This window comes from Aulonocara sp. 'chitande type north' Nkhata Bay, linkage group LG6, assembly GCF_057382095.1.
Source record: "Aulonocara sp. 'chitande type north' Nkhata Bay isolate Kocher_YH1m ecotype deep benthic linkage group LG6, A_spYH_male_GT1.1, whole genome shotgun sequence".
NCBI classification, from domain to species: domain Eukaryota; kingdom Metazoa; phylum Chordata; class Actinopteri; order Cichliformes; family Cichlidae; genus Aulonocara; species Aulonocara sp. 'chitande type north' Nkhata Bay.
Genome location: NC_141349.1, coordinates 1902786 through 2014299, shown reverse-complemented (window position 1 = coordinate 2014299; position 111514 = coordinate 1902786). Strand labels below are relative to the sequence as shown.

Below are 111514 nucleotides of genomic sequence, written 5' to 3'. Positions count from 1 at the left end.
AAAATACTTTACACAAGTAATGGCTCAAAGAGGATTCTTTTTTTTTTTTTTTTTACTGTGCTGCAATTGTTTACTGGATTATTTGTGCCATTAATTAGTGTCAACTAATTTTTATTCAATCTCTGCACAGGATATGCTTGTGTAGATGGAATATGGGGGAGAGCAGAAGTGCGTTGAAGTTCCACAAAGTGATGAATGAAGGACATGCATATTGTATTGAAGAAATAAGTGATGAGAATGCTGTTATTTGCATTTACCATGTCAGACCTTTTGATAAACAAAATTCTAATGAAAGTGAGAACATGTATACTGTTACATCTTTCAGAAAATGTTTTGAAATTGTGGTGCACAGTTCAGAATAAATGTTTTTCAAAAACCATTGCATCTTTTTAGTAAATGTTTATTTCCAAAAGAAATTTCTAGAAGTTCAGAACAGTAAAATTCCCGCTTTTTAGAATGAATTAGAAGATAACTCTTACGTAGTTAAACTAAAATACTCTTTGAGAGTTAATATATAAACTCTTAACACCAAGTGTTAAATTATCAACTCCAGACAGATTTGGTGTTTAACACTAAATCAGAGTTAACGTACCAACTCTCCAAAAAGAGTTAAATTAACACTCTCTGGTGTGGACCCATATAGACACTTTAATAGTGTTGAAATCAAATCCGACAGTGTTAATTTGGACATGCTGGATTTGCTGTGTAGTATGACTTGTTTGTCAGAAGAAAGCCTCTCCTCTTTAAAAGAGCATGGCAGCAGGTATTAGCTTTGCAAAGTTTCATCTTAACAAACCTCAAGATTTCTGGAACAGGAAAACATTTCTTGTTGATTAAGAACTTAATTTAAAATATTTAAATTAAAATCTGCTAATAATAGACAAGGTTTTACTAGCAGAAGGGTGTTTTCATAATGAGGCATTGCTTTTGATATAATAACACAATTGAATAACAATTAAACCACTGGTAATTGTCAGTTAATGGTAAATATTGATTTCTATAAGAATAACATTGATAAAACTTCCTCTAGTGGTTTGGTTTTCTACACACAAAGATATCTAAGATGAAACATCAGTGTGAGGAACAATCAAACCTCCTTACCAGAACTTTGACAAGCAGAGCTAAACTGTTTCCCATAACACCCATGGTCATCTCCAAGCCCAAAACAGTCACCAGAACCCACTTTTCTGGATTTGACCATGGAGAGTCAATGAATGCAGTCCCATTAAGCAACCCAGTCACTGTCACACAAGAAATACACAATACAGCAGAGTTTGTTATAACATTCGTGCTTTTGCAGGAAAAAGTCAAGTTTACCTTTTGTTTTCTTTTGTGGTTGTTTTGTCTCAAGCAAGCAACTGGTTACCTTTATGGCAATAATGGACCAATTATTATAGTTATATATTGATAATTATAATAATTGAATTAATTATAATTGTTATAGTTACATTTACTATTATTACTTTGAAAAGGAAGGTTTAGATTTAACTTAGAAAGTAAATGTTTTGAAAGTATATTTTTCTAATATACAACGTTTATATTTAAAGGTTTATATCAAAACTCTTTCAAATTTTGACAGCAAATAGGCTGCACTTACTTGTATGATGAGTCCTGTGTCCACAGCCTTCAACACTGGTTACTGGGTAGTTTGTAATAAGTCAGCACTAGCGCTCAGATAAAAGTGTCATCAAAACCATTTTCAATTAAAATTCACATGCTTCATTAAGCTCATAGAGAATGGCTCTGATGCACTTTCTGTGTGTGCTTTAAATGATCTTCTACGAACACTAATATTACTACTAGTTAACACCATCATCACATAAGTGAAAACAACACAGTGGTAAAATGTTATGCCATAAAATAAATGTGGAATTTTTCCAAATGAACAGGGAATAAACATCACTGTAATAGCAAATGCAGACACTATATTCCCAAAAGTATTCACTCACCATCCAAATCATTTATTTCAGGTGTTCCAGTCACTTCCATGTTGTTTAAAATCAAGCATTAGACTGCTTCTGCACAAACATTGTGTAGAAGTGAATTCCAGCATGGCACTGTGATAGGAGGACACTTTTGAAACAAGTCCAGTCATAACATTTTCCCACTACTAAATATTCCACAGTCAAATGTTAGTGGTATTAAAACAACGTAGAAACAAATGGGAAGAGCAACTCAACGATGACGTTTTCAGCCATGTAAAATCAAAGAGTTCGGTCAGCAGGTGCTAAGATGCATAGTGTGCAGAGGTCTTTCTTTCTGCAGAGTCAAACGGTACAGACCCCAAACTTCATGTGGCCTTCACATTAACTCAAGAATAGTGCGTAGAGACATTCATGGAATGAGTTTCTAAGGCCGAGCAGCTGCATCCAATTCTCACATCACCAAGCACAATGCAAAGCATTGCCAATGGATTTGATAACCGTGGAGACGTGCTCTCTGGAGTGCTGGCTCACATGTGTCTGTCTGGGTATGATGGTTGCCAAGAGAATGGCACTTATTGTGCCAAGTATAACGTCTGGTGAATTATGGTGTGAGGTTGTTTCAAGAGTTGGGCTCTGTCCCTTGGTTCCATGAAAAGAACATTTCATGATTTAACATGCAAAGACATGCTTCCGACTTTGTGGCAAGATTTTGGTCACCACCCTCACAGTGACATGTGACGACTCTGTGCCAGGGTCTTTGTGTAGCCCAATTATCTGCAGATGTTTCATCTGTGGTGAAATGACTATAGCCAACTAAGCTTGTAGAAGATGAAGATGTTTGTGGGGATGGCCCCTAACTGTGCATATTCCTGATCCTAACCCGGTAGAACGGCTTTGGGATGAACTTCTGTGAGCAGACCTCATCCAATACCAGTATGTGATCTCACAAACGCTGATCTGGAAGAATGGTAAAAAAAAAAATCCCATAAACATTCTCCTCAACTCAAACCTTCCCAAAAGAGTTGAAGCTGTTATAGGGAATGTCGACATCATATTAAACCCTATCAATTATTAATGGGATTGCACTAAAGTTCATGTGCTTGTGGAGGCAGATGAGAAAATACTTTATGGAATACGTAACAATGATCCTTGAAAATAAATCTTATATCACTGCAAAGCCTGTTTATTTTCCCTTAAATGGTGCAGCATTTGTAAACTTGGCCTTCAGTCTGGACATGGTAATGCACTATAGCTGGGTCCATGCTCACTGTGCTGCTAATCAGGCACCTGATGTGGGCTGGCATAAGCCTCCTTGGTGCGAGAAGAAAAATTGACTGACTGCCTGCAGTTAGCTGAGCTGAGCTCAGCAGTAACGCAAGGTCGTCGACTCTGTGGAGGAGGAAACGGCTTTCATGGGAGACTCCAGCAATTCAATCCACAGAAGATTTTACACTAGAACAACTTGTGACAACACTGATCAAAATCATTGGTCACATGGATGCAGTGTTCACATTGCCATACTTTGTGATGATTAGGGACAATTTGCAACGATTTTATGTGCACGGCGCTCGAAAATCTGTCAAATGTTTCAGTGCGACTTTGCTGAGCTACGAAGCCGCACCGCTTGATGGATTGTGGGAGCGTTACGGCTATCGTAGGCGGAGCCTCGCGGAGTGATACGTACTGTGCTTCAACATAATGTTACCGTATTGTGTGTGTATAAGCTCTTTTTAAGTTTTGTGGCTATTATACATGGTTATGCTGAGGATGTGTCGGCCAGTTTCCACTGGAAATGCCTTTTGGTTAAACTGTCTGCGAGGAGTTTGCACTGTTACATTTTTATATAACTTTAATGCAGATAAACAACAGCTGCTTGTTTAAGTGAAAATACATTGATGGGTTTTTGCACTAACAGTTGTGGAGTTGTAAAGTATTTTGTCTCGTGTCAGTTATATCTTTATCGCAAATTTTCAAATGTACATCGTGATAAATATTTTTGGTCATATCGCCCTGCTCTAGAGACAACTGTTTATAAAATTTATAGTCATACTCAAAAGGTCTCATCAAGTCCATATTCGATGTATGCTGTTATCAGTGTTTGAATGATAGCATGGCTGTGGTGTCATATCAGTGTATGCTCTCGATGTTTGCTGATATCAAACGGTGGTATGAGGACCACTGTAGGTAATCTTTGTAGTGATACTCAGAAGGTTTATCTTATAAAGTCCTTCTTTTGTTTTATTTAGACCTGGTTTAATTCTGGTATAGAACCAGTTGAATATTTGTATATAATCCCTGCAGCTGACTCTATAACAGGGGTCACCAGCCTTTTTAAAACTGAGAGCTAGATCTGTGAACAGTCTGGTTCATCTTTAGTTATATGATAATAACAATTCTATCTTGATATGCTGTCTTATCACAGGTTCATTTTCAAAACAGGCCTGGGTCGTGTAGCAGCCAACAACTCCACAGAGGCTGTCCTGGTGAGGGCGATGGCCCACTTCTCGGCGGAGGGAGCAGCGTCTTGGCAGCCAAAAGAGCAGCCCATTTGAAGTCCCAGCGACTTCCCCACAACGGCTCTGAGCCACCCACAAACCTCTGAAGAGCTTTCCTGCCTTTTTAAAAAAATTCTTAATAAATGGAGCTTGCCTCCAAAATAACCTAACCTCTCTTTATTCTCTTAAATAACTGGCCTTCACTGTGTTCCTAGTATATTTTTTCATTAGTATAATATGAAATCAATTCTACATGTCAAGTTGTGTGCCAGTATTTGCGGTGTAGTAGAACTGAGACATTAGTCATTACAAAAATGTATTTGAAATAATATTAAACTTCTCAAACATTAAACATAAATATATCAAATATAACTATTTACAGAGAGACAGGAATAAGAATGGGGGGGAGAATGATTTTAAATTTAAACATTTTAAAGACAAAGCCCAGCTTTAAACCCAGCTGTATTCATTCAAGAAGTCAGATGACACAAACTAGTTAAAATAAATATATGTATTAAAGAGATGAAGAGTTGAATAATTTCCTGCTGCTCTCCTGTGGAACCAGCTGCTGGGGACTTGGACACCACTATTTTGACACTGGTGTTTAATTATGTAATTAATTATTAAATAATTAGACAAATAATAATTCATTAATCACTAATAAGTGTGTAATGATTAATCTTTGGCCCTCTCTATCAGAGTGTGTCCTGTCTCCCTCTGCTCTCTTTCCCCTCACCCCCACCCGGCCACAGCAGCTGGCTGCCCCTCCCTGAGCCTGGCTCTGCAGGAGGTTTCTTCCTGGGTCCATTTCCACCCTGGCAGTCAGCCGACTGACTATATTTATTTATTGCTAATGCTCATATTCTCAGGGTGTTCCCTCCTGCTCACTCCCAGTATACACACTACTTTTGCTTTCTTCTCACGTGTCGCTCTGTTTTCATCGTTCCAGGTCGTCTGTCTTCTCACCGTCCTCCTGCATTTTCCTCCTCTGAATCAGTGCTTCGGTGTAACTGGAGACTCAAGCTTTGACTTGTGACCCAGTACTTCCTGCCATCCTGCAAGAGAGGGATATCCCTGGAAGCTGCCACACTGACTGTCTACAAAGAAATTTTCCAGATAGTTAAATACCAGTTAAATTATGCAGACATGAAAACTGGGAATGCCAGATGTTTTATTTACCGTCATTGGAAAGCTGAGGCATATGTCTCAGTTTTATCCTGTTAGTTCTGTGTGATGATTTTTTTTTAACCCTTGTTACCTTAGTGGGAGAAACGAGGGAGGAATATATTTGGTCCTCTGGGTATGGATGTCTGAGTGAGGTAATAAAAGTTAATGTTGTGTGTGTGTGTGTGTGTGTGTGTGTGTGTGTGTGTGTGTGTGCGTGTGTGTGTGTGTAATGCTTAGGTGGGAGGGAGTGAAAAGGAGACAGAGCAGGGTCATAACACTTCAAACTGTGCTGCCTGCGAAGGGAAGAGTGTTCACTATTCACAGTTTAACTCCCTTGCTGTGAAATGTTTCAAGGTTAAATGTTTTGGACTTATTAGCTCTTCTACACTTTAGCTTTGGTCTGTCTTCCCTTACTTTAAACACCTCTAAGACTCTTTACCAGACTGTGACTCAGACAGAGTGCTCAGGAGATGCAGAAGACCGGCAGGAAGAAGCGAGTTCCAAGGACCAGCAGCAACCTCACAAAATCAGCTCCTCAGTGAGTAACAGACAAGAGTATCATGGATACTCAGGGATATTCTTATTAGTAAAATATAACAATTATACAGAAGGAAAAAGAAAATTTAATAGGGTGTAACTTAAACTTAAGAGGGGAATCTGGTTTAACAGCGTTGGGTGATTTATTCTTTATTTACAAAATGTTTCCATCTGGTGAAATACCTAGCGTTGTGTAGACTGTGTAGAAGGTTATTTCCCTTTTTTACCCAATACTACACGCATGTAAGCATGTATGCCTATTATATTTATATTATTGTTATATTTTTGTAAGTGATAATGTGATAATAGGAAACTCATACCTTCCAAGATGGTAGTGTACTAGTGATTCTGCCTGATCATATACACACATATGTCTCATATGCATCTCAGTCGGGTTTAGTTCAGCATCAGAGCACTTCCTCCAGTTTATAGGGCCTGTTCTGTCTTTTTGTCCTGCTATGTTCAAATCAAACAGGATGTTACGTCAGAGAACAATGTTGTGGTTAAAATGTGTCTTCTGAATGAATGCTTGTCTACATGTGTCATGGTGTGAACAAAAAACATTTTGGGGCCTTTTTTGGGGCTTAAAACAAAAAAATTACATTTGGCATCAGACCAAAGTCAGAGCTTCACTGTCCTAATGTCTGTTCCTCGTTTTTCTTACTTTTCATCAGTAGTTGTTTCAGACCTCATTTCAGATTGTGAGGCTCTGACATCATCCTGTGTACATGAGAAAGTGAGATTTCTCTTTATTTAGCTGGGGACGTTTTGTCATATGGATTACTGCAGTAGTTGACTTACGCTACTTTGTTTTTGTTGTACAGCAATATTACCTTACCACAAGAAAACTGTTGATTTAAACATTAAGTAAGAGGCACTACTAACGCATTAGGATTTTTCTCTGTTTTGCTTTGACCATAGGAAGAACCACGCGTAATTATTGGATCATAAGCTGTTCTGTCCACTAACAACATCTTATAAAGAAAAGAAGACAAAGATGTTGGTATATAAAGACCGAAGTGTCAGAGCAGCGCCTTCATGAGTTTATTTTTGCTGTAAGAATTCACCCCTGTCTCTGGATGTGTTTTGATACCAGCATCAGTTAGACATATGCATCAATTTTAACTTCATATAAAGATAAAGCTCATTGTTAGCTGGAGATAAATAAACTGGTACGCTCACGTTAAGGTGAGGAAGGAAGTTGACAGCACGCTCTCCTCGTGATGCTGTTTAAAATGTAAATGGATGAATAACATGAGCCAACAAGAAAAGATGTCGAAACTTTGAAATGTTGTTAGAAAACAGAGTCTCTGCTCTTTCTGCCATTGTTGGTGAGATTTCTTAAACTGTGATAAAAATGCTGTATTCAGACAAGACTGGCTCACTTTATGTTTGCTTCGATTAGTGGCCGAGATTTGAACAACATCTGCACATGAAATGGATGATAACTAAAGGAATATGTTTCAGGTGTGAGGGTGTAACTAACTGCTGGCGAACTTGTGGATATGTTGGGTTTGTATTTGGACTTGATCCTCTTGAAGGAACACCAGATTTCAGCACAAGACTTTGCTTCATGTCATGATGCATGTTCAGTCATCCGGGTAAGGAAATCCCAAAAGCTGATCCTGTTCATCTGGACGTTTTCAGTGGGAGAAATGTTTCATCACTCATCCAGGTGACTTCCTTAGTCTCAGCTGACTTCTAAACAGTACATCTGCACAATGACTGAAGCTATCGCAGTGATCGCAGCCACTCGTGGTCTTTTCAGTTCTCCCACTGAAAACGTCCAGATGAACAGAATCCATCTTTTGAATTTGCTTCACATTATTATGAAATATGGAGAAAGGTTTATTATACATACTTACTAATCTTATACTAGATTGTTTCGTGGTTCTGTAATCTTAAATAAGCTGCATTACTCCTGTTTCGTAAAGACATAGGCTTTGTGTTGGTGTCCACTTTTGAATAGCATGCCTAAAAAAACTACGACTGATCGGTATGTATATTTCACAACTACTAAAGCACGATAATCCAAGAGATAAAAGGTACACGTCTCTAATGTTTTTCTGTTAGCTGTCATCCCACGACTTCTGTAATTATATTTCAGACATGTGTGAAACACGATGTGCGATCCAACCCCTTCACTGGCTCGCAGTGATGACACGGTCTAGTGTTACATATCTTTTACTTCATCGCTGCCATCATTTCTATTTTTGGGTCGGGCATGTGCATTTGTACTGGGATACACTGGCTACGATATGGTGAATGCAGCCTTTCTACACTCTTTTTTCCAGAGACACTTTATGTGATAGTTTGTGCATGTAACATGTAACTTCCCTGTCTTTTGCAACACTGCTGAACACTTTTATTATCAGAGTAATGCCCATATGGTAGCTACGGCAGCTTCTGCTCAGGTCAAGCCTCAGTGCAGCCCAGTCCAGTTTAGATACCCTGAAGAGCCTTAATGACAAGTTTTTAACTGCTTGTGAAATTGTTAAGACTAGGGACAATAAATAAATAATAATACATAAAGTAATATATTTATAATAGCACACATATTCTGATATATAGGTTGATATGTTCTACTTGCAAAACATACAGAATCTGGCAATTTATGTGCAGTGATGGGAATAACGGCGTTACAAGTAACGGCGTTACTAACAGCGTTACGTTTTTCAGTAACGAGTAATCTAATTACTATTCCTATCGTTACAACGCCGTTTCCGTTACTAACAAGAAACTGCGGCGCGGTCGCGTTACTATTTTACAGCAAACAGACGGTTGAAGCTGTCTGTAGTTTACAGCATCTTATATCAGCTGCACAGAAGTAGCTGTAAGTAATCTGGGCGCTGCAGCTTTAAGCAGCTGCGCTCCCGCGGACAGCGATCACTTTCTGCCCGACGATCACTTTTTGGCACAACACCTGGAGCTCAGGGGACAAAACAATGGCATGAGTGCTGCTGTTTGACTGAGGAAGAATAAAGTAGTCGTGGTAAGCCGATCACATGACCACTTCAAGATGACAAAGCAACAAGGTGCCAGTTTTTAAATTGTGCTGATAGGCCACGTAAAACCAGAGTCATGATAAACAATATATACGTGTGTTTACTGTCTGAGGACAGCGCAGCGAGACCTCTCTGCTAATGAGCAAAAAAGAAAAATCAAACCAAAATCAGCCCGTTCATGTTGGTGCAAAAATGCACCATGTTGATATGGCAACATGACATTTGGTTGTTTAGGAAGATTTAGGAGTGACGGCGAGAGAGAGAGAGAGAGAGAGCGAGTTTTGAGATGTGAGAGATGTTTGCAGTGTGTAGTTAATGTGTTGTCTTGTGTAGTTAGTGTGTGGTGTTGTGGATAGTGTTGTGTTGTGTGTCAGAACAATGAGGCGACTGCTGTCTCCAGGTAGAAACAGCAGTGACACACCTGCTGCTGTCAGACCTGCAGGTATCAGGCTGTGATGTTTCCTTTATAGTGGACAGAAATTATGTTTTTGAAGTGACACAAATAATTTGTGTGGCATCTTATTGAATTTTGTCTGATTTTAGATCAATTGTGTTAACACAGTAGTCAAAATGAAAACATGACTGTAAATTCAGACACGTGAGGTTGTGCTGAAAAGAATGACACCAAACAAGGCAAAGTAACTAGTGAAGGTGAAATGTAGAGGAAACATCAGAAGTAGTTAAAAATGGCCGATTATACCCTGGACCCCAGAGGGTTAAACACTTTTTTAAAGTAACACAATAGTAAACGCGTATGGCTGCATTCATGGGTGTAGATGTCCAAAAAGCCTATGGCCCATAATAATAATAGATTGGATTTATATAGCGCTTTTCAAGGCACCCAAAGCACTTTACAATGCCACTATTCATTCACTCTCACATTCACACACTGGTGGAGGCAGCTACAGTTGTAGCCACAGCTGCCCTGGGGCAGACTGACAGAAGCGAGGCTGCCATATCGCGCCATCGGCCCCTCTGGCCAACACCAGTAGGCAAGTAGGGTAAAGTGTCTTGCCCAAGGACACAACGACCAGGACAGAGAGCCCAGGGATCGAACCGGCGACCTTCCGGTTACAGATGCGATTCCCAACCCCCTGAGCCACGGTCACCCCGATAACAATAATAAATCTGACTCGTCCTATATATTACACAAACACAGTGGACGTTGTTCAAAGTGCCATCACTTTCACTGTCTGATGAAGCCAATGTTGTTACTTCTCGCAGGTCTTAAGACAGTAATGCTGCTGTCAACACCACCTGAGACATGCATCGTGTGAGATCAGACACGTGTGTGTAGCACTTTTATTTAACTTTAAAAACAAATGTTCTTGGCACTATCAAATAATCAGGCATCGGTAAAGTTTCCTGCTGCTTGTTGCGTCTTATATAAAAGTCAAAGGCTACAGCAGACGCAGTTTGGCATTTAGAGTCCACAAGAGAGGAGCGGGCACCTTGTGATCCCCCTGCTGCTGCAATCACAGACAGCTTTACGACGAGCAGCCGCTTTGGTCCGTCCTGTCCAGACAGCTCTCGGACGCCGGTCACAAGACAGACAATATGGGAGCCATTTCCCTGGACACACAGACAGGGAGGGAGGGAGCACTTGAGCACATCCTTTCACGGTTTCTTGGACGGTCACGTACATGGAGACAATCACATCCAGTCTCAGCCTTTTTTGAATTACAGTTATTTTAGTGATGGCGTTTGAAGCTTCGCCATCTCTGACTAACTGCTTAATCTAATTTTTACAGACAGACAGACTCACACCACCCATATCAAAAATGATTTGTCCGTGATCATCAACCGTATCTAAACAGTGGACATGCACAGCTTCCAGTTCTGAAATGTGAAGCCAGCGCAAAAGCATCATAAACCTGCTGTCACAGTCTGGCAGAGGCAGACTGAATGGGGTGACAAAGAGGACTCTAAACGCACACACCAAGGAACGTGGAACAAAACTTGAATGTTAACAAAAAGCGAGCCGTTTAATAAGGCTGAAAAAATAAAAAATAAAAACATTGCAAACCAAAAGGCACACGGACACCGGGGGGAAACTAACTCGAACTAAACTTGGAAAACTGAATGCTGATCAAAAAATACAAAGAGCAAAACCATAAACATGGAAAATCCTGGAAACATGGAAACATGACGAAGAAAAGCTGACGACCTGACAATGAATGAACAGACTAAATTCACACAAGGGTGGTTAGGGGAAATGGAAACAAATGTGGAAACAGCTGACACTAATCTGACATAACGAGACAAAGGAAGCAAAGCTGACTACACTGACATAGGACAAAGACCTTCAAAATAAATCAGGAGACATGACAACACAACTTCACGACATGGACAAGAAGATAAGAAACATGACAGACTAACACAGAAGATCTAAGAGAAACATAACTAATACCAAACTAGAAGCAGCCAAAAGACAATCCACACCTGCATTCTGTCTAAAGACCATCAGAAAGTGACTGCTGTCATTGCTTTGGGCCCATTGTTACATAACTTGTGCCATTTAAGCATGCTTTGAAGTCATGTCTAATCAATTTAACAATCAGTGGAACCATAACAGCTGAATGGGCTTATCAAAATGATCCATTCCTGTGAGTCTCTACAGTGAAACGGCACCTGAGGCCCACACAGGTCTGGATAGATGGTCGAGTTGAATTATCCCTAATCCTCACCGTGACTACATAAGTCATAAAAGTTAAAGACACACAGACAGACACTATTTGACCTTCAGACATCAAGGAAACTGACAACCATTTAAAGTAGAGAGTCATGGTTCTGCTGTCCAGCTCATGTGGTCCACAACTTTGTTCTTGTTTAGACAGACTCTTAAAATAGTTGTACTAGACTCACAGCTGTCACTGTAAAGTCAATACAGAGTGGAACATACCAGCCAAAGTCAAACTTGCAGTAAATTCATGAATTCAGTTCAATTCAATTCAATTTTATCTATATAGCACCAAATCACAACAAAAAAGGGAGGGGCGGGGCCAACTGGTTGGGGATGATGGGAGGAAGACAGAAAGACATGCTGGGGAAGGGAGCTAGAGGTTAATAATAACTATTAATTAAATGCAGATGGGTGTATAAACACATAGAAAAAGGTGATAGAAAAAATAACACCCAGTGCATCATGGGAATCCCCAGCAGCCTACACCTACTGCAGCATAACTAAGGGAGGATTCAGGGTCACCTGGTCCAGCCCTAACTATATGCTTTAGCAAAAAGGAAAGTTTGAAGCCTAATCTTGAAAGTAGAGATAGTGTCTGTCTCCTGAATCCAAACTGGAAGCTGGTTCCACAGAAGAGGGGCCTGAAAACTGAAGGCTCTGCCTCCCATTCTACTTTTAAATACTCTAGGAACAACAAGTAGGCCTGCAGAGCGAAGTGCTCTAATAGGGTGATATGGTACTACAAGGTCATTGAGATAAAACAGGCCCCACTGCAGCACAGTACCTGTAATACCTACAGCATGTTCTAATCGCTCTAATAGGATATTATGGTCGACAGTATCGAACGCTGCACTGAGGTCTAGCAGGACAAGCACAGAGATGAGTCCACTGTCAGAGGCCATAAGAAGATCATTTGTAACCTTCACTAAAGCTGTTTCTGTGCTGTGATGAGCTCTGAAACCTGACTGAAACTCTTCAAATAAACCTCTGCAGATGATCTGTTAGCTGTTTGACAACTACTCTTTCAAGGATGTTTGATATAAAGGAAGGTTGGAGATTGGCCTGTAATTAGCTAAGACTGCTGGGTCTAGAGATGCTTTTTGAGTAAAGGTTTAACTACAGCCAGCTTGTCTTATTAAAGACTCACTCATTTAAAAAATTTAGTGACCACTGTTTGTTGTGGTGTATAGACTTTCTAATTAGGCTCTTTTAAACACACACACTTTTTATAAATACTTTATATGAACAAATGAGAGCAAACACAACACCAATGATTCAGTTAAATTCAGATAAACCCACCGTTAACTGCAGTCCAAAAAGGGAAACCCTAACCCTTCACTATAATGTAAAAAACTATAATATAAAATTACAAAGACTTTGAAGATCACTTTAAAAAAGATTCCAAGAATCTGGAGGAATCTCAAGGCTGAAAATCAACAGTGGGCCTCCGTGATCTTCAGGCTCTGCATTTAGAAACAAGCATGATTCTGTCGTGGGAACCACTGCATGGGCTCAGGAACAGCTCCACAAATCATTGCCTGTGAATACAGTACTGTGCCTTCCTGCAGGTTAAGATAAGATAAGATAAGATAAGATAGAACTTTATTAATCCCTCGGGTGGGTTCCTCTGGGAAATTCGACTTCTAAAAAGCACAGCAACGACCGAAGTTACAGTTACAGAATTGTTATATATATATATATATATATATATATATACACACACACACACACACACACACACACACACACATATAAATACAGAGACAAATATAAATAAAATATACAAAGGGGATAAATAGAATAAATAGGAATAAAAAATAAAAATACAAGTGAATTGCACATTTCAAGTATTGAGTCTATTGCACTGTTGACTATTTACAAAAAGTATTGCACAAGGTATTGTACAGTGAGGTGAAGAGGCACTACAGCTTAGTTGTTCCCCCCTCCTTTGTCCTCCTGTTTCCCCTCCCTCTCCCCTCCAGAGAGGAGTTAAACAGTCTGATGGCGTGTGGGACAAAGGAGTTTTTAAGTCTGTTAGTTCTTGTCTTGGGGAGAAGCAACCTGTCACTGAACAGACTCTTCTGATTGTTTATGGCCGTGTGCAGAGGATGCCCAGCATTGTCCATAATGTCCATCAGTTTCTTTAATGTCCTTTTCTCTGCCACTGTCACCAGAGTGTCCAGCTTCATGCCGACCACAGAGCTAGCCCTCCTGATCAGTTTCTCCAGCCTGGATGAGTCCCTCTTTGCTGTGCTGCTCCCCCAGCACACCACAGCATAGAAAAGTACTCCAGCAACCACCGACTGGTAAAACATCCTCAGGAGCTTCCTGCAGATGTTAAAAGACCTCAGCCTCCTGAGGAAGTACAGTCGGCTTTGGGCTTTTTTATACAGGTGCTCTGTGTTGCATGACCAGTCCAGTTTATTGTCCACCCACAGCCCGAGGTACTTGTACTTGTTGACCACCTCCACCTCCTCCCCCTCTATCTGAACCGGCAGTGGACCTTCTCTGGACCTCCCGAAGTCCACAACCAGTTCCTTAGTCTTTGAGGTGTTGAGTTGCAGGTGGTTTGTGTGACTCCATGCGACAAAGTTCCTCACCAGACTTCTGTACTCCTCTTCCTGATCATCCCAGATACACCCCATGATGGCCGTGTCGTCTGCAAACTTCTGAATGTGGCATAATTCAGAGTTGTAGCAGAAGTCAGAGGTGTACAGGGTGAAGAGAAGAGGGGACAGCACAGTTCCCTGTGGTGCTCCTGTGCTGCTGACCACAGTGTCAGACGTGATGTCCTTCAGCCTGACGTACTGTGGTCTGTCGGTGAGGTAGTCGGAGATCCAAGCCACCAGGCAGGGGTCCACCTCCATCCTGTTCAGTTTTTCCTGAAGCATACAGGGCCGGATGGTATTAAAGGCACTGGAAAAGTCAAGAAACAGGATCCTGACCGTGCCTTTTCCCCCATCCAGGTGTGAGTGGGCTCTGTGTAGGAGGTACAGGATGGCATCCTCCACTCCGACACCCGCCTTGTATGCAAACTGTAGTGGGTCCTGGGCATGTTGTACCTGTGGTCGGAGGAAGTTGAGGAAGAGCCCTCAAAGCTAAAGGTTAAAGCTGCAGTGTGAAAAGAAGAAGCCACATGTGAACATTGCCGTCTGCGTCTCTGCACCAAAGCCCATTTAAAATGGACTGAATGTTCTGTGGACATGGAAGCTGCAGAGTATCGTCAGAACCAACTGACTGCAGCTAGAATCAGTCACTATGTCAGACCACAACTGAGCCATGTTGCTTTCCCAAAGTTAAGCAGCTACTGCTGTGAGATAGTGGATGTGTGTAAATACTGTGACTAGAGGAAAAGCTGGGAATATCCTGAATATTGCAGAGACAGAGTGACAACCCTTCTTGCTCACATTCACTGCTACAATCAGCTTAGATAAACACGCTTACATGCATGTTGTGACTGTGGGGAAAAGACTCTGTGGTACCACCAACTCAGAGAAACTGCACCACGCTTCCAGCCTGTTCTGCTCCATTCAGGTGACCTAAACAGTGGTTGTTATTCCTGACAGCATATTAATCTACTCTCTACGCAAACACTCGATATGGATGCGCTAATTAAGTCATCTGGATGACTCAAGGCAGGAATCGTATCTGGGTGTAGATACAGGTATCGAGTTGAGTGGGAACATGAGGTCTAACTCCACAGCATGTGGCTCATCCTGAACAAGACTCCATGTGTCCAAGTATTCTCAGTGGTAGTGTTATTTAAGTCAGCAACTCAAATTCATCAAACTAATGGGAGTTATGTTGAAAGCTATAGTAAAATAGACAGAGCCCTGACGAGCTCGATTCAACCTCAAAACAAAGTGTGAGAGACATGACAGACAGAAACCTCAGTCACAGCAGACAAGAAGCCATAACGCATCGCCACAAGGCTAAAACACACACACTCAGTGAACAGTTGCTGATAAAGTTCAACCCCTGACATTCAGTTTAAAATGAGCCAGCAGTGCAAACTCATTGCAGAAACAGATGACCACATTGCAGCCATTAGACTTGAGTCTCTCACATAACACATACGTTGCATAATTGAACTTGAGAGAGTTGTTTTGCTTTATTTTTAATGTCTGACTGCTCGACAAAGACTGCAGTCTATATACTCTATAGTGGTAAGATTCTAAATCAGCAAGAAGGCCTATTAATCATAGTGGCACTAACCAACAAGTCATCTATGAAATGTAGCTAGAGGGGAGTTTGCTACTCTGACATTTGAGTCAAATATTATCCAGAGGTGTGCTGGACACTCTAGTTTACAACTTCAAACTGCGCCTCAGAATTTGAAGTAAGAAAGAAATAGAACTTCTTAACACTAGGTGTCACGGTTCTGGGTCCGTTGGACCCAGTATTTTGAGTTCATTATGTTTTGGTACTTTTGCATCATGGATTTTCCTTTATGTTTCTCTGGTACTTGGTGTTTCAGTTATCTTGGTGTTTTTCTATATTATGATTTATGATCTGATACTGTTGTGATTATGATTATCATTTAGTAGCCTTTGGTCAGTGTCAAGTCTGTCTCTGTCTAGTCTGTGTCTTAGTAAAGTGTGTTTTGTTTCCTGTTTTACTTTGAAGGTTCTTGTTCCTGTCTGATGTTAGTATGTGCAGCTTTGTTCCCCCTGTCTCGTTAGCCCTGATCTCTCCCAGCTGTGTCTCCCTCCTGTTGCCGATTTCCCCGTTACTACCCTGTGTATATAAGCCCTGTGTTTTCCCATTCTCAGTGTCGCACCATCAGTTTATGCCTGTGTGTTCTTGGTCTCAGTGTTCCGGCCTCACTTTATGTTTGTTTTCCTGCCAGCAATAAAGCTGAGGTTTTTTGAGTTACATTCCATTTTCCGAGTCCTGCATTTGGATCCTCATCTCTGCCTGCCCGCACACAGAGCCTTGACACTAGGTCTTTGAGTTTGGACTTTTTCATTCTTTGTAATCTAGATTTTCATTTGCTCTTGATCTGTTATCATGCCTCCTGTTTCAGGTGCTCTCCGACCTGTTGCTTGTTTTCTCCCTCGCTGTTCGATCCCTCTCAAAAGCTCAATTAACCATTATCTACACGGTGGCCCTCCTCAACTGAGTAACGAGTTCCACCACAGGAAATGGGATAGTGTTTTCTTTTCTGAAGAAGTGTGTGTGTGTCGGTCCGCAGTCATCCAGGTCATGGTAGTCTAAGGAGCTTGGAAAGAAAGCGACTGGACTTTTTTAAGTTGCTTGAAGACGTTTCACCTCTAATCCGAGAGGCTTCTTCAGGTCTAAAACCGAATGCTGGAGATTCCCAGGTATTTAAACCCTAGTGGGAGTTCCATTAGTATCTACTCGGATCGACTAGGTTCATTGACCCGCTATTGATCATCAACCGCACCACATGAGCCAAGGTGTGAAAATCAGCAGAGGTTTCGTGTGACACCTCCTGTGAGAGCTTGCCTAACCCAGTCATGTGACCTAGTGAGGTCACCTGACCCAAGATGTGCGTGGGAGGCTGTGGCACCTGGGAAGTCATCTCAAAACTGCATCATAAGTTGCAGACAGTTGTCGCAAGCCACACCCTATATTCAAAGATGGTCGTTTACGGCGTACATAAAGGACCTCTCTCAAACCGTCATGTCTGTCCAAAATGTGAACTATGGTGTTAGGTTTATGTTGGCACAAACCTATTGCTGGAACAGCCGAGACAATTCTACTACAATGGCAAAAGCAAGACACAAGTCACCAGAGCTCTTCGTGTGATCTCGTGCACGAGGGAGATGACTGAGACTGGGACAACTCCCACTAGGGTTTAAATACCTGGAAATCTCTACCACTTGGTTTTAAAACTAAGGAAACCTCTCGGATTAGAGCTGAAACGTCTTTAAGAAACTTAAAGAATTTAAATCGCTTTATTTCCAAGCTCCTTAGACTTTTTTTGATGAAGCTTTGTTCATTAAAGTTCCACTAAAGCTTGGGGGCGACCGTGGCTCAGGGGGTTGGGAAGCACATCTGTAACCAGAAGGTGGCCGGTTCGATCCCGGGCTCGTTGTGTCCTTGGGCAAGATACTTTACCCTACCGCCTACTGGTGTTGGCCAGAGGGCTGATGGCGCGATATGGCAGCCTCGCTTCTGTCAGTCTGCCCCAGGGCAGCTGTGGCTACAACTGTATCTTGCCTCCACCAGTGTGTGTGAATGTGAGAGTGAATGAATAGTGGGATTGTAAAGCACTTTGGGTGCCTTGAAAAGCGCTATATAAATCCAATCCATTATTATTATTAAAGTGCACACTTTGCCTCTCAGTAGCTGCAAATTGCATCTAGTCATTAAAGTACACTGTTTTTTTTTCTGCCTGTCCCATTTGGTTCTTTAGCCATCAGAATTGTTGTCTGAAGACCAACAAGGATACCCAATGGATTTACTTGATATTTTGCCAAATGGATCATCGTGGCATTGCCGTATTGGTCCATTTGATCAACCTTTGTTTTTATTATTTATTTTATTTTATTTTCAGTTGTTACAGACGAGACAGATATGAGTGAGGGATAGCAAAGGGAGAGAGAAAGAGGAAGGAAAAGAAAAACAGAAGGGGAGAGGGACAGTGAGAAAGGGGAAAAAAATCTCCTGGATCACCTGTTGAGAGAAAAAGAATAGAAAACAAGCAAAAAAAAACAGAGCAACATACTAAACACAACACCATCGCATTAATCTAGCTAAGTGTAAACAGCAGTAAATACTAAATATTGAATGTTGTTGTGCAGCACGCAGGACAGACAGCGCACAATGTGCTTTGAAGTAGCAGCCAAGAAAGGTGTAATTTAAGTCTATGAACAGTGAACACGCGTGTGCACACCTGTGTGGGTCAGCGCGCTTGTATTCAAAAGGTTTCCCTGTGTAATGGTCTGCTAGAGGGTCTAGAGAGCCATAGCCCCATCCCCCAGGGCACGAAGCAGGCATGGAGGAGATCCAGGACCCAGACATCCAGAGGCCCCAGAGTGCGAGAGCTCAAGGAGGACCACCGGAGGGGCATCCGTGCCACCCTCATGGGAAGGGCTGAGGATCCCCAGACGAGGGATCACCCAGTAGCCACCGAGCAGAAGCTAGAGGGGGCTGCACCGGCGTGCTGTTAAAAAAAATCTTTGAAAAACGGTCATATTCCAGCAGGGCGCCAAAATACTACCGTAAACTAACAGAAAATAACTTCCTCATGAAAATGCGGTTATTTTCAGTAATGTAAATAGGGTTTGTTGCGCTAATTTTACATGGGATTCTGCCTTTTCCAAGTGCTTTTAGACATTAAATTAGGAACATTTTAACGTGATCAAACAATGAAATTACCTGTAAACAAGGTCACTGAATGTGGCAATATGAATCATAATACGTAAATGTACAGAAATATACAGTTAACGTAAATAATAATGGATTGCATGCCCTGGGACAGACCGACAGAGGCGAGGCCTCTTTATTGTGGTTTATTTATTTACAAAACTGTAAAATGCAGTAAAATACTTTCATATTAGGATTTTCCTACAGCGCAGCCATACCCGCAACCTTGTGGTTGTTAGTTCACATTCATTGGCCGATGCTTAGCGTCATGTTATTATGTGTCCCAACATCCAATGGCATGTCACATTGTTTTCATGGCCACACCCTCACCCCAGGTGCAGAGGCCTATTTCTGTTCAGGAATGTTGGGAATACTTTGAGATTTATATTAATTGCAATTCCTACCTCTACATTTATTTTTTAAAATATATAATTAGCACAGCGTGGCCGTGCAATGTTTTATGTTTTTATTCCTATTAATTATATTTTCACTTGTTACCTCTGAATTATTGAATCAGACCTGGATGACATGAACTTTTCAGCAAACTTACAATTCAAATGCTCCTTTAATTATTGATTATTCTCATTAATTTTCGATCATTTTATATATTTTTCCATAGTATTACATTTGAATTTAACAGATCATTCTCTCACATAACAGACAAATATTTGTGAGATTATGATACATTTCTGAATGTATCTTTACAATCTAAATATGCACATGTACAAAAAATATATTTAAAAAACAAGTAAATTGTGTTTTACTATATTTACAGTGATGCTATTTTACCTTTGACATGTAAAGTCACAGTCTACTTATGTAAATGTAATGATATTCTAGAAAGACAAAACTGTAAAATATACAGTAAGATGCTGTGACATTACTATTTTTTGGAACAGTGTAGCTACCAACATATTGTAATGAGTAGCCAGATAACAATGTAAATAGATGTAGTTTAATATTTTTCTACCATGTCAAGTTGAAATCCTCCCACAAAATTGTGGCAGCAGTATAAATGTATTAGGATCAGTTGTGAGGTAGAGATTATTATCTATAAGGATTAACTTGGTGAAGCAGATTTACTAAATTAAGGTTAACTTAGTAAATTGGATCGGCGTCTTTCAGTGTGTTTAATGATGTCTGAACATTTTCTAGTAATTTTTAAAAAATACAACTGTTCTGGAGTCCCAAGGAGCAGCCTATGTAAATGAAACTTCAATTATTATTTTCTATTCGTGCTAAATTGAAATGTCACAGAGTATCCAGGGGGACAGGCCCACTCTGTCGGTCGTTTTTAAGAAGGAAAACGTAGATGCAGTTGCTGCATTCATCAAACTGATGCTGAACTTTGATGTGACGACTGAAAGCCTTTTTCCTTCAATGCTCAAACAGTGGTAACAGTGTAAATTCAAACACAGTAAATTATTGTACATTAACTGTGTTTCCCTGATCATGAGAAGCATACATTTACTACATTAGAAAGTTTAAAAAAAATCTTTTCAACATAAACTCCGCTGTGTAAAGTAAGAAATCCCGAGCTATATCACTGCATCTGTCACATTACGGGACGAGCATGACTTGTGTTGCTGTCAACATCTATCAGAATCAGAATCAGAAATCAGAATCAGAAAGGGGTTTATTGCCAAATGTTGTGCAGGTTTACAACATTAGGAAATTGCTGCGGTGCTTCAGTGCAAACATACTGTCATAATTGCGATTAAATAGACATGAAAAAAATGATTCAGACATTTAAAACTGTGCTGACCGTCTCGCTCCAACAGTTACCAGGACTGGTTCTTTCATTTACTGTTTTTGACTGTTGTGCTTAAGTTAAATAAAGGATGGTACTAAGTGCACATACTAATATCAGTTTGACAATATAATACTAATGATTATAGTTACAACAGTAAAAACACACATTAGTGAGTCCTGAGGAACAACAACAAATAATAAGAAGGGTGTAGCTACAGAAAGGTCATCTCGAAACCAGACAAGGAGTCTGAACCCAAACACGGAGGGTCTGCCGCCCTACTCTTAGAAACTATAGGAACCAAATGTGCACTGTGAGAGTGAAGTGCTTCACTGGGATATTATACTATGAGGACTTTCATATTTCACGAGCATCATGTGACAAGAACATTTAAAGTTAATAGACATACTACGTAGAAAGTGTACGGCCATATTCCTCACAGTAACCCTTTCTGTCATGAGTTAAAGCAAACTAATCAGACTTTAAAAAGAAGTGTAAATGAAGACACTGCTGAGCAGGTTATCTTCTGCAGTTACTTAACTGTCCCACACGAAAGAGATCATTGGGTTTACAACAGTCCAAACATAAATTGCAAAGCTGATTTGTACAGAGGTTCATGAAGTCATTAGTGCTGAGAATTAAATGAATACGAGGCTCGACACTACGCTGTACAGTGTTTACAGGACTGAAAAGTAACCTGGGATTGTTTTCCTCTATAAATGATGAAAATATAGCTGCTTGTTCAGGGCACGTAGAAGAAAATGATAACAGAATGTATGTCCTATCTGAGCTTAGTGCATTTCCACAGCCTCGTGCATTTTGCATGATAACGTATTTAGATTCACGTTCTCCAGTGGCAACAACCCAGGAACTGTCGTCTCACACTTTTCACATACCTAGACTGTGCTAGTTGTTATTTCCATCCAGCCATTCTGTAGGTTTCTGTTTTCTTGTGTAAGGCCAACAGGCAAGTACCTGTGACAGGTGCTCCGTCTTTGCCTCAATTAATTAAAAAACACGTAATTCAAACTGTAGTATGAAAGAGGCTGTCCGGTTTGTGTTTATGAAGAAGAAAAGTAAATGGAGTCCAGTTTATGACTGACAAATGTTTCTCACACCTCTTTCATCACACCAGCTGAAAGCAAAGAGTGCTTTAACAGATGTGTGTGTGGGGGGACTTTACTGTCCCTACTGGTCTGAATGCGGCATTGCAGTTTATCAGCAACAATATTTTTGAGAAACACACTCGGTTTTGTTGCTTTTGGTGAGATACAGATTTAACACAATGCACCCAAATTACTATTATGAATATTTTTTGAAATATGGTTAGAGGTAAGGGTCAGGTTGCTTTTATTTTGAAAAACTACGGCGGAAGCGTTTCCCGTTGCAGCCGATGGCGGAACACGGGCAAACACCAACTGGCTGAAGAGGATTCACGGTTTTCGACAAAAACAAAGACTAACGTCAACTCACAGTGAAAGGTATTTATTCAGATGCAGGGGCGTGTTCTGGAAATTGTATCGGTGGTTGTTCGTGTGACGGAACTGCTAGCATGCTTTCCAGTAGCAGACGTTAGCAGGTCTGCTAGCTAAAAACCAGTTAAAGCCAAAATGGCTGGTATGTAGCGAGACTCAGTGTTTTCCCGATTTTCGTTAGCACAAATATAGTATTCCGTTTACTCCAGCGCAGCCTGTTGTATTCCATTTAGGGACTCGATTGATTGTACGTCTGCACCGGTGTGTAAGCGGTAACGCTAAGGGTAAATAAGGTAGCTGTCCCCGGTTCAGAACACCAGCACCTCCCTGTGTAGGCCCTGCAGCGCGAGCGGATTTCTGCGCACCGTGCAGAAAATTCACGAAGTCTCTGTGGGGTTGTGAAAACCAGAAACATTAGACTACAAGACAGACATAAGAAAATATGCTCGCCCTGTGCATTCTGCATGTGCGCAGTGCAAAGGCCACATTGTCGCACTTGAAGCTCTGACTGGACGTGTCCGGAGGATTGTGCGCTTTCAGTCCATCTGCACCTGAAATTGCGGATAGTTTCACTTTTAGATGGTCAGAAAAGGGTGCTGCGTGAAATGACGAGGCGTGGCTCCTGTCCGAAATATCAAGCTGAGATGTCGATTTCTCCCAAGATCTACATTTGTGGAATCAGCAGCAGCTGTAAAAATCCTTATAACATATCTGCTGTGGGTCCCACAGGATCTTAGCTCGGTGGTGGTGTCTCCGTACTCGGCACAGGTGTTTCTGTATACTATGACAACCACTTGGTTATGGCTTTCCATGTATGTCCTGCATGCTAGCATCTTGCACCCTGCTGTTATAAAGGATGAACACCCTACAATAATGCAAAGAAAGTATAGAAATCCCAACAATCATCATAATTTATTTATATAGCACTTAAAAAACACACAAGACCAAAGTGCTGAACAATAGAAGTATCAGAGATGCAATAAGAATAATAAATACGATAAAATAATAAACACAGTAAAAACACTAAAATATGTAAAAGCAGTACCCCGCCTCTCGCCCTATGACAGCTGGGATAGGCTCCAGCGCCCCCCGCGACCCTGAAAAGGATAAGCGGAAGCAAATGGATGGATGGATGTAAAAACAGTAGAATATAATAATCATATGACCCCCTGTGAGCAAGCGCTTTAGCAATAGTGGGAAGGAAAAAATGATTTTAACAGGAAGAAGCCTCCAGCAGAACCAGGCTCAGGATGAAATGTGTGGCTCGTTCTCTCCACGGACAGCACCCTGTAGCACAGAGGGTACCTTTTCATTATCTGGATTCATTTACACTGACGATGTTGATCACATGAATGAAGTGCTCCAGGCACATCTAACCAATCTGGGTGTTTCATAGATCACATGACTCTTCTTCCACAGAAGATTGGTCATATCTACTTCAGAGACAATATCAAAGGTTGATGAGAAGTCTGTAAAGACTTCAATTGAGTTTTATTCATATTGTGCCGAATCACAACTTGTAGTTATATGTGTAAAGTAAGACCATACAGTAACTGAGAGAAAACAGAGACAACCCCAACAGTCAGATATCCCCCTATGAGCAAGTGCGTTGGCAATAGTGGGAAGGAAAAACTCTTTATACAGGAACAAGCCTCTGGCAGAACCAGGCTCAGGCAGACTCTGCTGCAGCCGGTTGGCTCCCAGCAAAGTGAAAAGATTTGATGGTAGAGCAGGGCGATATGGCCAAAAATATTTATCACGATATATATTTGAAAATTTGTGGTAACGATATAACCGACGATATAATTGATGCGAGACAAAATACAACTCCACAACATTACTAGCGCAAAAAGACAACCTTCCATTTATTTTCACTTAAACAAGAAGCTGGTTTTTATGTACATTAAAGCTTCATAAAAATGTAACAGTGCAAATGCAAATTCCTTGCTGAAAGTTTAACCAAAAAGCATTTCCAGTAGAAATGGGCTGACATATCCTGAGCATAACCATGTATAATATCCACTGAAGTTAAAAAGAGGTGCTTTGCAACATTAAACTGCAGTGTGCAGTACGCATTTTTCGGACCATAAGGTGCACGGGATTATAAGGCACATTAAGCGAAACAAAGCAGTCAGATAAATCAAACTTTATTAAACTCATTCTTCTTGCTTCCTCCACTTCTGTACCATTGATTCATTAATGTTGAATTCTCTGGCAGCTGCTCTATTCCCATGTTGTTGCAGTATATTAATGACTAACCTCGTATTGTGGATGGATTATCTCAGTTCTCCTGACTGAAGTTTGGTCTGTTTACAGCATCCTGCCATGCGATTGCATTTGTTTCTAACCATGAAGAACCTTCACGTTAACTTTTATAAGTGGAAAAGTGTTAGTGTTCGTCCTCCAGCTTCACTGTTTATGTTATGCTAACATAGCTGTGTCGCTAGCGATCACGTAGCACATCATTATATACCAGCTAGCCCAACTTCAGTAACCCTACAAACGTCACTGCTGTTTAGTTTCCTGTCTTCATTTATGTTGGAAGTGATAGCAGAGCTGTGCGTTTGATTTTTTTCAGAAATCTCTCAGTCAGAACATGCGCTACATCATGCTTAGGTAACTAGCGAGCTAACTTCCGCTAGCTTCCTGCTAACTTCTAACTCCGTTAAATGTAATAACTTTTGTTTTCATGGATGCCTGGAAGTTAAACTTCATAGTTACACCTGGTAAAGCAGCAATGCTGATCGTTTTATTAAAGATGAAAGAATTTAGACAGTTTTTAACTCTAAGTGATGCTGCAGTGTTGTTTGACCTGAAGCATACGGAGTTTAGGACCCAGATTACTCCCAGATTTAAGAGCATCTTAGTCCGACAAATACGACAATAACGACGGCCGCTTGCATGTTCTGCAAAAAAATGTGCTTTGTTGTGTATCTGACGGACAAACACCAAACCAGTTCCACATCACTGAAGTTGCACCATTTTTACAAACCAATTCTGGTTCATCTGTTTCACTCAACAATCGGCCATGTGCGTATGAAAACAAAGGCACTGCGCATGCGCGTTTTACTCCCATTCTATCGCGATATTTCATTTTCCTATCGTTGCCTAACATTATACCGGTATTACCGTGAACGGTATAATATGGCCCAGCCCTATTTGATGGATTGAACAGGTGTATTTCATCCTGTGTGAAAAACACTCATCGGCAGACTGGAGTCAAGTAGAACAATACTTTATCAATTGCTACACAAGTTAATGCACAGATATTTCCTGGAGAATGTGATACACAGTTTGTGTTTCACTCATTGGCTTCAGTAAGGTACAACACATCATATCTGTGTTTTTCATGTGAGAAGGGGTCCCCTTCACCAAAGGCGTGAAAACACAAAGGAAAGAGACAGTGCTACCTGTATCTGGATGTCATCCTTTTCCTCCTTAAGTCAGGGCTCTAACACACAAAATGGGCTTAAAAGGCTGATTTATTTACAGTATTGTTGTAGTTACTGTCAGCAGATAATACAGACCCTCCCGTCTCCAGACAGTGGACAACAAGCTGGCTAAACAACAACAGCCGATATTATGTCAGCTAATGTTAGGCTTGAGGGTCCTAAAACCCACATTTTGCTCTGATAAACAGTTTGATTACATTCTCACGTTGAGTTTATTTCCTAAGTGCCCAAGTCCATGATGCCACTAATGCTGGATAACAGCAGCTAATAGTGTGCTTCATGGAGTGTGTAGCACTTTATTGTGTCGGCACTGTTAGACAGACACTGTGTTGGTGTGCTGCTTAACAGTGACTACATGACACAGCAGCTGTATCGGTCACATGATTTCGCTTGCACTGGTGCAGGCTTGATACATATGGTACATATCAACTTTGATTCCATAATTTTATTTTTTAACTTGAGTATCTCAGGGTCGGTCTGATGCTTTTTACATTTTATTTTAAGCAGTCATCAATTCCATGGAAACGCCTTGGATTACTGCACCTCTTCTAGCTTTAGGGCATGTTTCATAAATCTAACGGTAACTTTGTGTGCAAACTAATTTTTTTGTGCAGGGTAAGAATATTTCCATGCAAATATGAGAAAATACAGACCCGTTACAAAAATTAGAGTATCATGGAAACATTCATTTATTTCTGTAATTCCATTCAAAATGTTAAACTTTCATAGATTATAGATTTAGGGCCCACAACTTAAATGATTTTAAGTACTTGGTTGTTTATTGGTACATAATTTGGGCTTCCAGGTCATAAAACCCACGAAAACAGAATTAAAAAAAAATTCCGTTGAGTTTGCTGGCCAGTCAAGCACTGTGATGGCATGGCCATCAAACCAGGTTTTGGTGCTTCTGGTGTTATGGGCAGGGTCCTGCTGGAAGATAAAATCTGCATCTCCATACAGATCCTCAGCAGACGGAATCATGAAGTCATCTAAAACACTCTGGTTGTTGTGGTGTTGTGGTGACCTTGGATTTAAGAAAGCAGACTTTACCAACACCTGTACCGGACATTACACCCCAAATCAAGACTGACTGTGGATATTTCACACTGGACCTCAAGCAGCTTGGGTTGTAATCCTCACCCGTCTTCCTCCAAACCCTTGGACCTTGATTCCCGAATGAAAAGCACACTTTACCCGAGGAACCCAACAGTTGTAGCCCATCTCCTGCATGCGTCTGAATGTGGTGGTTTTCGAAGCTGTGACTCCAGCCTCGTTCCCCTCTCTCTGGATCTCTGCCAGATTCATGAATCTTCTCTGTTTGAATTAAAACATTCATGCCCTGTAAAATTTGCGTTGATGTCTTCACAGTGTTCTAATTTTTTGAATTCCTGTTTTCGTGGGTTTTATAAGCTGGAAGCCCAAATCATGTACAAATAAACAACAAGTACTTGAAATTGTTTAAGTTGTGGGCCCTGAATCTATAATCTATGAAAGTTTAACATATTGAATGGAATTAGAGAAATAAATCAACTTTTCCATGATACTCTATCTTTTTGGAAAGGGTCTGTATTTGGTCTAATGTCATACTGAAAAATGGAGTCTTGTTCCAGATAGATCTAATGGCACTTTTCTTCTTTCATAATTCCATCAGTTTTGATGAGATCCCCAATACCACTGGCTAAAGGGTTGTAGGCTCCCAATTTTTCTTTTGTTATTTACTTTTTTTGACTATTTCAAAATATGCTGCACATCAGCCGAGATACACCTTGTTGTGTAAAACTTATTTTATGCCTATTAAACTATGTTACATTTAGCATTTTTATAGATTCAATTTGAGAAAATGGAACCAAGTTATGGGTTTTGTGGCAGCGTTCTAGTAAAAAAGTGCAGTAAATTAAAATTAGGTTCTTTGTTGTTTATATGTAGGCACAACACTGGTTTGTTCCACTAGTTAAGAGCCTTTTTTTATATTTGTGTGATTCATGTCAGCATCACGTGGATTAACAAAGAAGATAACATTTCTCTGAAAATAGTCAGGTACAAGAATTGGACTGAAAATAAATGAAAAAGCAGCCAGTGTCCAAAGAAGGACTTTGAAAGACCGACGTCAAGGTAGTCAGTAGGGCTGTTCGATATAACGATATATATCGGATGACGATATAAAAACATCTATCGTTTCATTTTATGCTATCGTTTGCTTCGTGGTGTCGCAAAATAAACTGTTTACAGCAATATTTTTTCATGGTTTTGATGTCACTGCAGTGGCTACATTAATTTCTTAAAGTTCTCTCTTTCTCTTATATTTAATATAACCACACTACGGACGGACAAGCGCCTGTTTTTATGCGTTGTCGTTAGCAATAGGGCTGCTCGATTATGGCAAAAATGATAATCACGATTATTTTCACTGAAATTGAGATCACGATTATTTGACGATATTTATTTAACCCTTTAAGACCTACTATAGAACCAAGTCCACCAGAGCTTATATTATTATTATTATTTTTTTACATGCTGCAGTGCCATTTGTGGGAGCATTTCAAGTTGCTATACATCAATACAACTGTTATAGCCCATATTTTAATAATATGTATTCATTAAGTCCATAGTAATTACATAAATTGCAAAAAAGTGCAATAAACTACAAAAAAAATTGAAAATCGCTTTTGTTTTGTTTACATATATTTCTACTTGGAGAAGTTTAAGAGGTTTATCCCTCAAAACTTTAAATACAATAAAGTTGCAAAAAATAGTTTCCCACCACAGGAAATTTATTTTGAGTGTCTTCATAGTTTTATTTTGGAGATACAGCAATTTTTATATACTGCAGGAAAAACAAAAAACAATCCTATGATGCAAATTTGCAAAGAAAACAGCAGGTGCATCATTTCACTGTGGGAAGTGTTACGAACAGCTGATAGGATCGGCAAAGCGTGTTTCTGGAATATTATGTTTTTGTTCCTGCAAGCGCTTTTTATGCAGTTTTTGCAAAGCTAAATGTGGAACGAAACCGTGACCGAGGACAAGCTGATGGCATAAGATGTAAGTACAACTCCTCCGGTTTCATATGCAAAACAAATTATTGCGCTAGCTTACACGGTTCAGGTTCTACAGGGATTTAAAAATAGTTACGCAAAACGGAGCGTGCTGCTCTGACCGGCTTTAAAGGGTTAACAATGACTTTAAAAAAGTAATATAAAATAGTGTGCAACACCACTGAAGTTTTTTTTTTTTTTTTTTAAACTCTCTTCAACCAACGGCAGTCACTCTCCAAATAACTTCTGCTTAGCTTTCCGAGCTTCCCTCGGGTCCTCTTAATCAGCGGTCCCCAACCTTTTTTGCGCCACGGACGGTTTATGCCCGACAATATTTTCACGGACCGGCCTTTAAGGTGTCGCGGATAAATGAGGGAGGGGCTAATAATCGGCTCAGTCATTTTTAATGATCGTTGAAAGCCCAGATCGTAATCGTGATTAAAATTCGATTAATTGAGCAGCCCTAGTTAGCAACAACGGCGGTAACACCATCGCGTGTCCGCTTGTTTATGTTCCACATAAACTTTCACAATAAAACTCAAGATCCTGTTGAGACTTTTCAAAATAAGTCTGCATCCATGCTGTGTGATGTTTTGTGTCAGGGTGTCAGTGATGTTGCAAATGTGTCCAATTCAGCAGTAAGCTTTACTGTCACTTGATATCGGTGTATCCATTTTGTTTTGTTTGTTTGTTTTGACAACTCAAGTCTCTGTTAGAGATGGAAAAATGTTGCGTTTGAAGAGCCTAGATTAGGGCTGTTCGATATAACGATATATATCGGATGACGATATAAAAATGTCTATCGTTCCATTTTACGCTGTTGTTTGTTTCGTGGTGTCGCAAAATAAACTGTCTATATTAATTTCTTCAAGTTCTCTCTTTCTCTTATATTTAATATAACCACACTACAGACGGACAAGCACCTGTTTTTATGCGTTGTCGTTAGCAACAACGATGGTAAAACCATCGTGTGTCCGCTTGTTTATGTTCCACATAAACCTTTCACAATAAAGCTCAAGATCCTGTTGAGACTTTTCAAAATAAACTGAATCAAGTGAAAAAGTATGCAGAGTGTTTATGGATGAGAAGCAAAAAAGAGCCGTCAGGTGCTAAAAAATAAACCTTAGACTCAAACGTTAGATCAGGCTTTTCCCTGCAGCACGTCGTGTAATAAATACTCACAAAGAAAACGGCGGCCGTTACATTGTACGTCTAAAAATGTATCGTTTCATGCATCGGTTAAAACACTCGACTCCAGCTACACGACGCCCAGCTGGAAACACTTCAGCTACCCAAGATTCACAGGATTTACGGAAAACGTTAAATGTTTGTGATTTATATCGTTATCGGGACGATAGATGTCTTATATCGGGATAAGAGATTTTGGTCATATCGCACAGCCCTAGCCTAGATTACCTTTTAGTTTAAAAACTGCATTGCTTTTAAATAACAAATGCTCTCTCTGTTCCTCTCTCACACACACAATTTGGTTAAAGGTTCTTAAGATTCATTCAAAAACATTGACCTCAGACGCAGAAAATTTGGTCATGCTATTTACTATAAGGATCATTAAAGAACGCAATGCTTACTCATGCTGTTTAAAAATCCATTCAACCCGACTAGTCCATCTTGTTAAAGGAAGCATATTTAGTTTATTAGCTTTAATATATCGTGTTTGGATTTCTATAGTGCTTTTTCTAATCATACAGACTAATCAAAATGCTATACAAGTACGTTGTTGTTTCTGCTTGATCATGTTGACTCTTTCAGCAAATGGTAAGTGTTAATCCTAATTTCTAAATATTAGAATGGTGGGAGGTAAAACTGCATTATGCACTTGTAGGGTGATTTTGTTCTGTACATTTTACCCAGGAGATGACTGTCATTATAGCCACATTGCATTGTGTTTAATATATATATATAGGAGGGTAATGATTGGTGCTTTGGATGAAATGTTCAGGTTTTTACCTGTCAGGTTAGATTAACATGTGTAGTGTTTAATTTGGTTGTTTCGTTAGTATTTGCTGTTTGGGGTCGTCATTCTCACTGTTAGTTGTTTGTGCATAATGTTGCTTTGCTTTTCCATGACAAAGGAAAAGCAGGATGGGCGACACGCTCCACTACTAGACTTAAAGCTGACCAAATTTCTTAAAGTTTTCAAGAAGGCACCGCAAACACAGCGAGGACTGGTAAACTTTTTCAAGTGCCTGGAAGATAAAACAGAGACTTTATTTAAAAGCTGCTGTTGAAATGAAAAATGAACTCTCGTTTATTTGTAATAGTATATTTCTGCTTTTCACCTCAGCCTCGCTGTCCGTACAGACAGTAATTCACATCTTACTCCTGTCCTTAATTTGGAGCCCAGTGCAACATTCAACATCGCCGACACTACCAGAGGGACCCATTTCATATTTGGGCCTACGGCTGGTCTTGCTGGAGTGATAGCTCTCCGATTGGCGCAGGTTGAGACCGAGGCACAGATTGCTCTTCGGCAGCTTGCTGCTTTAGCCACCATCACTTTCGGCAGCCAGTGTCACAGCAACTGGTTTACAGCAGCGCTACCTCCTCACCTGGCCCTCCTGACTCTTTTCAATCGACCTCAGGCTGTGGGGTACACAAGCTATAAAACCTACAGAACCACACGGCCTTGTCTGTCTGCTGCCATGTATCACCAACACCCACAGGGCTCACAGCCATTTTCTAATGGGGGCAGACCACCACCTCGTCAGCCACCTCCGAATCAACATCAGACTCGCTCTAATATGCAGGTGATGGGTTTCCAGTTTCCTCGTCCGACCCAACTACCTGATGAGCTTGAGTCTGCACTGGCAATCCGGGGTGCCAGGGACATGGACCACCGCCAGATTGATCACATGACCCAACCAGATCCACACCAGAACCAAGGTTCTGGGACCAGTCAGCATGGAAACTTTGGCTCTAACCCAGTATCCCTCCCCACTGACAGTCAGTCTGAACACCACCAGAGAGTAGATTGGTCAAGCTACCAACCTCCAGCTAAACTGTTTGCTGCTCCTCCACCTTCTTCAAGTCATCAGTCACAACAAGGGGCCCAACAGCCTCAGAACACCCAAGCAGGACCAAGACTCTCAATTTGGACTCCATCTGTATGTGAATCTCTTTCGAACCAAGTTCGGCATGTCCATGGTGCCAGTGGGGAGGGTCCGAGTTTATACACACCAGAGAGCGCAGGAAGTATCTTGGCTAGCTTTGGACTTTCAAATGAGGACTTGGAAGTCCTGAGTCACTACCCTGATGATCAGTTAACCCCAGACACCTTGCCGTTCATACTCCGTGATATCCAAATCAACAAGTCAGGGAAACAGAAGACTTCGGCTTCCACTAGCTCATCCTCATTTTCACACAGCGCCCATGACATGCCATTGCCTCCTTCCCACTCGTCTGCATTGGCATGTTCTCATTCTCCAGAAGTGCCCAGCCTCCTTACTGTTACACAGACAGCTGGTAAAGTCATTGACTATGGGCATGCCAGTCGCACCAAGGACGAAAGCACTAACATGGGGAACTTCAAAAGAGAACTACTGTCTAGTGAACGGACAGTTAAAATGTTCCCAGCCTTGTCCTCTTCATCAGCTACAAAAGTAGATAAAAGTGAAAGACGGCAGGTTCATTTGGAACACACTGAACCAAGCAAGCATGGAGACAGTGACTATCGCAGGACGAGCAGCCTCCAGCGCGAGAGCAGTCATTCACCAGGGAAAGAACTTTCTCTATCTCCTAGATCCCGTGATCTAGACAGAGACTACAGGCGTGATGGAACCAAACAAAGACTGCCATCCGAAACGAGGAGTGACGTTTCTTCGAAAAGGTCCCTGTCCTCTTCGTGTGGGTCAAAACCACACAGCAGCGGCAAGAAGTTACCTACACCCACCATGATAAGTGATTTCTCAGCTGTGTCTCCAAAGGTGTATCCCCATACCTGCTCCCTATGCCACATAGTGTGTGACCAGGAAAAGGTGAGTGCCCTCGTGAATGCCCATTTAACAATGTCCAACAGTTTTCCTAAAAGAGTACCTCTGAGTAATAAATTGTAGTCCGCAATCTTCACCAGACAATTGTCGAGATGTTGTCTTTTATATATTTTTGCATGGATGATGTTTCCTATACACAAAAAAGGCAGAAATCATCAATAATTAAGCCAGATATTTGTACTTCTGACAGCTACACGTGGCCGTCACTGTCTTGGATATAAGCTGTTGTCACAGCTGAAGTTCCCTTAAGTGTTGCTAACATACCCTACCACAGGGATAAAAAGAGAACTGTGGAGGTACAAGCATCAGTAGGTAGGACTTAACAAGCTTTAAATAAAATTCATTGGGACTTCATGTGTTTCCCCACTTTAAAGAAAGCAATCCCACACTTTCAAATTACTCCGTTATATTTAATTACTCTTAAATATCAATGGAGTGCAGTAAATGGTTATTTGAAAACATAATTTCCTTCCTTAGGGATGATTAAAGTATTCTAAATGTTGCCACATCCTGTGAACTTTGACTAAGATGCCTCTCACTGACCAACTTTTAGTCAACTATTTGGGGACAGGTAAAAAAAAAACATTGGTGATGGCAAAGCCTCATGGAGAATCCATGATGCTAAATCACAATAGTAATTAAATCGAGGTTTGTTTGTTTTTTTTGTTTTTTGCTTGTTTGGTTCTTTGACTGTTTGGGAAATCAACTTGCTAAGATGGCAACAACTTAAAGACCTATTTTTCTTTACTTCCTTTTGTCTCGTAATGATTTCATTGATACTTTAGAACAACCATTAGAGGTGGGGGTTGATGTGTAGTCATCCGACAGCATCTGCGTATCCTCGCCCAAATTAGGAGGTGCTTCCACAAACAGAAGAGTCAGACGTTTGGTTTTTCCTCTTCAGAAACCTCAGGGTCTTGTCACTACCAGGTTTTCTTCAAGAGAAGAGGCAACTGTCTGGTGAAGTTAAATGATTTGAAAGCGTTGCCACTATGGCAGGAGAAATCGGCTGTTTCTTAACTGTGAAACATGTTACTCCGCAAACTTATCAAAAGGTTAAACCTGGAACTGCTTTTTCAAAAAGTACTCTCCCGATTAGCTGTTTTATATAAAACTCCATCGAGTTATTGCTTAAACAGGATACTACTTCTTGGTTTTTTAATAGCTGTAGTAATAAGCGTGTGTACTGAATAAATCCTTTTAAAAAGTTGTTAAAACTCAGGAAAATCAAGGATAATGAAATAATTCTTAAAATTACTACTGTTAAATAAACTCTTTTACTCAGTGCTTTAGTTTTTGGTTTTGTGGTGGGTATCCCTGTAGATTGTGTTTTCATTGAGACATCAAAGTTTGAAAATTGTTTGTACTCTGTCTTTCAAGCACCTCGAGGCAACTGTTGACATGATTTGGCGCTATATAAATAAAGTTGAATTGTCTGTAATCACCTATGTTTAGGCTTATAATTAATATAACTTTAAGAACCTGTATAGTTGCGAGACACAAAAACATTTCCCATATTTGACAGTTGGTTTAGCTTTTCTTAAAAAAAACACACAAAAAGACAGAATAAGTAAGGTGGAGACCATCTAATCACTTGGCATAATGACCTTTTTAAATGGTTGAATATATTCATTTTCATACATCCCAGGATCTAACAGGGATTCCACAGCATAGGAAAGTGATTGGTACATAAATAATGCTGTTCAGACCAATCCAGTGTCCGAAAAAGACATTGGATTGGTCTGAACAGCATTTGCCTTTTTCTCTGGCAGCGAGGAAACTTCTGTTAGTTTGAAGATGAGTAACTACACTTCAGATGATGGAAATAGAAGAGTGCAACCAGATAAACAAATGATGTCACTTCTGCCAGCATCTGTAACATGATGTGAGCAGAAAGACCAAATCACAGACACGGGCCTTTGCACACCATGCTGCCAGCTGACACAAAGATCCATTACGCAGAATTTACATTAAATTTCTTTGACTTTCTGTCTTTGATGAAGATTTGATGATTTTTTTTTTTTCTTTTCCAGGACTGGGTTAAACATGTTAACACTGTCAACCACACAGCTGCCTGCAGAGATCTGCGCAACAAGTGAGGAATCTTTAATGTGTTCCTGAAACCTTCTACCTGCAGTGTAGCAGGATAAACAGTGATGACTGGCTCTCTGTTGTGCTTTTTTAGGTGTCAGAAAGTAAGAAATGCATGCAAAGTTACACACATATTGTTTGTGAATTACTTTGTGACAGATGAATACCGGGCCAATAAGTTAAATGCTCTGTCATGTAAGCTCTATTGGTGCTGGTGGTCAGGACAAAAAGAGCTGATACTATTAGAAAGGAAAGGCCAACAATCAGACGCTCCCCTATGACAGAGCATGTGGCAACAGCGGGAAGGAAAACTCCCTTTTAACAGGAAGTAACCTCTGACGGAACTAGGCTCCGGGAGGGGCGGGGCCATGTGCAGCGATCAGTTGGGGTGAGCACCAGTAGTGACCTTTCAGGGGAGAATACAGTTAGAGAGGGGAAGGGATGAGGCCAACAATGATTCAGCTGTCAAAATAATAATAATGATAATAATGGAGTGGATTTATATAGCACTTTTCAAGGCACCCAAAGCGCTTCACAATGGCACTATTCAGTCACTCTCACATTCACACACTGGTGGAGGCAGCTACAGTTGTAGCCACAGCTGCCCTGGGGCAGACTGACAGAAGCGAGGCTGCCATATCACACCATCGGCCCCTCTGGCCAACACCAGTAGGCAAGTAGGGTAAATTGTCTTGCCCAAGGACACAATGACCAGGACAGAGAGGCCAGGGATCGAACCGGCGACCTTCCGGTTACAGATGCGATTCCCAACCCCCTGAGCCACGATCAGGACAATGACCTTTTAAACAAATACCTTCCAGGCTATTGAAGGTATTTTTCCTCAGGATATGATCGTCTCATCATATACCAAGGAAAAAGACCTAGAGTCTTGTATTTGATAGGTTCCTGACTCTCTTGATAATCTCATCTTCTTGTTTTTCTCTAAAGGTACCCTGGCTGGAAACCAAATCTGCCAAGGTCAGTCAGACCTGTCCTCTAATGGTTCTGTTTTTAGCTGCACAACCGGTGGAAGTCACTTTAATCAGATGGCTTGAAAAGGTTTCACATAACTTGCTAGTGTTTAAAAAAGGAGAAATTACTTAGAAATCGTGTTGCTTATACATTTGAAGGTGGTTCTGAATTGTCTTGTTCCATAAATGAGTCCATATGTGATGGATGAGTAAAAGTAATCTTCACTACAGTTTGCTTCCTTGCATAGAATGTGCTTTATTGGTATTAACAGCTTTATCAAATTGTTATTGTTCAGTATGGGCACTTGAACACTCTGTAGGGTTAACTATACACAACAGTGGAACCAGTTATAAAAAATCACATGTCTGTGCAGTATTGGCTGCTGTTAAGAAATTGAGGACAAATAGAAAGAAACAGCAAACAGAATTTCATGAAGCTCCTCCTGCATCGCTCTCCTGATCCAGATATGTGTCCCATCATAGAGCCAAAGCCCCCTGCAGTTAGAAACAGGAGCCTGACCTTTGATTGGGTCTCTCCATAGTGTGAGACCTGGCTAAAACGAAGGGTCATTACAACTTAATGTCTTTTTTTTCTTTCTGTTTCTAGTCGGAGTGGACGATATGGCAGCCGTGCTCTGTGGGATCCCAAGGATGGCTCTCCATCCCGTTCCATGTCTCACTCCCTGTCTCGTTCTCCAAGTCCTCCTTCAAAAAAACGTCGGGTGGACAGCCACCCATTCAGGCCACAGAGGAGGCGTAATTCCCCTCAGCGTTACCCACAGCAGACGCATGACACAGGTACATCTCATGCCAGAAGGGAACATGATGTACACAGTTCACAATGTGTAACCACGCTGCACTCCTCTGAAATATAATTTTGTGCCATTTCAATTCAGTTTTTGTTATATACAGTGTTGGGACTAACGCGTTATTAAGTAACGCGTTACAGTAACTACGTTATTATTGTGGTAACGAGCACGGTAACTAGTTATTATGCCAAAATCAGGAACGCGTTACTCGTTACTGGGATTTAGATAGGGTCGTTACTCGTTACTTCGAGTGGTGGCTATCACGGAGCTTCCACAGATTCAGTAACATTAGCAAGTGGTGGAGGCCAGCAGGTGGATGAAGGAAAGGGGACCCGAGGCGGCCGCCGGTCCAAGTGTGAACTGAACCTCAGGTAAGAAGTTATGACCTGCAGTCTCTCTGGGTCAGATATGAACCAAGTTTAGGTGGAGTTTATTTTCGTTATTCTGACTTTTTCCGTACTGCGTGCTAGCTAGCATGACGGAGTTTCTATACAGCTGGGTGGGTGCTATGAAGTTAATGATGTTGAACTTTATTTTGTTCATAAGTTATTAGAGTTGCCAACCGTCCCGTCTGGTATTCAGAGAAATATTACGCGTTTCTTATTGAGGTGAAAAGGAACAGTTTGTCCCGTAATTCAGCTGCAATGAAAAAGACACAAAGCTGGAGTTATTCTGTGTTTACGCTGCACAGCTGCCTCTTCTTCTTTCATTCTCCCCCTCCCTCTCCCGTTTCTACTTCTACAATCATGAAACTGATCAATGATCAGCTGATCGTCTCTCTTGTTTGTTTATCACCCACTTTGCGCCAGAAAGAGGAAACCAGCGGAGTTCACGTTAAACAACAGCAGCACGTTTAAGCTTGATCAGCTGTTGTTAGAATTTATTTAATATTAATTTCTAGTATCAGCTGATGTTTGCTGGAGCCACAGCTGTAAAGCTGCTGGTCATGATGTCGGTTTGGATATGTGGTGAGAGGGAAACATGAAGATGAAACCAGGAGATGTCCTTACTGAACCATCAGCGCTGTGATGGAGAAACAGGTTTACCTTTTAGGTGACATGAATGAGTTGAAGGGAAGTTATGAACTGTTTCTGAGAGACAAATAACACCAGCATCCTTTTCTAAGTAGCTGACAGCTGGTAACTGTGCAGGTGCAGATCTAGCAAAGTGTTGCCAGGGGGCAGGTAGGGCATTAACAGGGAGAGGGGGGCACAAAGAAATACTTTTCTTTCTTATTCTCATTTAAAATGTCTCGCTTTTAAACAATAATTATCTGAATCTTACAACAAACGATTGATAGATTGATGCATATATACCATCCGAACAGTGAACATCACTGTCACAACAGTGTTTATTTTCATTCAAAGGCTTTATGATTTTTCCTATATTGGTGGGCCGGTCTCTAGTCAAAATGTCCGGGACGATTTTCTGTCCCAGTCCAGCCCTGTAAGCAGCTCATCTGCAGTCTGGTGTTACCAACATCTTCCTATTCAGAAGGCAGAATTTCCGAGTTCTGAGTACAATCAAAAGCACCACGACTGCAGTTTTTGTGTTGGATGTAAAAGGTGCACATGACTCTGTGACGTAGGCTAGAATCATGGCAGCAGTCAATGACGGTCCAGGCGTGGGATTTCTCTCGTGGAAATGTGCACATTATCTTTTTCTTTCTATTGGTCGGTGGCACAGTGCACTGTGGCAAGTAAACAAGCTAGAAGACTGCAAAGTTATGGAAGCAACACATTAACAAGAGAATTCTGAGTAAAACCAAAGTTACTTTCCCTAGTAACTAGTTACTTTGAAAGTAACGAGTAACTTGAAGTAACTGAGTTACTTTTGAGAGAAGTAACTAGTAATGTAACTAAGTTACTATTTTAAAGTAACTTACCCAACACTGGTTATATAGCCCAAAATCACAACAGCAGTCACCTTTTAACAGCTCCCAAACTGAGTTCAGCTGTTCACTAATCAGTTTTTAGGTTTGGTTTTAAAGATGACTTTTGTTGCATTGAGCCGTAGTTTAAATGCATAGGCTCTAATTATATTGTATGGAGGCTTGGGGTGTTTATTTCCCACTAACAGGCAGCTTTTTATTTATCATGAGACCACTGAAGCACGGCCAAATGAAGAGAGGTGTAGTCTGTCTTAATTAGTGGATATATTTGGACTTGTTAGCCGCATAGTTAAACAAGTCAAATCTTTAATCACTTTTTAACTTTCTGGTAACAGTTAACAGGACCAGTAGCCTAATGAAATCCATTTACATAGATCAGATATGATGCAACCTGTGGCTTTTAAATAAGGTGTGCACTATGCTTTTGTTATGTATGAGGTGCTGTGCTGGAAAACCACTGACTTCACTCATCTTCATTTTTTGCATTTAGAACACAGGGATCGGTTGAAGTACCGCCACACTGGCTCACGCAGTCCTTCTAATATGAACCGAACATTCAGACAGTACTGGAGCGCCAGGAGGGACAGGGTTTCAACAGGTTAGTACCCCTGTGTGGTGGGTTTTTGTTTGTTTTGGTCAGAAAACACCCAACATATGATATATAGGGATGGGTATCGTTTAGGTTTTATCCAATACCAGTACCAAACTGGTACTCTTGAAATGGTGCTGGTGCTCGAACCGGTGCTTGAACCGGTGCTTAAAGAATGGAGAACATAAAATTGGTCCAAAAACCTCTCATGTTCAGCTGTTTTTTTTTTTTAAAAAGGTAACAATGTTAGCCTTTTCTGCAGCTATGGGGCATATATGGCATCACTCTTGGCTGGAAGCAGTGCTTAAACAATGGAAAAAACACAAACTTTGTCCAAAAACCTCTCATGTTCAGCTGGTTTTTGTAAAAAGATAACAATGTTAGCCTTTTCTGCAGCTATGGGGCATATATGGCATCACTCTTGGCTGGAAGCAGTGCTTAAACAATGGAAAAAACACAAACTTTGTCCAAAAACCTCTCATGTTCAGCTGTTTTCCACTTTTTCTTTGGTCATTTTAGCCTTTTTGGCCAGGGTGAAGGGAGTATCTGCCATCAAACAAGAAGACAGCCGCATGTAGCTACGACGGTGTTTGCTAGTTCACCTTACATGCATTAATGTAATAACGTGGTTAGCCTACTCAACGGAAATTACACACGAACAACATTAAGCTACTCACGCAGAGAAGAACGGCTGGTGCTGCATCATCATCCTCATCATTTCTGCTACACTGGCAGGGCTAGGGGCCAGGACTCTCCTCTTCGGGTTTTTGGGGGATGTTGCTAACTCCGGGTCCGATAACAGGCACCACACCCGCAGTAGATGCGCTCGGTGTGAGGTCTCGCAGCAAGCTATCAAATACGGAGCATTTCTCGGCTTTTAAAAAAACGCTATGCGTCGCCAGGTGTTTCATCAGATTCGAGGTGTTGCCTCCTTTGACAGTATCACAGTATCAGCTTAAAGCACTTGTTGCTGCTGAGTTTGCATCTTTTGCTGTGAAGTACAGCCAGACTTTGACCGCTTCGCCTTGGTCATTTTTAATCTGTAGCTCTGCTCTAAAAGAACGTACGTACCTGGACCCGCCTACTACGCTTGCAAAGGTAAAATGATTGGCTGGAATCCAAAGTGTGTGACATCTCAGGAAAATAAAGCACCGAAATGTGCATCTCTAATATATACACTGGTGTAACTGTGTGTGTTTGCACATGAGAAACATCCTGGTTTGGTTCTGGTGTCCGTCCAACGTTTTCTACATTTACAGATCCTGACAGAACAGTTTGATATTATTATACATGCACTAGCTTGTAGTAATGAAACAAATACACGGTACAACATGCTGTCCTTTTGTTTTCCCGGCATATCCGTTTCAGCGAGTTTCTCTCGGGTTGCTGTGAAGCGTCCACGCGGTGACTCAACCAAGCACTACACTGACACTAGCCGAGATCGAGCCTCACGCTTGGGGGGTCACGGCTCCAAGCATGGGTCATCACAGCCCTCCACCAAAGGCCTTAAGGCTCTGAGCAAGCATGGACCTAAGACGGCTAAGATAGTAAGTGACAAAACTAACATCACCTTTAATATAGTTTATTTTAGTCTTGACAAAAGCCACAGTTCAGACACACCTCAGTCCACATTTTCAGTTTTAACTTGGTAACACTTGTTGGGTAAATGTTTAACTGATAAAAAGCAGAACAGATGGAGATGTTCTAGAAAACATTCAGATCATGTAATCCTTACGCTTACACTGCATCTCTGTAGCGTAATGTAGTGTCAGGCATGCGGTGCTGCCTACCCGGTTGTTCAGTCTGACGTCACTAGCCGTGTCTGGGTCTAAACTCCGCTGCAGGTCCATATATCAAACGATCACTATGGCATTACTGAGAGTTAAAAACTGTCTAAAGTCTTTCATCTTTAATAAAATGATCAGCGTTCTGCTCTACCAGGTATAACAATTGAGTTTAACATCCAGGCATCCATGAAAACAGAATTTATGACATTTAACGGAGTTAGAAGTTAGCAGGGAGTTAGCTCGCTAGCTTCAATCTAAATACAATATAGCATGTCCTGACTGCGGGGTTTTGGAAACAAATTCAAACGTACAGCTCTGTTATCACTTCCAACATAAATGAAGACAGAAAGCTAAACAGCAGTGACATTTGTAGGGTTACTGAAGTTGGGCTAGCTGGTATATAATGATGTGCTACGTGACCGCTAGCGACACAGCTATGTTAGCATAATATAAACAAGCTAACTTTTTTTCCACTCGATAAAAGTTAACGTGAGTGTTCTCGGTGGTCAGGAACAAATGTAATCGCATGGCAGGATGCTGTAAAAGGACCAAACTTCAGCCAGGAGAACAACTGAGATAATCCATCCACAATACGAGGTTAGTCATTCATATACTGCTGCATGGGCTGGGCTGTAGTTACATCCTAAGGTTTTAAAAACTGAGCTTAAATAAATGATTAGCGGTAATAAAAGCCGAGGGAGGTCAACAGGGATCACTGACTGTTTTAGGAGCTTTTTGAGATTAAATAGAAGAAAATACATAACATTAAACATGTTCACAACACAAAAGCCATATTAAACGCAGACTACTTTAGACCCGGAAGTAGGATTCGTCACGTCATCACTGAACAACCGGACAGTGGCAGCCGCTGGAAGAGCAAGGACTAGATTATTTAATTTGAGACAACACAATAAAAAAAGTTACCTTGGCAAAAAAGGTAACTAAGGCAGTAAAGGTGTGCTACAGGTTTCCCTCCTCACCTGTGTAATTTCATCCAGATCTTGTTCAACTGGCAACTATATTTCCAACTTAAACCTGTGTTCTTTAACCCATATTGACTGTCATGCTCATGTTTATCACAAACTGAGGTTAAACATGTGCTGTTGCTTTCTCTTTGGCAAGTCTGCCAAGCCTCCACCGGCCAAGAAGAAGAAGAAAACTGTGACTCCAGCCTCACAGGACTCTCAGTCTGTTGCCAATCGTCTGGTGTATCTGACGGGCATCCCAGAGGACGCCTCTGAACAGGAGGTCACCGATTTGGTCGGGGCCTTTGGAAAGATCAATAATGTCATCCTCATGCCGTGTTCAGAGGAGAGCGAGAAGGGCCAAGGACAGAAGGTGCGGTTGAAGTGTCAGATGTGGGTCAGTGGGCGGGGTGTTTCTGATAAGTAAAAATAAAAAGTGCGGTTGGTTTTTGTGTCATCTATCCTTTCTGTAAATGTGGTAATCTGTTAGTTTGCTGCATGTGTTCCTTCTTTCTGGCTCGTCTAATCTCTTTGCTGGTGTTTCAGGCCTCTGTATGTATGGTGAAGGCTGAAGACGCCCAGGCTCTGGCCACCTCCACAAACCTCTCCATCAGAGAGCAGCACATCACAGCTTCAGTAGCTAAGGTGTGAGAAATGTTTTTCCTGTTTTGAATCATGTCCGTGTAATAATCCAGACAATGCCGGCTTTCTGGCCTTGAGATGGTTCCAGAGCAAGATGATAATCTAGAACTTTCCTCAGTGAGGCTTAAAGCTGGAAAACAAGTGTTGTGACAGCTACAGAAGGTGTTCTGTGCCTCCCTCCTGTAGCCTGCTGATGCAAAGATGAAGAAGTGTTAATACACACCTGTTTTTCACTGCTCCGCCCTCTTTCTTACAGAAACCTGAAGGAGAACAGTCTGCTGATGCTAACAGGTTTGTCACAGTTATTGGCTCAACACTAGAACTACCAAACTTCATGTAATGTGTTTCTGTTTGCAGTCAGCTGTAGGCCCGGTGTTAGAATGTAGCCAGTCAGCTGTTCAGTCTGTCTCATCTTTATAACGAATGCCACACGTTGTCCAAAACTTCAGTGTTCTTCCTCTGTAATAATGACATTATTTAAATCTCTTATTTATTGAACCCTTTATTAGTTTCTTCTAATCTCTATTTTAACTTTATGAGAGGTAAAAAAAAAAAACCCTCCAAACATGTACCTAAATACTTGTTTTGTCTTAATTAAAATGTAAAGAAGAATATGATTAAAAAATGAAAAACGTGACTGGACAGGGTCAGAATGACCCCTCCTGATGGTTCTTTTGAAATCCTGTTTTTCTTTAATCTTCATATCATTGGTCGCTGCTTTCATTCACAGCAAACCGTCCGTAGAACAGAACAAAGATGCAGCTGGAACGGACACAGGTAGGAAACATCTGCAGTACCGCCAAAGACATGAGTCATGGTTTACTTAACTACCAGCTACTGCCATAAATGTTAGTTTGTGTTTTTAAAAATTCAATTCAGTTTATTTACATTTTTATTTATACAGACCCAAATCACAGCAGGCACTTTATATTGTAAGGTAGGCCCTACAAATCATGTGACCCCCTATGAACAAGCACTTTGGCGACAGTGGGAAGGAAAAACTCCCTTTTAACAGGAAGAAACCTCCAGCTGAACCAGGCTCAGGGAGGGGCGGGGCCATCTGCTGTGATTGGTTGGGGTGAGAGAAGGAAGACAGGATAAAGACATGCTGTGGAAGAGAGACAGAGGTTAATAACAGATATGATTCAATGCAGAGAGGTCTGTTAATACATAGTGAGTGAGAAAGGTGACTGGAAAGGAAAAACTCAATGCATCATGGGAATCCCCCGGCAGCCTACGTCTATTGCAGCATAACTAAGGGAGGATTCAGGGTCACCTGGTCCAGCCCTAACTATATGCTTTAGCAAAAAGGAAAGTTTTAAGCCTAATCTTAAAAGTAGAGATAGTGTCTGTCTCCTGAATCCAAACTGGAGGAGAGAGACCTAATATTTAATAATCCACATTTCACTGTTTTACTCTTTGGTTCAGATGTGGATACTGTGTTGTTCTTTCTTAGGAGAGAAGCTGCAGAGAGGCGTGTAAGACTGCAACTCTGCTTCCTGGTCCCAACTCTGGTCATATTTTGGGGGGTTTAATAAATTCGTCCATATTTCTAGAAATGAGAGCTGCTCCATCCACATTGTTTTGGCAAACTTTTAATGTAGTCATAGTAACAGAAGATAAGACTCAGTCATCACTACATGATCCAAATACCTCACTTCAACAAAATCCAAACATCATGACTTCCACTGTCTGTCTTAGATGAATTAAACACCCAGCTGATGTGCAGATGTGTATTTCATGGCTGCTGCCTTTGTATCTGGAAGCTCTGTTTAACTCATGTTGTCGCCCTCTCACCTCAGCTGCAGAAGGCAACACTGACCAGAAGACATCTAGTGAGGTACATAATCTGTATACTGAAGCTTAGTTAGTGTAACATATTCCACTATGTCTGTCTGGGAAAAGTAGTAACGAGAAAGACATCGGTTAATACAAACAAGCCTGTCTCATACAGAAAGGCAGGCTGCTGATCACAGGACTTCCTGAGAGCGGCTGGTCAGAATGTGACATCATTAACTTGATCCAGCCCTTTGGGACTCCCTCTGACATCATCCTGGCAACACAAATGGGAAAGGTTAGTAATTAAACTTTGTTGTTTCTAATAGATGAAGAAGTGCTTTGACACAGCTGCACAGCGACGTGAGACAGACATCCTCACCTGAAAAGTCTCAGGTTAAGAGAAGTGTCGTCTCTCCCATCAGTTTGCTTTAGATAGTACATCTGTGCATATGACTGATGACGTCGAGGATGTCACGTTTCATCACCAAGCAGCAACTCACAAGTTTGTTTTATGCAGCTAGCAGCAGTGAGTCATGTGACCTGCTCTTATTAGTGACCATGCATGCACAGATTTCAACCAACTGAAAGCAGAGCTGACAGTTTCAGGTTCTTTTTTTACCTTTGTTGACTAAACCAACTCTTCCAGGCTAATGTTACACATACATGGGTTTGGCTTCTGTAGGTTAACTCTTAGACTAGCCTCAACTGTCTCTGTGGTTAGTTTCTCAATAAATGTCATAAATACAAAATGATATTTCTGCCTGGCTGCGGATCAGCTCGCACTAGGATGGTTAAAGCCAGTACCTGGAACTGGATCAGTGGGATTTCCCCCTTCGTCTTTTTGCATTAGTAAACACATTTCGTAAGAGTGTGTTTTCACTTTTAATAGTGTCCATAAGCAATATGTCTGCAGACTGTTTCCTGTATAGATTCCTTTTATATTGTTCAGTGTCCTTGTTCAGAAATGTTGAAAGTGGAAAATGATGATGCTGTTTGTGTAACAAATGACTTTCCTTTGGTGTGTTAGGCACTTGTGTCAGTGCCAGACATGGACGTTGTTCAGGAGATGGTAAAGGTCCACACGTTTGTGCCTGCCAAGGTGAAAGACTGTGAGGTTAAATTGACCCCCCTGAAACAACACATCAGCTTCAACACACCGGTACGACTGTGCTGTGGATTGTCTTTACTCCTCTGTTACTTCTAGTTTTCTGTGTCATGCATCTTAAGTTTGAAAGAAGTGATCTGGTTTCCTTAAACAACGATTGATTTAAACACAACACTCTTCACGCAGGTGGCGCTCTACAATCTTCTGATGGGACCAGTGGATCCATTAGTGAGTACATCTTCATGTCCTTCATTCCAACATTATGAGGTCTTCTGAGTTTTCCCCCTGAGTCATGAAAGGCTGGTGGTGGTTTGTAAATCAGATAGCTCGAGAGCGAAGTGACGTAGGAGTTTAAATTAATACCAGAAGTGTGTCTACAAAAATCACAGTGACCTCCAGAGCAAAGGTCAGGCTTCCCGAAAGTCACCTGTTAACACCAGAGCTCTGTGTACTGTAAAAAGGACCATTTTGAATCTCAGTGACCTTGACTTCAAGGTCAGAGCAGGGGCGCATCTAGAGACCAAATCAGAGCCATTTATTTTACACTCATATGCAGGTGTTAGCTCTGTAATGTGCATTCAGTGTGGTTCAAATGCAGTAAGTACACACGTTCATATACATATAGTCTATAGCTTCATTTTCTGTAGCCCATATCTTTGGTGCCTATGTGGTATATTTAAGGTTTGTTGTAGCCATGCTAAAAGTGTTACTGTCAGCTTGCTTTAATAAACTGCACTGTCTGCACTGGAGTAGCTGTAGGGGGGGCACCCCTGTAGATCCCCGCTGAGTGACAGGTCATGTTTCTGAACATTGTGTGAATGCAGGAAGTTGAGAAAAAGGCGAAGGTGGATTTTGAAATTTTGAACACATTTTTTTCCATGTTCCATATATTTATTCATTATTTACTCGACCTAAATAAAATCTAATGACAAAAATACAGTTGAAGGAAATGAAGCAACAACCATATCCGGTGCTAGTTTGCAAGTCATTAAATGTTGCTGTGTGTTACAGAGTCGAGCTCCAGTCGCCTGGAACAGCCTGCTGGTTATTGGGAATGTTCCCGACACACCAAGCGGGTCCTCTGAAGTCGAGAAATTGGTGCGACGCTTTGGAACAGTCATCAAGACCCTCGTGCTCAGCAGCATGGTGAGAGCTATGCGTCTGTGCAGCTGTGCACCACTTTGTTCTCCAGGACTCGCACTCAGCTGCTCGGCTTTAAAAACCTGCGAGTCCATTCACCTCGAGGAATGTTGTAAAGACTGACATAGGACTCAACTTTATAGCATTAAACAGGTGTTTGCCCGTGTGTTGCAGACATACACTTTATGGATGCAGTTTGCTAACAAGCTTGTTTGTCTTTGTGGTTGAGAGTAAGCATTTAAAATACAGTGGGTGACGTCCACATGAACCCCTCACAGTCCCGACAAATATTTTGCAAAACAAAGAAATCTCATGTGCTTAACGTCACGTTTTCTTTTCCTGCTCAGGTGATTTGTGAGATGGCCACTGCAGCCATGGCCCTGTCCGTGTACAAGCGCTTTCAGGCGTTTCCGTGTATAATCCAGAACAACCCGCTGTTCTTCTCCCGCAAGCCTGACCCCAAAGCCAGCACGCAGACCAAAGCCATCACTGCCCCTCACGATTCACCTGAGGTCACTACCACTGATATTTGGTTATAGTTAAGAGGGTCCATGTACATTTACTCATTTCTGGAGATTCAGCTTTTCTTAAATGCTTGTGTGTGTGTGTGTGTGTGTGTGTGTGTGTGTGTGTGTGCGCGTGTGCGTGTGTGTGTGTGTGTGTGTGTGTGTGTGTGTGCGTGCGTGTGTGCGTGTGTGTGTGTGTGCGTGCGTGCGTGCGTGCGTGCGTGTGTGCGTGCGTGCGTGTGCGTGCGTGCGTGCGTGTGTGTGTGTGCGCGTGTGTGTGTGTGCGTGCGCGCGCATCTGCAGGATACACCTGCGAATGGCCAAGCAAAGCAGACGTCTGCAGACAGAGAGGAAGCAGCACACCAAGACAGTTCAGAGTCTCCCGAGGAGAGGATTGAAAAACACTGTGATGGAGATGCTAATAAGATGACGGGCAGGGAGGAAACAGTTGAAGAGGTTTTAGAAGCGTGCAAAGACGGTAACGTGGAAAAAGACGAGCTCACGGTTTGTGACTCTGCACCGGAGAATCAATTAGAAGCAGACACAACGGGAACGTCAGGCATTGACATCAAGACGACAGAGGAGAGTAAAGTCAGTGCATCTGAAGCAGAACGTGAACAAACTCCTGCAGAAGAGTCACAGCCACCTCGCCTGGATGGCAAAGCAGATTCTGAGGAAGCAGCCGAGCTGCCCAAGGTGTGTACGCACAAAACGTGTGATTACATGCATACAAAATGATCTTTGACAATTAAAACAGTGTTTCTGCTGTAACGTCACCAGGTAACTCAAGCCATGGTTAATGCGCTGCTTGTGGAGTGCAGAACAGGACCCACCGGCCACTCCAGCAGCAGAGCAGCACCCCCCAGTGGAGAAAAGGGGGAAAACCAGACAGAGACTAAGCTGGGCCAAAAAACAACAGAGACTAAAGAGATGACCAAAAAACAGATGGGTGTGGAAGGTGAGGTGAAAAGGCAGGAGAAGGAGAAAAAGGACGCAAGAAAGGAGAAGGAGGTGAGGGAGAGAATGAAGAGGCAGCGGGAGAGGGACAGAAGGGGCTGGGAGAAGGAGGAGAGAGCTAAGAGGGAGTGGACTGAAAAATCCAGGAGGGAGAGGAGGGAGGAGGAACGAAGGGAGTGGGAGAGGAAGGAAAGGGAAAGAAGGGAGAGGAAGAGGGCCCACGGCAACGGTTTATCGGGGTCGAGGTTGTCCTCCAGGTCGGAGGGATCCAGGCAAAGCTACGGGAGGGATGAGCGCCACAGTATGGAGGCTGAAACCAAAGCGGTGAGGAGACGCAAAGGCTGAAGTTTAAAGCGTGTGGAGGGCATCGTTTTATTCGCAATTCTGTTTCTTTGTCCTTCCCTGAACGTAGGAGGAGGAGCTGGATGAGTTCCCGTTCGACATGAGTGACTTTGTCACAGTGGACGAAGTCGGAGATGTGGCCGAGCTTCCACTCGAAAGATCAGAAGAAGGGGAGACCCCGCCCACATGTGTCCCACAGGACACTCCACAGGTAGCTTCACCGTGGCTGTGTGCACATAGAGCTTGAAATCGACAGGTAGGGACTTTTTATTCTCCTGCGGTTATCACTTGTGATTAAGGACGTTTCAGCCGATGCTCTGTTCTCCTATTAGCCACTGGTGTTTTTATACTCGGTGAATTCTGAAGTCCAACCTGTCACTAGGTGTGGCAGTTCATTTAACCTTGAAATGACATGGAGGCTCTCGGGGATTATAAAGAAGAAATACCCAGAATATGTTTTTACCCCTCAGCTGTAAAGGCTGATGGGGTGCTTCCATCACCCTGCCAGGCGGGTGGCACGGACACCTGTGTGAATTAGGGCTGCCACGATTAGTCGACTAGTCACGATTACGTCGGCTATCAAAATCATCGACGACTGATTTAATAGTCGACACGTCGTTTGAAGCTTTGTAAGATCACAAAAGACGCAGGAATAAGTAGCAGGATTTAAGAGTGTAATAACGGACTGAAACAGAAGATGGCAGCACTGCATGTACAAGGATGCCAGCTGCCGTTAAACCCCGAAGAAGAAGAAGCAGCTGTGTCCCAGAATTCATAGCGCGGCCCAGCTTACTTTCCAACAATGGCGGCAGCTAGTTAGTTTTAATATTACTCTTATTATTCTTTCTGGGTCACAAAATAAACGTTTAACATATTTTCAGGCGAGAATGTAGCTGTGTAAACCTCAAATATCTGCTCAGTTTATCAAGACACCGCATATTTTCAAAAGCGCTCCGACGTTTTCGGAGACGTCTGTTACCCACTAGCTCGATAGCGAGCCGGGGGCTAGGCTAACTAGCGCTGTGAGAACACCGGACTCCCGGCAAATCGTTTTCAAACCCACCGCCGTCACTTAGCTTAAAATGTTATTGTTTGGCTTTTTTTCAGTGTTTTATTTGTTCCTGAGTAAATCAGTTTGTCTGAGATTAAAGTTTTTACACAGCTGAATAAACGTCAAGCAGACAGCTGATTATCAGAAGTGTGAGAATTTACTCCGGTGTCCTGTTATATTTTAGATAGCAAGGAGTTTATTAAACTTCACCGAAACAATCTGCAAATTTCATTAAACTTTAATAAACTATCATCTTGTCTTTATTTTTAATTAGCACTTAACTTAAACACTTCAAGCTGTAAGCTAATGATCGTTATATAAGAGCAGATGCTGCTGGTGCAATAAGCTGTAGTTTTACGTCCAATGGATGATGATGTGATTAGTCGACTATCAAAATAATCGTTTGTGGCAGCCCTAGTGTGAATGCAGTAACCAGAGAACGAGCTTTAGGAGCTTCCAATAGATACCACGGGTGTTTCTACTAGGAGGGTGACCGGTAACACCGCCATTATTTATTTATGGGTCTGTTTGGTTTCTTGTCACCACAGACCCTCCTGGTTTTAGCTGTCCACAGGCTGGTTGCCTGTCTCCATCACTCTATCCATGTTTACACTTTAAGTCTCCTAATCTTCATGACTCCACTGCTTCATCTGCACCCACAGACATCCAATAATAATAATGGAGTGGATTTATATAGCGCTTTTCAAGGCACCCAAAGCGCTTTACAATCCCACTATTCATTCACATTCACACACTGGTGGAGGCAGCTACAGTCGTAGCCACAGCTGCCCTGGGGCAGACTGACAGAAGCGAGGCTGCCATATCGCACCATCGGCCCCTCTGGCCAACACCAGTAGGCAAGTAGGGTAAAGTGTCTTGTCCAAGGACACAACGACCAGGACAGAGAGCCCGGGGATCGAACCGGCGACCTTCCGGTTACAGATGTGCGTCCCCTGAGCCACGGTCGCCCCAGAATGGATGCTGCAGGCTTGTGGTAAAAACAAAGATCCTGTGTTTCAGTTCTTTAGTCAAACTGAAACTAAATCTACACCAGAGCTCAAAGAAGACTTTAAAAGCCTGATATGAAGCTGGAGTAAGGGCTGCTACAAATCTGGGAATTATTAAGCAGGCCATTCTTTCGGTCAGTAATTGCGATCTTAATGACTTTTTAATTATTCATACATATTTGATAAGAAGAAATCAAAAAGATCTGTTGGGGAGTCTTAGAACAACAGCTGCTAGTCTCTGGACTGCAGCCTGTTGTGTAGCAGCACAAGTGTTGTGTTATAGAGAGTCACAGAGAGCCAGCATGTCTAATCCACTCAGAGGCTCTCAACACTGAAGGAGTTTTATTTTTACAGAACTAAATTACAGAGACAGTCGCCTCACTGCATTTTTGTATTATAGGCTGGGACAATAATACAGAGAAACCCCACAGTGGGAAGCAAAAACTCCTTTATAACAGGAAAAGCCTCTGAAACTGGCTCCGCCTCCCAGTCTACTAACAGCAGGTAAACAGCAGTGTGAGAGCTCTGTGGGGCTGATGCAGCACCGTCTAGAAGATGAAATGGAGCCTGAAGATTCACTTGTATGTGAGGAGAAGGATTTTAAATTCAGTTCTGGATTTACTGCCACTGTGGGAGAAATAGTTCCTGCTGCAGTATTTTGGATCAGCTGAAGAGAGTTTTTAGGACGTCCTGATAATAATGAATTACAGTCGTCCAGCCTGGAAGTAATATATGCAGGAACTAGTTTTTCAGCGTCACTCTGAGACAGGATATTTCTAACTTTAGAGATACTGAGAAAGTGATTTTAATGTGGGTTTGGTGTGTGCATTATTGATCCTTGTGTCATTGGTACATGAGGTGGACCTGAGTGTGAGTGAGAAACTTTACAGCAGCATGTGCCGCCTCTTGTTTTCTACTTCTAGGACGCAGCCATTGATGTCACAGCAGCTCCAGCGAAGTGTGAGCTCACACCTGAGGGGGATGTAACAGCTGATCTGCTTCCCAGTGCTGCTGTGTCCCCACCGCCAGCTTCACAAGCCAAGCCTGCACACAGCCCAGTGCATAAACCATCCGAGGCTGACATCACACCTCAGCCAGGTACTCTGAATAAACCATGTTTTTTTTCAGCCCTTTTGTATGTGGCATACTTGAACCTGAAGTCTGTCATTGCCCTTCAGATACCTCATTAACTGCTGAGTTCACCCCAGAGGACCAAAGTGTTCCCATCCCTGTCCCTGCAGCAGCTTCCTCCTTAGCAGCAGAAAGAAGCCAAGATGGCGATGAGGAGAATCCTCTGAAACCTCGTGAGTCTGTTGAAGAAGAGAAGATGGGATTGGTCAAGCAGGAGGAACACTTGAAGGTGCAGGATCAGGAGAACAAGGACAGGAGAGAGACAGCTGCAGAAACTGGTGAGGTGGATTCATTTAGCCTCTTACATTTAGCACCTTAAGAAGAAGAAGTGGTTGGCTGATGGTGCCATACACAGATTTGCCCCCCGAAGAAATCACTGGACTCTGTTTGAACAAACAGCACTGGTCACCTGGGATAAGATCGAGGGGTTGAGTTAAGCCCTGTTTTTGTCCGGTCTGTTGCAGGGAAACAGGAGCAATCTGAAAGAAACTCCAATGCTGAAGAGGAGAGCGAGAAGCCCAAATTAGAAATGGAAATTCCCAGAAAAACAGAACATTCCCTCCCTCCTTTTGACCCCAGCAACCCAGTTGGTAAGAAACTGTATTGTCTGTATTTGTTTAGCATGGCTCATTCACAGCTGTTTGGATGTCCTGACATCTGAATTTAAACTCTGAGTCAGCAGGATTTATGCATTACTGCTAAAATGCACCCCACAGTTAGACCAAGAGTCATTCTGTGTGTCCATCCACAGGTATGGAGTTCCTGGTCCCAAAGACGGGTTTTTTCTGTAAGGTGTGCGCTCGGTTCTTCAGCGGCTCCAAGGAGGCTGAAATCAGCCACTGCAAAACCCGCAAACACTACGAGACCCTGCAGGTAGCAACACGCAGTTATTAGTCTGGATGTATGACGATGGAGTTCAGTCTGGTTTTTGTTTCCTACTTATTACCAGTCTGAGTGCACCTTTAAATAAGTAGGACTTAAGTAGGCAAGAAGTTTGCTAACGTGACCAAAATAAAAGCCTTACAGGTAAAACACACCTGGCGTAGGTTAGATTCATCTTATACTTTAGGCTCTGATTGTAACAGACCATTTTACATGTCCACACATTTGTTTGATCACAAAGAACTTGTTCTGCTCTAATCGGTTTCTTATGGATTCTGTCCACGTTCTCCTAGAAATACTTGAAGACGTCCAAAACAACGAGCGAGACTGCCAAGCCCGACTCCAGCTGAATGTGCTCCTGATACTTTGGGTCCAGATTCTCATGTCGATGTAGATTTAGTTTGTGTCACATTTTAAACTTGAACGGTTAAGTTTTTTTTGTAATGTTTGAGGTTTCATTGATCACTTTAACTACTCGAGCTAATTCTAAAGACAGTGGCTGTTTGCTTCACGGCGGTCGCCACATCCAAATCTGATGTTTATTTTGGTTCTTGATGGGTGGGGGATGCTGAATTTTGATTGCATCTGATAGATAACATTAATGATGGAAACTGTGCGGCTGAAGATGAACTCCATCAGGAATCGTACACAATCGAAATGTTTTTAGTGAACTGTTGTTTTCCTCCTGAGTCTCATTTCAGTTGTGAAATAAAGATATCAATATTCTGAGCACCCACATCTGTAATATTTGATTGGCCAGATGTGTCCATCACAAGCTGTTATCCAATAAGCATGCAGCGTTTAGGTTTCACAGTCAGGGTAAAAAGTGTAAAAATGTTCTGCACACTGACTGGCGAGCGTTTGGAGCATCTACGTACATCTGAAGAGAGAAGGAGAACTCGCATTATAGAATAAGGGGAAATGCACAGTACAGCTGCTGATCAGTGCTGAGTAACAGAGTCATGGAATACTAGAAGCTCAGTTACCAAAACAAACTTGTTGGTCAGGCTGTACAGCTGTTACTGATCAGAGATTTCCATAACACAGCCTAGCATCACACACAGTCTGTGTTTGCAGGGTAGTGATGTTTTGTTTGCAGTAAGAAAACGATTACTGTTATCGTGCACTTGGCTCTCGACATGTTTCCATCCAACGAGTCTCCAGCTTGATGGCATCGGTGGAGCCATTACAGCAGGGCAACAGAGGCTGAACGGGCCTCCCAGCAATTATTACCCAATGGGAGGCGAATGCCCACCAGGTTGCCAAACACTTTTTTTTTTCCAGACTGTACCAGTGTTCCTGTTTGAACATCTTCCAGCTGAAATGAAACAGCCTCAAGCGTCAGGGGTGTGGGCTCCCTGATAGACTTTATTGATCCCACAAGAGAAATTGATTTACAGCAGCAAGTAGGGCTGGGTATCGAAAACCGGTTCTTGTTGAGAACCGGTTCCCACTGTTTCAACTCCTTGGAATTGTTTGCCATGTTTGCAAACGATTCCCTTATCGATTCCAGTCGATTATCGATTCCAGAACGACGTCACCACGTTGCGGAGCGTCATTTACCTGGCAGGAAACATGGCGGCTCAAACGCTCAAAAGTTTGGTTATACTTCACGAGAACGGATGACAACAGGGCAACTTGCAATACTTGTAAAGTAGATATTTCATTTAAGGGAGGAAACACTACGAATATGCAAAAGCATTTGCTCACAAAACACGCGATAACCTTAAATGAATGTCGTGTTTTTAATTTCGCTCCGGACTCGTGAATCTCAACCCAGCAGCAGCGGTAACGTTTGCACTTCCTCTCCCGTTAATGCGGCAGGTAAATAATCAACTAACAGTGCATATTATGTTAGTGTGATCTGCCTTATTACAAACCTGCCATTACTGTGCGTTTAGTGACCATGATGAGACAGAGTCTGGCTCAGATGCTGGCAGTTCTCGCTGCAGGCTGCCGGTAGCGTCTCCTTTCAGGCCAGGATAGACGAACGTCACCGAGCAGTGACTGTTTGTGGTCAAAGGCTTGCACCCATTTGCCACAGCAGGTGATTTTCAGTAAGTGAATGTGTTTAATTGTAGGCAGGGACATTACTGGATATTCTTGTGTAATTGCTACAGAAGAATATTCATTTTATTATTTTACATTTACAATGTTTTTCCTGGGGATCCTGTGACACCCCATTGAAGAGCCGTAGGCTGGATCTCTTAAGATCTCACTGTTGGGTTTGTAAGGCCATGTTACTCCTAAATGTCTATCCTGTTCAAAGAGAAGATATAAAACAAAGTTCTAAGCTAATCGACCTTAGTGTTCTCCTTTTTTAAAAAGAATCGATAAAGAATCGAATCGTTAAACAGAATCGAAAATGGAATCGGAATCGTGAAAATCTTATCAATACCCATCCCTAGCAGCAAGAGTGAAACCAGTACAGTCTACAATAAACACAGTTAAATAAAAGTGCCTTATACTCTGAGATAATACAGAAATGTAAATATATAAAAAAGTGATAAAAGTTTAAATGAAGTTGGTTAAAAACAGTAAAATTAAGACTGATGTGTAGGAGAGAAGTGCAAATTGCTTTATAGTCTTTTGCCTGACAGGCGTGTAAACCTGTCCCAGAATGAAGTTATTGTACAGCTTTATAGAGAGAGGTTTTCTAAAGTGTTCTTTATGGCAGCGAGGCTGAATCACTCTGCTGCCTCAGAGGTGTGGAGTGGGTGTGATGGGCTGTCTGTGATGGAGAGGGTAGGTTCAGTGACCTCCTGGCCCAAATTCTGACCAATGATGCTTCCGGCCTCGCAGAGTAGTTTGTTCATCCTGCTGGCATTTCTGGCACTGACGCTGCCCCCCAGCAGACAGCAGCAAACTAGATGGTACTCACTACCACAGAAGAAGATCTCCATCATCAAAGGATATGAGCTTCATTAGAAAGTACAGTGTGCTCATCCCCTTCTTGCTTGTATGAATGGGTGAGTAAGGCAATTGTATCAAGTACTTTGAGTGCTCAGGAAGAGTAGAAAAGCGTTGTAGATGAACATTTGCCATCAGCCACCTGGGAAATGATTTACTAACGGCTTTTTTGGCACCAATAACTGGTTGTGCTCTTCCTGTGAGTGAGTGTCGATAAAGTCCGTCCCTAATCATTTTTTAAAATGGGAAGCGCTACATCAGGGCGCAGCAAGACATTGACAGGTTGGTGAAAGTTAGGAGGTTTAAGAAACAGTGGAAGAAGGCATCAGAAATGGAAAGGAGAAAACTTGAAGCACTTCAGTGTGAGGTGGAGAACATAGTGAACCGTGCAGGCCTAAATGGGCATTCCTTATAGTCTCTGCAAGCTAAAAAAAGGTGGCTTGGAGAAAGAAATCATACCAGGACTTGTGGAACGGCAGTACAGATCCTAATTCATCACACAGTTCAGTTAATCAGTCTTAGCTACACCCAGGTGCATGTAATGAAGCATCTCAAACAGACTTTATCTCTTTATTGCTTCAACTCCCAGAACAAACACGCATCATGACAGTGTGCAAAACTCTGATGTGGGCATCAAGTGTCCTGTATGATTTAACAGACAATGTGGAGATACAGAAATTCTTATATTGCTGCCATATAACCTGCATCATTATAACTGCATTGATAACATTCTTTACAGCATTATTCCATCTAATAATATTTCTCACAGTATTGATACTGCATTACAGCTGTTTATTGAAGATGTCCATTTGAGGATCCTTCCATTATGTTAACTTTTATTACAGGTACGGTTAGAAGTATTTTACACACATTGCATATCTGTGCTTATTTTGAGTTGATGTTCGGTTCATTAAGGGTCTTAAGCTTCACTGGCGTGACTGTCCAGGTGATCCATGCTGAGGGAAACTAGAACATAGAAGGATAACTGCAATGCATGCTTACAATACATATAATCTAGGAATGTGTCAGACCTGAGGCCTTAACTCATTTGGTGTCTCACTATATTTTATTCTACTTGGTAACAGACGACCAGAGTCAATAATTAGCCTCAGAGACCCTGAGGGCTTGAAGTTTATTACCTTGTATGGAAGGTGTTATAGAAAAGAGAAGTTCTATGTCTGCTTATAGCTATTAAAGATGTACGATTGACTGTGACTAATGTCTGGAACCTATTTTAATCTGTGGGGGGGCGTGTACCCCACTGCTTTATAAGTATCCACAACATGTATGTTGGTCAGAAGACATATGTTGATGTTTTCTCCGGGCTGTTACAAACTCATCGTTTGATTGCACTTTTCTGGGGCCTCCGTGGTTTGTGACACTGCTCTACATTGATTGATTTCGCGACAGTTTCTTGAAATAAAAAGCATGGGCATTATCTAATTAGAGCTGTGTTTGCTAAAGAGCTGTGAGACAGAGTTGATCTAAAACAGCATACCTCTGCAGCTGCACCTGTCGAGCAGGTCTGTTTGGATAAATGTCGTGGGTGGGGTGGGGGGGTTAAGAGGAGGGATCAACAAAACAATGAAGGAAAAATGACACGAATGAGAAAAGTGAAATCCAGACTGACAGGAGCAAGAGAAGGAGAGGAACGAGCTACAGGGAACATCTCGTACAAACACTCAAATACAACCTCTCTGCTGAAACTGCAGGTAAGACATGTTCACTAACATGTGAACTGTGGACTCTGTTCCTGTTGTTAGTTGGTGTCTGAATAGGATCAGTTCACCCAGCAGCCTGTAGAGCGTCATCTGTCTGTGCACATGTCAAAGGAAGCTCTGTATATGCCTATATGTAACACAAGTACTGATATTTAATGTTATCATGCAGTGTGTGAAAGTGTGTAAAAACATGCAACAACACACGCTACCTGTTTATACTGCAGCTTTACAGCTTTAATATCAAAGCTAAATGATGTAACTTCAGGAAATGGTTGTGCAGGCAGGTGTTATCGAGCTGTGTGCCTGTACGGTCTGATACTCCAAATCTGTTTCATGACGACGTGAAAGAAATCAGCAGAGAAAGGCAGCCGTGGGTGTGGGTCGCTACGCCACATGAAACTTTATATAAGCCTTTGACACCAGTGTGCTCAACAGTTATACAGTCTGTTGTTGACATGTGTGCGCCGTCACGATACTTTTACCAAAGCTGGATTTATAAACCAAAAACATTAACAGAATCACAACGACAGTGATGGGTCATTGTCGGTCACACTGACTGTTGATCAGGTTCAAATTCAGCCTTTTGGTTTTATACCAGTGTTTCCCCCAAAGTCTCGTCAAAATGGTCAAATTTCACATGGTCTTTGTGTTCTTATTGGTCAACAGTGATTCTCTGTCATGATGGCCATTTTGGCACTTTTTCACATAGGACTGGGTAGGCGTGGCTAAATCACTATTTAAAAACCACGTTTTGTATTCAGTTCATCTTTGTCTGATTAAAAAAAGTGATCATTAATCTCACACGTTTAATTGTGACCTATACTTTTTCTTAGCACTGAGGTTGTGAGAACAACACAAAACCTCACCTCCATCATAGGTTCACCAGTGTTAATATAAAGCACTGGTATAAAGTGTTGCACACAGATTTTACACATTACTTTTCATAAATGTTATCATCTTCTCTGAGGAAGCTTTCGGATACACGACAGCTCTGTGATGTCTTGCATATTTCAGTAATGACCACTGTCTTCGGATTGTTTACCACATGACTGAGTAATGGCTCAACAATGCTGGTGGTGCTTCCTGTGCGGTGGCTGCTCGCACGTTTTCATGAGCCAGTAAATCTGTCTGTTATTTATTTTATTTTGCTTCTTTACTTTCCTAAAGCACTCATATATTGTGTTCCATCATTTTTTCCAGTGCTGTACAAAAAGCAGCTGATGTTTGGATTAGTGAAGCTTCCACTCTGCTAATTTCACACGACAGCACATTTCTGCCTGGTATGAAGAAACTAACAGAAAGATCGCTCTCATGAGGTCACTGTGACAGAAGCAGGCTTCCTTTCACTTCTCTTATTCATGAAATAACAGTTTATTGTTGAATGCTGGAGCGAGGTGCTTATACGACATAAATACATATTATCCTGCCAGTCAGAGTCAGCTGATCTCAGTACAGCACACACTAAAGAAACACGAATGACTTGCAGTATTTTTTCCTCATTGCCTCGTTTAACTCGGTAATGATGACGTCCTGGCCGAGAATATTCCAGCCGAGCCTGAATTTCTTGATCTTGCGCAACTACTCCTTTGTATATTTTCACTGTGTGTTTTAGCTTTAGTGTGTTTAAGTTAAGGAAGTGCACACTCACACTGAGAGTCTCATGCTGCCAGCAGCTCCAAAGAGCTTCTGAATCAGTTGATGGATTAGGCGAACAATGAATGTTTTAGAGTACACTTAGGTTACATGTTACCCAGCAAAAAGGGGCATGAATCCTCTCGGTACCTGTTTGTCCTTCACTTTTGGTTCTTGATGGATATTGCTGAAGTCGAGCTTTAGACCGGTGATAATGAGATCATTTTAATGATAGTAATATATGAGCTAAGACTGGGGCTGTTAGGCTGTATCAGAGTGCAGATATCCAGGCTGGACGAGTGAAACCAGCCTATCAGTCCAGCTCGTCCAGGTTTCAGGATGAAGCGAGTGTTTGCAGCACTACTGTCACTGTTCTGTATATTATTGTGTAACAGTGACTGTTCCTCGTCTGCGGTCATGAATTTTGAGTACGTTAGCTGGGCCAGGACTTGCTGAATGGAATATGGCTCCCATCTTTCATAGCAGTGACCAACAGGTGCTTCGACAGGAAATGAAGGAAGCTGGTCAGAGGGCGTGGCTTGGGTGTGTCAGACACTTGAAGAACAGGTGGATGGATAGATAAAAACATCTAATAATTCAAAGTTTATCACTTCAGCTTGTATTGGAGAGGTGGATGTTGCCCAAGATAATACCTCCATCCACTCCATCACTCACTGGCCAATCACAGGAGCAGAATGAGATTACCCATAATGCACCACTAAATGACAGGATATCATTCCTGTCTCTGGATATCTCTGTACAACTCCTCCATTTCATTCACAGCACACAGTGCAGTAGTTCCAGCATTACTACTGCATCCTCTACAGAGAAAATAACAAAGTACGGGATCTTAACCATACATATCCATGTATATATATTTAATATTCTCTGCTATTAGTATCTCTTAGAGCTATTTTGTTTCTATTTTGTAACTTTGTAACATATTGTATTAATTAGTCGGTTACTGTTCTCACTGCCTCGAGTAACTGGGAACACATATTTTCAGGGATAATTAAAGAGTTCTGGTTCTGATTCAGCGTAGTTTGGAGTTCCCATGAACAAGCTCCAGACCAGTTCTGTATAAACTCAGTCTTTTCCTGTGGCAACGAGAATTAGATGAGATCTGAACAGTAAAGCTTTTGAAAGTCATGTCTGCTGATGCACACGGTTTAATATTTTTCTAATCTTCTGTCTGTCTCTATATGCAGCTTAAAACTAAATGGCTATGTCACTACCTGCTGCCTTCCTGTCTGAAGAACAGTTCACCTGCCCTATATGTCTGGAAGTATTTACCAAACCGGTCACACTACCATGTGGACACAGTTTCTGCCAAACCTGCATTTCCTCCTACTGGGACGGAAACAGTACAAAAATGTACCAGTGCCCTCTCTGCAAAGAGTCCTTCCTCAAGAGACCAGCTCTCCATATCAACCTGACCCTGAAGGAAATAACTGAACAATTCAAGCAGATGGCCGGCTCTCCTGTGGCTGACAGACTTGGAGGAACGGAGCCTTCCAGGTCCCCTTCCCATCATAATCAACCACTGCCACCCAGATTCCAGAGGCAGGGGGAGATGCCCGAGAACATCTTTGCAGAAATGATGTCACGTTTTCAGCGCCTGCCAGACCCCGGGCTGCCTCACGCTGCACTCCCCCAAAGCCAGAGTCGAGATGGTGCTCCCTTTGTCAGGACGGAGCATCACGACCCCCCACCACCTTACCCCAGGTACCGAAATATACTGAAATATTGCATTACAATATATTTGACTGAACCACATTAATAGTAAATGGACTGGATCTTATGTTTTCCAAGTGCTTTATACATGCCTCATTCACCCGTTCATGCAGCCACCTTTTTCTACACTTCAGTGCTTCCCATGTAGCAGTCACACATTCACACTCTGATGGATGCGTCAGCAGCTTGGAGTTACTGTCTTCACTGAGGACATTTGGCACGCAGACTGGTGCAGCCAGGGATTAAACCACTAACACTGTAGCTAGTAGATGACCTGCTCTACTGTTCAGTTTTATTCATATATCTCCAAATCACAGCAGCAGTCACCTGAGGGCCACAAAAAGTCTGTAAAGTTGGACTCAGTAAATGACTTCACATTTGTAAAGAGACGTTCACGAAGTTACCAAATAGTACCAAACAATCATCCAGATTTCTCTGGATGATTGTTTGTCATTAGTGTGTCAGCGGGATGTTTGTGAGAGTAGTGCCACAACAAAGCATAAATTATTTAATTTTTTTTTTTATTTGTTCCAAATTTGACTTTGTAACTTTTCAGGTCTATGCCTGTAGTGGTGAGGTATGTGGGGGGACATTTTCATATCCTCTACACAGAGTCATGTGAATGTTTGGGCACCCCTGATAATCCTCATATTTTTCCTTCATAAATCATTATTTGTTTGGATCAGCAATTTCATTTCAATGTGTCATATAGGAGACACACGCAATGATATTTGAGAAGTGAAATGAAGTTTATAGGATTTACAGAAAGTGTGCAATAGTTACTTCAACTAAATTAGGCAGGTGCATAAATTCGGGCACCCTTGTTGTTTTATTGACTTGAATACCTTTAGCACTAATTATTGAAACATAAAATGTGTTTGGTAAGCTCATTGACCCTTGACCTACATACACAGGTGAATCCAATCATGAGAACGGGTATTTAAGGTGGCCAATTGCAAGTTTTTCTCCTCTTTGCATCTTCTCTCGAGAGTGGCTACAAGGGAGCCTCAAAACAGCTCTCAAATGACCTGAAAACAAAGATTGTTCACATCATGGTTTAAGGGAAGGATACAAAAAGCTGTCGCAGAGATTTCAGCTGTCAGTTTCCACTGTGAGGAAAATAGTGAGGAAATGGAAAACCACAGACACAGTCCTGGTTAAGGCCGGAAGTGACAGGTCGAGGAAAATCTTAGATAAGCAGAGACGAAGGATGGTGAGAACAGTTAGAGTCGACCCACACACCAGCACCACCGGCGCCAGTGTCTGGCAGCCTCGCCTCTGTCAGTGCGCCCCAGGGTGGCTGTGGCTACACAGTAGCTTACCGTCACCAGTGTGTGAATGGGTGGATGACTGGATGTGTAAAGCGCTTTGGGGTCCTTAGGGACTAGTAAAGCGCTATACAAATACAGGCCATTTACCATTGTTCAACTATTCTGCACACTTTACACAAAGAGATGCTGTATGAGAGAGTGATGCAGAGGAAGCCTTTCTGTGCACCTGCCACAAACAGAGTCGCTTGAGGTTTGCTAAAGCACATTTGGACAAGCCGGCTTCATTCTGGAATAAGGTGCTGTGGACTGATGAAGCTAAAACTGAGTTATTTAGACATAACAAGAGGTGGTATGGAAACAGAACACAGCACTCCAAGAGGAACACTTGCTGCCCACAGTAAAATGTGGTGGCACTTCCGTCATGCTGTGGGGCTGTGTGGCCAGTGCAGGTACTGGGAAAAGAAACTGCTGATCCAAACAACCAGTGATTTATGAAGGAAAATCATGAAAATGATCAAGGGTGCCCAAACTTTTGCATACCACTGTAAATGCTACAAGGCTCCCACAGAGAGGACCAGATTTACTAAGTGGACACATTAGCTTGATGCCACAACAGCAGAAACGCTTTGATGGGAGGATTCAGCAGCAGCAGTGGACAAGCAGACCCGATGAGGGAGCGAGAAATCGGAAAATAAAAAAAACAATCAAATACATGCTCAGAGATTTTACGTGAATAAACATCCATCTCACACAAATCAATTAGTTAAACTACAGACACGTCTTAAAAACATATAGGCCTAGACAACCTGCTAATACTTTTCATTCCTCGTGGGTTTGTAAACTAATAACAGTGTTATATGACGTTTGGCTGCTCTGTGCTCTGCTGTATGGAGAGATCAGCACCTCGTGGCTGTTTGGTAGTTTAAATGCTTCAGATAGTCTCCGACCCCTGCTCTCAGGGAGTCCTTACCACGCCGACTGTTGAACTTTACAACAAAACTACTTTCCAGTATTAAGCACATTTTATGTTTATGCCTGTTTGATAAACAGTCCAAAGCCACAGAGATTCCCTTTGTTACGATGAATAGCACGAGCCGTCATTTGCGTTGGAACGACCTGAGCCCCTCCACTCCTCTTCTTTGGAAAAAAAGAAAAAGGTTCAAATGTTTCATCACTTATTGAAATATACATGTTATTAAACCAACTCAGCAGTTTCAAACGATTGAAGAGAAGGCGAGTGGGCTTCTTTAGGTTTGTGAAGACATCCGGCCTGGCATCCACGAGGCTTCTTCACTTTTAAAACAACAGACGCAGACTCTAGTAATGGTTGTCCTCTTGGAAGGAGTACTGAGACTTCTTAACCATTACTAATGGTATTAGTCCTCAAGTGAGACAAGGTTTTAGCACTGATGTTTACAACAGAAACATTTGTATGGTGCACGTTTCTGGCCTCCCATTCTCATTTTTAGACCACTGGAGTATTTTTGCATTACTCACAGCTCAAAAGCATCTTTTGTTTTATACTGGGTGTTGCTCAGGTCACCCACTGCCTAAAACAAGTGTTTCTTGACTGGTTGGCCATTGCAAACAGGAGGTTTGAACAGGAGGTGAGTGGTTGTGCTGTGTTCACAAAGATATCTCGTCAGTATGACATCATGAACGGACGGGAAAAAAACTGTGTGAAACAGATTGTTTAGAGGAGTGTTTGCATGTAGTATCAGTGTACATATGACAGGAAATAAGAAAAGCAGAGTAAGGAAACCTTTTGTGTTAACAGCTAAATGTAACCATACACGTGTCAAACTGTAAACAACTGAATAATATGTCCTGGAAACCAGACGACAGGTTAATCAGTCACTTACATGTTACGGCTTTATTCAAATGTTGACATGTCCAGTGACTCGGATTTGCCGCCGTGCCCCATCCACCTGAGAGGTCTGGAATTCTTCTGTCGCACTGATAACGTGTGCGTGTGCAGCACGTGTGTGGGGACGCCAGATCACCTAGGACACAACATCACCCCCGCCAAACGAGAGTGGCACTTGAAGAAGGTTTGTGCATGTGGTGGTTGGCTCACAGCTAACTGGGCCTCACTGACTGGTTTAGTAAAAGTTCTCTTTGAGAAGATTAAACCATCATGCTGCGGGGATTTGTTGCAACTTTGTTGTAGGGTTGGGAATTCTTACAGTTATTGTGATGTTGATATGTATTTCTTTAATTTTCAGAATGTTGAAGGTTTTTTTCCTCACAGGCTCCTGATATGCTGTCATGGCATGATTCTAATTTTCACAACAGAATAACTGGAACGATGGATTCCAGTTTGGGCTGGCATGTCCAAAGGTCAGAGTATCAGGTGGAGCTGTGAACATCCTCACTGCTAAACTCTGGGCTGGACCACACAGCTGTGCTATCATGCACAGTCTGTTAGAACTATGTCTCTAGGTTTGTGTCTGTGCAGAACCACAGTGGATTGAGATGAATCCAGATGTGACTGCAGGCTTTCAGCTTTGATTCAGCACCTTTAGCAAAACTCCTGCACTCACTGTTCAGGAATTAGAAGCTTTTCTACACAGTCTCCCTTTTTCAGAGGCTCAAGGTGAACGAGAGTATTTTCAACATTTTAATTTTTAAAAGTTGAATTATGTATTAATACACACACATTTAAATATAACACTTGTATTTAATATTTTAATGAAAAACGGCTCCCTGATGTTTCGAACCCTAAACTGTAACCATCTCCAGCTGCTGCTTGTTCGTGCGTCTCTGTGCCTTCAGTTTTGTATTCAATAAGCTGCTCTATAGAGTTCAGTTAGGGTGACTGACTTTGTTATAATATCCCATTTCTTTATCTTGATAAACTCTTCGGCAGAGATGGGCAGTAACGCGTTACGCGTTACTGTAATCTGATTACTTTTTTCAAGTAACGAGTAAAGTAAGGGATTACTATTGCAAAAACGGTAATTAGATTACGTTACTTTCCCGTAGGAACGCTGCGTTACTGCGTTACTAAAACCGTGATTTTTTTGGGAGAATGTCTCACGACAGTGACGTAAGCGAGCGTGTCGTTCGTGACAACAGCTGTGTGCAGATCAACAGTGGATCATATATCGATTGTGGGAGAGAGTATGAGCGTGCAGCGTTTAAAGCGTGGAAGTACTGACCTTACTTTGAGTTTGATTCCATAAAAAGTGACAAAAACATTAGTGTCCGCTGTGCGTGGGAAGAAAACTTCTCTTTACAGCGAAAAAACCCCTAAACTTCTGAGCAAGCACCGAGTAGCTACGACGTAATGGGAAACTCACAGAGAAACTCGCGGATTCTTCCACTGACTGCTGCGGCTCACCTGCACCAGGGTAAACCTCCGCCTACCCCACTCCTGCTTTACAGGTGTCAGCCGGGGATCAGCTGATCACGGGGTCGGGTTTAAAAGAGAGACACCACCCACCTGTTCGCCGCTCAGACATCATTCTCTTCATGTCAGGAGCTCCGAAACTCTGCCGACGTCAGTCTCCGCCTGATTCAGCAACCGTGAGTGTTTTTCCCTTCGATCCTCTTTTTCATCCCGGCTCCGCTAGCTCTCTGTCTGTAACGACAGTTCCGAAGCCACGCTTCGTGCACTGATCGTTACTAGAATAACTGCGTGTCTGTTCCAACCCACCGCGAGCCTTCGCCGCGTTTGGGTCTAGCCAGCACACCACACGGGCACACCGTCCTACTGTGTGTAATTCGCCTGATCGTGACAGGATGTCTGAGCCTCCTATAGACCCAGCGGAATTCGAACGGCTGAAAGCCGAAGTGCTATATCTTCGCGGTGTGGTAGATCGGATGTGCACAAAAATGGAGTCCCTCACCGAAACCGTCCTCCAACTTTCCACTTCCGTCACTTCGCTGCAACGTCAGCCAGTGCCGGTGAGCGCGGAGCCCCGGATCGGACTGCCAGACAAGTGGAACGGAGTTGATGGCCGGCCTGATGGTTTGCTCACCACTTTAGACATGCTGTTTAAATGTCAGCCCACTAAATACACCACCGCCCGTGCAAAGGTCGCACTACTAACCTCTCTCTTGTCTGGCCAGGCTCAGGAATGGGGCGTGGCTCTCTACAACAATAAATCGGCAGCTTGCAATGACTATGCCCTGTTTGTGGAGGAATTAAAAAAGACGTTTGTTCCCCCTAGCAGCGAAGTGGAAGTGGAGTCACAGCTGCTTCATCTACGCCAGGGCAGTCGACCCGTCTGCCACTTTGCTTCTCAATTCCGCACCCTGGCCGCTAAGCTACAGTGGGGGGATGCTTCTCTGTGCTCTATTTTTCTGGAGGGACTGGCTGATTACATCCGGGAGGAGATGACCGGCTGTGAGGCTCCTAAAACCCTGGACGAGGCCGTGGACCTCGCCCTGAAGATCGACCAACGAGTGATGTCGCGGCCTCACCACACCCCTCGGGCCTTCAAACCCTTCCAGCCTCAGAGGGCCACGTCTTCGCAGCCTCCTCCCCCCTCTGATGGAGCCACTGCTAGCCCAAGCAGCACATCCAGCGAGGAGCGCATGCAGCTGGGTGGACTCCCCAAAGAGGAGAGAGAGAGACGCTGGTGTGAGGGTCTCTGCGCCTACTGTGGATCAGCTCGACACCGTCGTCCCCAGTGCCCGCTACGTCCGGGAAACGACGACGCCAGGTAGACTGCGGGGGAGTCCCACCTGGCCCTTCCCACTCCTCTGACCCCTCTCGTTTCCTGTTACCAGTAATATTTCTCCTGACACACCAACAGTTCTCATCTGAAGCCCTCCTGGACACCGGAGCCGCTGAGAACTTCATCGATCAAAAACTAGCCACTCGACTTCGCATTCCGTTAACTTCCGTCGATCGATTTCTCCCGGTGACCTCAGTGGATGGGTGACCACTCCAACCCTACCCGATCCAGTTCCAGACCCAGCCGGTTCGCATGTCTATTGGGGATCATCAGGAGGAGATCCGGTTTCTAGTAGTCTCGGCCCCTTCCTCTCCTCTCATCCTCGGATACCCCTGGTTCCGTCAACATGACCCCCACGTCTCCTGGTCTTCCTGCCAGATCCTGGACTGGGGTCCCCGGTGTCCACGCCGCTGCCTTCTCTTCCGGACTGAAAAGGACTCTAAGTCAGAAGAGGCGTCACCCCCGGAGCCCATTGATCTGGATAAGATCCCTCCGGCTTACCATGACCTAGCTGAGGTCTTCAGTAAGAGGCGAGTCTCTACTCTCCCTCCACATCGTTCCTACGACATGGCCATCGAGCTCCTCCCGGGAGCGGTCCCTCCTCGTGGTCGCCTGTTCTCGCTGTCACCCGCAAAGAACAAAGCCATGGAGGAGTACGTTGCTGAGGCTCTCCAACAGGGCTTCATTCGCCCTTCTACCTCCCCTGCAGCTGCGGGATTCTTCTTTGTCAAAAAGAAAGACGGCGGGCTCCGCCCCTGTATAGACTACCGGGGCTTGAATAAAGTCACTGTCAAGAACCGCCATCCTCTCCCTCTGCTATCCACCGCACTCGATTCCCTCTCCCAGGCCTGCATCTTCACCAAACTAGACCTACGCAGCGCCTACAATTTGGTGCGGATTAGGGAAGGGGACGAATGGAAGACAGCCTTCATCATCCCCAACGGGCACTGGGAGTACCTGGTGATGCCCTTCGGCCTCTGCAACAGCCCTGCTGTCTTCCAACATCTGATCAACGATGTCTTGCGGGATATGCTAGGCCGGTGGGTGTTTGCTTATCTGGATGACATCTTGATCTACTCCCGCACCGAAGTGGACCATATTCGCCACGTGCGGACCGTGCTGAGCAGGCTGCTCGAGTACCAGCTGTTCTGCAAACTGGAGAAGTGTGCTTTCCATCAGCGGTCCACCACCTTCCTGGGCTTCACCATCTCCTCCAATGGCCTGACCATGGACCCGCAAAAGGTCCAAGCCGTGACCCAGTGGCCTCAGCCCTCCAGCCTTAAGCAGCTACAGAGCTTCCTGGGCTTTGCCAATTTCTATCGGCGCTTTATCCGCAATTTCAGCACCATTGTCGCCCCACTGACATCCCTCACCAAACCAGCTAACCTGCCTAAGCCCTTCTGCCTCTCCCCAGGTGCAAAACAGGCATTCAGAGACCTTATCCGCCAGTTCACTACGGCTCCCGTCCTGCTCCACCCTGATCCTGCCAGAGATTTTGTGGTGGAGGTGGATGCCTCCAATGTTGGCGCGGGCGCCGTCCTTTCTCAACACGGCCCGGATGGAAAACTTCACCCGTGCTGCTATTTCTCGAGGAAATTCTCTGACACGCAGCGACGGTACGGTGTCGGAGACCGAGAACTCCTGGCCATCATGTGGGCCTTAGAAGAGTGGCGGCAGTGGCTCCTGGGAGCGAAAGAACCGTTTCTGATCTGGACTGATCATCAGAACCTGATCCATATTTGTTCTGCCAAGCAGCTTAACCTACCGCCCTGGTTCCAAGAACACCAAGGCAGACGCTCTCTCCAGGCAGTTCGCCCAGGGCGGCCTCACGTCGGACCCTGCACCTATCCTACCAGCTCATTGTTTCGCTGCCCCCCTTCGGTGGCCCTTGGAGGACTCTATCCGGGATGCCCTGACCGCCGAACCACCTCCGCCTGACACCCCGGCTGGGAGGCTCTCTGTACCATCCCGGTGCCGTCAGGAGGCCTTGCTCTGGGCTCACTCCTCCCCGCTCTCTGGTCACCCGGGGCCCGACAGGACCCTCCAACTCCTCCGTCGTGCCTTCTGGTGGCCCTCCATGTTCACCGCCAGGTTCTGGAAAGCCTTTTGCCGCCTGATTGGAGCTTCTCCCAGCCCGTCTCCGGCTTCCGCCCGCCATGAAGGTCCATCCGGTTTTCCACGTCTCGCAGCTTAAACGGCGCGTCACTTCCTCGCTGGCGCCCACCTCCCGGGCCCCGCCCCTGCCCAGGTTCGTCGATGGGGGTCCTGTCTACACTGTCCGGCAGATTTTGGACTCCCGTCCCCGGGGTCGGGGGGTCCAGTATTTGGTGGACTGGGCTGGCTACGGTCCTGATGAGCGCTCCTGGGTGCCGTCCCGCTTCATCTTGGACCCTTCCCTGATCTCGGATTTCCGTCGCCGCCGTCCTGGCCCGTCGGGTGCCGGTCCTCGGGGGGGGGGGTCCTGTCAGCCGGTGATCAGCTGATCACGGGGTCGGGTTTAAAAGAGAGACACCACCCACCTGTTCGCCGCTCAGACATCATTCTCTTCATGTCAGAAGCTCCAAAACTCTGCTGACGTCAGTCTCCGCCTGATTCAGCAACCGTGAGTGTTTTTCCCTTCGATCCTCTTTTTCATCCCGGCTCCGCTTGCTCTCTGTCTGTAACGACAGTTCCGAAGCCACGCTTCGTGCACTGATCGTTACTAGAATAACTGCGTGTCTGTTCCAACCCACCGCTAGCCTAGCCGCGTTTGGGTCTAGCCAGCACGCCACACGGGCACACCGTCCTACTGTGTGTAGCTCGCCCCGCTGTGACAACAGGTGAAAATAGAGCAACAGGACCGCTGAGTCTTTGACTTTATTTATTTTCTGCTGTGTTTTACTTGCATCTATTTGAAAGAGTGAGTGTAAACACAACAAAAAAAAATTTATGTGCTGGAATGTGCAGAAAATAGGTTTAAATGTTAAACAAATTTCTTCAAGTCAGAGAATGTTGCATATAATTACATTTTTGCTTGATGCATAAAGTTAAAAGATTAAAACTGATAAAACAAGTTTTAAAAAGAGACTTTTCCATTTGATTAAATTTTGTATGATGGATTATGCAGAAAAAGTAGAATTGGGCTGAAAGATCGATCACTTTATCACCTCTTCAGGTTGTAAATCGTGTTTTTAAAAAGTAACTAAGTAACTAAGTAATTAATTACTTTTGAAAAAAGGAATCAGTAAAGTAACAGGATTAATTTTTTGGGGAAGTAATTGGTAATTAGTTACTGATTACTTTTTTTCAAGTAACTTGACCAACACTGCTCTTGGGTTGCTTTTGCTTTGGCCCATTATCCAATCATGTTTGCTCTCACTCATCAGAATTCATACTACTTCTATCAGCAGTAACACCTGGCTCCACCGTTTTTGTGAAACACCTGAATTAAAGCTGAAGATCTGCACTTCAATCATATTTTCAGTGTTTGTCAGTTGACACAGTTGATTTTAAATCAAAGTCAACTGTCATTGACAAACAAACTGTGCATCTAATTGTATATAAACATGCAACTGCAGCAGAGCATGTTTAATGCGTTGGTTGTTAGACACACTGTGTGTTTTCTGTCTCATTCAGGCTAAGTTAGGTGTTACTGAGGCGGAGCTAAAGGAGCTCATCAGTGAGAGAGAGAGAAAAGTGGAGGAGGTACACAGCTCCCTGCGAGAGATAAAGGTGAGTGATGTGGTGTCAACACGACTGCAGGAAGAAGCTTCGCTTATGGATCGTATGTATTTATTCTCTCACACGTGCACTTTGTTTGTTTGTTTGTTTTGTTAAGATAGCATGCTACATTTTTCCAGGAGCCAATCAGAGAGCAGAGATCTTTAGCTGACACTTGTCCTTAAAAACTGTTCATGTGGCCGAGCTGTTCATGTCTAATGAAATATCTCAGAAAAGAAAATGACAGAATAGATACCAAAAGTGAGCACACTTTAGTTTGTCACATTTTGCATTTATGGTTGTCTCTGAATTCTTCTTTTCTACTTTTCCGCTGGTTGCTGTTCGTGCTTTAATCAGGATAGTGCAGAGAGAGAGACGGATGAAGCCGTCTGTGCTTTTTCCAAGCTGATCTCCAGCGTGGAGCACTGCCAAGCTGAAGTCTTGGAGGTGACCAACTACAGAGACAATCATACTGCACACACTATTTTTGTCTCAAAGTAGACGACACATTTGTCGGCATATTCATGAACACACCCTTTCTGTGGCACCCAGGTGATAGAGGTGACTCTTCGAGCGGCAGAGCGCAGAGCTCAGAGCGTGCTGAGAGAGCTGGAAGAAGAAATAGCTGAGCTTAAACGGAGGAGCTCAGCACTGAGTCAGCTGGCTCTGTCTGAGGACTACATATTCTTTCTCAAGGTATGAATAAATAATGAAATGAGGCACCAGATAAAATAATACAGACGTAATACATTTGCAGTGCTCCACTAGTTACTCCCAGTAACAGATCCAGAAAGTAGCTATAAGTCCAGTTAAGGAATATACTGAGAATTGAGATGCAGAGATGTGAAACCCTGGATCAGGATTACTCATCTTGCTAGAGGCACTAGCTGCTGGGAGACATGAAAATGTCTTCTCCACTCACTTTTTTTTACTCCTGATGCTTTTATGTTATTGTTTGCATAAAACTACCAAATGATTGTCAGAGAATTGTGAGAGCCACGGTTATAGTACTAAAAGCTGGGGCGCCCCAGTCACGCTCACAGAACAGTTCGGTACAAGCAGCGTTTGTTAGGGTGCAGACACGTGACCAGGGAGGAGAGGGTTGTAGAGGTGCTCGTGGTGGCAACAGGAACGAGTGAATGAAGCTGATGAGTGTCGCCCATTCAGTTGCTAGAGGTTGCTGTTAGTCAGTGGGAAATTTCTTCCTCAAGCCTTGGACCAGTCATTAGAAAAGAAGCCTTCCCCAACCAGCTGGCAAAAAGTTTGTGATTCATTTGGTCAGCAGCATATTGTAGCACTGTGGTTTACTGGAATCGACAGATTCTCTGAGCTGAAGCGAAACAAGAAAAAGAGAAGATTAGGCTTAAACGAAATGCTGTGTCTTTTGAAACACATCGGCTGTGGCTGAGGCACGACTTCTACTTTGTAGGCATTTCTGGTTTGTGCCACACCTTATACTCCTGCTCAGCCAGTAGGTAGTCAGTAGCAATCTGCTAGCAACCAAAGCATTTACTGGGAGGTTTTTGGTGCAAACTCCAGGAACCACTGCCAACTACCTTTCCAGCAGAAACTACTGATGTTTCCAGATGTAATCTGCAGTGAGGGGAGGGAGTGCATGGACGAGAGTCTGAAAACAAGCAGATATGTTCTGGAGAGAAGAGAGAATGAAGGTTAGTAGAACCTGGACAGAGTTCAATGAGAGGGAGACAGGTGAACATGTAAGGAGTACATGGATGAGTTTGAAGGACAGTGCATGAGAGAGGTGCAGAAGAGAGTGCAGCCAGACCTTTTCCTAAACCGCCGATGAAAATGAAATCGGTGATTATTGGAATTTGTTATTTGGCCCTAAGTAACTGGAATTTGGCTACTTTGAGCATATAGTATGATTAACATGATATGTAACATAGACTGTATGTCTTTATGACATTCCTATCTCCCTGCAGACGTTCCCTTCCCTGTCTGCACCTTGGCAGGCTAAGAACTGGTCCGGAGTCTCTGTGTCATCTCAGCTGACGTCAGGTGTTATTCTCAGGTCTGTCAATCAGATGATGGAGCAGTTTCACAAAGAGCTGCGAATACTGCCAGAAATCTGTAAGTCTTCATTCCCACCTCAAGTTAAACTGGGCAGTAAAGTCACGTTGAAAATTCAAAAGAGCAAATAGTGTCTCTAAACCTTTGCAACTCAATGGAACGTCTGTACAATAGCAACGTAGCCAAAAACAGACCATCCTAGCATTATGTAATTCTAAGTTCAAACTCTGCATGATCGTGTTTTCATTAACAAACATCAAATATTAACTCAACATTACAAAAATGTGTCTCTCCATACTGGTAGGTCAGCAATCGTCATCAAACCAGTCTTTATCTAGACCCAACCCGAGTAAGTGTTTTAATGACAGCACACAATTCTTTACATGTTAATATTCTTCTTCAAATAAATGACTTGAAGAAAATGTCGAGAAGTCAATTTATCACATTTTCTTTGCAGAGGTTAAGAGGGTTCAAGAATATGCAGGTATGGACTTAAATCCTTTTAGCGTTTACTTTTGTTTGAGCCCCGAGCTAAACTGGCGGGTTTTTAGAAACTCCATTTCAAAGACGTTTTGGCATTTACAGTTTTCTGTCCAACTTGTGTACCGGACATCATTCATCTTTAACCCGAACTCAAGTCAGCAGTGTTACAGGGTGGAGGAACTAACCATTGCTCTATCACTGTATCTGTCAGTTGACATCACTTTGGATCCCACCACAGCCCACCCACGTCTCACCGTCTCAGCAGATGGGAAGAGGGTTTACTGCGGAGATCGCCATCAGGTGGTACCAGACAACCCGAAACGCTTTGACCGGGTAGTGTGTCTGCTGGCCAACCAGGGCTTCAACTCAGGGCGCCATTACTGGGAGGTAAGCAATATGGAAACAAGCTCTTTTAGTTTAAACTCTCAGTCTCTGTGTACAAACAAAGCAGTCCATCTGATGGGTACGTGGAGACATGAGCGAGGGGAGCTTTATGACATCTTGAGTTTAGTGAGAAGATTTTATGTGTTTCTTTTTGCTAAATTACTGATTAATTAGTGTTTTTTATTTCTTTTTTTAACATATGGGGGATCTCCCATCATAACTGGAAAAACTATGGCATCCACATTAAAGATCAAAGCGCACTGCAAATTCGGTGTCGAATGTCTAAATTAATCATTACCATAATGTCCTCTTACAGGTGGAGGTAGGGGGGAAGACTGATTGGGACCTCGGCGTGGCCAATCGGTCCATCAACCGTAAGGGTAAAATCACCGTGAGCCCCGCCCATGGATACTGGTTTCTCAGCCTTCGGGATCAGTCCGAGTTCGCCTTCAGAACAGAACCATCGACCAACTTGACGGTTCACATCAGACCATCTCGGGTGGGAATCTATGTTGACTATGACAAGGGACTGTTGTCCTTCTACAACGTAGATGCCAAAGTGCTAATGTTTACATTCACAGATAGTTTTTCTGATACCATCCATCCATTCTTCAGCCCCTGTACAAATAAATCGGGACGGAATGAGGCTCCACTAATCATCTGTCCTGTTGCAATGACAGAATGATCAACTATATCAAGTGCTTTAAAGTACTGCTTCAAGACTTGGATACAGAAACATCTGCAACTAATAACTGATCATTTTATTCTTTGCAGCACAATAAAGAAGAATATGGCCTTTGGTTAGCATATGCTAAAGCTGCCATTGTGATTAATATTGGCAGAAAATGTGAAATTCTTTCAGGAAAATACGGACTCTGCATCCGTCAAACTAAAGATGAGCGATGAGCCTCAGCTCAACGGCCTGCATTACCGATGGCATGGAGTCGCATGTGGATTTGGCAGTTTACACTTCTGGAAAGGCACACTTACTACATCATGAAACAAAAATGACACCAAAGAAGAGCCAGGACTGTTCAGAAAGTGCTCTCCTTGGCCGTCAGACGTTTGAGACTGCTGCAGAGAATCCTGAAAGCTGCGTCCTCAAAAAGAAACACTTCATTGTGTTGCTGTCATCACATTAAAAATGAGAAAATATTTTCCTTAAAACATTTACAGTGGCCATATTTTGATCATGAATCAGTGTGTGTTGGTATGTCTGGACTACATTTTTTATGTGTGCTCTGTGCCTTTAAGAGTCTCTGCAGTCTCTCCTTTTTCTGATTGGCTGCCGCTGTCTCCGGCAGACCTGTCCTCAGCTGCCCAAGTCATAGGCTGTATCCCAATTCAGGGTCTGCAGCCTTAAAGTACGCAGCCTTAACGATCCACAAGGGCCGCGTACTCAAAGACCGCTAAGGCCGGAAGTGCGAGGCTTGTGAAATCGGACAGTCTAGCCTCCGTTGCGCTGCCCAGGTTGCCTAGCAACCATGATACTAACAGCTGGAAACGTGTCATACAGCTGTGTTTGACAGAAATGAAGGAGAAAATCTTTTGTTCATTTGTTTGTTTCTACATGAGCTTTGATCATTCTCTGTAAGATTAAGCTCAGCTATTGAACGGCGTATATTTTAAAGTAAAGGCTTTAAAACCAAGTTAGTACAAACGTCACTAATGTCACATGACTTTGCCGACATGTGGCCAACAGGAATGTTTTAATGTTCTTTGTTATTAAACATTCGCACATAAATAAGTGACATAATATTCAGTACTTACTTTTAAAAGTTTACTCTTCGGGCGCCCCTCATCCGCTGTTTTTTTCTGCAAATTTATCCACACCCACCGCCGCGCTATGCATTCTGGGATATGTTGGGCCACGAAGTCTACACTGCCACAGCCTTAAAATTCAGGGACATGAAGGACGCATTTGAGGACCGCATTTCGAGCAGCCTTTGAATTGGGACAGCTTTCGTTGCGTCGCTGTGACGTAATCGGCCTTAAAATGTGGCCTTTAAGGCTGCAGACCCTGAATTGGGATACAGCCCTAGTATTTAATCCCTCTGTGTGTCCTGACAACAGCTAGGACAGTGTATAGTACTGTAAATAGCTTTGTCCACTTATAAACAGCACTGAAGCCCACTTCCTCTTGTATGTTTTCTCTTGTTTATTAAATTTGGGAGTTTGGGGTAGCGCTTGTCCTCGTCTAGTTTAAGTAGCACTTCTTTGGAAAAGCTTGTTTCTTTTGTTACTTTAGCTGATTTTGGTTCACCCTGGAGTTTCTGCTTTCAGTTTTGGTATGACTGATGTAGCAATAAACCTCACCTTCATCTGTGACTTGGCTGTTTCTGACTTTGGGGACCAAGGCACCTTTTTTTAACCCTTGTTGCGCTCCTGTACCCCCAGAGCGGGGCGTGACAGTATGTTCTCTGTGTTAATGTCCTATTCTGTGTTCTACTGATGAATCATCTAGAGGTAGAATCAGTGGAGTTTTTGAATGAGGGTTTTACACATATGTGATTCGGAGCACGGCAGCACTGATGCCACCTCTGTCACTGTTCGTGATTATTATTTTGTCTTTATAAATTCTTAGATTAATTAAATAAGTATACTTGATGTGATTTGATCATTATTATGTGATTATGAATATAATTTGATTCTGCTTTTGCTTTTCTTCTTTAAAATACTTAAAAAAAACTCCAGCAACTAAAAGACTAAATTGTGGACATTCCCTTTTTAACCCTTTGTGAAGGTAAGAATTTGAGCATTAACCAGTTTTAGTGTGAATAGCTCTTACTGGTTACAGGCCCATGTGACCTACTGTCCAGAACCCAAAAATGAACCCGGTTAATTACAATTACAAAGCTGCCATAATGAATGTGGCTGACGGAGGCTCGGCTTTCTTTTATCAGACAAAAGCACTCGGACAGTGGGGCAGTGAGAGCCGAGCGAGTCCCCTCACCCACATCTGCTCCATCTGAACTCTGCACTGGCTGCTGGGTAATACTCGTAGGATCAGGCATTAGGACTCTGGGAACAGAGATCCAGTCCAGACTTCCTGTACAGGGGCGCTGGTCAGAGGTCGATGTACTGTGGGAATGCACCCTCTCTGTGGGTCTCTCTGTCGTAGTTATCTTAGTGACTTCAAACATGTCTTTGTCATTTCCTTGTTCCTTTCTGTGACATGTGACAAGCATGGTTTGAATGCTTGGAATTATTTCCATGGATGACTTTTAGACGGTCACAGAGCAAAATGTTGATGCTATCTGAGACAGAGAGAGGTTGTTTCAGGTTAAAGACTTTAAGGTGCTTAAATTTGGTGCTACACACACACACACACACGTACACACACACACACACACACACAGATACTGAGAAGAAGGATGCGAGTTTTTGAATCTCAGCACAGATGTACAGTAGGTCTGTGATGTATTACCACTGGATGTGAGTTGTGATGTGATTAGAGCAGAGTGTAGAGGGCGATAGCAGCCTGCAGGGAGCTGCTGGTGAAATTCTTCCTGATTTTTAGATTTTACAGGTGAACGTGTGGATGTGATGCTTATGGCAGTCATGTGTATGTATGGCAGAGAAATGACTAAATATTCCCTCTAATATTATAAACTTTGTTTAGAAACACTCATCACTGAAACAGTTGATAGAATAATTACAATGATTAAATCGTTTATTGATGAATGGAAATAAAAAAGCCTTTAGCTTAGTTTCATAGATTTCAAAATGAATTCATTGCTCCTTCTTGTATTCAGCAGATTCTTCTTCCCATATTTTCAAAGTTTCTCCAGGATGATTTAGGTGGACCATGTTCTGTTCTGACAGGAGCAATATGATCAATAACTCAAGAAGGTGCATTAGAGAAATCATTTTATAATAACAGTACAGGTAACGTGTAGCTTTAAAATGTACTAATTATTAATCCTTTATTTATCCAGGTAAAAATCTCATTGAGATTAAAAATCTCATTTCCAAGAGAGACCTGGCATCATAGCAACAAAAGTCACATACCACATAGGTATATAACATTTAAAACAAATACAATATCCCATACAAACATGTGTAAAATATACAATAACAGATCAAATTAAGAGTACATTAAAAACAATCACACTGAGTAAAAGAGCTGTTCTCTCGTTCCTTTAAGACAGACTTAAACTCTCCCAAGGTAACCAATTCTGATAATTTCAGTTCCTTCTGCAGATTATTCCAGGAAGCAGGGGCAGCGTATTTAAAAGCCCTTTTCCCCAATTCTGTTCTGATTTTTGGGACAATCAATTGTATGATTTTGTTCGAACGAAGGTTGTATTGGTTGTGGTTTTCACACATATAAACACATAAATAAGATGGAACCAGCCCAAGGAGAGATTTATAGATAAAGATCAACCAATGGGAGAGTCTGCGAATATGCAAAGATGGACATTTAGCAGCAGCATACAAAGAACAATGATGTACATGATTAACTAATGAGTGTTTAGATGGATGAACAATAAGCTTCTGAGAAAATGCTGTAATGATAAGAAATGGCAACATTTGTGATGTGATACTGATACATCTGGAAGATCAAGGCTGTGGTTTTGTAAAAGGCCACTCCTGATTGGTTATTTGAGTTTATAGGCAGAGGATGTCAGCCGGTGATCAGCTGATCACGGGGCCGGGTTTAAAAGAGATGCCACCCACCTGTTCGCCGCTCAGACATTGTTCTCTTCATGTCAGGAGCTCCGAAACTTTGCCGACGTCAGTCTCCACCTGATTCAGCAACCGTGAGTGTTTTTCCCTTCGATCCTTTTTCTCATCCCGGCTCCGCTCGCTCTCCGTCTGTAACGGCAGTTCGGAAGCCACGCTTCGTACACTGATCGTTACTAGAATAACTGCGTGTCTGTTCCAACCCACCGCGAGCCTTCGCCGTGTTTGGGTCTAGCCAGCACGCCACACGGGCACGCCGAACTACTGTGTGTAATTCGCCCGATCGTGACAGGATGTCTGAGCCTCATATAGACCCAGCGGAATTCGAACGGCTGAAAGCCGAAGTTCTATATCTTCGCGGTGTGGTAGATCGGATGAGCACAAAAATGGAGTCCCTCACCGAAACTGTCCTCCAACTTTCCACTTCCGTTACCTCACTGCAATGTCAGCCAGTGCCGGTGAGCGCGGAGCCCCGGATCGGACTACCAGATAAGTGGAACGGAGTTGATGGCCGGCCTGATGGTTTGCTCGCCACTTTAGACATGCTGTTTAAATGTCAGCCCACTAAATACGCCACCGCCAGTGCAAAGGTTGCACTGCTAACCTCTCTCTTGTCTGGCCAGGCTCAGGAATGGGGCGTGGCTCTCTACAACAATAAATCGGCAGCTTGCAATGACTATGCCCTGTTTGTGGAGGAATTAAAAAAGACGTTTGTTCCCCCTAGCAGTGAAGTGGAAGTGGAGTCACAGCTGCTTCATTTACGCCAGGGCAGTCGACCTGTCTATCACTTTGCCTCCCAATTCCGCACCCTGGCCGCTAAGCTAAAGTGGGGAGATGCTTCTCTGCGCTCTATTTTTCTGGAGGGACTGGCTGATTACATCCGAGATGAGATGACCGGCCGTGAGGCCCCAAAAACTCTGGATGAGGCCGTGGACCTCGCCCTGAAGATCGACCAACGAGTGATGTCGCGGCCTCACCACACCCCTCGGGCCTTCAAACCCTTCCAGCCTCAGAGGGCCACGTCTTCGCAGCCTCCTCCCCCCTCTGACGGAGCCACTGCTAGCCCAAGCAGCACATCCAGCGAGGAGCCCATGCAGCTGGGTAGACTCTCCAAAGAGGAGAGAGAGAGACGCTGGCGTGAGGGTCTCTGCGCCTACTGTGGATCAGCTCGACACCGTTGTCCCCCGTGCCCGCTACGTCCGGGAAACGACGACGCCAGGTAGACTGCGGGGGAGTCCCACCTGGCCCTTCCCACTCCTCTGACCCCTCTCGTTTTCTGTTACCAGTAATATTTCACCTGAAACACCAACAGTTCTCATCTGAAGCCCTCCTGGACACCGGAGCCGCTGAGAACTTCATAGACCAAAAACCTCTCGACTTCGCATTCCGTTAACTTCCGTCGATCGATTCCTCCCGGTGACCTCAGTAGATGAGCGACCCCTCCAACCCTACCCGATCCAGTTCCAGACCCAGCCGGTTCGTATGTCTATTGGGGATCATCAGGAGGAGGTCCGGTTTCTAGTAGTCTCGGCCCCTTCCTCTCCTCTCATCCTTGGATACCCCTGGTTCCGTCAACGTGACCCCCACATCTCCTGGTCTTCCTGCCAGATCCTGGATTGGGGTCCCCAGTGTCCTCGCCGCTGCCTTCTCTCTCAGACCAAAGTCAGAAGAGGCGTCACCCCCGGAGCCCATTGATCTGGATATGATCCCTCCGTCTTACCACGACCTATCTGAGGTCTTCAGTAAGAGGCGAGCCTCTACTCTACCTCCTCATCACTCCTACGACATGGCCATCGAGCTCCTCCCGGGAGCGGTCCCTCCTCGTGGTCGCCTGTTCTCTCTGTCACCCGCAGAGAACAAAGCCATGGAGGAGTACGTTGCTGAGGCTCTCCAACAGGGCTTTATTCGCCCTTCTACCTCCCCTGCAGCTGCGGGATTCTTCTTTGTCAAGAAGAAAGATGGCGGGCTCCGCCCCTGTATAGATTATCGGGGCTTGAATAAAGTCACCGTCAAGAACCGCCATCCTCTTCCTCTGCTATCCACCGCACTCGATTCCCTCTCCCAGGCCTGCATCTTCACAAAAACTAGACCTACGCAGCGCCTACAATTTGGTGCGAATTAGGGAAGGGGACGAATGGAAGACGGCCTTCATTGATTGATTGATTGATTGGTAATTTATTTCAACATGTGAACAATATACAAGTACATTTAGAAAAGAAATAAGAGAGAAAAAAATACTATACAAATTACATACAAAAAAACATTCTGATTAATTTACATGTTGAAAGGGAGTGGGAAGAAGTATACACTTATTTAATCCCACCCCTGTCCCATAAATTATCAGTGAATATTTAGTCAGCTTCCTTACTGATATAATTTGTAATAAAAATAGTGAACAGATTTCTGATATACTATATACTATAATATCACATCATGAATTTTTTGTTTGTTTGTTTGTTTTTAAATAGAGACATTCACTTAATTTAAATATTTTCCTTTTCTTTATAGATCGAGAAGAACTCTTTTTGAACAGTTTTATGTTTGCTTTAATTCCATATTCAGTTTGTTCCATAGTTTCACTCCTTGAACAGAAACACAAAAGCCTTTTCTTGTAGTACGTACCTTCATTGTTTTGAAGTTACAAAAACCCCTTAAATTATAACTTCCTTCTTTCAAAAAAAACATACTCTGAATATTACCTGGCAGTTCTTTATTTTTTGCTTTGAATAGAATTTGTGCTGTTTGGAATTTCACTATATCGTCAATTTTCAATATTTCAGACTGCAAAAATAGTGAGTTTGTATGTTCCCTATAACCTGCATTGTGGATGATTCGAATTGCTTTCTTTTGAAGAGTAAAAAGTGAATGTAATGTGGTTTTATAGTTATTGCCCCAGACCTCTGCACAATAGCTTAAGTATGGTGAAACCAGTGAACAGTAGAGAATATGAAGTGATGTTCTGTCGAATACCTGTTTTGCCTTGTTTAGTACTGCAATGCTTCGTGATACTTTGGAATGAATATATCTTACGTGAGCTCTCCAGTTAAGTTTTTCATCTATTATTAACCCCAGAAATTTATTTTCACTGACTCTTTCAATATCAACACCATTTATTTGAATCTTTGCATTTGTATTTAAACTACTATTTCCAAATAACATAAGTTTAGATTTATTCAAATTTAATGATAATTTGTTTTTATCAAGCCAGAACTTCACTTTACTTATTTCATATCCTCCAATAAATTCTGCAGATCATCACCAGAGCAAAAAATGTTTGTATCGTCAGCAAAGAGAACCATTTTTAATACTTTGGACACTTTACAGATGTCGTTAATGTACAAGTTGAAGAACTTAAATAACTCCAGACCCAATCTAAAACTACCCCTCTGACACCATAACGTTCCAGTTTTCTTATTAATATATCATGATCTATAGCAGAGGAGGAGCCAGACATTTGAAACACCCGGGGCTTAGCCCTAAAGGGTAGTATGCATGTGGGATTTTTTTTTTTTTTTTGAGGGGGGGGGGGGGGGGGGGTGTAGAAATGACTGAAAGATTAATAGGCTCTGTTTTGAGTTTTGTTCAAAAAAGAATGACTTCATATAGGGAAATATATATATCACACATGCAGGACACCTTAAACTAGTTTTTTAATTGAGCAGCAAGACAGAACGAAGTCGGGGCTGTATCAAGACACAGGGACTAAACCCCAATTCAACCAGACCCAGAACTGATCCAGAATTAAAACAGGACTACAACAGTTCAAAATCAGGACTACTGAGGACTTAACCAAGACATAACCACAATCAGAACTAGATGATAGTAGCACTAAAAATCATCATAGACCTGCACTACACTTATTTATTTAATTCTACCAAAGTACACTATTTAGATTGAGAAAAGTTTATATAATTATTTAGCCTTGTTGTGCAAACAAGCCTGCAGAACTTAATAAATATAGAATTTGAAAAATAGCAAACCTAAAAAGAAACACTAGGTACGAGATACATGAGTACCTATGATACAGTGATACTTTTAGTAAGCAACCATTTGACTAACATGTGTGTCTCACCTGCTCTTGTTCATCTCTGTTCTGTCCTCATTCTCCATCTCAATCTCTGTTCCTCTCTCTCCCTCTTTGTGCTGACAATCATCAAATATACAGATATTTACAAACTCTTCAGATCAAAACACAAACACTTTTTTAATTGTAACATCAAATCAGACTAAATGTTTATTTTTTTAGATTGATAAATATAAAAAGATATTTGTTAACTTTAAGAGTAAAGAGAGAAACTGTCTGTGTTTTTTAATTGCAAATGGCACCAAATTGTATTCAAACTTGAGCCACATTTATGGAGCTCCACAGTTCTTTTCCTGGTGTTTTGGTTGACATCTCTTGATGTTCCCATGTCAAAGAAACAGGCTCTGTGTTTTGCCTTATATGCATCCACAGCTGTGCCACCAATTTACTCACATGGACTCTACTAACCTATCAGAAGCTTCTTCAGCTCAGAATGGAATCGTCTGGACTTTTCTTATTAATTAACAATAAACTTAGTGTACATGTACTCCTAAATTTAATGAAAGTGATAAAAAATAGACAGCTCTGTCTCTCTTTATTCTGACATTTAACTAATTCAAAATATATTTCAATATTTATCTAAAACAAAAGTTTACTCTAAATTGATGTTGTACAGTAAAAATGTTTTACGTTTTCTCCCTAAAGTGTAAATATCTGGTTACAAATGTGAATATCCTGCTGTGTACTGAAACCCCTCTTGTTTTGCATAGAAATATACTGAACAACATACAAAGCATAATATATAAAATAACATTTACCTGAGTTTTTTCTTTGAAAGAACCCTCTAATGTCCATTCTTATATTTCAGTACATAACTGAAACCGAATTAGTCGGGGAGGGTAAGAACTGAAAATATGAAATAAACACACGTAAGCTAAGACTCTCTAAAAAATAGCATTTGTTCGGCTTTTCATTTCGCCATTTGTTGATTCACTTGAAGAGCAAGTAAAATAATATTGGTCAAGTGATCAGTTTCATATCAATCTTTCGTGATGCACCGTCATATTTACATTATTTGTACGGTACGAATGATTTGCTTTGGTACCTGGTCAAACTTAAGCTCTCCTTAGTATGGCTGGCTCCGTCTCTCCAACAGCGCACTCACGGGCAGCAGCTCCCCCCGCCCCCTCGCTCAGTCGCTTAGTGCCTGAGCTCGGATCATACCAATATCAGGGGGGATTCACGCACAGTCGTAAATTCCCACAGTGTGCACTATGTGCTTCGAATATTGTGTGTACTTTTTGTTTTATACAGTTGTCAGCCAGGCATCTAACTATGAAAAAATTACACTCCAAAATACCCCGGGCTTCTGACAAAACAACCCGGGCTTAAGCCCCGTAAGCCACCCCCACGCTCCGCCCCTGATCTATAGTGTCAAATGCCTTTGTCAAGTCTATGAATAACCCAGCCACATATTGCTTTTTGTCTATGGAATTTGTGATGTATTCTATTGAATCTAATAGTGCCGATGATGTTGATCTGCTTGATCTGAATCCGTACTGACTCTCAGTGAGTAGTTTATGTTTATCTATAAATTTTGAGGTAGTAAAGAGACAGGCCTGTAGTTTGTGAAATGGTGTTTGTTTCCAGATTTGTATAGAGGTATAACTTTTGCTATTTTCATTCTGTCTGGAAATCGACCAGTTTGAAATGATAAATTACAGATGTATGTAAATGGTTTTATAATAGCCTCAATGACTCTTTTAACCACTATCATATCAATATCATTACAATCCAAAGATTTGTGATTTTTACATTTTTTGACAATTTCAAGAACTTCATTTTCATCAACGGCTGTGAGAAACATAGAATATGGATTTCTGTCAATCAGTGTATCGGGTTTTTCCTGTGCTTTCCCAGGATGAGTGATTGTTCTTGCTAAATTTGGTCCAGCAGTTACAAAGAATTCATTGAGACTATTTGCCACAACATCCATATTGTATTCTTCATGGTCATTACAAATGAAATACTTGGGATAGTTCTTTTGTCCAGTCCCACATTTTATAACACTGTTCAGGATTTCCCATAGTCTTTTAATATTATTTCTATTTATATCTAATTGCTTCTTATAGTATTCCTTTTTACTAAATCTAAGTATATTAGTTAACCTATTTTTATATCTTTTGTATCTGATTTCAGCATCTTTAGTTCTCGTTCTTAAGAACTCTCTGTATAGAGCATTTTGCAGACCTTTTGTTATCCATGGACAGTCCATATATTTCTGTTTCCTACTATATTGCTTTATTGGACAGTTGGTATTGTACAGTAATGTAAATATTCTAAGGAATTTATTATACGCACTATTAACGTCCTGTTCCTGATATACTTCACCCCAGTCTCTTTCAATAAATCTTTTTTAAATGCATTCATTCTTTCTTCTGTTCTTACTCGTCTGTACTCTTTTTTACTGTCCATTTTATTGATCTTGTAATTCCTATCATAGATTGTAAAAATTGGAAGATGGTCACTTATGTCGTTAATCTGGAGTCCACTTACAGTCTTATTTTCAATGTCATTTGTAAAAATGTTGTCTATGAGAGTTGCACAATGTGATGTAATCCTGGTAGGTCTAGTAATTTTAGGGAATAGGTTCATACAGTGCATTGTGTTTATAAATTCCTCAGTGGTTTTATGTTTATTTGGGTTTAGCAAATCAATATTGAAGTCTCCACAAATGAAAACCTTTTTGCGAGCTATTTCAATAAATGTTTCTTCTATCCAGTCTTTAAATGTCTCAATACTACTACCTGGAGCTCTGTATATACAGCTAATGAGCACATTTTTACTTTTTTCTTTACAAATTTCAACTGTATTACATTCTAGTACATTATCAATCACCATCGTCATCTTTTCCACCACATTAAATTTCAAGGATTTATCCACATACAAGGCCACTCCTCCTCCTCCTTTGTTTCGACTAGTTATAAATGTGAATTCATAACCCTCCAGTTCAAAGTCTGTTCCTTTTTCCATATTGATCCAAGTTTCTGATAAGGCAATGATACTAAATGGATGTGAAAACTGGTTAAGATATTCTTTGATTTGACTAAAATTAGCATAGAGACTTCTACAGTTAAAGTGGATAATTGATAATTTATTCTAAGTTTTAATCCTCTGATTGTAGTCTTTATTTGTATAGTAGCAGCAATTGTTATTGTTAGATGAGAAAAAGTTGTTGTCTGGATCTATTTCATATTCCAAGTCATGTGTATTGTGATCCATATAGTTAAATGTTTTCAGTTCCAATTGATCCTATTCTGCAACTGTCTGACTGATGCAGCTGATTCTTCCAGATGTATCTGAGTTCTTCCTTCCAGTGTGTGTCATAAGTGAGTGTGTGGTTGTCTGTTACCTTGTTTGCCGTCCAGATCGTGTTGCTCACTGATATTTTTCGAGATCCGCCATATTTTTAATGGTCAGAACTTTGGCTTCCTCTGGTGATCCGTTTAGTTTAATGAATATTTTGCAGTTCGTCGTCCAAGTGCTTTGGATTTTTCCCAGCTTCTTAAGGTGTCGCGCTTTTTTGGCTATTTCAGCGTTGTGTTTGGTTAGATGTTCATTGATAAAGACATTAGATCCTTTTAATTTTCTTCCTTGTTTCAGCAGCGTAATCTTGTGCTTTCGATTTACAAACCTTAATATAATAGCCGGTATGTTGCCGTTCCTCCTGGGAAGAGGGTGGCATGCTTCGACAGAGTTACAGTCCAGGGCAATCCCTTTGGACCGCAGGAAAGCAGCCACCTGTTGTTCCGTGGAGCTAATGTCAAGCTCTCCAGGTTCCTCATTGCTGTCAGCGGTCACCGCCTGAGCATATGACCGGGGTTTAATATGGAGCCCAGTATTCATCACCCCTAACGGGCACTGGGAGTACCTGGTGATGCCCTTCGGCCTCTGCAACAGCCCTGCTGTCTTCCAACATCTGATCAACGATGTCTTGCGGAATATGCTAGGCTGGTGGGTGTTTGCTTATTTAGATGACATCTTGATCTACTCCCACACCGAAGTGGACCCATATTCGCCATGTGCTGAGCAGGCTGCTCGAGTACCAGCTGTTCTGCAAACTGGAGAAGTGTGCTTTCCATCAGCGGTCCACCACCTTCCTAGGCTTCACCATCTCCTCCAATGGCCTGACCATGGACCCGCAAAAGGTCCAAGCCGTGACCCAGTGGCCTCAGCCCTCCAGCCTTAAGCAGCTACAGAGCTTCCTGGGCTTTGTCAATTTCTATCGGCGCTTTATCTGCAATTTCAGCACCGTTGTTGCCCCACTGACATCCCTCACCAAACCAGCTAACCTGCCCAAGCCCTTCTGCCTCTTCCCAGGTGCGAAACAGGCATTCCGAGACCTTATCCACCGGTTCACTACGGCCTCCGTCCTGCTCCTCCCTGATCCTGCCAGAGATTTTGTGGTGGAGGTGGATGCCTCCGATGTTGGCGCTGGCGCCGTCCTTTCTCAACACGGCCCGGATGGAAAACTTCACCCGTGCTGCTATTTCTCGAGGAAATTTTCTCCCACACAGCAACGGTACGGTGTCGGAGACCGAGAACTCCTGGCCATCAAGTGGGCCTTAGAAGAGTGGCGGCAGTGGCTCCTGGGAGCGAAAGAACCGTTTCTGATCTGGACTGATCATCAGAACCTGATCCATATTCGTTCTGCCAAGAAGCTCAACCCAAGGCAGGCCTGTAGGGCCTTATTCTTTGAGCCTTACAATTTCCACCTCGCCTACCGCCCTGGTTCCAAGAACGCTAAGGCAGACGCTCTCTCCAGACAGTTCGCCCAGGACGGCCTCACGTCAGACCCTGCACCTATCCTATCTTCTCATTGCTTCGCTGCCCCCCTTCGGTGGCCCTTGGAGGACTCTATCCGGGATGCCCTGACCGCCGAACCACCTCCGCCTGACACCCCTGCTGGGAGGCTCTATGTACCATCCCGGTGCCGTCAGGAGGCCTTGCTCTGGGCTCATTCCTCCCCGCTCTCTGGTCACCCGGGGCCCGACAGGACCCTCCAACTCCTCCGTCGTGCCTTCTGGTGGCCCTCCATGACTCGGGACATCCGTGAATTCGTTTCCGCCTGTGACACCTGTGCTCGGGCCAAGTCCTCCACTCAGCCGCCCGCTGGCGACCTTCGCCCTCTCCCTGTGCCGGGACGTCCCTGGTCCCATGTCGGCCTTGACTTTGTTACCGGCCTCCCATCCGTGGACGGTCTTGACACCATCCTCACCTTTGTAGACCGGTTTTCTAAGGCGGTGCACCTGGTCGCTCTGGCCGGCCTCCCTTCCGCCAAACGGACGGCCGAGCTCCTCTTGGACCATGTCGTCCAGCTTCACGGGTTCCCCAAGGACATAGTCTCCGATCGGGGGCCCCAGTTCACCGCCAGGTTCTGGAAAGCCTTTTGCCGCCTGATTGGAGCGTCTCCCAGCCTCTCGTCCGGCTATCACCCTCAGACCAATGGGCAGGTTGAACGGACCAATCAACAGTTGGGGCGCTTCTTGAGGTGCTTCGTCTCCACCCAACCGTCACTTTAGCCTCGTTACCTGTTGTGGGCTGAGCTGTCTCATAACCTTCACGTCTCTTCTGCCACCGGTCTCTCGCCCTTTGAAGTCTGTCATGGTTTTCATCCTCCTATCTTCAGCCATCAGGAGGCAGAGGTCGACGTGCCTGCTGCTGAACAGATGGTCCGCCGCTGTCGTCAGGCCTGGATCAAGGCGCGGGCTGCCATTTCCCGAGCCAACACTCTGTACACCCGGCAGCATCGTCGCCGCCACCGCCTGGGTCATCCGTTCCAGCCGGGGGATCGCGTCTGGCTCTCCACAAGGCACCTGCGGCTCCGCACCGAGTCCAAGAAGCTCACTCCCAGGTTCGTTGGCCCGTACGAGATCGCTGCCCGGCTCGACCCCGTGACTTATCGTCTCCGGCTTCCACCCGCCATGAAGGTCCATCCGGTATTACTCGTCTCGCAGCTTAAACGGCGCGTCACTTCCTCGCTGGCGCCCCCCTCCCAGGCCCCGCCCCCGCCCAGGTTCGTCGATGGGGGTCCTGTCTACACTGTCCGGCGGATCTTGGACTCCCGTCCCCGGGGTCGGGGGGTCCAGTATTTGGTGGACTGGGCTGGCTACGGCCCTGAGGAGCGCTCCTGGGTGCCGTCCCGCTTCGTCTTGGATCCTTCTCTCATCTCGGATTTCCGCCACCGCCGTCCTGGACCGTCGGGTGCCGGTCTTCGGGGGGGGGGGGTGATAAGCTGATCACGGGGCCGGGTTTAAAAGAGACGCCATCCACCTGTTCGCCGCTCAGACATCGTTCTCTTCATGTCAGGAGCTCCGAAACTTTGCAGACGTCAGTCTCTGCCTGATTCAGCAACCGTGAGTGTTTTTCCCTTCGATCCTTTTTCTCATCCCGGCTTCGCTCGCTCTCTGTCTGTAACGGCAGTTCTGAAGCCACGCTTCGTGCACTGATTGTTACTAGAATAACTGCGTGTCTGTTCCAACCCACCGCTAGCCTTCGCCGCGTTTGGGTCTAGCCAGCATGCCACACGGGCACGCCGAACTACTGTGTGTAATTCGCCCGATCGTGACAGAGGATTTTAGTTCTGGGACATTATGAACCTTTTCTGGAGTCATTTCCATCAGTAATAATGTTTGGACAGAATATGCAGCGTTACACGATGTGGATGAGGGCCGTGGTTCAATTCTTTCTTCTTAAATTCCTTTACTGTGATTCACTCATAATCCCCTGCTGCATGTAAATGTCCTGCTGTGATTCTTACCAACATTTATATGAATTTCATGTTTTTCAGAACTACACCCACTACAACAGACTGTAACAATGAAGAAATCATTGAAATGTCATTTTAATGACATGTGAGCAGTGCTTTATTCACATAAACAGACACATGATCAAGTCACCAAGGCAAAGAAAGACATGATGTTAGTGACACCACAGAGCATCATAGTGTGCACACCAGAGGCCACACATTCACAACCAACATGTTTATACAGATCACACATGTATGTGAGCCACGAGTATCATCATATTTAAGACGTTAAGAAGACCGACCTGTTCAGTCAAATAATATCAGCAGCACTTTCTATTCCTACTCATCGTCTGCTTCCAATATTGTCCAATGTTACTATGAAATGTAGTAATAGTAATTTTGTATTTTGCAGACCTGATTCAAAGTTATTACACATACTTTACCACACATATTTCCAAGTAATCATTACACTTCTTGAACTCTGGTTTAATAACTTATTAAACTGAAATTAGATTTAATAATGAAGTTACTGAACATTTCCAGGTAATTCCAGGCGCTTCCCTCCGACGTCTGTGCTCATGCTCCCCGCTGTTGCGTTTCCGCACACCCCGTGCGTGCTGCCTTTCTGGACCACTCTTCCTCCTGCAGGGAAACCATAGACGCAGCCATCAACACTAACCCTCAGCGGGCATATACGAACAGCACAGACATATGCTGACACACACTGACTTGGTACGATAACTCAATGATCCCGCGCCGGTGGGAGCTCCAGCACTCTCCTAAGTAGCTCCCCCGACGAGCCCTGATCACCAACAGGTGTGGCAGGAACTTCAGGTGTGGCCAGTCCTTCCGCAGGGCCACACCCATCAGGCCTGCAGGTGGCTGTACTCCATCCTCCAGCCACACCCGCAGACATACACGGGTACACACCCACACCCTGCCTATACATACGAGTGGGACACAGACTAACACAGCATTGTGCAGAAAAACACACACATCACCAAATAATAATAATAATAATAATAATAATAATAATAATAATAATAACAATAATAATAACAACAACAACAACAACAGTCAAAACTGCTCATGGACCCCCGAGTCCTCCAGAGCCGGATCCGTGACAGTACCCCCCCTCTAAGGGTCGGCTCCCGACGACCCTAAAACAGTTCAGGTGGCCTACCTCTAGTCCATTGGTGGAAGAGCAGGATCTCCGGCGGGCGGCCACGGATCCAGCAGCAGCAACGAAACAGTTCTGGGGGCCTGCCACTGATCCAGTGGCGGCGGTGCTGCATCTCTGGTGGCCTGCCACGGATTGGGTGGCGCCAGCGTTGCAGCTCCGGCGGGCGGCAGAGTTGAAAGGCTCAAGATCCCCGACGTGCTGGACGTGGACGGCGTGGTGGGCGCGCTGGACGCGGACGGCGTGGTGGGCGCGCTGGACGCGCTGGACGCGCTGGACGTGGACGGCGTGGTGGGCGCGCTGCACGCACTGGACGTGGACGGCGTGGTGGGCGCACTGGACGTGGACGGCGTGGAGATGCATCCTGCACGCCGACCTCCGGCTCTGGCCGAGCGGGTCCCTCCGGCCTGCCGAGCCCCTCTCTCGATAGTGGCCACTCCTCCGGCAGCGGCGCTGGCTCCACCGGCTCGCCGAGCTCCTCCGGCAGCGCCTCCGGCTGCGCTACAGCTACTGATGGTCGATCCGGAGGTGAAGATGGTGATGCAGTATCTGCAGGTGGGGAAGGTGAAGGTAGAGTAGGTGATGCGGATGGTGAAGCCGAGAGTGCTGCGGTTGCTGAAGTCTGATGGGACGCTGGTGGAGAAGTAGCTGCAGAGGGCGGAGGTGATGATGCTGTGGCAGCTACTCCCGGTAGACTGGACAGCGATGCAGGGACAGACGGGTGAAATGATGGCAGAGGTGGTCCAGCAGGCATATCAACCTCCAACTGAGGATGAAGGTGAGAGGCTGACTGGACTGAAGACTCAGTTACCAGCTGGGCAGCAGACTCCGTTACTAGCTGGGCAGTGGACTGAGTTGAGGGTGATATGGCTATGATGGAGGGTGGAGAGGATGAGAATGTTACAGCTGGCTCAACAAATTCCAGGGGTCCAGAGGCAACTGAGGCCTCCAGTTCGGCCTCTGGGGAAGCCCTGGGGAGAACTTCTGTCTCCATATGGCCAGACTGAGCCAAAAAGTCATCTGGGTCTGTATGCTGTGAACTCCCTAGCTCCCAGCTCACAGTCTCAGAGTGAACATCTTCTGAGTTTTTGGAGGTAAAGCAAACAGTTTCTGACCCCACCGACTCTGAGCTAACTACCTCAGGGCTGTCTAGGCAAAATTCTGCCCCAGCATTAGCACTCAGGCCACATTCGTCCGTCGGTGGTCCAAAAATCCCCACTGGGAGTTCAGTTACACCTCTTACAGTTTCTCCATTGTTAATTGCCGTAGTGGCTATAGTCTCTATGTCCATGTTCACAGGAAGGGAATTTACGACACCGGCAGAGTCCATTTTACTCACTGTGGCGTCCAGAGCCGCTGGTCCTGAGTCTTCGACCAGCACAGGAGTGAGTGTAGATGTGGCTGAACGCTGCTTGCGAGGACGCCTTCTCCTCCGTGAAGGCGGGGCCGGGTGTAAGGAAACCGTCCTCTGCTGTTCATCTGTGTTTTGATTTTCAATGACAGGATTAATAGACACAAATGAGTCGGGTTTACTCACTGCGGTAATGAATGCTGTTGGTCTGTTGCCAGCTGACCGGGCTGAAACTGGGCATATATACCCTCAGCGGGCATATACGAACAGCACAGACATATGCTGACACACACTGACTTGGTACGATAACTCAATGATCCCGCGCCGGTGGGAGCTCCAGCTCTCTCCTAAGTAGCTCCCCCAACGAGCCCTGGGCCCTATTTCAGGAAGCCAGTTTAGAAAACCCCGAGTGAAAAACGATACTCACGGTTGAGTAACCCCGAACTGTCCAACTCGGAATATTCGGTTTCAGAAAGGCTGATAACAATTAGTTCAATCAACGCGGAGTTGCTACAACCCCAAGTCAAGCGCGCGCACGAGGATACATAAAGCCCCGATTAGTGGAGCACAGATTAAGCGAGTCACCATGGAGACGGAGGGAAAGAAGGCGCGGTCGACATATTTCACAGCGCTTGAGGCGGAAATTCTGATGGCAGCATATGCCGACAGCATGCACATCATGCAGAAAAAAAGTAACACAGCCGCAGCTGCAAAGGAAAGGGAGCATGCATGGCAAAACATAGCCGACAGAGTCAATGCGTGAGTGTTAATCTAAACATTGATCTAGGGATCACCACCCATTTAACACGTCATCTCAGTATATGTCATTTCATTGCCTATGTCATACATTTTATGTTGTGATGTGATGTGAGCGCAGGTGCAACCCAACAGGCCCCAAACGTTCCTGGCAGCAAGTAAAAATGAAATATAAAAATATAGTCCAAACAGGTAAGGTGTAATTGTATTATGAGCCATAGTGCTTGGTCTGTTTGTCCGATGTAAATCAATTGCAGTTAGAGGCTACAGTAATATACCTCCTGTAAGCACATATTGAAATTATCTGAGCACATCACAAGTACACATTTGCCTACTCTGTATGCCCAAATGTGTGCCGTCACAGCCAACAGAAAAAAAGCGGAGGCCCGACAAACAGGTGGGGGTCCTCCACCACCACCACTCACAGAGGCTGAGCAGTTGGCCCTCAGCCAAAACAGTGGGCGCCCTGTGGCCGAAGGCATCTCTGCGGGGACATCCTCTGAGGCAATAACCCCACAAGACACAAGTGCCTACATAAGGGGTAAATCCAAAACAATACATGGCGTGCATACATCCATTCTGCACAGTCACCTTGACCAAAATGAACTATGTCGTAGTGAAGTTATTGTCCTACTGTCAGAGAATGAGAGTTATCAAACAGTCAGGTGAATAAACAACACTGAGACACTTGGAAACTGTTAACGTGCTGCACGGGTGAGGGCCCAGGGAGAGACTCACACACACCGAGCTGCAGTGGTACGTCTTTATTATGAGCATAGCAGTGTCCTTTAATTTTGCATACATGTGTGTGTGTGTTAACCTCTCACAGGGTGAGCTCCCTGTTCCCAGAGACAGAGCGAGTAGTACATTTCGTACTTTTCCCAATAAGAGTAACATATGAACATATACCTCAATGCAACATAAAGCTCATAAAAGCGTTTCCACCCTGACACCTACTGATTTTGCCTTCCCTCAGTGTCGGTTGTCTCTGCGAGCATACTGACAATGAGGTGTATGGTGATTGGTATGTCTGGTAATTGCCATTTGCGCCCACATAAGTCATGAGTGACCTGTATGAACCCCATATTCTTCCAGTTGACGGTAATGGTGTACTGCATCTGGTGCAGCCCCCTGTTGAGCCAGACTGACATGCAGTTGTGAGTACTCGTAATACTCCACAGACTACATGTGTCAACAGTAGAACAGCAATGTTGTTAAATGTCTCCACCACAGGCATATGATGACGAAACAGTGACAGCTGTTACAGAGGAGGCCGCAACAGAGCCACACTATGAGGTATACAGTGTACAGTGGAAAATATAACAACTGACGACAATGTGGTACTATGATGACACCATGGACTTACTATGTCCCTGGCAGAGTGATGCTGGAAATGAAGAGGAAGAGGGTCCAGCCACTTCTACAACAAACCTTACCACAGTGGGTTGTCCAGCACTGATTTACAACCAACCTAAGTAGGCATGTACTATGGATGCCAATGCTATGTCCTTTGTTGCAATAGCTCCCTGTAAAGCAGCTGTATAAGACATATCTGGCCAGGAAGATACAGAAGTGCGACATGGAAATGGTACACCTCAAGCTGCAGATCCAGAAGTCGAAGCTGGAGATTGTACTGCTGGAACAACAGTTAAGGGTGGGTGGAGTGATCATAGATGGACGAATCATGTCAGTGTTTGTACAACATACTAATATACGCATTTATACTTTGTGTACAGGACATACAGGGTGACCAATAAAGCCAGTTGACCACAGTATCTGTGTATTTGTCTTGTAACATGTTGGGTTGACGGGTCACAGGAAATGGTTGTGGCATATGGTGTCTCTGACTGCTCTTCCATCCTGTACGTTCGTGGGTGGGTCAGGATGTTCATCGTGTGGATCGCTGCTGTTGTCTGGTTCAGCTGGACACTGTTCACCTCTAATCGTGGCAATGTTGTGTAGGATCACACATGCCACAATGATGTCACATGCCCTTTCTGGGGTGACCCTGAGTCTACGAAGGCACTGGAACCGGGCCTTGAGCATTCCGATGGTCATTTCAACTCTGGCCCGTGTCCTGCAATGGGCCAGATTATAACGCTGCTGTGGGCCCGGTTCAGGGTCAGGGTAAGGGGTGAGCAAATAGGGTAGACATGGGTACCCCCTATCACCAAGCAGGTGGCCAGTGAACTCTCCTAGGACAGAAGAATACATGTCAGTGCAAACGTCCCTGTGGCAATTGGTCTCTGTATATTTCACAGTTACTTCGACCCACCATGTCCAAATTTGGTGCTCAGTGTACATTCCCGGAAGATTCGTGAGTCATGTACAGAGCCTGGCCACTTGGCTTCCACATTTATGATGATGTTGGCAGCATCACATATGATCTACACAGTGCAGAGAACACATATTGGCATCCATTACCATGATGCCATCACTTGTTGGTGTGAAATGCTACAGGGAACTATGTACCTGTACATTGATGCTGTGGAAGGACTTCCTGTTCACATAGTCTCCTTCATTTGCTGAGGGTGCAATGATTGGGATGTGGGTGCCATCTATACAGCCAATCACGCCTGGGAACCCTGGAAATTTTTGTACCATTTGAGTGGTAGTTCACGTATCACCACATCATGCATTGAGTTTTCTTCATCCTGATACCTGCAATTTTGTGGAATCCCTCTTTGATAAATCTTGTGGGTCTGTGACCGGGGAACACCACAGACGAGTACAGGAGACGTTTCAGTGCAACTGTAACATTCCTGACTGCCCGACAGACGGTAGCCTTGGAAACGTGCTCAGCGTCACCGATATTATACAGAAAGCTCCCGTTTGCAAAAAACCGAAGTGCAATACAAATAATATGTACAGAACTGAGAGCATGTCCGCGATGTGTCACATGCGCAATATTAGGCCTGAGGATGTTATTCAAATAACTTATTGATTGTGCTGAGAAACGGTAACGTTCGCACAGGAAATCATCAGGTAATGATAAAATGTCCATACGCGCTCTGATCACTCTCTCCCGGCGGAGAGCTCTGCGGAGTATTTGGGCTTCAAGATCTACTGGCTCTTCAAGGAAGGGACACGCCATGTCTGAAACTTCCTACTGTCAGGTTTCCGACAAAGAGGCGGGGACAGTCAGGGTTAGTTGTAGTAAACCTGCTAGGGGGCAGGTTAGCTTCACGGAGTGTGTCGTCATAGTGACTCACTCAGGCTTCAGCTGAACTCGCTTTGTGAAACCGAAAAACCAGAGTTTTCGTTAACTCAGGGTATACTTAGTCAGACTTTGCACTAAACCGGCTTCCTGAAATAGGGCCCAGATCACCAACAGGTGTGGCAGGAACTTCAGGTGTGGCCAGTCCTTCCGCAGGGCCACACCCATCAGGCCTGCAGGTGGCTGTACTCCATCCTCCAGCCACACCCGCAGACATACACAGGTACACACCCACACCCTGCCTATACATACGAGTGGGACACAGACTAACACAGCATTGTGCAGAAAAACACACACATCACCAAATAATGATAATAATAATAATAATAACAACAACAACAGTCAAAACTGCTCACGGACCCCCGAGTCCTCCAGAGCCGGGTCCGTGACAACAGAAGAAAATACAGTCAGATGATCCTGACTTCTCAGCAAAGGTTCACATCATTCATAAACTCATTAAGACAGTGCACCATTTAAAGAATGTTTCGGGGGACGTTCCTCCTCCCTCTCTGAACAAGATAGCTCACAATCTAATGACTGTGATTAAGCCAGCTATCCCCAATAGAGAAGTGCAGACTCTAATTGAGGGCAATGCTAAGAACTGGGCTCATACAACCATGATAATCCTTTGGGATCATTATAATGAATGCATGGAGGAGGCAGTTAAGACTCTTTTTGAGTTTCCTGAACAGGACTGGAGAGGCCCGTTTGAGATAGCAGCATCCTGGGCCAAAAGGAATCTGGGCCGCCGTCTTCAGCCTGAATCTTTGGAGCAAACTGAGGCTGTAATTGTGGCGAAGCTGGCAGACGTGTAGGCAACTATTGGATCGACGGAGCGGAGCAACGCCATCAATGAACCAGATCATCAGCCACAAGTAAATGGAGAGGTGGACATGATTGCACCCCTGATTGAAGCATCACAATCAGCTTCTCTGCACACACAACCCGCAGCACTGCAGGCCACTACTGGCCGGATCGTTTCTGTCATAGCACAAGTTCAGGCTCCACCCACAGCTAACACCGCACCCAAAACTACGACTGCTACGACGTCTGACCCGATTGGAGGTGAACTGTCACTCTCCAGTAAGACGGAGGAGGGAAGAGACGGCGATCTGAGACCTGCCACTCCTCCTGTGCATCTACAGGAACCAGGGCCCAATCAAGTGGCAGCGAGAGACCAGAGGGTGAGGAGAATCCCTACAGCACTTCATGGGGTTTCTTCTGAGGGGAAATCTTCTCCCGCCATTCAGCTACAACAGAACATGGAGGCGATGGACCTCATACAGGGGGAATCCACCCCCAAGAAGACCAACACAGCTTCAGTTGGACAACAGGTATGCACCCCGACGAGACATCCAAGCACAAAGAAAAAGCTCAGAGAGTGGAGACTGCACACAAAGGAAGCATCGGTGATCATTGGAGACACCAATGTGGGCTTGATTCCTCCTTATGTTGCGGAGGGAGTCCAAATTGACAGAATGGGGCCATGCAGAGATCCTTGTGGATAAAGCAGACAGTGACACATCGGTGGAGAAGCTGGTTCTCTCCTTCGGCCTGAATAACAGGTGTCAGAGGGATAAAAATGTACCAATAAGGGAGCTGAGAAGAACGCTGAGGTCGGCACAAGAAAAATTCCCCCAAGCTGACATTTATATTCCAGTGATTAACTTTTCTTCTGCCCTTCCCAAAACAGAACAAGACACATTATTACACATAAACAATTTTATTGCAGGTTTAAAGGAGCACATACCTGCTCTACCTGCTGATAAGTTCAGCACAGAATCGGACAATCTTCGCTGGACGGACAAGACTGCAGAGCACATGTTGGATCATTGGAATGATCATGTTAATGGAGCATCTCCATGAAACCAATTTGAGTGACTGATTTTATGTACTTCTGTGCTTGAGGGAGGCTTCAGATGCCATTTTGTGAGAGTTTAACCCCAATATAACCCACTAGAGGGTGCTGTAACTCCATTTAAGGGAATTTTCCCCTCCTCTTTACTTTTCTCCTTGTTTCTTCATTTTTTATTTGTATAGGCCCTTTTATGGCCATCCCATTATAAACTCCTGGCCCTGAAGCCTTCCCTAACCTTAACCTTTTTTAACCCCATGCAGGGATTTCATTCCGGCCCTAAACCTAACCGCCTAGAGCCCTGATTGAACATTGGGCCCTAACTTCAACCCCTATCTTCCGGCCCTAAACCTAACCTCTGGGTTCCCTAAGCCCACTTTCAAACCCCTTTATTTGGGATAAGAGAGGACACTTCCCTCCTGGAGAGCAATCTGTGGGTGACGTGGGGGCCCGGGATGGGAACAGGTGTGGTCTGTGCATGGAATTTGGCCACCTTCGGTGGCCAACCTCCCAACTTGAGCTCCCCCTAACCCGCCCGTGCCGCCTGGCCCCCCACTCGGGTTACCCTATGTCCTCACATTGCAACAACTGAGAGGAAAAGAGGTCCCCAGTAAGGGGCATCGGCTGAACTGGACCTCTTTTCCTCTCAGTTGTTGCAATGTGAGGACATAGGGTAACCCGAGTGGGGGGCCAGGCGGCACGGGCGGGTTAGGGGGAGCTCAAGCCGAGAGATGTAATCTCTCCACCGTGTCCTGGGTCTGCCCCGGGGCCTCCTCCCGGTGGGACATGCCTGGAACACCTCACCCAGGAGGCGCCCAGGGGGCATCCTTGTCAGATGCCCGAACCACCTCAGCTGGCTCCTTCCGATGTGGAGCAGCAGCTGCTCTACTCTGAGCCCCTCCCGGATGGCCGAACTTCTCACCCTATCTCTTTTTTTTTTTCTTTTTTTTTCTTAAATGACATCAGAAACAGCAGTATGCGACATTACGTGCACTGAAAAAAATATGTTGTTGGATTTACTTAATTCAATGGTGGACATTTGTTGCACACAGATGTTTTGCTTTGGCAGCAACTTAAACAATTGAGTTAAATTAACACAATTTATTCATGTTCAATAAACCTGTGCAATTTGTGTTGATAAAATGTGACTTAAACATGTTTTGATGAAGTAATTTGAGCTCTTGGAATATTTTAATCCTTCACAATTTTCTCACGTTATCCCAACACCATTCAATAACTTTTACCCAATACTACTTGGTCACTTAAATACTACATGTTATCTTCAAATTACATTTTGCTATTATATTCTAGTATCAAATACACAATTTTCAAATGGAGGCCTTATAACAGATTGTATTGTTCTCTTCCAAGATGGTTGCTGGCATCCACCAGTAACCTTTCAAAACAACATGTCTAATTTCACTGCAGTAGGTAAAGAATTAAACTGACATTACTCCTCTACTGAATCTATATAAATCAACAGTTAAATAATGTCAGTTCTTCCGTGTTCTCTGGAATCAATCGCAGCAAAGAAATTAGACTGTTTCTTTTGAAAAATGTTGGGAAAGAACAATACAAAACATTCTATTTAAGGCCTCTGACATCAAGATTCAGTTAAACAACAATTATAACTAAACAATTTGAGGTAATGTTAGTTTCCATTAACATTAAATTAGGTTACTGAATTGGCAAACACCTTCCTATTAACACTACCCATTTTACCCCAATAACTAAAGAAATTAGCACTTGCAGGTCAAAACCTTTATTCAAGAGACGCAAAAATAACATTGATACAGTGACTGTCAAAAATTACAGCACTGATCATACTGTGACATCTTGGTTCAAAACAGCACACTTAGAAATATTCAACGTTCCTTACTTCAACTGAATGAAACTGAAAATACCATTTCACACGACCCATATGGGATATTTAGACTGTATAACTGTTCACGCTACATCTCTTCACTAGTAAAAGAAAGAAAAAATACAAAGAGAAATTTAAAAATGCTGCCAAACAGACAAACAGAACTTGTACAGAGCAAAAGGAAAAACAAACAACAACAAAAAACAGCTCGTCCTCATGGCAGTTGCAGAGTATATAAAAATGAACCCTGCGATCCGTTCCTGGAATTGAGCTTCAAAAATGCAGCAGAACAAGTGTGAGATTTAAATGTCCTCTCACCTAGAGCTGGTCACCTCACATGCATAACAGTGAGCTTCGTTGCAGGAGCAGTTTTGTCTTAGTTGTGAGCTTTTCTTGAGAGCTGAGTTGCATCCAACTCCATTACCACCCATTGAATCACCTCAAAAGTGTAGCAGAGTTGTGATGGGTAACTCATGTTGAAGGAATAAAAAAGGTCCAAACAGCATGGCTACTGCAAAGGTCACGTTATCCAGATCTTGAAGAACAACATCAGAAAAGTCATTGCCTGGCGCATCTCTGGAGACAGATGTTCATTGTGGTTTTCGCAATCTGTGCAGTGGCCTCAGTCAAGTCCTGGTTAAACACAAAACATTTCTTTAAGATTCCTTTTTAAACTCATCTCTTTTGAATCTACCAGTTCTAATGTTAGAGTAATTTAAACCAATGCAAGCAACATAGTAAATAGCTATAGCCAAAGAGTGGCCTGCCATGCTGCCATTCATGGTCTAACAGAGTTTCTAAGAGAGGGTGAAAAACATAATAATTTCAAATGCTTTACATTAGTTTTTGTTAGAAAGACACCGGCCCATCAGAAATCCAGGCTATGTCACTCAGAAGATGTTAGAATTTAGACTTTCAGCCCCACAATTTGGTTAGCTGTTGGTCAGTTGGTCTTTTTTTTTTTTTTTCCAAACAAAAGCTAAAGTAAATACTGGTGGGATTTTCCTTTGTTCATTAGAATGACAAATTTAAAGTTTTTTTCACACTGATGTGACCCCTAATACAGGGGTGGGGGTGGGGCCTCAAGGGCCGGCGGCCGAGTTCACTACCAGGCCTCATGTGAACTTCAAATTATTAAAGAGGACTACTGGTCCTAACCAGTCCAATGAGGATCAAGTGGATAACTAAATGCATTTTTAAAGGTTGCAAATCCACAATCTACTCATAAAACACTCACCATGAACTCCTGCACCAAGATGTTGCAATTGTCTTTCACACAGATGCGGAGCACTTTGATGAGGGACTCCGAGCATTAATGTCATCCTTGACTATTATAACAAAGAAAACAGAGATTTGTGAACTTTTCAGTAGCACAGAAGAAAATGATCCCAGACAAAAACTCTTGACTTTTTAAACCAGTCAACATGCAACACCAGCATCTACAAAGCAATATCAAAAGTTCCTGTTTGACATCAACTTTATGGATATATAGTTTCCAGAACATTTATTTTTAAAAAAAGATAAATTTTTCTCAGTGGGCCAGTAAATGCATGACGAAAATTATGGCATCCTTTTAGTGGAATCATTACTCACAGGTAATAGTTGACTGTTTCAATGGATGTAGCATAAAAATTTTACTGACCTAATGCAATACATATACACTTTGTAGTTAAAGAATTTTAAAGTTCTTACTGTCATAATGGCAGCTACATCCTTTAGCTTTGTGCCCTGTTCCCCCGATCACTTTGCAAACACTTTCAGCAGACTGTCAGAGAGAAACTCAGCTCCGTCAGAAACCTTGACTGTAAAGGCATGGTTGGGATGCACTGGAATGCTGCATTTTATCTGAAATGACATAAAATTATTTTGAAATAACAGCAGGCACTGTGCTTGGTTAATCAGTAATGTTTTGTTGAATAAAAACTGTGTTTCCAGATCTTATGGGATTAAAAAAAATCCAAAGATGTTTGTTTCTGATTTGCAACCCAACAACCCACAAGTTACAACCTCATTTCAGTTCAAGTGTGCATTAATGCGAGTCCAGTAATCACCTTTCTGGCAATACATACAGGTATAAGTTAAACCTATGGCAGATTTTGGATTTCTCAGTTGTATTAATAGGGTGAGTATGCATGCACCTAATAATTATAAAAAACCCATTATAATTAAGTTACAGAAACGAAAATAGAATATACTTTCTTACCATAACACCTTGAACCCACAATCCATCAGCTGACTCCTGGTGAAATGCAGAATAGATGTGGTCTCTCAATGTGCAGCAAAAAAAACAAAAACAAAAACAAAAGGACAGCAGGTGAGGCCAGGAGGGGTAGGGATGTAAGCTAGCATAATGCCGCTGATGATATTAGCTAAAGCTGTTCAATGTCCAAAATCTCACTAACACCATGGTGCAGTAAATACACAATGTAACTGAAGAGTCAGTTGGCAAATCTATTCACACAGAAAACCAAATTATGTTATGAGTGCCTCGTAATTAGGTTTAATGTGATATTACGGCTCTTGTGCCAAAGACAAATTCAAATGAAAAAGCGCCAATTCTTTGACAACAGATAAAACAGCAAATAAGCTAACGACTCTTTTTTAGCATGTTACATGGCGACACTCTAGACGTTTAACTACATTTGGCTGAAATATGGTAAATATTAATTCAAAAAATCAAGACATACCAAAAACGTAGAGTTGGCTGCTCGACTTGACTGAGATGGATGCCTTTTTTAAACCACGATCCAAAGCCCGCGAGATGAAATCACGCGTGGTTTCACGAGATTTAACGTTGCTATCTTATTGACTTACTTCACCTGAACATGATATGAACAATTTAATACACCCTTTCTGCATATCATGTAGTTTTTACACTATATAGTTACATTTAACTTTAAAACATGAGGCAATTGTGTTAAATACATGCAAGATGCTTACATAAATCCAAGAGATGGCCAGTCCCTTTTTTTCAGTGTGATGGCAGAGCTTCAGTTCATCCTTTGTCTTTTTTTTTTTTTTTTTTTTAATAAATAGGACAGGGGGAATGAATGAGAGAAAGAGGGGGAGAGAAAGAAAGAAAACCAAAGGGGAGAAGAGACGGTGAGAAGGGGGGGGGGGGGGGGGGGGGGAGAGAGAGAAAAAAAAAGAACTCCTGGGTCACCTGTATGGAGAAAAACAAACAAACAAACAAACAAAAAAAACAAACAGAGGAGACAGCAAACAACAAAGAGCAACATAATAATAGAGAAAACAAAGCACCATCACAATAAACTAGCTAGTCATAGATATCAATATTTACTAAATAATAAACGATATTGTGCAGCACGCAAGATAGACAGCGCACAGTGTGCTTTGAGGCAGCAGCCAAGAAAGTCCGCGTCTGTGAATACCCATGTGTGCATACCTGTGTGGATCAGCATGCTTGCATTCCAAAGGTTTCTCCATGTAATGATCTGCTAGGGAGTGTGGGGGGGCCACAGCCCCGTCCTCCAGGGTGTGAAGCGGGTATGGAGGAGATCAAAACTCCAGACATCCAGAGGCCCCCAGAACACAAGAGACCATGGAAGACCAACAGAGGGGCAGCCGCGCCACTGTTCCAGTAAGAGCTGACTCACCCTATCTCTAAGGGAGAGGCCAGCCACCCTTCGGAGGAAGCTCATTTCCGCCGCTTGTATCCGCGATCTCGTTCTTTCGGTCACTACCCACAGCTCGTGGCCATAGGTGAGGGTAGGGATGTAGATCGACCGGTAAATTGAGAGCTTTGCTTTTACACTCAGCTCCCTCTTCACCACGACGGACTGGTGCAGCGTCCGCATTACTGCAGCTGCAGCCCCAATCCGTCTGTCGATCTCCGGCTCCCTTCTCCCATCACTCGCGAACAAGACCCCGAGATACTTGAACTCCTCCACTTGGGGCAGGAACTCATCTCCGACCCGGAGTGGGCACTCCACCCTTTTCCGGCTGAGAACCATGGCCTCAGATTTGGAGGTGCTGATCCTCATTCCCACTGCTTCACACTCGGCTGCGAACCGTTCCAGTGTGAGCTGGAGGCCCTCACCCGATGAAGCCAACAGAACCACATCATCCGCAAAAATCAGAGACGAGATTCTAAGGCCACCAAAGTGAAAACCCTCCGCCACTTGGCCGCCACTACTAGAAATCCTGTCCATAAAAATGATGAACAGAACCGGAGACAAAGGGCAGCCCTGGCGAAGCCCATCACCCACCGGGAACGAGTCCGACTTATTGCCGGCAATGCGAACCAAGCTCTTGCAACAGTTGTATAGGGATCGAATGGCCAGTAGCAATGGGCCAGACACCCCATACTCCCGCAACACCTCCCACAGGACACCCCGAGGGACACGGTCGAATGCCTTCTCCAAGTCCACAAAACACATGTAGACTGGTTGGGCAAACTCCCATGCACCCTCAAGTATCCTCGAGAGGATAAAGAGCTGGTCCAGTGTTCCGCGACCAGGACAAGCGATGCAAACAGTGCTCTTTATTTACAGTGAAAAGTTGTAAACACAATAACTCCCCGTTGCTCCCTTGAACCCCGTGTGAAGCGCCTTGAGGCGACTTTTGTTGTGATTTGGCGCTATATAAATAAAATTGAATTGAATTGAAATTGAATTGAATTAATAAGCCACAGCATTAAACATAATAGTTAGATTATTACCTTCACACAAAGAAGAATCCTGGGGACACAAATCAGGGCTCCAGCACTGAAATACAGTAACTGTAATACAGTAATGTTAATGCATTGACCTTATAATGATGAGGTTACCACCACAAGTCAATAAACAAAAAAGTCCACAGCACAGATTTTTTTTTTGCTAACAGGTTACAAATATGTAAGACTGCTTTCTTCCATTTGCGCAACATCTCTAAAGTTAGAAATATCCTGTCTCAGAGTGACGCTGAAAAACTAGTTCATGCATTTATTACTTCCAGGCTGGACGACTGTAATTCATTATTATCAGGAAGTCCTAAAAACTCCCTGAAAAGCCTTCAGCTAATCCAAAATGCTGCAGCAAGAGTCCTGACAGGGACTAGAAAGAGAGAGCAGATTTCTCCTGTTTTGGCTTCCTGTTAAATCCAGGATTCAAAATCCTGCTCCTCACATACAAGGTCTTAAATAATCAGGCCCCATCTTATCTTAATGACCTTGTAGTACCATATCACCCTATTAGAGCACTTGGCTCTCGCTCTGCAGGCCTACTTGTTGTTCCTAGAGTATTTAAAAGTAGAATGGGAGGCAGAGCCTTCAGTTTTCAGGCCCCTCTTCTGTGGAACCAGCTTCCAGTTTGGATTCAGGAGACAGACACTATCTCTACTTTCAAGATTAGGCTTCAAACTTTCCTTTTTGCTAAAGCATATAGTTAGGGCTGGACCAGGTGACCCTGAATCCTCCCTTAGTTATGCTGCAGTAGGTGTAGGCTGCCGGGGGATTCCCATGATGCATTGAACGTTGCCCTCTCTCACTTGTAGAGTCTACCTTACAATATTAGCTCCTTGACGTCACTGTTGTTGTGATTTGATGCTATAAAAATAAAACTGAATTGAATTGAACTGAATTATAATATATAACCAATATATTGCTATAATATTATCATCACTTGGTGTCACAGTCACATGTATTTCCACATTATTACACTCAATCTCTGGTCTGTTAGAACTCAGTTATATGAATTTCAGTGTAATGTTACGCAGCTACATTCACTGTTCATACAGGCTTATTACTTGGCTGTTATTGAAATGTTACTCTGTGAGTAGGAATAACTCACACTTCCATATGATTACCTTGTTTCTACCTTATTAATTCAATTCAATTCAATTTTATTTATATAGCGCCAAATCACAACAAAAGTCGCCTCAAGGCGCTTCATAGATACAGAGAAAAACCCAACAATCATATGACCCCCTATGAGCAAGCACTTTGGCGACAGTGGGAAGGAAAAACTCCCTTTTAACAGGAAGAAACCTCCGGCAGAACCAGGCTCAGGGAAGGGCGGCCATCTGCTGCGACCGGTTGGGGTGAGAGAAGGAAGACAGGATAAAGACATGCTGTGGAAGAGAGACAGAGGTTAATAACAGATATGATTCAATGCAGAGAGGTCTATTAATACATAGTGAGTGAGAAAGGTGACTGGAAAGGAAAAACTCAATGCATCATGGGAATCCCCCGGCAGCCTACATCTATTGCAGCATAACAAAGGGAGGATTCAGGGTCACCTGGTCCAGCCCTAACTATATGCTTTAGAAAAAAGGAAAGTTTTAAGCCTAATCTTAAAAGTAGAGATAGTGTCTGTCTCCCGAATCCAAACTGGAAGCTGGTTCCACAGAAGAGGGGCCTGAAAACTGAAGGCTCTCCCTCCCATTCTACTTTTAAATACTCTAGGAACAACAAGTAGGCCTGCAGAGCGAGAGCGGAGCGCTCTAATAGGGTGATATGGTACTACAAGGTCATTAAGATAAGATGGGGCCTGATTATTTAAGACCTTGTATGTGAGGAGCAGGATTTTGAATTCAATTCTGGATTTAACAGGAAGCCAATGAAGGGAAGCCAAAACAGGAGAAATATGCTCTCTCTTTCTAGTCCCTGTCAGGACTCTTGCTGCAGCATTTTGGATTAGCTGAAGGCTTTTCAGTGAGTTTTTTGGACATCCTGATAATAATGAATTACAGTCGTCCAGCCTGGAAGTAATAAATGCATGAACTAGTTTTTCAGCACCACTCTGAGACAGGATATTTCTAATTTTAGAGATGTTGCGCAAATGGAAGAAAGCAGTCTTACATATTTGTTTAATATGTGCGTTGAAGGACATGTCCTGGTCAAAAATGACTCCAAGGTTCCTCACAGCGTTACTGGAGGCCAAGGTAATGCCATCCAGAGTAAGAATCTGATTAGATACCATATTTCTAAGCTTTTCAGGGCCGAGTACAATAACCTCAGTTTGATCTGAATTAAGAAGCAGAAAGTTAGCGGCCATCCAGGTCTTTATGTCTTTAAGACATTCCTGCAGTTTAACTAATTGGTGTGTGTTATCTGGCTTCATGGACAGATAGAGCTGGGTGTCATCTGCATAGCAGTGAAAATGTATGCTATGTCTTCTAATGATACTGCCTAAGGGAAGCATGTATAATGTAAACAGAATTGGTCCTAGCACTGAACCCTGTGGAACTCCATAATTAACCTCAGTGTGTGAAGAGGACTCTCCATTTACATGCACGAATTGGAGTCTGTTAGATAGATATGATACAAACCACTGCAGCGCAGTACTTGTAATACCTACAGCATGTTCTAATCGCTCTAATAGGATATTATGATCAACAGTATCGAACGCTGCACTGAGGTCTAGCAGGACAAGCACAGAGATGAGTCCACTGTCAGAGGCCATAAGAAGATCATTTGTAACCTTCACTAAAGCTGTTTCTGTGCTGTGATGAGCTCTGAAACCTGACTGAAACTCTTCAAATAAACCATTCCTCTGCAGATGATCTGTTAGGTGTTTGACAACTACTCTTTCAAGGATTTTTGATATGAAAGGAAGGTTGGAGATTGGCCTATAATTAGCTAAGACTGCTGGGTCTAGAGATGGCTTTTTGAGTAAAGGTTTAACTACAGCCAGCTTGAAGGCCTGTGGTACATAGCCGATTATTAGAGATAGGTTGATCATATTTAAGATCGAAGAATTAATTAATGGCAGGACTTCTTTGAGCAGTTTTGTAGGAATGGGGTCTAAAAGACACGTTGATGGTTTGGAGGAAGTAATTATTGAAGTTAACTCAGAAAGATCAATTGGAGAAAAAGAGTCTAACTTAACATCAATGGTACTAAGAGTAGCTGTAGATAATATTACATCTGTGGGATGATTATTGGTAATTTTTTCTCTAATGATAAAAATTTTATTTGTGAAGAAGTTCATGAAGTCATTACTAGTTAACGTTAAAGGGATGGTTGGCTCAACAGAGCTCTGACTGTTTGTCAGCCTGGCTACAGAGCTGAAGAGAAACCTAGGGTTGTTCTTATTTTCTTCAATCAGTGATGAATAGTAAGATGTTCTGGCTTTGCGGAGGGCTTTCTTATAAAGCAGCAAACTATTTCTCCAGGCTAAATGATGATCCTCTAGATTTGTGACACGCCATTTCCTCTCCAGATTACGAGTCATCTGCTTTAGGGTACGTGTTTCAGAATTATACCACGGAGTCAGGTACTTCTGATTTGAGGCCTTAGTTTTCACAGGAGCTACAGTATCCAGAGTCGTACGTAGTGAGGAGGTGAAATTATTAACAAGATAATCGACCTCTGTTGGGGTAGCGTTCAGATAGCTGCTTTGCTCTGTGTTGGTACAGGGCATTGGAGATGATAACAGTGGGTGGATTATATTCTTAAACTTAGTTACAGTGCTTTCAGAAAGACATCTACTTTGATAAAGTCTACTCTTCACCGCTGTGTAATCAATTATTACACATTATTATGCTGTATTACACAATTATTAGCATATTATTACTGAGCTGGAATAGCAAGTGTTAGCCTACATTAATAAATCATTGCTCCAGCATTCAACACAGCATTTCAGTTTACAGTATGATTAAATGGAGAGACAGAATATCACCCAAACAAAACAAACAGATCACATCAAAGTTATAAATAGACGTGCTTGTCACTGCGTGAATTAAGTATTTGAGCAAATTATGTCGTAGTGCATATCTGGAGAAACCTTGTTGACACAGCAGCAGTTAGACATCTGTAGCTGGTCCCCAGGTTTGCACAGATCGCTCTCCTCTTTAAAGAAACTCTCTTAATCTTTCAGGTTTCTTGGCTGCCACCTGGAAACTAGAAGCTCCAGTTCACGCCACAAATGTTCTGTATGAATACTGAGGCCTGAAGACATCAATGTGCTTCTTCTGTAACCACTTGATTGTGGCCTTGGTGGTATGTTTTGTGTCACAGTATCCACCCACAAACACAAACTGTGTTCAGGCTGATGGAAGGAGGCTCCTGCCCAAGATGTGATGGTTTAATGTCCAGGTGAAGTTGCTTTAGCAGAAAACCAGCCCAAAGAATAAATTTTCCACCTCCGTGTCTGTGGGGTTGTTTGGTTTCATCTGAACTAAAAACCTCTGAATCATTACTGTTCACTGGAAACGTTAAAAAACATGGCTTCTTCAGCAGAGAAATCCATGAAACGGTAAATGGCCTTTTTTATACAGCACGTGCTGAGCACTACAAGCATCATTCACCCATTTGACCGCCGGTATGCACAACATTCATTTAGGACCTTAGTGCTTTGGTTACAAAGGATCAAACTATTTCACTCAATGACATGCAAATCAATTTATAACATTTATGTAAGGATTTTTGGTTGATACTCTTCATTAAAATAAAACTACCATGAAAATGAAGAGACTGTTCATTTCTTTCTGTGATCGTTTGAGTTCAGAGAAGAAAACGTCAAACTTGAGATTCAAACTTGTTCAGTATGTTTAGTAGATGCAGCTGTGGTGTCATTGTCATCCAGGGAAGGACGGATGTTGTTTTGCTGTGCTGTATTTTAATGTGAAGTGTACTTATTTATTTTTTATATTGTATGTATTGGTTATATTTTGTGCAGGGTTTTATTTAGGTTGCATGTTTTAGTTACCGTCAAATTGTCCTGGAGAGACTCCGCCCTTTCCCCCGTTTTTACTAATTGGACACACCTGAGAGGAAAGGCAAGGTAATTTACAGAGAGCTCAATGACACATAAGAGGGTTGGAGTTGGCGTTTGACAGGAGGTGACCAGCGACTGGGGACGCGCCACCACCAGCGACTAGGGACGCGCAGCGGGCAGTCAGACGGCAATAACGACAAGAGCCAGCTTGTGCACTGCGGGAGAGCAGAAGCAGTGAGACAGCTGGTGCCGATTGCAGTTTTAAAGAAGCGGCGGGCGGAGTCTTTGACTTATCCCTTTTATTAAAGTAAAACTGTCGAAAGGAATAGTGACTGCCGCTCCCTCCCTTCCTTCAGTGCACCGGGACGTGGAATGCGGGGAGGAAGGTGAGGACTCCGCTGGGTTTCCCTCTTTTACTACTACGCTGGATTTCTTAGTTTTTTTGTGACTTTTATGCCGTGGTGGATCCCACTGGACTTTTAATGTTGTGTTTTATTGATTTTTATTGTGTTATCCCTTGGCCAAGGTTATTTTAATTCATTTTACATTTTTAACTATTTAAATATAATAAATTATATTTTTAATCTTACAGTTTACATTGTGTGCTTCCCTTGGCGGCTCTACTGCTCTGCCCGTTTTTAGGAAGGTTTCCTTCCTTTTAAAAACACAAAACATCTTGGAAATAAAATCAGCCTTTCCGCTCCGTTACATAATTGGCGTTGTCGACATAGGATACGGAGCCAAGAGCAGTTGGGTTAGCCAGGGGAATAGCAAATATGATGATGCCTGTATATCCCGGAGCCCCGTGGCTGCCAAAGTTTAAAGGGCCTGATCAGGATGTGCAATATCAGGAGTGGAAGGAGCAGATGCGGGGGCTGCTGGGATCTCAGGACTTGCCTGAAGTGAGGAAAGTTGCTATTGTGTTGGGAGCGCTAGCAGGTGAGGCTAAACGTCAGGTCAGTGTTCTTGAAACCAGTGAAAGAGACCAAGTACAAAAAATCTTTTCTTTTTTAGACTCTTTATATGGTGATAGTGTCCCCACCCCAGTTCTTAGGTCACAGTTTTTTAGTTGCACTCAGAACTCAAGTGAAACTGTATCTTCATTTATTTTGCGGTTAAGAGAATTATACTGTAGGTTGCGAAAGCATGATCCAGATAATGTCCCCTCTGATGCAGCCCTGCGAGATCAATTGTTGCTAGGATTGCGGGAGGGCCCTGTAAGTCAGGCACTGAAGGTCTATGTGCGGCGTAATCCAGACCAAGATTTTGCTGCCATACGCCAGGAGGCACTGCTCCTAGACTCAGAACATGTACAGCCCCAGTCTGAGGTAACCTGCCTGTCTGTAAATAAGTCTCATGCTCCTTTTAAGGTTGAACAGAAAGAAGATTGGAGGCAGGTGTTAAAACAGGAGATACTGGAGGATGTTAAGGCACAAATTAAAGGATTGGCACAAGAGCTAGTAAGGGAAATTAGAGGCTCCACTCAGCCAGCTGTAGCTACTCTTCCGCCTGCACCTCAGTTTAGGAGAAGACCGCGACAATCAAATGCTAGCTGGGATGCACAAGGTCGGCCTATCTGTCGGAGGTGTAAACAAGCAGGACATATAGCTAGGTTTTGCCAGACCTCCATGTCTTCCCAGCCAAGTTTAAACTAGATGACCCTGCTGCTGAGGTCCGAGGGGCGGGGGTTTTTGGTTCACCTAAGGAATTAAGGGCCACAGAAACATTTATTGGGCAGTGTCCAACAGTGAAGATAGTGATAGAAGGGGTGGAGCTTCAAGGCTTGTTGGATACCGGGTCACAAGTGACTTTGATACAGGAGAGTCTGTTTAATGAGTATTTTTCCCAGGCTAGGCTTGAGAAAACTCCAACCGCCTTTAGGCTGAGAGCCGCCAATGGTCTGGAAATTCCCTATACCACCTATGCTGTCCTGGACATGGAAATAGAAGGTGTTAAGGTTCCTGGACGCGGGGTTGTGGTGGTAAAAGATGACCATTGCACGCACCCACTGATTATTGGTATGAATGTTGTGACTGCCTGTTGGAATGTATTTAAGTGGCAGGAAAAGACTACTCCTGCCCCACAGCAGTTAACGAATCAACAGGCCTGGAGGACTGCCTTCGCAACATGCAGACGGATAGAAGCAAGTACAGTGGAGGACGGAATGGTGGGGTATGTACGGCTAGCTGGCCGACGCAAAATTAAAGTTCCCCCGAGGAGTGAAATAATGGTGTGGGGCCGGACTCAGACGGGTCCGCAAGGAACAGATTATTGTGCCCTGGTGGAGGCACTGCCTGAAACCCCCGATGTGGGGGTGGCGAGAACCCTTGTCATGGTAAGGGCCGGGAGAGTGCCAGTGAGGATTTGTAACCCACACCCCTATCCTCTTTTTATAGGTCGCTACCAGAAACTGGGAAAGCTATCCTGCGTGGATGAAGCTGACGTACATGGCTCACAGGACCTGAGCCTGTCCCTTGGGACGGACGGCGTGGTGGAGGTGGCTCTGGTCGATAGTGGCGCCCCCACGGAGGAGGAGAGATTACCTGAGGAGATGAATAAACTGATTGAAAGACCTGACCTGTCTGAACTGCAACAGGGCGAGCTACGTGCTTTATTGCTTAAATGGGAGAAGGTGTTCTCTAAAGATGACGAAGATTTCGGGAGGACTGACCTGGTGCATCATTGTATCCCCACAGGTGATGCAGCTCCCATTAGAGAGAGGTATCGTCCTTTGCCCCCCGCAATGTATAAGGAAATGAGGAGTCTCTTGGCAGATATGATGGCAAAGGGAGTTATCCGGGAAAGCTGTAGCCCGTGGGCTGCACCCATTGTTTTGGTGAGAAAAAAGGATGGCGCCTGGAGGTTCTGTGTGGACTACAGAAAATTGAATGCGGTGACTCATAAAGATGCTTTCCCCTTGCCACGAATAGAAGAGACATTGACAAGCCTTACTCGAGCGAAGTGGTTTTCCACCCTGGACTTAGCCAGTGGATACTGGCAGGTCCAAATGGACCCGACGGACAGAGAAAAGACTGCTTTTACGACCCCAG

At 43.4% G+C, this 111514-nt stretch overlaps 2 protein-coding genes and 2 pseudogenes across 4 annotated transcripts; all 4 read left to right on the top strand.

Annotated features, from left to right (window-relative positions):
- The first annotated feature begins 22272 nt into the window (after positions 1-22272).
- Positions 22273-53250, top strand: LOC147326988 (uncharacterized). 2 transcript variants are annotated; one of them, XM_086294588.1, is made up of 25 exons: positions 22273-22378; positions 31165-32854; positions 34903-34964; positions 35909-35938; positions 36539-36729; positions 39122-39229; positions 40589-40767; positions 42130-42345; positions 42519-42617; positions 42871-42905; positions 43345-43391; positions 44417-44454; positions 44569-44688; positions 45421-45552; positions 45685-45726; positions 46510-46644; positions 46986-47150; positions 47448-47840; positions 47925-48425; positions 48514-48654; positions 51425-51599; positions 51680-51910; positions 52097-52222; positions 52384-52505; positions 52808-53250. In XM_086294588.1, exons 2-25 carry the CDS (start codon positions 31523-31525, stop codon positions 52862-52864), a joined length of 4677 nt encoding a protein of 1558 aa, XP_086150714.1. In that variant the 5' UTR covers positions 22273-22378; positions 31165-31522; the 3' UTR covers positions 52865-53250. The 2 variants fall into 2 exon arrangements, with proteins under 2 accessions (XP_086150714.1, XP_086150712.1); XM_086294586.1 differs by lacking the exon at positions 22273-22378 and having other exon boundaries at positions 31374-32854; positions 51743-51910.
- A 3773-nt stretch (positions 53251-57023) lies between these two features.
- On the top strand, positions 57024-75735 carry LOC147326987 (E3 ubiquitin-protein ligase TRIM21-like). Of its 2 annotated transcripts, XM_086294585.1 has the most exons (11): positions 57024-57136; positions 59986-60502; positions 63680-63833; positions 70083-70178; positions 70524-70613; positions 70719-70862; positions 72110-72257; positions 72502-72546; positions 72655-72681; positions 72892-73067; positions 73381-75734. In XM_086294585.1, the coding sequence occupies exons 2-11, from the start codon at positions 59997-59999 to the stop codon at positions 73747-73749; spliced, it is 1755 nt and encodes a 584-aa protein (XP_086150711.1). In that variant the 5' UTR covers positions 57024-57136; positions 59986-59996; the 3' UTR covers positions 73750-75734. The 2 variants fall into 2 exon arrangements, with proteins under 2 accessions (XP_086150711.1, XP_086150710.1); XM_086294584.1 differs by having other exon boundaries at positions 72655-73067; positions 73381-75735.
- A 19823-nt stretch (positions 75736-95558) lies between these two features.
- On the top strand, positions 95559-96928 carry LOC147326986 (uncharacterized; annotated as a pseudogene).
- Positions 96929-109240: 12312 nt separating this feature from the next.
- Positions 109241-111514, top strand: part of LOC147326985 (uncharacterized) — a 2336-nt pseudogene continuing 62 nt past the window's right edge.

Bases quoted from the DNA above. Each gene is read 5' to 3' on its own strand.
- LOC147326987 (XM_086294584.1), top strand. From the start codon at position 59,997: ATGGCTATGTCACTACCTGCTGCCTTCCTGTCTGAAGAACAGTTCACC. The intron at 70,179-70,523 runs GTGAGTGATGTG...TGCTTTAATCAG, and splicing joins GCTCCCTGCGAGAGATAAAG to GATAGTGCAGAGAGAGAGAC. The intron at 70,614-70,718 runs GTGACCAACTAC...TGTGGCACCCAG, and splicing joins GCCAAGCTGAAGTCTTGGAG to GTGATAGAGGTGACTCTTCG.
- LOC147326988 (XM_086294588.1), top strand. From the start codon at position 31,523: ATGTATCACCAACACCCACAGGGCTCACAGCCATTTTCTAATGGGGGC. The intron at 45,553-45,684 runs GTACGACTGTGC...CTCTTCACGCAG, and splicing joins ACATCAGCTTCAACACACCG to GTGGCGCTCTACAATCTTCT. The intron at 47,151-47,447 runs GTCACTACCACT...GCGCATCTGCAG, and splicing joins CCCCTCACGATTCACCTGAG to GATACACCTGCGAATGGCCA.